The sequence below is a fragment of the Solea senegalensis genome, linkage group LG16 (genome assembly GCF_019176455.1).
Source record: "Solea senegalensis isolate Sse05_10M linkage group LG16, IFAPA_SoseM_1, whole genome shotgun sequence".
Taxonomy (NCBI): domain Eukaryota; kingdom Metazoa; phylum Chordata; class Actinopteri; order Pleuronectiformes; family Soleidae; genus Solea; species Solea senegalensis.
Genome location: NC_058036.1, coordinates 9,456,577 through 9,600,755, shown reverse-complemented (window position 1 = coordinate 9,600,755; position 144,179 = coordinate 9,456,577). Strand labels below are relative to the sequence as shown.

Genomic DNA, 144,179 nt, shown 5'->3' with positions numbered 1-144,179 from the left:
TCTTATTTTCTTCAATTAGAGAAGAATAATAGGCAACTCTAGCTTTGTGTAGGGCTTTTTTGTAAGCTACAAAACCATCTTTCCAGGCTATATGAAGTTCCTCTAGGTTACTGGAACGCCATTTTCTTTCTAATCTACGTAACGTCTGTTTAAGAGCACGAGTATTGGAGTTAAACCATGGTGCTCGTCTCATCTGATTCACCACTTTCTTTTTCAGAGGGGCAACACATCTAATGTAGTACGCAGTGAGGCTGCTGTACTATCAACAAGGTTATCTATGAGGGCGGGAGTAAAATCACAAAAGGTACCTTCAGATGTACTGACATATGGCACCGAGTTAAATAAAGGTTGCACTGTCTCTTTGAATGTATTAATATTATTATCAGACAGGCACCGGCTGTAGCTGTATTTCTTATTTATGTTATTGTAGTTCATTATTGAACAGTTAAATGTGAGTAAATAATGATCAGTAAGGAGAGGGTTTTGAGGAACTATGTTTAAATTATCAATATCAATACCATAAGTTAAAACAAGGTCGAGGGTGTGATTAAGGCAATGAGTTGGTTTATTAACGTGTTGAATAAAACCTATTGATTCCAACAGCGAGTTAAATGCGCAGCTAAGACTATCACGGTCAACATCTACATGGATGTTGAAATCCCCTACAATTATGATTTGATCTGTTTTAAGCACCAACTCAGATAAGAACTCAGAGAACTCTGATAGAAACTCTGAATAAGGTGCAGGTGGACGATAAACTGTGACTATTATAATTGGTTTCTGTGATTTACAACTAGGATAAGATAGACTCATGGTGGCAGCATGGACTACTAGACTTGTTAGCAGGACAGGAAACAATGCTTTCTTCTCCTGAACTGTCTAAAGAAGAGTCTTGTTTACTTCCTGACTTTATTTCTTCAGATGGTTCTATTTCTCTCTCGTGATGTTCAAGTCTCACCTCATAGTCTTTTAAGTAGGATGGAGGATGAATTGAGCGTTTAGGTCTGGTTAGCTCTTCTTCTTGAGTAGACATCTTTGTCTGCAGTAATTATCATCCGGCTCGAAGGACCATGAAAAATATTTGGCTGGTATGAAAACTTTGTGAGGTAGATAACTGCTGCTGTATGTCCGGCTAGAACATAATATTGTCCATTTGAGCAATAACCAGTCCAACTTGTCTTTAACGTGTTTACTTCGAACATGTGTGGTTTCTGCAAATACAAATACAGACAGAAAATAAACTAAATATGACATGCAGGTGTCTCCTCTGTGCTATGCAAATTAGCTGAGGTTATAATATAAAGTAAGTTCAAAATACGACAATTAGCATCATTCGTAACACACATAAACAACCTATGATCACAAATAATTATTTATATTAAGACACTTACTTGATCATGCACGCACACATAGTGATTAACAATTGAGAGGGAGAACTACTGTTTTCTTAACATCCAATAGAGGCATGGGTGGCCATAAACATGCCTGATTAAAACTAAACAGTATCTATGAACTTGTTACGGGGGCGCCAAAACTGCACAAACAGAAACAGCCTGGCCCTTTTAACATAAGTGATAAAGCCTCTTTCTCAATGACAGAATAATTACGCTGGTAATTATAAAACTTTTTTGAGAAGAAGCTGACCGGCCTCACCACCCCTTGGTCGTCACTCTGGAGCAAGACCTGCTCCCACCTGGCTGGCATCTACTTGGAGCATGAATGCTCGATCGAAACAAGGAGCAGCTAGAACAGGAGAAGAGCACAGGACCGACTTCACACTCTCAAAAGCCAACTGACATTCTGAAGACCACACAAATTTCACCTTTGCTTTAAGCAGTTCTGTGAGAGGGAACACAACAGTAGAGAAGTTCTTTCTTTGTCATGGGTTGTGGATATTTGGCTACGGCTGTAACCTTGGCCTGGACCGGAGCCACATGACACTGCCCCACTACACGGCCGAGATACGTCACTGTAGCCATCGCAAAATCGCATTTAGCCAAGTTTACCGTGAGCCGAGCTTCAGCCAAGCGTTCAAACAGCGCCCGAATGCGCTGAAGATGCCAGTGCCAGGTATCACTGTATATGACCAAATCGTCCAGATAAACTGCACAACCTTGTAACCCTGCCACAACACGATTCATTAAATGCTGAAAGGTCGCAGGGGCGTTCTTTAACCCAAAAGGCATCACCTTATAGGAATAAAGGCCAGACGGAGTGATGAATGCAGACATTTCTTGCGCACGCTTAGACAGAGGCACTTGCCAATATCATTTAAGCAAATCAAACTTGCTCACAAACTTTGCGGACCCCACCTGATCAATACAGTCATCCATGGGTGGTAATGGAAACGAGTCAGATTTTGTGACAATATTCACTTTCCATAAATCGGTGCAAAACCGAGGTATTCCATCCTGTTTTGGCACTAGAAAGCACGGAGAAGCCCAACTGGACGATGATGGAACAGCAATATCATTTTGGAGCATGTATGTGACCTCCACCTCCAAATATTCGCGTTTACCTGGGGCCATACGATAAAACTGTTGTTTGATCGGTCGAGCATCCCCCACATCGATATCATGTTCGATCCAGTCAGTCTGCAAAGGAATGTCACCAAACAAGCAAGAAAATGTATGCACCAACTCGGACAGCTCATCATGCTTGGACTGGCAGGTGAGCCAACAACTTGTCTAATTTATCAAGTGATTCTGAATTTTTTAGCCTCCCATACAACAAGCTTTCATTAGGCTCTGGTACCCCATCTCCATCATGCCCCAAACCCTAACCCTAACCTCTGAAGCTACAGCAAGGGCTGGACGCACGCCCTCTTTCAGGTGGCAACCCGAATCTGCATCAACTTCACGCTTGTAATATGGTTTCAAGAGATTCACATGCCAGAGACGCTTAGTCTTCCTCCGTCCTGGTGTTGCAACAATATAGTTAAAATCAGAGACTTTCTCAATGACTGTGTACGGACCTGCAAACTTGGCCTGGAAAGGTGAACCAACTATAGGCATAAGTGCAAGGACCTGGTCCCCTGGATTTAACTCATGGCGCTCTGTACGACGGTCACACAATTCTTTCAGCAGCTTTTAACCGGGGCAGCGAATGCAGCAGGCTTCGCTCTCATTCCCCTGGTTTTAGCCTTAAGCACAGGACAATCTGCCTTCCAGTGCCCTTTCTCGTGACAATAATTACAAAGGTTACCACTGTCAGCGTTGCCACCTGCTTTAAAATCAGATTCCAAAACTTTCTTTGAATGTTGCATCCCAGCCGAAATAGTGTCAAAATAATTTCCTCACCCACCAAAAACATCACGCCCCACAGAGCGCTCTCTGAAACTGTTCTTGTGAAGCAATGTATACTCATCTGCTGATACTGCAGCAGCAGCAGCGGTAGTGACTTTCTGCTCTGTGATATATTTCGCGATGCGCTCTAGAAGAGAATTAAGCTGCTCCAGAATCATCAAATCACACAGATTCTCAAGCGCAGATAACCACCGTTTAAAGTGAGTTGACGGATCCCTAACAAACTCAACATATGTTTGGCCATTTTTCCTCTCCCAGGACCTAAAGCGTTGGCGATATGCCTCGGGCACAAGCTCATATGCCTTCAGAACCGCAGATTTTCTGTTAGAATAGCTAGAGCTAACCTCAAGACTCAAAGATGAATAAGCCTCTTGCGCTTTCCCTGAGAGGACACACTGCAGCAAAAAGGGCGCAGTCGGCATCAGGCCAGTTTCTAGCTGTAGCCACACGTTCAAACAATGAAAAAAATGTGTCTGGATCCCTGTCATTAAACTGAGGTAACAAGCGCAAGTTATTCACATCAAAGCGATGAGCAGAAGAGCTGGCCACATGTCTGCCCGGATCCTCACCAGACAACACGCCATCTCTGACCAAAGCCAAGCGCTGCCTCTCCAGGTCTAATTTGCCCTCTCCGATTCCTGGCGGATTCTCTCTACTTCAAGTTGCTTTTTTATCTCCAATTCATGTTTCATTTTTTCATGAATACTATGCTGTGACATATACTATGACATTTTTGTCTCATTTTGGACGACAAACTATAATGTGACATTTTTCAGTTATTTTGGACAACATACTATACTAAGACGTTTTTGTCTCTTTTTGGACGACTTACTATACTAGAACATTTTTGAATGATTTTGGACGACATACTATACTATACTATGACATTTTTGTCTCATTTTGGAAGACATACTATACTATGACATTTTTGTTTCATTCTGGACGACATACTATACTATGACTTTTTTTAGTTATTTTGGACAACATACTATACTATGACATTTTTGTCTAATTTTTGACAACATACTATACTATGACATTTTTGTGTCATTTTAGATGACATACTATACTATGACAATTTGAGATATTTGCACGACATACTATACTATGACGTTTTTGTCCAATTTTGGAGAACAAACTATACTATGACGTTTTTGTCCAATTTTGGACAACATACTATACTGTGACATTTTTGTGTCAATTTGGATGACATACTTTACTATGACATTTTTGTATATTTTTGGACAACATACTATAGTTCACTTCTCGCCACATACTATACTATAACATTCTTATCCTTACTTTCTAATTTACATACTATACTATAAATATTTCTTTGATCTCCTTTTGGACTTACATACTATACTATGACATTTTTAGTTATTTTGGACACCTCATACTATACTATGATATTTTTGTTCCTTTTGGAAATATTATACTATACTATGCGACATTTTTGTCTCATTTTGACAAATATACTATACTATGACGTTTTTGTCTCATTTTGTACAACATACTATGCTATGACATTTTTGTCTCATTTTGGAAGACAAACTATACTATGACATTTTTGTTTCATTCCGGACGACATACTATACTATGACTTTTTTTTGTTATTTTGGACAACATACTATACTATGACATTTTTGTCTAATTTTTGACAACATACTATACTATGACATTTTTGTCTCATTTTGGACACTATACTATGATGTTTTTGTCTAATTTTGGACAACATACTATACTATGGAGGATTTTCTTTTGTCTCATTTCTCTTAAACATACTATGTTATGACATTTTTGTCTCTATTTTGAAGACAAACGTCTGCTTTATTATTTTTGTCTCATTCTGACTTGCATACTATACTTTTTATGATATTTTTAGTGATTTTGGACGGCTATACTATACTATGACATTTTTGTCTCCTCGCCACATTACCATACTATAACATTCTTATCTCATTTTCTAATTTACATACTATACTATTATAACATTTTTGATCTCCTTTTGGATCTATATTATACTATACTATGACATTTTTAGTTATTTTGACACCATAATTATACTATGATATCTTTTTTGTCTCCTTTTGAAGACATACTCATATACTATTTTATTATTTTTTGTCTCATTTTATACAACATAATTATACCATGATGTTTTGTCTCATTTTGACAAATATACTATACTATGACGCTTTTTGTTCCCATTTTGTACAACATATACTATGCCATGACATTTTATGTCTCTTACTTTCCAAGACAAACTATACTAAGACATTTTTGTCTCATTCTGATCTGCATACTATACTATGACATTTTAGGTGATTTTGGACTCCATATACTATATTATGACATTTTGTCCTTACTGCCAATATTACTATACTATAACATTCTTATCTCATTTTCGACGACATACTATACTATAACATTTTGATCTCCTTTTGGACGACATACTATACTATGACATTTTTTAGTTATTTTGGACACCATACTATACTATGATATTTTTGTCTCTTTTTGGAAGACATACTATACTATGACGTTTTTGTCTCATTTTATACAACATACTATACTATGACGTTTTTGTCTAATTTTGGGCGACATACTATACTATGACATTCTTGTCTCATTTTGGATGACATACTATACAATGACATTCTTGTGTGATTTTGGACGACATATTATACTATGACATTTTTGTCTCATTTTGGATGACTTACTATACTATGACTTTTTGTCTCATTTTGAAAAACAAACTATACTATGACGTTGTGTGATTTTGGACGTCATACTAAACTATGACATTTTTCTCTCATTTTGGACGACATACTATATTATGATGTTTTTTTGTCTCATTTTGGAAGACATACTTTACTATGACATTTTTTGGTGATTTTGGACGACTTTCTATACTATGACATTTTTGTCTCATTTTAGACAACATACTATACTATGACAGTTTTGAGATTTATTTTGGACGACATACTATACTATGACGTTTTTGTCTCATTTTGGAAGACATACTTTACTATGACATTTTTTGGTGATTTCTGACGACATACTATACTATGACATTTTTGTCCCATTTTGGACGACATACTATACTATGACATTTTTGTCTCACTTCGGACGACATACTGTACTATAACATTCTGATCTCATTTTAGATGACATACAAGACTATGACATTTTTGAGTTATTTTGGACAACATATTATACTATGATGGCGAACTGTCTAGGGTGTACCCCGCCTATCGCCCGATGTAGCTGAGATTGGCACAGCACCCCCCGCGACCCTCTGGTGGAGGATAAAGCGGTTAGATGATTACTGAGTGACTATACTATGACATTTTTGTCTCTCTTTGGACTACTTACTATACTAGGACATTTTTGAGTGATTTTGGATGACATACTATACTATGACATTTTTGTCTCACTTCGGAGACAAAAATATACTATAACCTTTTTAACTCCTTTTGGATGACATACTATATTATGAAATTTGTCCCATTTTGGAGGACATACTATAGTATGACGTTATTGATTTATTTTGGACGACATACTATACTATGACATTTTTGTCTCATTTTGGACAACATACTAGACTATGACATTTTTGAGTTATTTTGGACAACATACTATACTATGATGGCGAACTGTCCAGGGTGTACCCCGCCTATCGCCCGATGTAGCTGAGATTGGCACAGCACCCCCCGCGACCCTCTGGTGGAGGATAAAGCGGTTAGATGATGACTGACTGACTATACTATGACATTTTTGTCTCTTTTTGGACTACTTACTATACTAGGACATTTTTGAGTGATTTTGAACGACATGCTATACTATGACATTTTTGTCTAATTTTGGACGACATACTATGCTATGAAATTTGTCCCATTTTGGACGACATACTATACTATGACATTGTTGTCTCATTTTGGATGACATACTATACTATGACATTCTTGTGTGATTTTGGACGACATATTATACAATGACATTTTTGTCTCTTTTTGTACTACTTACTATACTATGACATTTTTGTCTAATTTTGGACGACATACTATACGATGACATTTTTGTCTCACTTCGGAGACAAAAATATACTATAACCTATTTAACTCCTTTTGGACGACATACTATACTATGAAATTTGTCCCATTTTGGACGACATACTATAGTATGACGTTATTGATCTATTTTGGACGACATACCATACTATGACATTTTTGTCTCATTTTGGATGACTTACTATACTATGACTTTTTTGTCTCATTTTGAAAAACATACTATACTATGACATTTTTTGGTGATTTTGGACGACTTTCTATACTATGACATTTTTGTCTCATTTTAGACAACATACTATACTATGACAATTTTGAGATTTATTTTGGACGACATACTATACTATGAAATTTGTCCCATTTTGGACGATATACTATAGTATGATTTTATTGATTTATTTTGGACGACATACTATACTATGACATTTTTGTCTCATTTTGGATGACATACTATACTATGACATTGTTGTGTGATTTTGGACGACATATTATACTATGACATTTTTGTCTCATTTTGGAAGACTTACTATACTATGACTTTTTTGTCTCATTTTGAAAAACAAACTATACTATGACGTTTTTGTCGCATTTTGGACGTCATACTAAACTATGACATTTTTCTCTCATTTTGGACGACATACTATATTATGACATTTTTGGACGACTTTCTATACTATGACATTTTTGTCTCATTTTAGACAACATACTATACCATGACAATTTTGAGATTTATTTTGGACGACATACTATACTATGACGTTTTTGTCTCATTTTGGAAGACATACTTTACTATGATATTTTTTTGGTGATTTCTGACGACATACTATACTATGACATTTTTGTCCCATTTTGGACGACATACTATACTATGACATTTTTGTCTCACTTCGGACGACATACTGTACTATAACATTCTGATCTCATTTTCGATGACATACAAGACTATGACATTTTTGAGTTATTTTGGACAACATACTATACTAGACGGTCATCCCCTACAAACTCACCCACAAGCTGTCCACCCTTGGCATTCACCCCACCCTCTGCGACTAGCTCCTTGACTTCCTGACTGGCAGACCCCAGACTGTCAGGATTGGCAATAAAACATCAGCCAGCATCATCACAAACATTGGCACTCCACAAGGATGTGTCCTCAGCCCCATCCTCTACACCCTGTTCACACATGACTGTGTCGCCTCCCATAAAGACAACATCATCCTGAAGTTTGCTGACGACACTGCAGTGATAGGATGCATCACTGCGGCGGACGAAGCGGCCTACAGGACGGAGGTGGACAGTCTGGTTTCTTGGTGCGAGGACAACAACCTCACCCTAAACACAGACAAGACGAAGGAGATGATAGTGGACATGAGGAAGGAGAGGAGACCTCACCAACCACTGTTTATCCGGGATCTTGAAGTGGAGCGGGTGAGCAGCTTTAAGTACCTCGGGGTCCACATCACTGAGGACTTCACATGGACCACCAACACAACACAGCTGCTCAAGAAAGCACAGCAACGGTTGTATTTTCTGAGGAGGCTGAGGAAGTTTGGCATGTCGACAAAGATCCTCAGCAACTTCTACAGCTGTGTCGTGGAGAGCAGTCTGACCAACTGTATCAGCGCGTGGTACGGCAGCACTACAGCCATGGACCGCATTCGCCTGCAGAGAGTGGTAAAGACAGCTGAGAGGATCACCAGGTCCCCACTGCCCTCACTGCACAGCATCTACCACCGCAGAGTCCACAGGAGAGCTGCCACCATCATCAAAGACAGCACCCACCCACAACATGGACTGTTTACACTCCTGCCCTCAGGACGGAGGTACAACCCGTCTTTAGACGGGTTTACCGTCACTTTAAAACCTGAAACATGTCACTTTAAATCTGTTAAATTGCACAACCAGTGTTCACTTTATGTACAGTTCTTATTTCTTGTTTATATGCATATGTTTACACTTATTTTATGCATATATGTTATGTTAGTTTTTTTGTAATACTCTTATTCCTTGTATATATGCATATGTTTACACTTATTTTATGCATATATGTTATTTTAGTTTATTTGTAATATTTATATTTTTCTTATGTATATTTATACTTTTTTTTTTCTACAAAAGCATCTCTTTTCTACTTTATGCTGGTGTTTTGTGAGTGGACAGCAAAGTAAGAATTTCATTGTACAGGGAAACATGTTTCTTTACTGTGCATATGACAATAAACACTTTGAATCTTGAATCTTGAATCTTGATGGCGAACTGTCTAGGGTGTACCCCGCCTATCGCCCGATGTAGCTGAGATTGGCACAGCACCCCCCGCGACCCTCTGGTGGAGGATAAAGCGGTTAGATGATTACTGAGTGACTATACTATGACATTTTTGTCTCTCTTTGGACTACTTACTATACTAGGACATTTTTGAGTGATTTTGGATGACATACTATACTATGACATTTTTGTCTCACTTCGGAGACAAAAATATACTATAACCTTTTTAACTCCTTTTGGATGACATACTATACTATGCAATTTGTCCCATTTTGGAGGACATACTATAGTATGACATTATTGATTTATTTTGGACGACATACTATACTATGACATTTTTGTCTCATTTTGGACAACATACTAGACTATGACATTTTTGAGTTATTTTGGACAACATACTATACTATGATGGCGAACTGTCCAGGGTGTACCCCGCCTATCGCCCGATGTAGCCGAGATTGGCACAGCACCCCTCGCGACCCTCTGGTGGAGGATAAAGCGGTTAGATGATGACTGACTGACTGACTATACTATGATGTTTTTGAGTTACTTTGGACTACATACTATACTAAGACATTTTTCTCTCAATTTGGACGACATCCTATACTATGATGTTTTTGAGTTATTTTCGATTACATACTATACTATGACATTTTTGTCTCATTTTGGACGACATACTATACTATGACATTCTTATCTCATTTTTGATGACATACTATACTATAACATTTTGTCCCATTTTGGACGACATAGTATACTATGACGTTTTTTAATTATTTTTGACGACTTACTGTACTATGACATTATTGAATTGTTTTGGACGACATACTATAATGTGACATTTTTGAGTTGTTTTGGAAGGCATTCTATTCTATGACATTTTTGTCTCATTTTGAAAAACACACTATACTATGACGTTTTTATCTCATTTTGGACGACATACTATACAATTACATTTTTATCTCATTTCAGACAACATACTATACTATGACATTTTTGTGTGATTTTGGACAACATACTATAGCATGACATTTTTGTCTAATTTTGGACACATACTATGTTATGACGTTTTTGTCTCATTTCGGATGACTTACTATACGAGGACATTTTTGAGTGATTTTGAATGACATACTATACTATGACATTATTGAGTTGTTTGGACGACATTCCATACTTTGACATACTATGACTATGACATTCCAACAGTGAAGGTACAGAAGTATATCTTATAAGATTTTAACCTTATTTGTGAGGTTTATATTATGGGACAGTAGAAAAATGAAAAAAAATCAGGAAACAGCCTTATCTCAGCTGAATACACACACAAACAGACACCAATAGAAAAACACATCCAAACTGTGAAATCATTGCAAAATCAAACAGTGAAAGTATAGAAGTATATCTTATAATATGTTATCTTCATTAGTGAGGATTATATTATAGGACAGTAGAAAAAAGAAAAACACATGAAAACAGAAATTTTGATCTCATTTTGGGTGACAGTATACTTTGACATTTTGTCCCATTTTGGACGACATAGTATACTTTGACATTTTGTCCCATTTTGGATGACATACTATACTATGACATTTTTGTCTCATTTTGGACGCGAACTATACTATGACATTTTGTCTCATTTTGGACAACTTTCTATACTATGACATTCTTCAGTTATTTTGGGCGACATACTATACTATGACATTTTTGTGTGATTTTTGACAACATACTATAGTATGAGGGCCACACGGTGATGTAGTGGTTAGCACTCTCGCCTTGCAGTGAGAAAAGCAATGTGGGGATTAGGTAAATTGGACACTCTAAATTGACCATAGGAGTGAGTGTGAGAGTGAATGGCTGTTTGCCTCTATCTGTGTGTGGCCCTGCGATGGACTGGCGAACTGTCCAGGGTGTACCCCGCCTATCGCCCGATGTAGCTGAGATTGGCACAGCACCCCCCGCGACCCTCTGGTGGAGGATAAAGCGGTAGATGATGACTGACTGACTATACTAAGTTTATCTCATTTTGGATGATATACTATACTATGACATTTTGTCCCATTTTGGACGACATAATATACTATGACATTTTCATGTGACTTTTGACGACTATGATATGACATTATTGAGTTGTTTTGGACGACATGCTATACTATGACATTATTGAGTTATTTTGGACGACATACTATACTATGACATTTTTGTGTGATTTTGGATGACATATGACATTTTTGTGTGATTTTGGACTTCATACTATACTATGACTATGACATTGACTATACTATGACATTTTTGAGTTATTTTGGACGACCTACTATACTATGACTATACTATGACATTTTTGAGTGATTTTGGACAATATCATTTGTGAGGTTTATATTATGGGACAGTAGAAATTAATACGCACAAAAAAAGACACCAAGAGAAAAACACATCCAAACTGTGAAATCATTACAAAATCAAACACTGAGGGTCCAGAAGTATATATTATAAGATGTTAACTTCATTTGTGAGGTTTATATTATGAGACAGTAGAAAAAAGAAAAACATCCGAATACAGCCTTATCTCAGCTGAATGCGCATACGAACAGACACTAATAGAAAAACACATCCAAACTGTGAAATCATTGCAAAATCAAACAAGGTAGATACAGACGTATATCTTATAAGATGTTAACTTTATTTGTGAAGTTTATATTATGGGACAGTAGAAAAAAGAAAAACATCCGAATACAGTCTTATCTCAGCTGAATGCACACACGAACAGACACCAATAGAAAAACACATCCACACTGTGAAATCATTACAAAATCAAACACTGAGGGTACAGAAGTATATCTTATAAGATGTTAACTTCCCTTGTGAGGTTTATATTATGGCACAGTCAAAAAAAAGAAAAAAAATCCTGAAATAGCCTTATCTCAGCCTAACGCCCACACAAAAACACACCAATAGAAAAACACATCTAAACAATGATATAATTGCAAAATCAAACAAATAGGCTAAAGAAGTAAGTCTTGGTAGATATTCACTTCATTTGTGAGCTTCAAATTGTGGGACAGTAGAACAAAGAAAGAAAACCTGAAATAGACTTATCTCTTCGTAATGTGCACGCAAAAAGGAGACTGTCCTCTAATAAAACGTACATATTGGTTGTATGCAGGAATTACGACCTATATTTACATTTTCAAAACATGCGCCCCTAGCGGTTATATATATAACAGCAACCACTTCCGCCTTAGACACTGTATCTAGTGGCTTCGCCGCTGTCAGCACCGGCAGTCGGCTCAGTAGCGAGAGCGCTGCGCCGGAGCGCGGTCGACTATGGTTCGGTCCCTTACTATACCACCTTTTTAATATATTTTTTTTAATTTTTACTACCTAACCCTGTCTTTTTTGCCCTAACCCTACCCTCAGTAACATCTGTGCATATTCGAGTTGGAAAATACTACCTTTACGTCGCATTCAGGGGTTTGAAAAAAACGACCCATAGTCACGTTTTCAGAAAACGACCTATATGTACGTTTTCAGGGGTTGAAAAAAACGACCTATATGTACGTTTCAGTTGGAGGACAGGTTGGCAAAAAGACACCAATAGTAAAAGCCATCCAAACAATGAAATCATTGCAAAATCAAACACTGAGGGTACAGAAGTATATCTTTAAAGATGTTAACTTCACTTGTGAGGTTTATTTTATGGGACAGTAGAAACAAGAAAAAAATCCTGAAATAGCCTTATCTTAGCCTAATGTGCACACAAGAATACACCAATAGAAAAACCCATCCAAAGTATGAAATTATTGCAGAATCAAATACATAGGGTACAGAAGTAAGTCTTAGTAGATATTCACTTAATTTGTGAGGTTTATATTATGGGACATTAGAAAAAAGAAAAAAATTCGGAAATATCCTCATCTTAGCCTAATGCGCAGACAAAAATACACCAATAGAATATCACATCCAAACAATGAAATAATTGTAAAAACAAACAACTAGGGTACAGAAGTGCGTCCTTAGTAGATTGTCACTTCATTTGTGAGGTTTATATTACGGGACCGTAGAAGAAAGAAAAAAATCCGGAAATAGCCTGTATCAACCGTTAACGTAATAACGGCCAATAATGTATTAACTTTTTCCCAATAATGTAATAACTTATTACCTTATTGACTGGTTATCAAGTTATTGGCCTTGCATTTAAAAAAAAAATATTTTCGAAATGTAATAACTGAGCCAATAATGTAATAACTGAGGTATCACTTTATTTTATTTTTATATTATATTTTATTATATTTTCTGGAGGGTAAGTGTCACACTTAGCCTTAAAATTGCATCTTGCAACATATGCTTAAATATCCAACCTTATACATACCCCTCCACAGGAGGGCTAAAGGAGCAATTAAGTCAATTTGGATTTATGTACTGGGCACCTATCTCTTTCTTAGGGTCAGTCTTTTTAACAGCTTAACAGTCTTTAGCCATTAAAATTCTTACAGATATTGTTGTATAAATAGATAGTCTGCTCATAATGGTGTATGTATGTAACATGAAATCATGTTGGATTGTATACTATAACGGAACCCTAAGAGTGACATATGAATCAAAATTGACTTATAATTGCTCCTTTGGCCTCCTGTGGAAGGGGGGTTTGAGGGTGGAGGGGTATCTATAAGATTGGATATTTAAACATCTGTTGCAAGATGCAATATTAAGGCAGGGTGTGACAATTTCTCTCCAGAAATTGAAAATTAAACAAAGTGATACCTCAGTTATTATCGAAGGATTTTTTTTTTAATGGAAGGCCAATAATAACCAATAAGTTATTACGTTATTGGCTCAACAACTTTATTACATTATTGGCAATTTATTACGTTATTGGTTTTACTACATTTAAATTATTACATTATTGGCCGTTATTACGCTATCATTTGCTACAATCAGTAATACAGTGAAAATGAGAGGAAATGTGAATATTTTGCAATTCAATTTAAGGCTCTGCTTGCTCTCCTAAACTGTTCAGTTAGGGGCTACTGTGCGCCTAGTATAAAGTTAGTCTGGTGCCCAGCAAACATTGTTCTAAATGGTGTATGGTCTTAGTTCCTCTTCAGTAGAGCTGCATGTCCACAATGTAAAATGTAACTGTTGCATTTATAAGTTGCAGTTATAGGTGGATTTGTAGTGGACAAGCTATCAGTCTCCACCCATTCGCTTATAACTATGGTTGTTTCTGGTTTCAAAAACTAACATGGTTTTGAACAAAATACTAAACTCTAACATTTAAACAGGGGAGTCTACAAATCAGTGACAACCCAGTTAGTTGACACTTCACCACATTATGAGAACCTGCCTCCCAAAATGGGTTATGGATTCATATTTTATCTCCGACAAATGGAATGTGAACATGATGAGGAATATGATGAGGAAGGCCTGGCAATATTATATTCATTGTTATTATATTATATCATGACATGAGACAAGATATGATCTTATAAATTTGATATTATCATATCGGGATCAGGTATTTGTGATTTTCCTGGTTTGGGAATTTTGGAGAAAATCAAGCTCAAAAGTCAAGATTTTGACAATTATTTTTGCAACAATTCCTGACTTTGCACTGCCCTCTAATGGCCTAATATGATTTCCCGTGGAAAATGTCACCTGATTTGCATACTGCAGCTCCAGTGATCCCCTATATGTCCATATCTACTGTGGACTATAGGAGGAAATCCATCTCAAATATGAATTCTGACTGAGTTCTATTGCAACCATTCCCGAATTTGCACTTTTCAGCCAGTAGGGAGTTATTGCGCGAAAAGGGGAATTTTTTAATGGTGGAATCGAAAATTAAGGAAAATTGGAGGCGAATGTGGAGCCTCCGATTCAGCATTGCTTTTATCATGTTATTGTTCCCAATAGAATGAGTCTGCAGGTTTTTGTTTTTTTATATTAATATAATGTCAATGTAATAATGATATAAATATAATGATCGTGATAATAATGATAATACAATTAACAGTGATAATAATAATAATAATTATATGATTACAATAATAATGTGTGTCAACATTTGTTGAAAATAACATTGTAGTAATATTTTTTTAAAGTTTGACTATGACAAATAAACATACAGTTAACAGAACAAATGAAGTTAACATCTTTAAAGATATACTTCTGTACCCTAGTTGTTTGATTTTGCAATGATATCATTGTTTGGATGTGTTTTTTTACTGGTGTGTTTATGTGTGTGTGTTAGGCTGAGATAAGGCTATTTCAGGATTTTTTTTCTTTTTTTCTACTGTCCCATAATATACACCTCACAAGTGAAGTTAACATCTTTAAAGATATACTTCTATAGCTCAGTGTTTGATTTTGCAATGATTTAATTGTTTGCATGAGTTTTTCTATTGGTGTCTTTTTGCGTGCGCATTACGAAGAGATAAGTATTTCAGGTTTTCTTTTCTTTTTTCTACTCTCCCATAATATAAACCTCACAAGTGAAGTGACTATCTACTAAGACTTACTTCTGTACCATAGTTGTTTGATTTTGCAATTATATCATTTTTTGGATGTGTTTTTCTATTGGTGTCTTTTTGTGTGCGCGTTAGGCTGAGATAAGGCTATTTGTCCCATAATATAAACCTCACAAGTGAAGTTAACATCTTTAAAGATATACTTCTGTACGCTCAGTGTTTGGTTTTGCAATGATTTCATTGTTTGGATGTGTTTTTCTATTGGTGTCTTTTTGTGAGTGCATTACGAAGAGATAAGGCTATTTCAGGATTCTTTTCTTTTTTCTACTCTCCCATAATATAAACCTCACAAGTGAAGTTAACAATCTGCAATATACTCTTCTGTACACTCAGTGTTTGATTTTGCAATGATTTCATTGTTTGCATGGGTTTTTCTATTGGTGTCTTTTTGTGTGCACATTACGAAGAGATAAGGCTATTTCAGGTTCCCTTTTCTTTTTTGTACTCTTTAAGAGAATATCTACTAAAACTTACTTCTGTACCCTATTTGTTTGATTTTGCAATTATATAATTTTTTGGATGTGTTTTTCTATTGGTGTCTTTTTGTGTGCGCGTTAGGCTGAGATTTGTCCCATAATATAAACCTCACCAGTGAAGTTAACATCTTGTCATATGTACTGCTGTACCCTCAGTGTTTGATTTTGCAATAATTTAATTGTTTGGATGTGTTTTTCTGTTGGTGTCTTTTTGTGTGCGCGTTAGGCTCTCATTATATAAACCTCTAAAATCAAAGTAACATACATTAAATTTTACTTCTATACAGCTAGTGTTGGATTTTATATAAAAATGAGTGATGAAATTTGGCTAAATATGTGTAGACTACATCACATATGCACTAGTTCTTGGTTAAAGAGTGAGTTCTCTTGAAAAAATTTAATTCAACAAAAATATACCTTGTTGGAGAGCCTGCAGAGAATTTAATGAAAGTCTCTCACATGTTTTTTGTGGAAAATTGATAAAATGATAGTGTTTTGGAAAATGATGTATAACTCATAACTGAATATACTTTTGTATAAGACTACCTATGTTATTCCTTTGTTACTTTATTGAGGAGTAATTATTTTAGCCAAATAAAATACAGTTATATGGCTAAAACATTGATATTAGCTGGTAAAATTACAAAGAAATGGGGGAAAGAGGACCCCCCCTACACAGGATCAATAGACACAGATTGTAGAATAAATCTACCTAATGGAAAAGATGACACACCGCTTACAGCTACTGGAAAATAGAAAAATGTATTAAATGGACAATATTCAATACCAAACTAGCAACAAAGACCACAGGAAAGTTAGTTGCAGAAATCAGGAGCATGGACAGATTGCTTTATCTGTAACTCCCACTTGTTTGTTTTTGTGAAGTGAAGCTGCCGCTTCACTTTGAAGCGGCAGCTTCAGCGGCAGACTCAGGAAGACGAAGACAAAGGAGCCTTGTTAGCCTCCTTGTTAGCCTAACAAGGAGGCTAATGAGGCTAAGTACCTGTCTGCAATTGTTTTCTACCTTTCACATATGTGCACTTTTTCCATTCCTGTTCATGTTTCTTCTCATAGATATTACAAACCTCACACTCACTCACAGCATCACTGTAATCCACACACATCCAACACCTTGTTGCAGGAGGCCTGTGTAACTGCCCGGAACTGCCAGTCAGCTCCCGCAAGACTGGCTTTGCTACTGAGCAATGCCTGGACTTCCTTGCTCTCACTGAGACTTGGATAGCACCCTCCAACACAGCCACCCCGGCGGCTCTCTCCTCCGCCCACTCCTTCTCCCACACACCCAGATCCACTGGAAGAGGTGGCGGGACAGGTCTGCTCATCTGTCCTCTTACTTCACGGCGGGTTCGTAAGTCTTCCCCAGCCCCGTGGTTGTCTGACTCAGTGCGTGCTGAGAAAGCCACGATACGGGCAGCAAAAAGGAAATGGAGTAAATCAAAACACCCTGATGACCTGCTTTCCTATCATTCTCTTCTCTCCACCTTCACTGCCTCTATCTCTGCAGCCAAACAATCTTTCTATCAGACTAAAATTCAATCCTCTTTCTCTAACCCCAAAAAACTTTTCTCGATCTTCTCTAACCTCCTTGACCCCCCCACTCCCCCTCTTCCCTCCTCCCTTCTACCAATTCACTTTGTCAACTACTTCACAAAAAGTAGATGACATTCGCTCTTCTTTCTCAACCCCACCTCCTGATCTCACCACTCTACCAGCCACAAATTCAGCTCCTTCTCTATTCTCTTTCACCCCTCTATCTCATGATCAAGTTCTTTCCCTAATAACCTCTGCCTGCCCCACCTCCTGCCCCCTTGACCCTATCCCCTCCCACCTTCTTCAGTCAATTGCTTCTGATCTTCTTCCTTTCCTCACCCACCTCATTAACACATCTCTATCATCTGGTTGCTTTGACTCTCTTAAAGAGGCCAGATTGACCCCCCTCCTTAAAAAACCCACCATTGACCCGTCTGAAGTAAATAACTACAGACCTGTCTCTCTTCTTCCTTTTCTCTCCAAAACTCTGGAGCGTGCTATCTTTAATCAACTCTCCTCCTACCTTCACCGGAACAACCTCCTTGATCCTCTCCAGTCTGGTTTTAAAGCAGGTCACTCGACCGAAACGACACTTCTTGCTGTCACTGAGCAACTCCACACTGCCAGGGCTGCCTCTCTCTCCTCTGTGCTCATCCTCTTGGACCTTTCTGCAGCATTTGACACAGTTAACCACCAGATCCTTACTTCCTCCCTTCAAGAACTAGGTGTCTCAGGCTCTGTACTTACCCTACTCTCGTGCTAGCTTCAAAACTGAACATACAGAGTAACCTGGAGAGGATCTGTATCGGAACCCTGTCCTCTAGCTACTGGGGTCCCTCAGGGTTCTGTCTTGAGCCCTCTCCTCTTGAACCAACTCTCTTGGTTCTGTTATTCTCTCACATGGTTTTTCCTATCACAGCTACGCCGATGACACCCAACTCATTCTCTCTTTTTCCAGCTCCGACACACATGTAGCAGAACTGCTCTCCGCTTGTCTGACCGACATCTCTCAGTGGATGTCTGACCATCACCTGAAACTCAATCTCGACAAGACTGAATTTCTTTTTCTCCCAGGAAAGGGCTCTCCCACCACAGATCTAACCATCACCCTCGACAACTCTGTGGTAGCTCCTCCTCATACCGCAAGGAACCTGGGTGTGACACTTGATGACCATCTCTCCCTCACTGCCAACATTGCTGCAACAGCTCGATCTTGCAGATACATGTTGCACAACATCAGAAGGATACAGCCTCTTCTAACCCAGAAGGCGGCACAGGTTCTGGTCCAGGCTCTTGTCATCTCACGCTTGGACTACTGCAACTCCCTCCTGGCTGGTCTCCCTGCATGTGCCATATGCCCTCTGCAGCTCATCCAGAATGCAGCAGCTCGACTGGTCTTCAACTTACCAAAATTCTACCACACTACACCGCTCCTCCGCTCCCTTCACTGGCTTCCTGTAGCTGCTCTCATCCGCTTCAAGACTCTAGTGCTTGCGTTCCATGCTACAAACGGATCCGGTCCAGCCTACATCCAGGACATGATCAAAACCTACACCCCAGCCCGCCCACTCCGCTCTGCATCGGCAAACTGGCTTGCTCCCCCCTCACTGAGAGGATCGCAGAGGCATTCGCAGAACTCGAGACTGTGGAGGCAGTGTTGGGAACGTTACTTTAAAAAAGTAATTAGTAATAGTTACTCACTACTTGTTCCAAAAAGTAACTGAGTTAGTAACTGAATTACTCTATAATAAAAGTAACTTGTTACAGGGAAAGTAACTATTTGCGTTACTGTTAAAAAAAAGTTGCTATATGTCAAAGAATTTGTATTTTTTTGTGTAGTTTTCAAAAGTCAGTTGAAATGAGTAGAAGGTGTTTGTACATAACTTTCTATATTTATTGCACGTCGACAGACAGCAAGATGTTTATCCTGCACTTCAAGTATTATCTTTGTAAGAAAAGTTACACAGTTACACCATATAAAGTGCATTTAACTCTAGCAAATTAAATCAAACTCTCTCAACCTGAGACAACAAAAGTAAACTTTTAAACAACAAAAAAAGTGTGTTTAGCTCTGTAGTCTTATTCTTAATTAAATAAATCAAACTCTCAATAATAATAATAATAATCGGTGTTTTTGGCAACTAACTTTGTAGATGCGTGTGCCATTGTGAGATGCTTCATTAAATTAGAATTGCTTACAACGGATGTCGACAAAGTTTTTATAATGTAATGTAGACATTACATGTATGTTCTTGCCTTTGATCACAATGAAAATGCCAACTTTACATCGGAGTCCTGACTCGGCATCTCTGCTGCTTCGTCGATTCTCTGTTTAGCTGTTGTGTGTTTGTGTGTGGCGCGTATGCTGGAATGCGTGAAACGCATATGCTGGAATCGCTTACCTCGTTATTAACCCGCCTCCTCACTAGCTGTGAGCCAGGGGTGCGTTGGGATTACACAGTTTATTCAATCAATGCATAGTAACGCACCACATTTTACGTCCATTAACGTTAACGGCGTTGTAACGATGGGAAAAGTAATTAGTTAGATTACCCCGTTACTGAAAAAATAACGCCGTTACCTAACCCCGTTCTTTTAAACGGCGTTATTCCAAACACTGGCTATTAGTATACCAGCCTGTGTCTTTAGTCAAAAGGGAATTAGTTGGCATAATAGATAGACATTATCTACCTTGGAATTTACAAATGCTAACCCAATCATGACTTTTTATTTTGCAATAATCTTTGTCATTAAAGCATCATCCAAATATAAAGCTTTACCCATGAACAAGTTTACCAATTGTATGTGAACATGCCACTGCCCAGTTTTTTACCTTATAATTACAGAGAAAAACATTAGATTGTTAGTATGGACATAAACCTTGAATAAGAAGCTACGTATTTAATTAAAGAGTTTGAATATAAAAGGACACATAAATCTAAATCTAATATCATTTACCTTAAAATTACAGAGAAAAACATTAGATAGTATGGATTTAAACCTGTATATTACAAGCTACATATATAATTTTAGGTTGAATGTATAATTACATCCAAATATAAAAATAATAAGATTGACCTTAAAATAACTAGTACTGAAAATAACTAGTACCACGCGCGGTGAATGAACGGGTTAGTTATTTTCAGTACTAAGTCAAATGCGTGTGCATAAACGTGTTCAGGGAACTTCCCTTGTCTTACATATCAAGTTTTGTGCAGATCGGACAATCTTAGAGTTTACTTCCTGTTTCGGGCATTACACTTTCTGTTGGGAGGTCATCTTTTGCAGACATGTTCAGAACAGGTCCTTGGTGTCACATATAAGGTTTTGCGCAGATCGGACAACATATGGCAAAGTTAGAGGGCACTTCCTGTTTAAAATGGCCAACTTCCTGTTGGGTTGGAGGCGTGTCCGTAAACATGTTCAGGGAAGGACCCTTGACTCACATATCAAGTTTCTTGCAGATCAGACAATGTTAGACTTTACTTCCTGTTTCGGGTGTTCTACTTCCTGTAGGGAGGTGAGCTTTTACAGACATGTTCAGGACAGGTCTGAGGTCTCACAAATGAAGTTTCAAGTGGATACAACAATCCCTGCAGCATCTCAAACTGCAAGTGTAATTCTGTCTGCTGTTATCAGGGAGCGCTGTTTTTGTAGTGGAATATTTTTATATAGACATTTTCAGGGTCGGACTCTCATCATTCCTAGCAGGTTTGGTTCAGATCGGACCAGGATTGGCTATGTTGTAAGCTTGTATCACACATATATGTTAGTTATGGAGGTCTACTTACATATATTAACTTGTTTTCATGGTTAAAAACCTCCCAGTCGCTGCAAACGAGCCGATCAAAATATCTCCTCACTGACGCTCTCGTGAGGAGATGAGGTTTCAGACCAAAACCACACCCCCAGAATGTGGACTGTGTTGTGATTGTTCAACAGCCAACAAGAGCTTTCCCACTGTCCTGTGATTGGCCAGGTACCTGGAAGTGACGTAATAGATAGGCCAGCTCTCAGATACACAGCTCCCCCTCTGGCACGGTGGATGCTCTGCATCTCAGCAGCTACAACAAGAGTAGTTCTTCTTCTTCTGCGGTTGAATGTATGCAACCAGATGTGCCCGGACTAGTGCTGCACCAGGAGGCGCTATGATGGTGAGAGGAGTGGTGAGGATTTCTGATGACGACATCAAATTACGGAAGTGCTGATCCGCTTCGCAGAGCCCAGGAAAACAATAAAACCCTATTTTCTCAGCAGTGGCTGAACTGTTTGTTCTGAAACACAAAAGCGTTATTATATTCTGCCATATTCATACTTCAGATTTGAGGGAGGCTGGAAATATTAATATAAGTGTATATTTTTGTTCCAGTAAAACAATTAAGATTTATTTCATCTGACTGAATATATGATAATAGTTTAATCTCTCTGCTAAATTACATCTCTGACCACCAATTACACTTTGAAAAACAACATTAACTAGTACCGCAAGCGGTAATCAACAGGTTTGAGCTTGACGGCTCGCGGGTCTCCCTGCGCCCACATCGCCGTGCGAGTCCTCTAGCTCATCTTCCGTTCATTCATTGCTTGCGGTAGTAGTTATTTTCAGCTTGGACTATTTTCAGCGTCCATGTGCTAAGTTAGAGGGCACTTCCTGTTTAAAATGGCCGACTTCCTGTTTGGTGAAAGGTGTGTCCGTAAACGTATTCAGGGACGGTCCTTTGACTCACATATCAAGTTTTGTGAGATTGGACATTGTTAGACTTGACTTCCTGTTTTGGGAGTTCTACTTCCTGTAGGGAGGTTATCCTTTACAGCACATATGTCAGAGTCAAGGCCCGTGAATGAGTTATGTCACAGTGGAAGACTAAACATCGTCGTCAATTTTCATCTCCCTCTCCCCCAAATAGGCAAATAGAAAGGTAGACGCTGAAAACATGGGGTTTCAAGAAAGGAGGGAGGCAGAATAATGTTCAACAAAGTAAAAGGAAAGCCTGTGTGTCTTGTGTGTGGAGACAGTGTGTCGTTATGAAAGAATATAACTCAAGAAGGCACTATGAAACATGCAACTGTTTTACACTTATACAAGTTTGCACTAACTTCTAATTTTATTATAAAAGACAGACATTGGTGAGGATCAGAGCTGCACACTGATTTGTTTTGTAACACATGCTGTTTCATTTTTACATTTATCTTGCCATTGAGCTTTGAAGGAAAATAACATTTTGCTGTTTACCTGTTAAAAAGAAGAAGGAAAAAATGTTTTCAATTTGTTACTGAAAGAGCCTTGAGAAAATATTGCAACTGATTTTAATTATGTTTTGCTTAATTTAATGATTAAGCGCAATATAGGCTGTGGTATTGGTATTGGTATTGGTTCAATATGTGCAATAATTGCAAGTTTTAATAAACATTGAACCAGCCCAGCCCTCCACTTTTTTTATTTTTGCCCCCCGTGTATTTGACTTTGGCATTACTGCTTTATAGACATGTTCCTGACGGGTCTGAGGTCTCACATATCAAGTTTCAAGTGGATACAATCAACCCTGTTAAAACAGCATGAGAAACTGTAAATGTTAGATTTGATAGATTTGTAGGCAAATGCCTCCATCATGTGGCGAAAAATGGTATTGCATAATTGAATCGCTCAGTTTAGGTCAGGGGTGTCAAACATACTGCCCGGGGGCCAGAACCGGCCCGCCAGAGGGTCCAATCCGGCCCACAGGATGAATTTGTTAAAATTTCACACTACGATTACAATCTAAATCTTTCCAGATACCTGTGACTAAATGTTTGTGCCTTTTTAGATCCAGTGCGGTGTGTAAATAGTACATTTAGGCACGATATTGTTGAAATTGCACTTCATGTTTTGTAAAAATATCCTTCATTAAATGTAAAACAAAGGAGAAAAAAAGCAAGGCGTTCTTGTTTATGCTATTATTTTACTATTTTTACTGGTCCGGCCCACTTGAGATCAAATTGTGCTGTATGTGGACCCTGAACAAAAATTAGTTTGACACCCCTGGTTTAGGTAATCCTTTGCATTTTTGCCAGGCAACACCGTTAAACGATTTCTTCTCATATTAGGCACGCATCATCTCCAATGTGTTTTGTTTTTTTTCACAAATTTTGAGAATGATGTGAAGAAGTGTGTAAAAGTTATAAGGGAATTGTGAATTTGTTGTATTTTCTGTTTCTACCAGGAGGCGCTGTTTTTAAAATGTACAGTTTTTGCATAGACTTCATCAGCCATGGTCCATCTTGAGACCCTAGCACATTTAGTTGGAAAAGGACCTTCTATCGCAAAGTTATAAGAGTTTTGAGTGAAAGCTTTGCAGTGTTGTCATGGCAACACCGTTGAAGGATTTGTTATCATATTCTGCACACATCATCTACCATGTGTTTTAAATTTTTTCTCCTATCTTGAGTTTGCTACAATAAATTCTGCAAAAGTTATATGCGAAATTGTGATTGAAATTGTGAAATGTGTTGTATTTTCTGTTACCACTAGGAGGCGATGTTTTCAAAATGTACAGTTTTTGCATAGACATCTTTAGCAAGGGCCCATCATCGATTGTCACTAATTTGGTTAATATCTGACCTTCCATGGCAAAGTTATAAGAGATTGTTGTGTGTTGCGAGGAATCGTAATTTGCGCCAATTTTGCCGCCCTTCTTCTTGTTTGCCGTGATACTTAATGAAAAGATTTTGATACCTTTGGATCCTCAACTTGTCCACAGTGACCTCACCAAGTTTGAAGGTGATCCCATGAAAGCTCTATGACAAGTGCGTTCACATACCATTGGTGCAAAATGGCCAAAATCTGCAAAAATGTACTTACAATCCAAGATGGCGGCTTTCCTGTTCGTTTTAGAGCTTCGGCTACACTGACTTTTTTGACCGTCCCGACCTAAGGAACGCCTGAGTACCAAGTTTCGTGCATGTACATTCAACATGCTCGTCAGGAGGACAAGTTTTACGGGTTGTAAGAGTTTCGCCTTGTGTCGCGGAAAATCAGAATGTACACCAACTTTGGCGCCCCCTATCTCATACGCCATGCGATATTTTAAAAAGCTTTCAGGAACATAAGTTCCTGAAAGCTCGTCAACTTGTCCACAGTGACCTCACCAAGTTTGAAGGTGATCCCATGAAAGCTGTAGGACAAGTTTGTTCAAATATCATTGGTGCGAAATGGCCAAAATCTGCAAAGCATTTACTTTCAATCCAAGATGGCGGCTTTCCTGTTCGTTTTAGAGCATAGGCTACGCTGACTTTTTTGACCGGCCCGACCTAAGGAAAGCGTGTACCAAGTTTCGTGCATGTACATTAAACGTGCTCCACAGGACCACAAGTTTTAGGGGGTGGAGCTGTTTTTGGCCCGTCTACTTTCACCAGGGGGCGCTGATTTTGACTTGAAATATTTTCACATAGGTTTGTTCAGGGCCAGACTATCAACAATCCTAGCAAGTTTGGTTCAGATTGGACCAGGATTGGCAAAGTTGAAACAGTTTTATTTTTGTTGTATTTTCTACCACCACCAGGAGGCGCTGTTTTCAGAATGTATTGTTTTCGGCAATATAGTCGCCTTTAGCAACTACCCATTATCAATCATAGGAAGTTTGGTTGGGATTGGATGTTCCATCGCAAAGTTATAAGAGTTTTGCTTTTTGTTGTGAAAAATAGGAATTTACACCCACTTTGGCGCCCCCTATCTCGTACACCATGAGATATTTTAAAAAACTTTTGATAACTTAAGCTCCTCAACTGGTTCACAGTGACCTCACGAGTTTAAAGGTGATCGCACAAGAACTCTAGGAATAATTCATTCAAATATCAGAGGTCATATTGTCTCCGTCACCAGGGGGTGCTGTTTTTGAAAGTGAATATTTTCATATAGACGTCTTCAGGGCTGGACTATCATCAATCCTAGCAAGTTTGGTTCAGATTGGACTAGGATTCGCAAAGTTGTAGCAGTTTGTTTTTTTGTCGCAAAAATCCGACTTCGCATCATTACCATGGCAACATCATGTAACTCTACACCATCATATTGAGCATGCATCATCTACCTTGTGTTGAGGGTGATTTTTACCAATTTTGAGTTTGATACGATAATCTCTGTAAAAGTTATTCCCGAAATTGTAAAAGTAACTTTTTTTTTAAATTTTCTTCCACCACCAGGAGGCGATGTTTACAAACTTGACAGTTTTTGCATAGGCCTCTTCAGCAAGGGCCCATCATCAATCGCCACAAGTTTAGTTAAGATCGGACCTTCTATCGCAAAGTTATAAGAGTTTTGTTGACTGTGGCGAAAATCTTAAATTTTCACCAACTTTGACGCCCCCTTTCTCGTACGCCATGATACTTATTAAAAAGTTTTCAGGAACTTTAGATCCTCAACTTGTCCACAGTGACCTCACCAAGTTTGAACGTGATCCCATGTAAGCTCTGGGACAAGTTCGTTCACATACCATTGCTGCGACATGGCCAAAAAAAGCCAAAAATGGCCGTTCAACCCAAGATGGCGGCCTTCCTGTAGGACTTACAGCGGCGCTAGCGCAGACTTTTTGGACCGTCCTGACATGCTTAACATGTGTATCGACTTTCGTGCATGTACATGAAACACGAGAAAAATCGGCCTGATGAAAACTGTTTTTCATTTTCGTAAGCCCCGCCCACTTTCAATTTTGTACGCAGTGACCCCAAACTACTATCAGACGTAAATTTACACCACGTTTGATGCACTCGCAAAAATTCGAGCTTGACGGCTCGCGAGTCGCCGTGCGTCCACATCGCCGCGCGAGTCCTCTAGCTCATCTCCCGTTCATTCACCACTTGCGGTACTAGTTATTTTCAGCTGCATCCCTGCGCAATGTCAGATGGCGCAGGGATGCAAGGTCAAAATGGCCGACTTCCTGTTGGGTGAAAGGCGTGTCCGTAAACGTGTTCATGGAAGGTCCCTTGACTCACATATCAAGTTTCGTGCGGATTGGACAATGTTAGACTTTACTTCCTGTTTCGGGAGTTCTACTTCCTGTAGGGAGGTTATCCTTTACAGCTCATATGTCAGAGTCAAGGCCCGTGAATGAGTTATCTCTGGCTTGCGGGATGATATTGAATTACTACTAAAACCGGCTTTCAGTATTATGTGCCCTCAGCACCATAATACTACAAATCCCAAGATGCACTGCGAGTGCATTGGCGCGTACCGAGTGCCCGCAAGCGAGCGCGATCCCATGTCATCCTTCATGAACTGCATAACAGTCACAGTGGAGGACTAAACATCGCCGTCAATTTTCATCTCCCTCTCCCCCAAATAGGCAAATAGAAAGGTAGACAGTGAAAACATGGGGTTTCAAGACAGGTGGGAGGCAGAATAATGTTCATTGAATTAAAAGGAAAGCCTGTGTGTCTTGTGTGTGGAGACAGTGTGTCGTTATGAAAGAATATAACTCAAGAAGGCACTATGAAACATGCAACTGTTTTGCACTTTTACAAGTTTGCACTAACTTCTAATTTTATTATAAAAGACAGACATTGGTGAGGATCAGAGCAGCACACTGATTTGTTTTGTAACACATGCTGTTTCATTTTTGCATTTATCTTGCCATTGAGCTTTGAAGGAAATTAACATTTTGCTGTTTACCTGTTAAAAAGAAGAAGGAAATTTTTTTTTCAATTTGTTACTGAAAGAGCCTTGAGAAAATATTGCAACTGATTTTATTTATGTTTTGCTTAATTTAATTTAATTTAATTTAATTTAATTTAATTTAATTTAATGATTAAGTGCAATATAGGCTGTGGTATTGGTATTGGTATTGGTTCAATATGTGCAATAATTGCAAGTTTTAATAAACATTGAACTAGCCCAGCCCTCCACTTTTTTTATTTTTGCCTCCTGTGTATTTGACTTTGGCATTACTGCTTTATAGACATGTTCCTGACGGGTCTGAGGTCTCACATATCAAGTTTCAAGTGGAAACAACGATCCCTGTCAGAACAGCATGAGAAACTGTAAATGTTAGATTTGATAGATTTGTAGGCAAATGCCTCCATCATGTGGCGAAAAATGGTATTGCATAATTGAATCACTCAGTTTAGGTAATCCTTTGCATTTTTGCCAGGCATCACGGTTAAACGATTTCTTCTCATATTAGGCACGCATCATCTACAATGTGTTTTGTTTTTTTTCACAAATTTTGAGTATGATGTGAAGAAGTGTGTAAAAGTTATAAGGGAATTGTGAATTTGTTGTATTTTCTGTTTCTACCAGGAGGCGCTGTTTTTAAAATGTACAGTTTTTGCATAGAGTTCATCAGCCATGGTCCATCTTGAGACCCTAGCACATTTGGTTGGAAAAGGACCTTCTATCGCAAAGTTATAAGAGTTTTGAGTGAAACCTTTGCAGTGTTGTCATGGCAACAATGTTGAAGGATTTGTTATTATATTATGCACACATCATCTACCATGTGTTTTAAATTTTTTCACCTATCTTGAGTTTGCTACAATAAATTCTGTAAAAGTTATATGCGAAATTGTGATTGAAATTGTGACATGTGTTGTATTTTCTGTTACCACCAGGAGGCGATGTTTTCAAAATTTACAGTTTTTGCATAGACATCTTTAGCAAGGGCCCATCATCGATTGTCACTTGTTTGGTTAATACCTGACCTTCCATGGCAAAGTTATAAGAGATTGTTGTGTGTTGCGAGGAATCGTGATTTTCGCCAACTTTGCCGCCCTTCTTTTTGTTCACCGTGATACTAAATGAAAAGATTTTGATACCTTTGGATCCTCAACTTGTCCACAGTGACCTCACCAAATTTGAAGGTGATCCCATGAAAGCTCTATGACAAGTGCGTTCACATACCATTGGTGCGAAATGGCCAAAATCTGCAAAAAAATTTACTTTCAATCCAAGATGGCGGCTTTCCCGTTCGTTTTAGAGCATAGGCTGTTTGAATTTTTTGACCGTCCTGACCTAAGGAACGCGTGAGTACCAAGTTTAGTGCATGTACATTAAACGTGCTCCTCAGGAGGACAAGTTTTAGGGGTTATAAGAGTTTTACCTTTTGTTGTGAAAAATATGAATTAACGCCAACTTTGGCGCCCCCTATCTCAAAAACCATGCGACATTTTGAAAAACGTTTAATAACTTTAGATCTTCAACTTGTCCACAGTGACCTCACCCAGTTTGAAGGTGATCCCATTAAAGCTCTATGACAAGTGCGTTCACATACCATTGGTGCGAAATGGCCTAAATCTGCAAAAAATGTACTTTCAATCCAAGATGGCGGCTTTCCTGTTCGTTTTAGAGCTTCGGCTATGCTGACTTTTTTGACCGTCTGGACCTAACGAACGCGTGAGTACCAAGATTTGTGCATGTACATTCAACGTGCTCCTCAGGAGGACAAGTTTTACGGGTTGTAAGAGTTTCGCCTTTTGTTGTGAAAAATATGAATGAACACCAACTTTGGCGCCTCCTATCTCGTACACCGAGCGACATTTTAAAAAGCTTTCAGAAACTTATGCTCGGCAACTTGTTCACAGTGACCTCACCAATTTTCAAGGTGATCGCACAAAAACTCTAGGACAAGTATATTCAAATATCAGGTGTCATAGTGTCTGCTGTCACCAGGAGGCGCTGTTTTTGAAAGTGAATATTTTCATATAGGTGTCTTCAGGGCTAGACTATCATCAATCCCAGCAAGTTTGGTTCAGATTGGACTCAGATTTTACAAAGTTGTAGCAGTTTGTTCTTTTGTCACAAATATCTGACTTTGCAGTGTTGCCATGGCAACACCGTTGAACCATTTGTTATCATAATAAGCACGCATCATCTTTTATGTGTTTTAAATGTTGTCACAAATTTTGAGTTTGATACGATTAACAATGTAAAAGTTATTACCGAAATTGTGTATTTGTTTTTTATTAATTAATAATATTGTATTTGTATTTTCTGTTACCACAAGGAGGCGATGTGCTAAAAATTTACAGTTTTTCCACAGACTTCTTCAGCAATGGTCCATCATCAACCCTATGTAATTTGATTGGGAAGTGACCTTCTATCGCAAAGTTATAAGAGTTTTGTTGCCTGTGGCGAAAAATAAATTTTTTTACCAACTTTGCCGGCCCCTTTCTCGTACGCCATGATACTTATTAAAAAGTTTTTAGCAACTTTAGATCCTCAACTTGTCCAAAGTGACCTCACCAAGTTTCAACGTGATCCCATGTAAGCTCTAGGACAAGTTTGTTCAAATACCGATGGTGCGAAATGGCCAAAATCGGCAAAAAATTAATTTTCAATCCAAGATGGCGGCTTTCCTGTTCGTTTTAGAGCATAGGCTACGCTGACTTTTTTGACCGTCCCAACCTAAGGAACGCGTGTACCAAGTTTCGTGCATGTACATTAAACGTGCTCCTCAGGCCCACAAGTTATAGGGGGTGGAGCAGTTATTTGCCCCGCCCACTTTCATTTTTTAACGCACATTCCCCGAAACACTAATAAACGTAAATTTACACCAGGTCTGATGCGCTTGCAAAAATTGGTGAGTTTTGGGGCATGTTCAGGGCCTCTAAAACGCGATTTACTTTGGGGAAGAAGAAGAAGAAGAAGAAGAAGAAGAAGAAGAAGAAGAATCTTTACAATTACAATAGGGTTCTTGCAACCAAGTTGCTCGAACCCTAATAATCTTAGCGATTATAATAGGGTTCTTGCGCAACCAAGTTGCTCGAACCCTAATAATAAGAATAATCTTCACAGTTTCAATAGGGTTCTTGCAACCAAGTTGCTCGAACCCTAATAAGAATAATCTTCACAGTTTCAATAGGGTTCTTGCAACCAAGTTGCTTGAACCCTAATTAATGCTGGAAATAAGTTTCACTTCTAGAAATTGCTACCTGGATATTGTTGAAGTTTTTGAAAGGCCTCTGTCAGTGACGTCTGTCTCTGTGCCAGGGGTCTGGTTTGGGTTTGGGGAGCTCCCTCCTCCCTCCGTTTGCTTTGCAGCTCAGCATTTATGTTTGGGTGTACAGCTTTTAAGTGCTTGTACAGGTTTGTAGTGTTACCACAGGATCGTGTAGCTTTACTGCATATGTCACAGCTAGCAGTTTCTCTGTCAGACTAAAATAGCTCCACACAGCACTCCTCTTCCTCTCCGCCATCTCACCAGTTGTCTCTGCTCTGACTGGCAGGCAGGAGGAGGGGAGGGGCCTAGTGGACCTGAGTGAGTGGACTGAGAGGTGGAGAGGAGTGCTGCGCATGAGGACTGAGAGAGACGCTGCGCTCACACAAACTCTGTGAAGAAATCTGAGTGATTTGCTGAACTTATAGAAGAGAAACTACAACAAAAATCTCGATCTCATCACGCTTACCAATACTCACCTTGGTATCTGTAGCAGCCGCGGTCAAAATGATGGTCTCTTGAACTGATGTTTCACAACCTTTATTGCAACCTTATTTGTGAACACACCGTAAGAGCTACAATACAAGCAAAAACAATGCAAACAATTGAAACTCTTATCAGCATGTTATTATTGCAACTTTTAACCCTTTTTCCATGTTTAATTAAATATTACCATAACTTATTCCCTTAAAACATTAACCTTATAAATTAACTGTTTAAATTTCACAAACCCTTTAAAATATCCCTTTTAACTAAATCACATAAAAATTATCATTGAAATAAATGTGCTAAACATGACTTACATTAAATACAACAGCGCCATCTAGTGGACAAAAAGGTTATCATTTACAAATAGAATAAACTCCGTGAAAAGTATATTAACACACAATAAACTAACTTAACTCAATAAACTCTACAAACCTTGTTCCCTCATTGACCGGGTGCTGATGAACCTTAAGCAAAATAAAACAAACAAACTACTCCTGACCGAACAAGTGCTTTTCTCCGTAATCGTCTGAATAGTTGTTTTTCAACAGTTTCATCCGCTTTAGGTTACTTATTTCCAGTTTCCACATTAGCATATTTCAAATTAAAAGCATGAGAACTATTATTTCAAAATAAAATGACACATTGACAACAAGGTCATTTACACTCCCACCAAATCATTAGAGCTTAACTGGTAACTAAATGAAGCGATTTCCTAGGTAAGACATGACATAACCTTTTAAATTCTTTCAACACACAAAGTCCGCATGAAAGAATAAACCTTAAACTCCGAACGATGTTAAGGTGCTTCTAGGAGCAGAACCAGTTTTAGCACCGGGCGTTCCATAATAGAATGTTTTCCGGAACATTGTCCTTTCTCCGTCTTCCTTCCTCCAAAGCGAAGCTTTACCTTCCTAACAAGTCCGTCTTTGTCAACTACCGTATCCATTACCCATGCTAATCTCCATTCATTGCGCGGTAGATCATCCATCTTCTCCATGACAATGTCTCCGAGCTTCAAATTTCTTCTTGGAGTGTGCCATTTCTGCCTTGTCGCAATGTTTGAAAGATACTCCTTTTTCCAACGGGACCAAAACTGTTCTGACAAGTACTGCACCTGCCGCCACCTTTTACGTGCATAAACGTCCTCTCCGATGAATTCACCTGGAGGGGGCAGGGCTGCCTTTGTCTTCATAGTTAGTAGGTGATTTGGAGTCAGCGGTTCTGGGCTGTTTTGGTCACTTAAGATGTCCACGGTAAGAGGCCTCTTAAGTGTTGTGTTGGGAGATCAGACATTTTTTGATCCTCTGTGCTTCTCCTGAGTCTGCAACACTTTACACACTGGTGCACAAAGTTTGACACAGCCTTGTTGATGCCTGGAATCCAAAATCCGTTTGATCTGATCTCATTGATTGTCAGCCCTTTCCCTTGGTGTTGCACTTTACTGTGGATTATCAGCTGAGTGACATGGTGACCTTTGGGAACTATCGCTGGGTGTTTCAATGTGGAGGAGAATGATGCATTTTTGAGCCTTCCTCCCACCTTAAGCAGTCCATCACTGTCGAGAAAAGTGTCCATTTGAACCAACTTGCCTTTGTGAGGAAGTGCCTTTCCATCTTTGAGCATCTTTATCTCATTTGCATATTCGCTTGCTTGTATGTCTTTTAAGATAACACATTGTGCGTTCTGTCTTTCTTGAACCGTAGTGTGGCCTGTTGTTTTGTCTCTTTTAGCAAAGCAAATGAGTCGAGCTATGGCTTGAGTGGCTTTGTACCATGATGAAAACTTTGTTAGCTTGTCTGCTAAACCACTGTGTTCTCAGCACATGCACCTTTTTAACTTCTGGGTCTCTAAGTGGTACGTTTGTGTCAATGTCCGCCGCTGGAGGTAAGTCTCTGTTCCATAGAAACAGTGGCCCTTTAAACCAGTCTGATGTGATGAGCTCACTTGCACTCGAAACTCTTGAGACAATGTCCGCAGGATTTTGCTCAGAAGCGATGTATCGCCACTGCTGGGGGGAGCTGTTAAGCCTTATCCTTTGAACTCTGTTGGAGACAAATGTGTGGAAACGGCGTGCCTCATTATTAATGTAGCCTAAAACTACTTTAGAGTCCGTCCAGAAATACTCATCCACCTGTGACAGTCCAAGCTCATCCTTTAACATGTTACTTACAATAACGGAGACAACAGCAGCTGTCAGTTCGAGTCTTGGTATCGTCGTTACCTTAATAGGAGCAACTCTGGTCTTTGCTGTAACTAAAGCACAATGCACATTGTCATCTTGGTTTACATGTCTCAAATATGAACATTGACCATAACCATAGGAGCTTGCGTCAGAAAAATGATGCAACTCTGTTTTTACTATTTGACCAAAGTCCTTGGGAACATAACGCCGTGGTATTGTGAGTTTCTCCAAGTTCGCCTTTCCAGTTATCCCACACTGGCCATAGTTCACTGGGAAGGGGATCATCCCAAGCTGTGCCTTGTTTGCATATCTCTTGAAGCACTCTTGGGTCGTACAAAGATGCAACTGTAGATAGGATGCCCCGCCTTGTAACAGGTTAGTCGTTGGGGTGAAAGTGAAACCTGAGAGTGTCAGATTCCACGTGCCAATGAATGCCTAGCGCCCTCTCAAATTTAGAGTCATTAAATGCTAGGTCACACGCATGCTGTGGAGTGGCACGTTCAGTTGCAGGAATGCTTTCCAACACTGTTGCTTACAAACTTATGCAAACGTAGGCCTCTTGATGCGCAGAGTGCCTGAGCCTCCTGTGCAAGCTAAATAGCTTCTTTGATGCTTGCCGTGCTTGTTACACCATCATCAACGTAGAAATCCTTCATTATGAACTGTGAGGCGAGGGGAAACTGTGTCTCATTTTCTTGAGCGAGATGTTTTAAGCCGTAATTCGCACACCCAGGTGAGGACGTGGCGCCGAAAAGGTGCACTTTCATTCTAAACTCTTTTGGCTCAGTGTTCAGGTTGCCATTTTTCCACCACAGAAATCTTAAATAGTCTCTATCTGCTTCATAAACATGAAATTGATGAAACATTTTTTCAATGTCACATAGCAATGCAACCTGATGCCTTCTGAATCTAATGAGAACACCATTTAGATTGTTCAGCAAGTCTGGGCCCGACAGCAAATGATCATTGAGACTGTTACCTTTGTATTTTGCTGAGGCGTCAAAGACTACTCTAAGTTTGTCTGGTTTTTGGGGATGATATATCCCATGGTGGGGAATGTACCACCTTTCTCCTTCCTTTGCGTCACTGTATACTTCTTCTGCGTCACCTTTTTCTATGACTTCACTCATAAACTTTACATATTGTTCCTTGTACCTTTGGTCTTTTGACAGCTTGTTTTTGAGGCTTTGAAGCCGCACAGCGGCCATTTGCCTATTGTCTGGTAGGTGTGGTCTCTCCTTAAATGGAAGTGGCATTTCATAATGTCCTTCTGCATTTTTGTAAATGCCTTCCTTTAACGCGTTCAGAAAGAGAACGTCATCTTGAGACACTGACTTGTTATCCTTGTTATCATCCTTGAAATCCGATTCAAGAACCTTGAGTGCGTCACCGGGAGTCACTAGCGGGAGCTCTCTGACTGTAACTCTGTGACACACAGTAGACATACTTAAACAGTCATTGTGAGAAGATGTGGGGCCTACAATACTCCAACCCAATACTGTACGGACTGCATAGGGTTCGTTTTCTCCTCCTAAGATTACCTGCCTGGGAGCCAGTGCCTTAGAGCAATTGTAACCGATCAATAAGCCAATCTCACATTCAAACCTTGGCGGAATCTCATTCACTATTTCCTTGAGATGATTCCATTGCCTTGCTGTTACACAGGTAGGAATGTGAGAGCGGTTCACTGGTATACAGTCTTTAGTGTAAGCAGGAGGGAGTTTGATCGTTTCTGAGGAGTTATAGCCTCTCACTTTGAGACCTGAGATGCGTTCACTTGGCACAACAGCATCCTTACCAAGCATTGTAGTGAGCTTTAACCTTATTGGAGTGGACTTAGCCTTGAGATGATTAGACACATCTTGATCAATGAACGCTGTGTCACTTTGAGTGTCCAAGAGCGCATAAACAAGCTTTTCTATTTCTGGATGTTGCTCTGAAAAAACCCATACTGGTACTATCATAGAAGTGTTGTCACATTGACCGTCGGTTTCTGCGTTGAGAGACAAGGCTGTTGCAGCTCGTTCCATGTTGCTCTGAGTGGTGTTTCTGGCTGATTTGTCATTAACATAGTTGAAGTCATGCAGACAAGTTGGGTGTTTTTTCTTACACACTTCACATACGAGTCTGTAACGACAGTCCTTTGCACCGTGTCCAGGTTTGAGACAGCCATAACATAGTTTTTTCTCCTTGATATATTTCCTTCGCTCTTCAAGTGATTTGCCTCTAAACTGTGGGCAACTGTGAAGTTTGTGTTCGTTGTCTTGGCAGAGCATGCATGGTGGTTTGACATTTGACCTTTGATGTGTAATTTCTGTCTCTGTTACTGCATGTGTGTGTAAAACACTGGAGATGAGCCTTTTTTCCTTTTGATAATCTTTACCTGAGCTTGAGGTGAAGTCTCTTGAGTGGAGTGCTTGAAACGATGTGATTGGATTGCAAACAATCTCTGCTTTAGCTGACATAAACTCTGCAAAGTCCCTTAAACTTGGAAACCTCCCTCTTTCTTTCATGAACTGAGTAGCTTGACGATTCCACCTTGCAGCTGCCCAATCTGGTAACTTTTGGACCAGTTTTTGGTTCTCCTCACAATCGTTGAGAATGGTTAAGCCTTCGACGTGGGGCATGGCCTCATAACATGTCTGAATGAAGTCAGCAAATGCCCTAAATCCTGTGGAGTCCTTTGTATATATCTTTGGCCATTTTGCAAGCCTTTCCCTGAATGATTTTTGTATAACAAAGGAGTGTCCATACCGTTCGTTGAGTCGCTCCCATGCGTCCTTGTATGCATCGCTGTCATTTCTGTAAAAAATACCATCTAGTGTTTTTCGAGCTGGACCTCCAACATATTTCTTTAAATAGTAAAGTTTGTCAGGTGAGATGTTCTTTTGATCAATGAGTGCAGTAAAGGAAGCTTTACACTCAATGAACTGTAGTGGGTCACCTGTGAATAAGGAGGGCTCTGGCATTGGCAGTCTGTTCATGGCAATACTGTCCTGGACTGCTTGTGTAAATAAATGACGTCTGCCTGTGGAGGTGAAGAGGACATCACATTGTTGTTTGGAACTCGAATGGGAGCTGAAACTGTTGGGGGCTGCGTTGCGGCCTACGTTGTGAACACTGCTCTCACTCTTTATCTCTTGATCATAAGTTAGCAGTCTTGCTCGTGCAGCCTTTACCTCCTTTTCAGCAGTTAGTTTGTTTAACTCACGCTTTTGAGATTCAACCTCCTTTCTTTGCGTTTCCTGTAAAAGTTGAATCCTCTCCCGTTGTTTTTCCTCCTCTAATGACACTTCATACTCTGCTTCTTTGGCGGCTAACTCTGCTGCTGCCTCTGCTCTTTTTGCGGCTACTATTGATGCAGCAGAACACTTACTGGCAGAAGAGTGTTTACTTGATCGTGTGACTGAGGAACTGTATATGGATTTTGCATAGTCTGGTCCATGAAGCTCACGGAGACGTGTTATCACTTGGTCACTATCGTAGTCATCCATGCCTGACAATCTTTCATGTGAAACTTTGATAATGTCTCTGGTAACTGCTTCACATGAGTCTACAAGTCTCCTCGTGTCACTGGAGGGAGTAATGTGATCCCTTATTTCCACATACAAATTAATGACACTGTCTCTTTCCATCTCTATTATGTCCATGAATGAAATTATTTCACTGTTTGATATGTCTTCTTTTAATTGCTCTCGCATTGTACGTACTTGTTTTTTCCAATGATCATAACCATGAAGAAGCCGTTTTTCTTTCCTGTGGGCCTCCTCCTCTTGATATACTTGCATCTTTTCTGTGGGCCTCCTTTGACGAGAAGGTCGTGAAAGCTCCTCTTCCTCGTTGACCTGGAGGTCCTCCGTGCACTCTGTTTCCTCTTCCGATGTCGCCATATTGAGGACGATGTGATGACTTGGACCGTAGAATATCAAATGACCTTGATTGGAGCCATGGGGCTGGAACCTTGATGTGGCTCTCACTGAGACCTCAACACTGAGCGTGGCAAGCTCCTTTCTCGATGTGGGAAGAGCTCTTCTCAGCTTGGGTCAAGCTCTTACTGTAGCAGCCGCGGTCAAAATGATGGTCTCTTGAACTGATGTTTCGCAACCTTTATTGCAACCTTATTTGTGAACACACCGTAAGAGCTACAATACAAGCAAAAACAATGCAAACAATTAAAACTCTTATCAGCATGTTATTATTGCAACTTTTAACCCTTTTTCCATGTTTAATTAAATATTACCATAACTTATTCCCTTAAAACATTAACCTTATAAATTAACTGTTTAAATTTCACAAACCCTTTAAAATATCCCTTTTAACTAAATCACATAAAAATTATCATTGAAATAAATGTGCTAAACATGACTTACATTAAATACAACAGCGCCATCTAGTGGACGAAAAGGGTATCATTTACAAATAGAATAAACTCTGTGAAAAGTATATTAACACACAATAAACTAACTTAACTCAATAAACTCTACAAAACTTGTTCCCTCATTGACCGGGTGCTGATGAACCTTAAGCTAAATAAAACAAACAAACAAACTACTCCTGACCGAACAAGTGCTTTTCTCCGTAATCGTCTGAATAGTTGTTTTTTGACAGTTTCATCCGCTTTACGTTACTTATTTCCGGTTTCCACATTAGCATATTTCAAATTAAAAGCATGAGAACTATTATTTCAAAATAAAATGACACATTGACAACAAGGTCATTTACAGTATCGATACTATCTAAACCATTTGGATCGATCCGCCAACCCCTACGCCACACAATTTTATTGACAAAAGTGTGTTTTATTAGCTGTACATGTAGAGATAAGCTCCCGACAACAACAACTAGTGTTTGTGGTGACATTAGATGATTGAAATGTATGAAGAGCAAGTTGCTTTATATGTTGCTAACTTTGTTAGCTTCATGTTGTCGATAACTTTGTAAGCTTAATGTCGCCATGGCTAATCCTTGTGGTGTAACTGTTTGAGCAGCAAGATGAATTTGTTTGTTTGTCGTTTTATTGAACTATGCTGAGAGCTGGCTGTGGAGAACTATATTTGTCTGTTTCTCATCAGCATTAAGTGGCGAGCTAGACAGTGGCTGTGTGCACCATTATTTCAACTACACCACGCAAGATAAGAGTACTAACCCCCTACAAAGGCAAGGTGATGTTTGTCAGAGGGAACGGTAGGTATTTTATATGTATACAGTCTATACTACAGGTTATTCTAAGACAATAATAGATGCAAATGTTTGAAAGTTATTTACATAAATCATACTATTTGCCCCATTAAAAAATCCTGAGAGTCTAAGAGATTGAATAACTGTGTCTGCTTAGCATAACTACCACCCTCAGTTAGTTGAGAAATTAGTAGACGAAAGACAAACGTGACCTATCCTGTCTCTGTCCTCTCTTTCTTTGCAAAAGGGAAAATGCAGCATGAGCTCCAGAAGTTCCCGGGGAGTTGTTGCAATGGACTATGGGGTTGCTAGTTTCAACAACTTCACTGCAGGTAATACCCTTTGCTCTTCTCACACACATTCAAACACATTTTGACACACGATATGATTCATTTACTCAATGGTGTGTAATATTTTCGATTCTTAAACTAAGTGCCTGTATTATACACAAATAGAGCTGCACAATATGGTTAAAAACAATTATATAGAAAAATATTTGGACCGATATTATGATTGTGGGAATGATCATTTTTACATCCAAAAGTATTGTCGTGTTGTCCGTGATGACGATAAAATATTTTTACTGAAATATATGAAGTAATATCGAGAAAATATACACTTCATTATTTTAAAAAAAAAATCAGTTCTTGACTACATAATATGCATCTGAACACACATGAATGTCAATTTCAAAATAACATCTGTGCAGGGGCATACAACTGCCTTGAGGTATTTCTAGTTATTGTCTTGTATTGTGATAGACCATGTACAATTTATTTTCACACACACACACACACACATACACACACACACACACACTCACTCACTGAAATCAACAGGTGACCAGGCAGTTCACAACCATAAACCCCTAAATTACATCAGCTCTCCCCTAAATTACACAGAAATACAGTATATGATAAGGCATATGCTTGTCTTGGAGAGATGATTCAGAGATGTTGTATTTGGCCTTATGTATGTGTAACTGCCTGTTTTTTTTATTCTCATTTCCAACACTGATAACTAATGATGAGAAATTTGCTTATATTTTTTTGTAGATTAAGCATTGGAACAAGGTTTATGGCTTGAACAGGCACCCAACGAGAGACAAGTCTACCATTAATAAGTCAGTCAGTCAGTCATCATCTTTATCCTACTTTATCCAGAGGGTTGCGGGGGATGCTGTGCCAATCTCAGCTACATCGGGCGGGGTACACCCTGGACAGTTCGCCAGTCCATCGCAGAGACAAACAACCATTCACTCTCATGGTCATTGTAATCAAGATCCAATTTACCTAATCCCCACATTGCATGTTTTTGGACTGTGGGAGGAAGCCGGAGAACCCGGAGAGAACCCACGCACACACAGGGAGAACATGCAGACTCCATGCAGAAAAGCCCTTGTTCCAACCGGGGCTCGAACCCGGGTCTTCTCTCTGCAAGGCGAGAGTGCTAACCACTACACCACCATGTGACCCTTGAAGGTTCAGGAGAATATTGTGGAAAACAAAACTGAATTGGAATATACAAGCTAAAAAAACAACTGCCAACCAGCTCTCCACCTGTTTTGAAGGTGAAATCATGACCTTATCATGATAGTACTGTTGACAGGCAAGATGCACATATGGGGAAATTGAATTTTTAGTTTTTCAATTCCTCCTGGGGGCTCTGAGAACTGTTTGTGAATAATTGGTTGATATTGTAAATTTACAACTCAATACATTATATAAAGGGGTTTTGAAATCAACAGTGGTGTGTATTTCATTTCTGATTAAGTTCCCCACCCTACTTTAATTGAAAGAGTGAAAGTATTTAGGGTTTTTGTTTGGCAGTCATAGAGGAACTGTTTGATTGTGGAAAAAAAAGTAGGAAAAATCTGTAGAATAGCAGTATTTTCTGCTTCCATCTTTAGGTGCCACGTCTCAGCATATACAAGGACAGCTGCTCAGAGCATACATCTACTCTTCAATGTAAACATATCGTAAATGTGAACCCAAACTCCATCCCATCCTGAGGAAGCTTCTGCTCCTCAATGCAATGAAGTGTACATCTTAAACATATTTGAGACAGAATATATAGCTGTGTTAATGTGTTCATCTACGTCAGATACTTCAGTACATTCAACCACAGAAGAAGAACTACTCTCGTTGTAGCTGCTGAGATGCAGAGCATCCATCGTGCCAGAGGGGGAGCTGCGTATCTGAGAGCTGACATGCTAATTACATCACTTTTAGGTACCTGGCCAATCACAACAAAGTCCGCGTTCTGGGGCTGTGATTTTGGTCTGAAACAGCACGGCTGATGAGAGCATCAGTGAGGAGATATTCGATCGGCTCGTTTGCAGCGACTAGGAGGATTTTGACCATGAAAATAAGTTAATATATGTAAGTAGACCTCCATAACTAACATATGTGCGATACAAGCATTCAATGTCACCTTTAATGAAAATTTCTGTAGAAGTAATGTTTTTGGACTTTATTCGAATTAGGATATTTTATATTTTGATATTACAGTTTTTGTTTGGCAGCCATAGCTGCCAGTCATTTACCGTTTTTTTTACAGTGTATGGGCATCAGGCCATGAACTCATACAATTTGCAAATTTTCCTGGATGCACATCTCCTTGTTTCATTGAACTGGATAAATCAACATTGAAGTTTGTAAAATCCCTGAAATAGTTTTTCCTGTGATTATTATAATGTCTAGAACAGGTAAACTATTCTACTCTTACAGACTCTGGGAACCACAAGTAAGCATGTATTTTGGGAGCAAAGTAATCTGTTATAGTGACCAGTGATCTGGTGATAAGGTAAAACTAGTTATTTCAGGGGTGAATGGGCCTATCAGTAAGTGCTTTGTACATGAGGATGATGATTTTAATTGAATTCTAAACTGTATGTAGAACCACTGTAGAGAAGCTAACATTTGATGGTCTTTCTTTCTAGTTTCTGTCAGAACTCGTGACTGGAAATCTTCAAACAGGCCATTAATATAAAAATATTTACATAATTGATTAGCGACTGTCCTTTTCCCACTCTTAAACAACTGAGCAGTTAACATGTAATACATTTTCCTGGATGCTTTGTTAAAACTAACTATCCAACACATGACAATGAACTGTGAAACAAATATTCTACTCATGTTAAGAAAGAAATACAAACAAGATGATTCAGTTCTGCAATACTGCTTTCTTTGAATTCAACAACAAAATTGACATTTAATTGTATTTTTGTCTCTTAGAATAACACTTCAAACTGTACATTTTAAATATAAAATTATAACTTTGTGCAAATGTTTGGAATTACAAAAGAAATCTGTTTGTAAAGTAAAATAAATACTGGATGTAATTCACCACTACATATAGCCAAAACATTATTTCTCTTTCTTTACCATGGCTTGATTCATTCTGTCTCCGTTTCTGTTATTATACCTAATGTTTACAACATCTTCTATGTTGTGCTGTAACGTTACAGAAGCATTTTTTTGCATGGCCTCCCTATAGGCTGGTTTAAGATGTTTAAGTTTAGGGGACTGTATTGGATCGGAGCAGGGTTTATTCTTTCCTCCGATATCCTATCCAGCCATTTAAACTGGTATTGGGTTGATACCAATCCTGAGTATTGGATTGGCGCATTCCATGATTACAAATTGTTAGTCACTGGTTAACCAGAGACCCTACTATTTCTGGCAAAATCACCTTGTTTAAAGCAGAAGGTATTTCTAAACTATATCCTTGTCACTCCATTTATTTCCTCAAAAAAATATTAATAAAGCCAACTCAGTCATTCTCCAGTTCTTGTGGAGGAATAAAAAACAGTAAATAAGAAGGCAGTGGTGGATTGGCCATCGGGAGCACCGGGACGTTTCCCGGTGGCCTGATGGTCATCCTGGCCTGACTTGAACAATCACCAGTCCGGTGACTGTTTAAGACGCCCGGGCCAATCAAATCAATCTATCTAGTTACGTAATGACGCTGAGAGGTCGCCGATCTCAACAATCAATTAGCTCCGCTGTCTTCACTCTAGTAGTCGAGAGAAATGGAGGGACAGAAGAAAAGGAAAAGTGGAGCAGAGAGAGAGAGAGACAGAAAATGGAAAGCCCTTGCCAGACACAGCGAAATGTTGCAAAATAAGTGACATGTTCACCAGGAGGGAAGGTCAGTCAAAAACACTATAGCTTTCATTGCGTTAATCGTTCAATCACCGTCACCACCGCAGACTGTGTGTCTCACGGAGGCACCGCCCGAGCCCCCTCCACACACACACACAGGCACACGGCCCTACAATCAATCCAGCATACCTAGAGATGAATGAAAAATATGATTTTGTTGCATAATATTTGAGTCTGTCAGGCTGTAGCTTTGTGGCAGTTTTCTATATTGTAATTCTGTAACATAAATGATAGTTTGACTATCATTATAATATATATAAGCTATATATAGTACAACTATAAACTTTATAGTTTCTGGGTTGTGTGTGCAATCATTAATAATATAAAATCAATCAATAAATTATATAATTATATAATATGTATACACAGAGAAGTGTGTGTGTGTGTGTGAGGGTGGTCACACTCAGTTGGTTAAGGAGTATGATAAAGGTGGTATTAAAGCTCCAGAATTGTAATCTATGGTTGGCACCAACAATGTGGATAAAATCTTGTCAATTCAATTTGGTTTCACATTCCAAGATCATTGTTTGAGAAAATAGGAGGTTTGGATTTTATTTTAAAATGTGATTTTGATGTGAACAGGATCTTAATAAAGTTGTCACAATTTCATAAAAAGGGAGACTTTTGTATGTTTGTTGTGTTCAACGTATGAGTGTTAACATGCTTTTTTTTGTTAGCATATATAGAAACACGAAAACGGAAAAGAAAAAAAGGGGGGGAAGAGTCACAGTGGTGTATTTTGTTCAAAGTTTAAGGGTGGTGCCAGTGTAAACTGAAAATGGGACAACTGTTGGTTGGGGTTTGTGTGTAACAGGTTGTTGTGAATGTAAACTACGAATAGTTTAAATTTAAGAGAGGGATGTTGTAAACTGACTTATGAGGCGTCGCCACACTCCACACCAGAAGGGGCCGCGGGGGTGCTGGATAATATGGGGACGACCCCAAGTGTTTTCTATGTAGGGGACAGAAAGTTGTTGTTCTTGGCTTGACAAGTTACATGTTGTTTGTGCATAGACATATATACGTAGACACCGCATTGAGCACTGAATCGTACGTTGGCGTCGCCGCCATTTTGGATGTGGCACATCTGCCCCATAAAAAAATAAATAAAAGGAAGTGGACTGAACTTCATACGTTGGTTTGGTGCTTATTTATCCTAAACATAAGGAGTAAACATTTATAATCATCACTTTAAAAGTTACATTGTTGTTTTTGGTGCCTATTTGTTTCCCAGATTTATTAGTGTGTGTGTGAATGGGTGAATAAGAGGCATTAACTTAAAGCACTTTGTAGAAAGGCGCTTTATGAAGTTCAGTCCATTTCCTTTCATTAGTTTACAGGGCAGATCAAGAAGGGTCCAGCTGCAGACTCGCAGACCTCTACACAACTCACCCCGCCCACTGCACGACACACCCCCTTACTGCACGACACACACCCCCTTACTGCACGACACACACCCCCACTACGCGTTACACCCCCTCACACTACATGACACTCTGATTGGGCCAAGAAGTATGAAGAGAGAGCACCCGAAACAACCAACACGGGAAAAACACGGGAAAATCACAAAACGTTGGAGGAATGATGGAGGAAAAGGTAAGAATGGATAAAAATCATATTATGATATTGAACACTGTATGAAGTCATACAAATAATAGTCATTAGTTGTATACATTAAATCAATTAAGTGTGGTTTATTAACCAGTAATGTCTGCATGCTGTAACGATTCTTTTTTTCTTTTATTTATATGTACAGGTTATAACATTGAGACAGAGGGTCTCATTTTCAACCAAGAAACATATAAGATAAACTACATGCTCTTTATATATTAGTATTTATCTGTTTTTTAATCTTTAAATGAGAAGTTGCACACAGCTTTGCTAATTTGAAAAGTTGTGACCTCAGTTCTACAATTGTTAAAATAAAAGATTTGATGATGAATAATATTTTTCATGTTTAGAAATGAAAAGTTCTGTTGAATCACGGTCAACAGTGTCATTTGATTTGATTTATTTCAGTTAGCCTGCATATAGGACAGGCAAATGCAATCCAGTTCATTACTACTTGATTCTGGATTAAAAATGTTCCCATGTTAAAAATACAAAATACAATTATTTCTAAATTTTCTCTTATAGAGCAACACTACATTCACTATTGGAGCAGGCCCTGAGCTGAGTTTTGACTACTGATGTCCAATCATATAAACGTGATAATTATAACCCATAAACGTGATACTATGTTGTATAAACGTGATACTATATTGTATAAATGTGATCATTATATCACATAAACGTGATACTATATTGTATAAACGTACTAATTATATCATATAAACGTGATAATTATAACACATAAATGTGATAATATATTGTATAAACGTGATAATTAGATCACATAAACGTGATACTATAGTGTGTATGTTGAAAGAACCGAGTGCCTGTTTCAAATCGACATTTATATATTTTAGCAGTTTGGCTATAAAATTTCTGATTTACAAAGCGACATTAATTATTCACAAATTGCACAGAAAGTACAAGTCAACACGAGTATTATATTCTTCTTTTGCCTGTCGTACACCGGGATAAAAGTCTCTTGTCAACAAGTGTCTGTGAGATACGCGTGTGTAAATAAAGTTTCAATAAAAGTGGACGTCATCACGTTTCATACGCAGTCTCTTCAGTGACCCAATCAGAGTGTCGTGTCGTGTGAGGGTGTGTGTCGTGCAGTAAGGGGGCGGGGTGAGTCGTGCAGATCGGCTACATCCAATATGGCGGACGCACTGTCGCACCGCAGCAACGGACCAAACTGCTCAATAAGGCGTCTACGTATATATGTCTATGTTGTTTGTGCTGGTAATAAAGGCAGTTACGGAGACTAAATACGGCTCATTATTATGGTATATGAAGATACTACAACATCAACATGTTTCAAAGAACTGGGGTTAATTTCTTAACCTAAAGTTATCATCCAGTCCAGTAGATGGCCGTAATGCGCCAGGTACCCCAGCTGGTTTACCAACCGCCATTAAAACTTGTAGAAGAAGAAGTCTGTCATGTGACACGCTTGTGAGAATGTAACTGTTGTCAGTGAAATCTCAAAACGACCTGGAGGTAAGCGAAGCGACTCGCGTTTTTAGTTTAGGTTTTAACTTAAGTTAGTTATTGCTTATTTAGACACACAAATGTTAACTTAAGCAGCTTGAGATTGAATCATTGCAGGAAGTAACTAAACGTTATTATAGTTGCTATATAGTTGCTAATCAGTGACTTACATGTTAGCATGCCTGAGTTCATATCAAAAATGTTAGGGTTAGAAAAATAGAAGTTGGAATCATTATCAATCGAAGCGATGGTTTAACTGTTTCTGTTTTCTTTACTACAGTTTCCACACGATTAACTATCATGGCCGAGGTTAGTATGGTTTCTACTTCCTATTCCTGTTCGTTCAGTCAACACTCCCTGTTCATGTCGGATAGGAGAAAGAAACACACGTTTTTGCACAGTTCTGCGTAAAAGTCTAAAGCCATAATGCGATTTAATATTTAAGCAATGTTCTAATGAACATACAGTTGAATTATTTCTCACCACTTCAGTTGAAGTAGACCAGTGCTTATCAAATGTATTCGACCACCATCCAATGTAAGGTGTATGCCACACCATTGGTAATTATCAAAATCATTTGGTATGTTTCTGTAAGACATCAGAATGTAGAAGCTTGTATTTGCTATTAATGTTCAAATATAATTATTTTCTGTACCTTATTTGTACTGTTCAAATTTACTGTTTTACAAAAAAGCAGAAAAGCACATTATTTCTTGATTAGGACGTCAAATTCTAGATTTGTACTTGCAATACTTTATTTGTTTTAGTTAAATATTATGCTTGGGTATGTATATAGGTGAATTTAGTTGTAATTGGATAAATTTAACACATTTGTTAAGCACTGTATGTAGAGCTTGGCAATATATTAATAGTAGCTACATCTATATTGAGACATGAAACAAGATAGGTTAGATTTGGATATGATGATATGGTATCTGTGATTAACTGTCCTGGTTTTAAAGGCATTGATAATCATAATTATTATATCAAATACATTTGTGAAATGCACTAGATATTATAAATTAAATGTTATATAGATATAGTGGTTAAAAATACATGGAATAAACAATATCATATTTAAAATAAAGTCACTTTTCAACAACAAGTGACTTTATTTTAAATATGATTTTCCTTTTAAGCCCAATTGGTGGTGTTATAGCAGAATTTGACCATATTTATAGGCAATGTCACTAACACACATAAATATCCTTCATTTAACATTCAAAAGCCAAAGAAATAAACCAGGTATTAGCTGAAATGAAAGGTAATAACCATATTTTAAGCATGTAATACAGATAACATTAACGGTACACATAAGCAGTAGATATCTTATTGTAGAGTATATTTACAGAGTATTGTCACTCTCCTTTGAGAAACACAAACACCTCAATAGAAAAGTCCAGAGAAACAACCTGTGTGCAGCTTTATATCCCGATATATCTCATATATTAGACATTATCTGTGAGCCATGTCGCCTAGCCTCACAGAAACATTGATTTCATTTATATCTTGATGTATACATCAATATAAAATTAATAATTTAAAAAAGTCATAAGCTTTCTTCCCCTTGTATTGTGTTTTAAAATAACACATTTTTCAGAATAAACAGCTTTAACTTTTACAGGTTAAAGTGTCAAGTATTTAGTGTGGTCTACTCTTACACTTGGAAAATAGCATCTCTTAAACCTAGAGTAGAACCATAACTAATGTGAATGGTAAAACCTGTGCTTGTCCTACTATTTCGTGTTAAGACATCTGCTGTGAAAAAGAGCTATTACTCCAGGATTATTCAAGACATGCATGAGCATTAACACATGTTATGAGTTGAAGTCATTGACAGCTTGTTAATATATAAGACCAACTTTCAGTCACATTATTCCTATTCAAATGCCAATGATCATAGAGTTTGACAGACATAAAAACCACAAAGCTGGACTTTAGCACAGCACATTACAATATAAAGTCATTGTATATGTAGTGTATAACAGTACACAGCAGGGGCATAATGACATGTGATGTGACGTTAATGTTACAAAAATGATAATGTGTCACCTTATATTTGCCACTACTTTGAAGTGCGCATGCGTCAACACGCGTGCAGCCTGTTGCAGTCGCTCCGTGTAACTTTCCTATTTTCCCGCAAGGGATTAATAAAGTATTTTCTATTCTATTCTATTCTATTCTACATTGTAATGTAAAATGGCAAACTAGCAGAATTTGTGCCTTATGGGGCAACATCTCGATTCACATGAACATTGAGTCACTGAGGTGGTCAGAGACACTCATGTAGCTTGGAACTTGTTCATTTTGTATGTAATATATTTTTCTTTGCAGGATTTGAAGAGGTATTTGTACAAACAGCTGCAGAGGTGAGTGTACTGAAGTAACAGACTGTAGTGCAAGTATAGTTAAGGTTTTTTTGAGTTTTGGTTGTATTCTGCTCCCACTGGTCATAAAACCTGTTAAATACCTGCTATAAACAGGATTATCAACAGTGGTAGTGTTGATAATCAGCATACAGTGCAGAATTCACTGTATGTGCCTCCAGTGCACCAGGATACACGGCTTGCGATGCTCACCCACCCAAAAGAAAGTTGCTGCCAGCAGAGATGCAAGGGGAAACCGATTAGGCACACAACAAAAGCTTTTCTAATATATCTGTGCAACTTGAGAAATCTGATACAATCAGAAGGGTGATAATTTAAAAGCCTTTAATATTTAATGTTTAATCATATCAACAGTAAAAACATGCCAACGTGTTCCTTTCAGCAATCAATGCCTTCATCAAGGCAAACATACAAAATGAATGTCTGAAATCTTTCAGTATACAGTGCCCTCCTATAGTATTGGAACAGTGAGGCTAATTCCTTTATTTCGACATCAGCCAATGAATATGAGGCATTTCAGCTTTCATTTCCAGGTATTTACATCTGGATCTGATGCACAATTTAGAAGATAGCATTATTTGTAACGGAACGCAACATTTTTAGGTGAGCAAAAGTATTAGAACAGATAGACTTAAAAAGGATTTTTCAGAGTGAATAAGACTTACTATTTAATTGCAAATCCTTTTGATTTCAATAACTGCATCAAGCCTGTGACCCAGGGACATCACTGTTTTAACTGTTTGATATCCAATCCAGTGATTTTGACCAGTATAGGACAGATACTGAGTATCAGATCGGCTCCTCAAGCATCCTTTTTTTTTTTTTTTGTGGTTCCTGGAGATAGAGGCTCTCACGGTTAAGTAGGTACTGATGACGTGTTATCTTTCCTTCAGTGTTGAAGGTCTTCATGCTATAGTTGTGACAGACAGGGATGGTGTCCCAGTTATTAAAGGTAAGAAATCATCTCAGAATCTTACAGAAACTACAGATATTCTGATACAATTTTTACCTTTACAATAACCTATAACAAATGGCAAAATCAAGCTTAAATTAATAGTATGGTATAATTGTAATATACATATCATTTCCTGAACTTTTCCAAATGCAGCCTCAGTTTTGAAAAGTAAAATACTTTTTGTTTGGTCATGAAATTACTTAAGAGACTTTCCACCATGAAATAAAGCAACATTGCTGACATTTTACTATTGGAAGCCATTTATACTGGTATCTCTGTAAAATTAACCTTTGTATGGTAACTCTTGAGCCCTTTTAAGATAGTCTGTAAATGTTGTTTTTCAACATTGTTGTTTTTCTTTTTGTTTAGTTTGCACAAATAGGTATCACAAAACGTTAAAATACATCAATGTGATATTTGTATAGTAATTATTTGCCATGGTAAGGTAAAAGTATGCTAGTCCTATGTTATGTCTATTAACAAGCAATAGCTTTAATGAAAGTAATAGTAGTACAGAGACACTATAGAAAAATACCATGATCAAGTAATATCCAGGTAATACCTTGGGAATCAGAATTAATATACACACTAATATCAGTGTAATACCTTCACATAAAAATGATTAAACATTATTGTTGTGTCATTGCAGTTGCCAATGACAATGCCCCTGTCCATGCACTTAGACCGGGCTTCTTGTCCACTTTTGCCCTGGCCACAGATCAGGGAAGCAAGCTGGGTCTGTCAAAGAACAAGAGCATTATCTGCTACTACAACACCTACCAGGTTAGACAGCAGCTCTTATACATAACTGGCTATGATTTGTCTTGTGAATGAATGAATGAATGAACTTTTCTGGTTGGTCTCATCCACCATTTATATAAAAAAAAAAAAAAGGAGCGAGAGAGAATAAAAGCCTGATTGCACACTTGTTTCCTGCTGTAAAAAGTATGCCGCTGCAGTGTCATGAAAACTTTGGCAGTTCGGATGTCCAGGGAATAGCCTAGAACTCTTGTATGGTATGACTTGTGGATACCTTGTAATTGTTAATGTTGTGTGCTGATTCTTGTTTTTTTTTCAAAGAAAATTTGCAGTGATCAGTATACTTTAGTCTGCTTACTTTGCAACCTCACGTTTGTTGTGTATCTATTCAACAGATTGTGCAGTTCAATCGATTACCACTGGTCATCAGTTTCATTGCTAGTAGCAACGCCAACACGGGTAAGAACATCTCTTACGTAAGTCACTGTTCACCTTCACATCAGCGCAGTCAAACAATGGCAGTTTTTAAACTTTTTTTCCAAAACAGGTAGAATTAAACCGTAAACACAGAAAATAATGTAATTAAAGGGACAGTTTAAATGGACTCAAGCTTGTGAGTCATTGATTTGTGTGCTGGATTATTGACCCAATTCTGATTGCATATCTGGGATCCTTCAACACCAAGTGTACATCCTCTTTTCTCACTCGTAGGCTATGTTCTCTGCATTTAGCAAACACCGATGACTGAGAAGCTGTCCAGAGTACTGTATTTGGTTGCTAATGAACTCAATCAGGACCGCCAAGTCCTCTTGCATAAAGCTTCAGATGTCTCTCCCTTATAAGGAAACCATGTTTACTGGCAAGCACCCATTTGATGTCTTTATATTTCAGGCCAATCTCAAAATAAAACTCTATGATCCTCTCCCACGGGTGAATGCTCCGTTGTTATGTTTGTTTACAGTCTCTATGGGTCAAACTGACCAAGAAGTACATGAATGAAGAATGAAAGTTTTGCAAGATCTTGCTCAAATCAAATCAAATACTTAATATGAAACTATGGTATGAAAATACACACATATATTCATTTTAAGCCGCATAGCCACAAAGCTAGCTGGATAGCCTATAGCTATATATGGCTCTGCAGATCAGATGCACATCATTAACTAGGACACTTTGGTCCTAGTTAGATTCTAGTCCTAGTTAAAAAAATGTAAATAGTCAAAATGGTCCCTCACTGTGGACTAACTGGGTATCACAGATTACTTTGTCCCTCGGCCATTTTCCAGTTCTTTCACTTGCCAGGTAAGCTGTATGTGTGTCGTACGCTGAGCACACGCTATCCCAACCTCACCAGACACTGACATTTATCAAAGTCTTGCGGTTATCCTACAGTGACATTTATAATTGTAGTTAATCATAACATCCCTAGTCCTGCAGTCCCTCTGATGGCTTGTGTGTAGAGCTGGAGTGTTGGTGTTGTCATTATATATTTATAGTTGATTCACCCTCTGTTTAGCACATAGAGCTGTTTCCCCACTTGTTCCTATGCAGGTGTTTTGTCAAGTGTCTAGTTGCCTGGTTGAAGTGATCAACTTCCTCTGTGTTTCCACAGGTATCATCATGAGTCTGGAGAAGGAGCTGGCTCCACTAATTGAGGAGCTGAGGCAGGTGGTGGAGGTGACATAAGCACAGAAAGAATGAACAATCATGTTCAAGATCATCTAAAGTTAAATTCATGGCTTTGGAGTTCAAAGTAATGGCTTTATGTTTCCTGTAGAATAGAGATGCTGTTCATCAGTATGTTCACATGTAAGAGAGTGTATATGTTTAAGTTTGAGTAAATATTAAATTTGATCATGTAAGTAGTTTTGTCTTTTTTAGTTGTCTTTTTTAGTTCTACTTACTTTTTTTTAAAGTAAGTAGAACTTCGTAGTCTGGGCCCCATCTGAGTGTGCTGAGAACCAACAAGAAAATCAGATTTCAGCCACTGAACAAAAAGCTCACCAATGCAATCAATTTATTTGTGAAGTGTCGTTTTTGTCAGGCTTCCTTCTTCCTACAAACGATAGGTGATGAGTTGATGGCGTAGAAAGAACCCCTCTGACACAAGACTTGTACCGAACAAAAGGAATTTTATTTGGTTAAGTCAAGCATCAGACTGAGCGCTGCAGCAGCTTGGGAAAACGTGTTCTTGCCGAATCTCTGAACAATTCTGCCTGCATAGGAGCATACTTTTAAGGGTTTCTCTGACATCATCATCTTATACTTCACATTTGTCCATTTTAGGTATTCTATCTTCAGTCTAGAAGCCCCTCCTTGTGATGGACAGAGAAGACAAACAATGGTGCCCTTCTGTCTTTAGGTACCACGTCTCAGTATATAGAAGGACAGCTTCTCAGAACATACATCTACTCTTCAATGTAAACATATCGTAAATATTAGAGAATCAACAACAGATTTGACCTTGGAACCACTTATTATATAGGGAGTATCTGCGTTTCTTCAAAAAAGCCTTTTCTAGGACGGGCCCAGAATTGGCCCATAAATGTGTCATAAAATATGTCCTGGGTCATACTTGTGACCCCCATGAGGAATTTCCTGGTTACTTTTCAACTGCAATGGAATACACATCTCTAACTTATTCGAGACAAAATGTAGCTGTGTTAATGTGTTCATCTACATCAGATACTACAGAAGTCCTTTTGCATTGTTGCCTACATCCCTGGATTCGGGTCAGGAAAACTCCCCAAAAAACCCATTAACTGGAAAGAAAAATTAAAGAAACCCCAAGAAGAGCCATGTGGTAGGAGAATAATTACAGGAATGTAAGATTATGCTATTACTTTCTTTAGATGGCAATAAGGCCATTATTTTTAAATAATCCCTCGACCACTCTTTAAGTAAAAAAACAACTGAAAAGAAGTTTCCACTTTCACCAAATTAAAATGATTGAGTTTAATTAAAGTTATTTCAATACCAGTTAAACACGTTTTGTGACTCTTAGAATCCTTCTCTTTTTTGCAGGGTGCAAACAACTGTTGTGCTGGACTAGATATTATTTAATTAGAGAGACCTGTATAGTAGTAGTAGGTGCAGTGAAACAGCCAATAGGAGCCCCTGCTCTCTCTGAATTGCCCTGTGATTGATCTTGTTGAATGTTTGTTTCAAAGCCAGATTGAATCCATTTGTTTCCCTCCAAGCTCTTATAAGCCTTCAGTGACTCTTTGGAGTAAGATGAAGGGAAGTTTATCAGGAAGTTGAAGATGTCAGGATACTGCAGGTCTGATATAACGTCCTGATGTTATGGTACCAAACTTGCAAAAAGCACATCTGGGGCATTATAATGATCAAATACTTTCTGTCTGTCTTGCGATATATATCGGTCGATCTCGGTTGATTTAAAGTGAACACTGAACTCTGACAGGTTGAATCCAGCTCCGATCCTGTTCATTTTGCCACATCTTAGGCTGATAGCAGTTAATAAATACTGAGTGACGTGATGTCCCGATCTCTATAGCACCTTTTAATCTTAATTATTTGCTATGGTAGGAATATGTCCTATCTAATTCCTATTCATGCCTCTTGCACTCAGGCACACACTTTATCGAAGTCAGCGAAGGGTGCAGGATTTAAGGATTTCAGTTGCTAACATCAAGCCCTCATTTTCTTTAGATCAATTTGAAAAATTGAATGTCTTGAAGCAAAATGGAGTCCCACCCAAATTAGCATCCTATGTAGAGTCCACTCAGGGAAGTGTGTACCAGTGTTTTTCATGAGCAAGTTCATTTTCCAGACATGACCATATTTCTTCATTCTTCATCCAGCTGATGTCACACCCTCTTGGAAGATGGGGCTTTTGTCCATAGTGTGTGTTTTCACTGATGGCAATCATCGACCTTTTCTCATCTGGGACTGGAGATTTGAAGAAGAATATCACTGTCAATACAAATAGTCTGAATAACACTAAAATAACAAGTCAATCAGAGATGGCAGACTTCACCCCATCCACCCAACAAGCCTCTCTGGCGGCCTCTGTTGGTCATAGTGGCAAGTGTGGAAGCACAGATACACACAGTCACCAAAAAAAATACTTCACTCAGTACAGGTGAAGTAATAATAATAACATTAAATCTACTGATCCCAGAGTGGGAAAATCTCAAAACGCCATTGTGGCATTTCTTTCCTTAGAAGCCCTGGCTTTCTTAATTCTGTCATTTCTGTGATTGTATACATTGTAATATATACTTGTTTGCATAATGCTCAATGTCTTCTTCTCTCACATTTTGAGAATGACTAAAAAAAAAAGATTGTTTAGGGAAAGTCCTGTTTCTGTGTGGATAAGGCCTATGTGTCAGGTCCCCACACAATCCTACTTAAAGAAATATAAACTGAATGATCCCTTTAAAATGCAAAGCCTCCCTGAGACATGGGAGTTGAGTAATTAGGTGTTGAAATGATGTACTTCCCCTCAGCCTGCCTTGCCTACTTCTGCTAAAGCTTAGTTGGTGCTTTCCTTGTTTTCAAATTACTTTTAAACTATTTCTAGTGAAAATGAGAACCGTGCATATTTTCATTCATTCGTTTTTAAATTATTGTTGTGCCTATAGTAACTCACCAGCTTCCACCTCAGAATCTTGATCCACTCGTCTGCCTCCACACCCGTCTTTGCACAAAGATAAAATGTTCTCTCAGGAAACACCAGGCTAGAGAAAGAGAGAGGGAATTTGAGTGTTGTCTAATACAGTATTATTTCATTTTTATTTTTTAAATCTCTTTTTCCATATTGTTTGCAGTTGTGTGTGGACTGAGTATGACTGAAAACAAAAAGAAGCCCCCCACAAAAGAGAATTCTAATACTCAAAAAACCCTGTCATTCAGCAGTGTGATTGGAAATGTCCCTGCCTGTCCCTGCACTGCTGCTGCCAAGAGACAAGCCATATCCACACGGAAACAGTACAAATGTTTGTTTTTTTTAACCATTTTGAAGAAGTATCCCGTAATCGTTTCAAGAACCCCTCATAATCACTCAAAACACTGCACTACACCAAAAACGGAGAAAGTGGCTATATTACGTTTATCACAGATATAATCACAGAGGGAAAAACGTCAGGGAAAAGGAAAGGAAATTAAAGAAAATAAAAGTGATTCAAGCAAACAGATCACACAACAATGTTGACAATTTAGAGACTTTACAGAGTCCTGGTGACTTTTTTTCTTCAAATATAGCGACTCATGACATCCTGGCTTAATCCTAACTATTTTCCAGGAAGGAAATGTCATCAGTATTTATTTCTTTTTTTGCGAAAATTCATGCTACTGTTCATATAAATTACATTGTATGTGTATATATGTACTGTATTCATGTATATATACAGTATCTGCTCCTGGTCTCTCTCTTCTGTCTCACCTTCCTCTTTGATTTGATTGATTGAAGTGTAACCACTGGGACATGGTGAGTGCTCTATAGTGGTGCATTCTTCTGTTTAGTGATCAGGGTTCCCACACCTTGGTTGACATGAAATACAAGGACTTTTCAACAAAAAATTCACAAACCTGCAAGGATTTGAAGGACCCTGTGTGATGTATGCTGGTTGTTTATGGTGAGTAGTTTGTAATGTCAGACAAACTTGTCTACTTATGCTGGGGAAGGAGTCAAACACCTTTTTAATATAGTGAGCTTACCCCACACAACCCCATCTGTTTCCTTCTGTTATTTCAACTCTCAGACTTCCCCTTTATCATGATACACAAATACCACATTTTACTGCTGGGGGAAGTACAGCTCACAGAACCTTTGGCCTTGGAACACAGGACATACTGATATTGTCATTGTCATCAAATGTTCTCTTCCCGTCATCCACATGACATACAGTATGCTGCCTTATTTGGTTTTTATGTGATTCTAGGTTATGGATTACTCTGTTGATTGGTCCCTCAAACATCTACCCTAAACATCTTAAGCCTTTGCACATTGACCACATTTTTTTATAAGTTATTTTTGTTGTATATTTAGTACAATTGATAAGCTAATCATCACTTGATGCGGACTCCTGTTTCTTTCTTTGACATGACCTTTTTTCTGCTTTTTTTCTTTTATGTTTAATGTGAATAATGAAATGCAATTATCCAAAACTATTCCCTCCTAGAGGTCAACTATGGAGGACCAAATGGGACAAAATTCAATAAATAAATACACCATTAAATCATTAATTAAATGAGTCATTAAATAATGAAATGTGTCATTAAATAATGAAATGTGTCATTACATACATTTCATAATTGAATGACACATTTCTTTATTTAATGACACATTTCATTATTTCATGGTCTGTGTTGCAGTGGATCATTAATTTATTTTATCTGTCAAACTCGCCCATCAATGTCAGAGGGTGGGGCTAACGCTGATCGAGTCTGATTCATTGCTTTGGTCTGAAATGGGATGGCTGCCATGTATCACAGCATAGCAGCAGAGAAAAGAAATATAAACCTGAAATAGATATTTTTCTGAGTCCCCGAGCACAGTTTTAAGATCATTTGAGGTGAGAAATTAGTCATTTAGAATTCAAAAATGTGGTTTGTATATTAAGATATGATGTATTATATATAGTTTGGCAGCGACGGTATCGGAGGTGATCAACTTCGCCAAATAAAACACCCTCATCAACACATTTCACTGCCTATTCAAGGTGTATTGCTAAGATGGGAAATTACGTCCATGCCCAGCTAAGAACAAAAAAGTGCAAAAAAGTTAGGACATTTTGATGCAGCATGTCAGACAAGAACACTCGGCGGTGTCATGTCTAATAATATGGCATTCAGTGAGGATGCATTTTTCCTAAGGCCAGTGACGGAAACTACACCAGATGTAATTGAGCAGCCAGATTCATAAAATTAGTGGCTTGGAGAGTTACTGTAGTTAATGGCACTACAGTGAAATTTAAAATAGACACTGGTCCAGACATTACTGTGATGTCACTACCTGCATATATGAGGCTAGCACACCTCCCACAATTAGTTATGACAAGGCCTGGACCATGCGTCACCTATGGTGACCTGGAAGTGCAAACCAGTCAGTATTACAAAACTTGAAACTAATTAACAGAACTCGAAACAAATTTACAAAATGCAAAACAAATTAACAAAAGTTAAAACAAATTTACATTTCCAAAACAAATTTGCAAAATACAAAACACTTTTACAAATCCTGAAACAAATTCACAAATGCCACAGTCCTTACGAAAAGGAGTGACCCGGAAATGATACCGTGAGCGCTCAGTTGGTGACTTATGTGTGTCGTAAGAATGGATACTTGTGATCGAGGTTTTGTCATGGATGTATTATAAAAACTGGATAGAACACCGACCCTTTGGCTCCGTTCATTCCTATGGAGTTGCTCACACAGCGCATATGTCGAAAAAGTTGTGCAGACTCATGACCATATTATTGAGCTCACATGACCAACACGCAATGCATTCTGGGGGGTAATCGCAAAATGCCAGTAGTCCAGTTGTTTACTTCTTTGTTACAGTAATATGTAACAGCAGTAAAAGAGATGCCTATAAAACTATCCACAAGACACCTGTATGGAGAGAATTCTGTTCCTTTATTATTCAATCAAATAGAGATAGTTACGTTTTTTGAGATCGAAACAGAACAGGTTGCAATTGAAAAAAAAAATGCGAGAACATATTTCTTCAACTTCGATCAAAACTAATGTTTGTGACCATTATGACCATTTTACTTATAAATCAGTGCTCTTTGCTTTCAAGTTAAAAACCTTTGCTTGCAAATCAGTCCTCTTTGCTTGCGAGTTATAAAGTTTTGCTTGCGAATTCAACTGCACTTGATGGGCGGGGCCTAGCTGGTGGTGAGAGAAGAGTTTTTATTGGTTGGTTTGATCTGGCTCCAGTGCCAGCTACGTCTTCCGCTACAGCCACTTCTCCCTTGTGCTGTGCTGCAGGAGGTAAGCCTGTTGCTCTTGAAACGTTTCCCATAAGTAATAAATTGCGCTATATATCATTGGCTACAGCCTGCCGTACATTCCCACAAAATGTTACTACTAATGTTACTACTAATGCCTGGAGTATCGTTTAGTTCAATATAGGAGCGGATTTGAGCATCAACAAAGTCCTTGAACTTATTATTGGCCAGCAAGTGGGAGCTAAACCTCCATGGTGGTTGTACCATGTGGGAAGCTAATGTCTACTGAAGTTGGGGCATGATCTGAAATGGTTATAGGGTGGTATTCACATGCTTTGACACAATGTAGAAGATTGTTATCAACTAAGAAAAAGTCGGTTTTCCACCTTTTGAGCTCTTGCTTTCCTACAGACCCAGAGGATTGCTGGACATCGCCAAGGAGGCCTGGGAGGAGCAGCCATGCCGACAGCGGACCCTGATCGAGCATGTCGGGGCCATGAGAGAGAGAATGAAGGCCATCTATCCCATGATGCGTGAACACATTGAGACCGCTCAGCGGCAATATAAAGCCTCCTATAACAGATCTGCTCAACCCAGAGAGTTTAAATGGGACATATTATGCAAAATCAACTTTTTAACCATTTCAATACTTATACTCTGGAGCCCCTACCAGTCGCCAAAGTGTGGAAAAAGAATACTCAGTCCCTTTTTCGTGGTCCCACTTAGTGTAAGTAAAGGCGATAAAACACTCGATGTTGAATTCCCTGCGCTTATGATGGCAGCATGCGCATTTCACCACAAATGTTACCACCCACCAGTAAGTTTGGCGATCGACGGTGGCGATCAGCGGTGGTGAGGTCTCCGGAGCACAGACTCAGTCTGATACAGTCACATACAGCAGCAGTTTATGCAGCTCGCCACTCACCGCTGGCGATCAGCGGTGCTGTCCCTAAGTGTTTTTAGCTGATTTACAGTTCGGCACTGTTCGGCTTGCAAGAACAGTCTGGCTGTTTTCCGCGCACACTGCCATGTTGATATTGTCAGAGAACTAGTGGAGGGAGGGGGAGAGGAATGGAGCTGAGGGAACAGGAGCTGAGCGAGTGAGCACAGTAACAAGGACAAATCAAAAAACCCCTGGAAGAAATGGGTGTGTGTTTGCCTGTGTCTCATTTGCATATAAAGGGACAAAACCGAGCGTTCTGAAAGGGGCGGTTTTAGCAGGGTTATTGAACTGCTATGGTGCTTCATCCTTATGGTATCTTGACCAAAGCATGTCACTGACATGCTCATTAGGACAACAGGGAACTATTTTAATTGGGGAAATAGGGTATAATATGTCCCAGGCGTGCTGCTAACCATTGAGTGCAAATTCCTGGCAACCTGGAAAGGACCATATGAGATGATTGAACGTGTGGTAGAGGTAAACTACAAAGTGAGGCAATCTGATAAAAGAAAACCTGAGCAAATTTATCACGTTAACCTCTCAAAGAAGTGACACACCAGGGAGGCGCTGCTCAGCTGTCTACCCCCCACAGAGTCCAAGGAACCGGCGAGAGAAGAGGTTCAGGTGGGTCCAAGCCTGTCCTCACATCAACGGTAGATGACTCTGGAGCTGGTGGATCGCAACCGAGATGTCTTCTCCTCCCTCCTCGGGCACACAGAGGTGGTCCAACATGAGATCCACACCATGCCTGACCGAACAGTAAACCAGCGTCCTTACCACGTGCCGGAGGCTTGTAAAGTGGCTATTCAGGAGGAGGTAAGGAAGATGCTGGAGCTGGGAGTAATCGAAGAGTCCAAAAGTGCCTGGACAATTCCCATTGTACTGGTTCCCAAACCAGACGGGTCAGTACGATTTTGTAATGATTATGGGAAGTTGAACAAAGTGTCTGAGTTTGATGCATACCCAATGCCTCGTGTTGATGGTTTGATAGACTCCTTAGGGGATGCTCGCTTCCTAACCACTCTTGACCTCACAAAAGGCTACTGGCAGGTGCCCCTGACTCCGGAGTCCAAGGAGAAGCGGCCTTTGCCACACCAGAGGGGCTCTACCAGTATACCCAGCTCCCGTTTGGTCTCCACAAAGTGCCAGCCACATTTCAGTGCTTGATGAATCGGGTCCTCGCTCCCCACAAGAAGGTACGCAGCGGCATATTTAGATGATGTGGTCAATACAAAGTCCATATTGGGCCATATTACCCCGTGTGCAAGCTGTGATCGATTCTCTCAGGGAAGCAGGGCTCACCCAAAGTGCAGGCTGGCCTTCAGCGAGACAAAATACCTGGGGTACACCATTGGGCAGGGGTTGGTCAAGCCTCAGGAAGCCAAGCTACGGGCCATACAGGACTGGTCACAGCCCATCACCAAGAAGCAGGTGAGATCGTTTTTGCGCCTAGCGGGTTACTACAGACGTTTTATTATGAATTTTGCTACCATAGCTGCACCTCTAACAGAGCTGACAACCAAACGCCACTCCAGAATGGTGAGGTGGAACCCTGCGGCAGAGGTGGCCTTCGTCGATCTGAAGCCCCTGGAGGGACGCTACATTCCGCTGAGATGGCTCCAACAACAAACAACTTTGGGAACTCCACCCTCAACACACAAATTCCAGCACACCTGAGATTGATGACTGCCTGATGAGCTGAAGAGCTTGTTGAGACACAGGCTGTGTCAGATTGGAGTTGGGGAAACAAGCTGCAGGTTGTGCTCTCTGCAGAGGACCGTTTGAGGGTTGTTTTTCATGTGGAATACTGGAAGTTGGAAATACTTACTTGAAGTTGGAAAGACTTACCGCTGGATTGGCCACAGGCTGGAGCTCTGCTTGAAGAGTGTTTATCAAGAGGCTACTTACCTGAGGATACTGAGCCTGGATTATGTTTCACCGCTGAAGTGACATTGTTTAAGTTTAGACTTCCATATCCTCTAAACCTACGTTAAGTTTTGACTGTCGAAGATCAACCCTATCCTTAGTTACACTTTTGGCTCTGAAATACCTTTTGTGGCAATTCCTTATTAAAATCCTTGATTATATTTAAACCTTGTGTCCTTGCACTGCTTGAACGCTCAGAGCCGTATAGCCTCTCATTATATCACAATGGATACACATTTAACTGCTGCCAAAGTTTGCTGAGTGCATTTTCTTGTCGGTACCTTAGCTGGCCGGTCGAGGTCGACTGCCGATGCTTTTCATATTCTGTACGGTGGTTAATTCACAGATGGTGAAACAAATTTGTTGTCAAGCAGTCTTTGACAGCAACCTCCTTCCAACATAGTGTTTCTGAAGCCAAACTACCTCCATGCGAGTGAGGATGATCCACGTTTAGCTATTAAATCTAACGACATGATTCTGAGGCTGGTAGAGTTTGTGTTTTGTCTTCTGTTGCTGCCAGAATGCAGCAGCACAACTGGTCTTCAACTTACCAAAGTTCTCTCACACTACACCACTCCTCCGCTCCCTTCACTGGCTTCACTCACATCCGCTTCAAGACTCTAGTGCTTGCATTCCATGCTACAAACGGATCCGGTCCAGCCCACATCCAGGACATGATCAAAACCTACACCCCAGCCTGCCCACTCCACTCTGCATTGGCAAACCGGCTTGCTGCCCCCTGAAAAGATCGCAGAAGTATTCGCCAAACTCACAACTGTTCGCTATCCTGGCTCCCAAATGATGTAACAAGCTCCCCATCGACATCCGGACAGCAGAAAACCTCCACATTTTCCGCCGCCGAGTGATAACACATCCCTCTCTTTCGACTCTACCTCGACTAAGACAACAACAACGAAAAAAAAAAAAGCACTTACTTGTACATCACACTTATGACTAACTCTATATAGTTTGGCTTACTTGAAGCACTTACTTCTAGCTCTTGTTTGTACCCAAATGTTGAAATGCATTTTTTAAGTCGATTTGGATTAAAGCGTCTGCTAAATGACATGTAATGTAATGTTTGTTCACTCATGTTTAACTTCAGCCATACATGCAGCTACGTTAGCTTGTTTTTTTGTTGTGAAGCATGGACACGGCATGTGGTCTCAATGCGCATGCGCAGCAGTTTGTCCTACCAGGCTTGATCATGCAGTGAATGTGTGACTTCTCAAAAAGGCATGTTTTGATTGGTTCTTGCGAAATGATTTTGACATTCTCGAGATTGTGATTTCACACATCGTTAAAACAACAGTTAAGATACTATCGTAGACGATATATATCGCACACTCCTATTTGTACATTCTGTATGTTGGCCCTAGGATGTTTTGGATGGATTGGCAGGGTACACCCTGGATAGAATCCAGGTGTCTGCGAATGGCTCCAGCGGCCATGGAAACATCATGTGGACGATAAAGGAGGAGAATGAATATGTAGATAGCTGTTTAAAGTAATTGACCAACTGTTCACTTGTTAAAAAGGTTGTAGATATCTACTGTAAACACAGCAAGCTTAAAATACTGACCCTGATTCATAACCAGACTTTAAGCTAATGGATTTCATCCTACCAGAAGCAGTTGACTCTGTCCTGAGAATAGTCAAACTGGACTGCAGAGCAGGCTGTCAGATCCAGTGTTTTAATGGGGTCCTCACACTGCAAGGAGACAAACAACAGCTCACACATGGCAGCACTAACTTAATCAGTACAAAACTGCAGCCACATACTATAATAATTACGACTGAGTATTAGGGCCACATTGATGGACAAAAAAAAAATCACAGACTTTGAAAATAAAGTCTTAATTTGATACTGATACTTATGACAATGTGATGCTGATGTGCTAAAAGTACCTCCTCTGTATTTAAAGTTAGATTTAAAACTTAAAGTTAGACTTAAAACTCCTTTTTGATAAAGCTTATAGTTAGAGCTGGTTCAGGGAAACCTGGACCATCTCTTAGTTTTGCTGCTATAGACCTAGACTGCTGGGGAAATTTCCTGTGGTGCACGCACATTCACTCTCTCACACTCAAGGTATGAATATGACTTTTTATATGTCATTAACCTTGTCTCTTTCTCTCCCTAGTTTGTGTCTTTCCTTCCTTTCCTCTCTCTCTCTCTGTATTCTCATCATGCAGGTTGCAGGATCAAGATCCAGTTTTCGAGGCTACCCATATCATCACCATTATTATTGTGCTATAATTAAAAGTCAATATCATTGACTGCATGAACTTGTAACTTGATACAGTTGTTGTGTATCTGCTCCTGGTCTCTCGCTCTCTTCTGTCTCTACCTCATCTCCCTCTTGTCCTTTCTGTCCCCCACGTCTCTGCTGTCCCCCATTTTCCTTTCACCACAACCGGTCGAGGCAGATGACCGCACATCTCTGAGCCTGGTTCTGTCAGAGATTTCTTTCTGTTAAGAGGGAGTTTTTTCTCTCCACTGATGCCTAGTGCTTGCTCATTGTGTGAACTGTTGGGGTTCTCTGCTCTCCTTGATGTTGTCTATGTACAGTGCCTTGAGATAATGTATGTTATGATTTGGCGCTATACAAATAAAATTTAATTGAATTGTTTGTGAAACCTATAGTACAATTCCACAAAATGCTCCACGACCCTCATTTTAACAACTCTCCGACTCCCCGATTTTAACAACAGGTTAGAATATTACTTAGAATATACTTTTTTTTAGACCACTTTATTTTCATAAATTTACGACTTTATTCTCAAAGTGTGAATTTTTTTTTTCTCAATGTGGCCCTAATACTCCATCGTAAATAACAGACCCAAAAAGAACAAATAAAACAGCAAATTGAGGTGACGTCCCTGAAGAAAAGTTGAAGACACTCACCATTTTGTCTTTGAAATATTTGAGCTCATATCTGTTCAGTGTGAACCACCTCTGTTTCCAGTTCTGCAAAAAATATTTAAATAACAAGTGTTAAATTCTCTTTCTTTCAAATATACTGTAAATATGGCCACAGTCAGTGGACTGAACACCATAACAGTCACAGTGGCTGGCTACAAAAATAAATTAACCTTGTGTCTGCATTTCATTTCATATGTTTGATATTAATCAGTGACAGAGTTGATGCTGATTTGGCTTTGGCTCTTTTTACATATTCTTCCAAGCAGATGGACAGCAAAGATGACACCAGACAGGGGAACAGTCACAGGCTTTACCAGTGGCGGAATGAGACAATAATTCAGGCCGGGAATTTGATGCAATTCCAGGCCACCCTTCTCATGCAGACCACCATACCTCTAGTTGTGTATTCTAACCCTATTTGATAGTTAAAAGAAATTTGTGTAATTATTTGGCTCAATGGTCACCACAGACACACAGACACACAGACACACACATACTTCTCTGTGTATACATATATATATATATATTCATTGATTGATTTTATATTATTAATGATTGCACAAACAACCCAGAAAGACAGGTGTCTGTGAACACAGCCTATAAAGTTTATAGTCGTATATAGAGCTTGTATATATTATAATGATAGTCCAACTATCATTTATGGTGCAGAATTACAATAAAGAAAACTGCCACAAAGCTGCAGCCTAATAGATTAAGAGTAAACCAAAAAGCTACCTGTATTTAATTATGATTTATTTCAGCATGTATAAACTATCCTGTAGTGGCTCAAATATTATGCAACAAAATCCTATTTTTCATTCATCTCTAGGTATGCTGGATTGATTGTCGGGCCGTGTGCTCGGGCGGCGCCTCCGTGAGACACACAGTCTGCGGTGGTGACGGTAATTGAACGATAAACGCAATGAAAGCTATAGCGTTTTTGACTGACCTTCCCTCCTGTTGAACATGTCACTTGCTGTGGCAAGGGCTTTCCATTTTCTGTCCCTCTCTCTCTGCTCCACCTTTCTTTTTCTTCTGTCCCTCCATTTCTCTCGAATACTAGAGTGAAAACAGCGGAGCTAATTGATTGTTGTGTGACGCCGACAGGTCGCCTAGCTGCGTCATTACGTAACTAGATAGGTTGATTTGATTGGCCCGGGCGTCCGGTAACTCCAGTCAGTCCGGTGACTGTTCAAGTCAGGCCAGGATGACCATAAGGCCACCGGGAAACGTCCCGGTGCTCTCGATGGCCAATCCGTAACTGGGTTTTACTGTATCATTGCCACTGGTTTATGTCATTGGTCATGATGCTGCTATACAAAAGGTGATATAGCATAGACATCACACAGAAAGCCACATCAGGCACAATTGAGATGTTATGTGGGGGTTTAGTTGTAGTAGCTTTAACTTCAGGTATGAATCGGGGAAATAATCGCTTAAGCTGTGCATTTGTATTTGTATGTATATTTGTTCGATTTGATATGAGTCTGTTTTAAAACTAATATGCAATTCTGTTTAAGAATATGAGTTCTGTTTTAGTATGGAAGCAAATCTGTACCATCATTCAAGTTAAAATGAATTAACAGAAATGCTTTTTCATTTTCAGAATATAGCTGAATTCTTTGACTCATAAATAAAATGAAAAATTTTAGTTTTAATTTTAATTTTTAAGATTTAATTTTTTTGAAAATTAAATCTTAAATGTCCTTCTCTTTTTTAAATTTTAATTAAATTAGAAAATGAGCTGTCTTGAAGAACAAAATTAAAATGTGAAATGCGAAAGTCAAAAAAAAATGCAGCTATATTCTGAAAATGAAAAAGTATTTCTGTTAATCCATTTTAATTTGAATTATGGTACAGATTTGCTTCAGGCCATGTCTTTGCGTGAATGCTTTTCATTCTCAACTTTTAATATTCATACTTTTGCGTCTATGAATATGATTTGTGATGTATAATAATTCTACTGCCTCACCTTCACAATCGCTCCTTGTTTCACCAGATATCCTTCTTTTGTGCCCAGCTGAAAAGACATATGCATATATTTGTATATATATATATACATATATGTATATGTGTATATATATATATTGTATATATCACTGTTAACTTTATTTGAGTTTTACTTTACTTTTCTTTTTTTATTACTTCATTTTATATGTATTATTTTATTTACTTACTTACCTACCAATTTTGTTATAAAATGACAATAAAGAATTCTACTGTATTCCAAAACTAATACAAATCATACATGACTTGTTAAGAAACATCACTGAGATATTATGAGATGGTTTGTATGATCTGAGTGTGTGCAGTGGACGTCATACCGATGGTGCATTGGCCACAAGGTCATCTTCTGTGCGGCCCGTCTGTATGGCTGTGTGAACTCGCACAGACTCGTAGATAGACGGTTCCTCCACACGCCATGGGTACGGACTCTTCAGTACGATTAGAGTTCCTGGATTGAGAGGCAGAGGGGAGGTTACAGGTTTGATGACTTGACATTAAAACTCTGAGGGAACAAAACACAAACATGCTTGAGGAATTAGTTACATAGTTCACAAACCAGTGTTTGGAAAATGTATTTTGTTTAGGGGAATTTGTCCTTTATTAAATGCACATGTTATCTTCAAACACCATAGCCCAACCCCATCCTCTAGCTTCTTCAGCTGCTGGCGAGTAGTTGAAGAAAATTAAGGATCTGGTTATTGGAAAACTGTCCCACTGCAGGGTGTTTTATAAGAACTTGAATGTAGATTTAGATTCCAGAATATTGTTCTATAAAGGAGAGGATCCAAGCAATCGGTTATGCACTAAAAAGAAAAAAATTAACTGGCACATATAAGAATAAAACAACAAAACTAAATTGTCTTTCAGCCAGTTACATGGCATCACAAATAGCGTGGCTATAACACAAAAAACATCATAGAACTATGTGGTTGTTTAATTAGAGTGTACCTTAATGTCTGCAGTAATATTATTTGCTCCTACAACATTTTACATAAATATGACACCAAACAATTTTCCTATTTAGGATAAGAGATGCCTGTAAAACTGCTTAGAGGACACACCTCAAGACATAGACATCGGCATTTACAGATCTTTGAATTCTATATTTTTAATATATTCTATATCCTATATTTTTAATATAGAATACAAAATACAGAATATAACAACGACAAAGCAGGTATTACTTATTTATTCACTGGCCATTATCATTTATTTAAAGGTGACATAGAATGCTTGTATCGCACATATATGTTAGTTATGGAGGTCTACTTACATATGTTAACTTGTTTTCATGGTTAAAAACCTCCTAATCGCTGCAAACGAGCCGATCAAAATATCTCCTCACTAACGCTCTCGTCAGCCGCGCTGTTTCAGACCAAAACCACACCCCCAGAACGTGGACTGTGTTGTGATTGGCCAGCCAACGAGTGCTTTCCCACTATCCTGTGATTGGCCAGGTACCTGGAAGTGACGTAATAGATAGGCCAGCTCTCAGATACACAGCTCCCCCTCTGGCACGGTGGATGCTCTGCATCTCAGCAATGTACGCAACCGGATGTGCCCGGACTAGTGCCCGCACCAGGAGGCGCTACGGTGGTGAGAGGAGTGGTGAGGATTTCTGATTAAGGAAGTGCCGATCCGCTTCGCAATTAAAACAATAAAACAATAAAACCCTATTTTCTCAGCAGTGGCTGAACTGTTGTTCTGAAACTTTAGGGTTTCATAAATGAGGTAATGACGCAGATACACACACACACAAACGCAGCGTTAATTGGAGCTTCCGGTCTATGTCGCCTTTAACTTATTATCGATGTATTAACAACCTGCTGTATGGATTCATTGAGGAGAGAGCTTGGATTGTCAACATCAATGGAGGAAAAGACTGACATGCTGAAGTTTGTCACTTTGTTCAATCTTGGACATCGTACACCGTCAACAACTGCAATGACACAGGGCAGATGATAGTACTTTTTTGTCATTATTTTCTTGGACATTAAAACTGTTTTTGCATTTTATTAAAAATGTCAGTTTGATGATGTCAAGATTTTTTCACAGTTTACAGCAACTTTGATACAGCATATGTCTGTGACATGAAGAGCTGAGGAGGATCAACATTTTAAAAAGACATTACAAATAAGTAAAGACAAAAAATAATATTGTAAATATACCATGAATCAAAATATTTTATATTAAATGCTGGATGTCACAATAAACACTGACAGATCTTCCTTCACAGCAGCTGTTATTGAGTTACTCCCATCATGCCTTTGGCTGTTCATGAACGCGAAGTGAGAGCAAATCCTACATTGCGTAACTTTATTTGGTGGTGAATTGATTGGGTGGCTACATGAGCGAGTTTCAGACCTCTGCATTAGAATATTTGAACTATGCATCAAAGTATGCATCAAATTAGCTGGAGTCTCAGAACCTAAGCTGGTGAGATGCAGTTTATGAGGGGTGGAAGTTACAAAAATTAAATGACAAAAAAATGTTAGTAGGTGTGGTTTTGACTGGTTTTGTGTTGTAAATGATGAATGTAAGATGAAGTGGATGATAAAATGTGGTAATTTATCACTTATCATTTTTCATTTCACGTCCAATTTTACTGCTGCACTTTTTAAATCTTTATATTTTTGTTAACTCCACCCCTCATAGATAGTAAGGCTCTGCAGTGTTTTACATACCTGTGTCGCTGCCCAGCAGAGGCTGGTTTGCAAAGTGATGGACAAAGTCTTGAAGGGTTGCAAACTCATTGAAGCCAAATGCATAGCCACCATCTTTGCGTGTCACGTGAAAATGCTTGACCGAATCCTTGGCCCTAACAAACAACAGACATTGTGAAGGTCATAAGCTTGTAAAGTAGCATCATTATTGAATTTTTATTAGAAGAGTTCAGTAATTTAGAAAGGTTCAGAAAGGACCCTTACATGAACTTTTCCTAAATAAATCAGCACTATACAATAACTAAAATACAAACTCATTAGAACTATAAGAGGTTTATGAACCGGACACTTTCAATACATGTATGAAGTAGGTTAACACACTTTAGCATCTGTGTCACTATTTCAAAGTATGTTATTTTGGCTTAAAACCATGGTGTTAAATTAAGTGTAACTAACCTGACAGACAAGGCAAAGCAGCCTGGTCCCTCATTACTGTTTCTCAGGAGATAACTTCCATCAGTGCCATTGGACAAGAGGAGGGCTTCTGCAGCATGACGGGACAGGTCATAGTGGTACCACCTTCAACAAAGAAAAAAAACATTTTTACTTAGTTTTTTTGTATGTGAAAATTCCCTTTTCCTACTTGTTGTTTTGTAAGAATATGTGATGTTGTGATGTCAGAGGTTTGTCTATTTTGCCATGTTCTCGACCAGTATCGATACAGAGTATTATTAGTTCATGAGGCAGATAAATTTGGCAAAGGAACAAATAAAAAAGTTATACTAAAAACAAAAACAAGGATTCACCTAGACTGAAAACTTATTTGTTTTTAGAACAATATTAAACAAAAAGTAACATATGTATAATGTAATGTAATGTAATGTAATACAATATAATATAATATAATATAATATAATATAATATAATATAATATAATATAATATAATATAATATGATAGCAGTGATAAAATAATATGCAGATACTGATAACTGAGATTTATTTCTTGCATTTCATTTTAGCTCACTGCATATGTATAATACATTAACACAAAATATGTTTATTGGAGCTATTTTGTTATTTAATGTATATAACTCATTTGTAATGTGTGCAAGCTAATTATTCCGTGTGTGAGCCGATTGTGAGCAGTTTTGTGAAAACAAAAAAATACTTGTACTACTACTAAACATGTACAGTGTTTTTGACACACATGACAGATTGAAACTGGTCAAGTATGGCATTATATTTGTGCTATATTGTTATGTGTGCAGAGGTGTATTCACAGGCTTTGTTTGTCTAAGTGACATCACATTGTAATTTGTACACCAAATCTTACCTAATTGAATATTCTTTGAATAAAGCATATGATAAAGGTCTGGGTTGAAAAATTATATAATTTGTGACTAGTTTAAAACAACAACATGGCAGAAACTCTCTGTATGAACGACAAACAGCAGGTCACCAACAATGCTGCTCTGTCACTGACTGCACACATATCACATGTTCTAATGATTTGTGTGGAAATTCTGGGAGTGACTCTGCTGCTCCTTTACAATATCTCTCTTAAAAACAGTTTGGCCACACGCTTGAATGCTGATTATATCAGGTTGTCAATTATAGCCAAAATATTTCCTGAAATATTCAAGAAATAATGTGTTTACTAAGCAGTAAAATGTAGCAGTGAGTGTCAGGACTCTTTCTTACCCCAAAGTCGCAAGCTCATCGGTCGTGTCGGAGTACGCGTGACTGTAGAAGCTCATGTCTAACACAAACATGTTGATTGAAGCACTGCAGAAGTGAAAGTTTCAGCCTGGCTCAGACAGACACGCCTAGGAGGAAATACGCTTTACTGATCAACAGCTGTGCTCTCTCTCTCCACATTACTGCTAATAATGAAAGCAGAAAACAGAACATGATCATACAGTACAATCGTCATGCTTCCTGCAGGACAGCCACCGGGCGAGAAAAAACAGATTCTAACAAGCACTGCTGTTATTTATATGTGTGAGGGTGAAGGTACATAACAATTCTCGTAACATGACACTGATACACATAAAGTAAGACAGACTGTACAGTGCCTGAACAATGTTTTTATTATTATTATTATTATTATTAGGGTTCGAGCAACAAGGTTTTAACCTTTTTAACTTTGCGATGGAAGGTCCGATCTTAACCAAACTTGTGGCGATCAATGATGGGCCCTTGTTCAAGATGCCTATGCAAAATCTGTCAAATTTGTTAACATCGCCTCCTGGTGGTGGCAGAAAATACACACAAAAAAAGTTACTTTACGATTCCGGGTATAACTTTTACAGAGATTATCGTATCCAACTCAAAATCGGTAAAACAATCTAAACACAAGGTAGATGATGCGTGCTCAACACGATGGCGTAACGTTATATGACGTTGCCATGGTAATGATGCAAAGTCGGATTTTTGGGACAAAGAAACAAACTGCGACAATTTGCAAATCCTGATCCAATCTGAACCAAACTTGCTAGGATTGATGATAGTCCGACCCAGAAGATGCCTATATGGAAATATTCACTTTCAAAAACGGTGCCCCTTGGTTACGGCTGACAATATGACCTCAGGTATTTGAATGAACTAGTCAGAGATCTTTTGTAAGATCACCTTTAAACTTGGTGAGGTCACTGTGAACAAGTTGAGAAGCGTAAGTTATCAAAAAAAATGTAAATGTTGCAAGGTGTCAAATTTGGCGATAATAATTTTTCACAAAACACAGCAAAACTCTTATAACTTTACGATGGAAGGTCTAGTCCGAAGCAAACTTCTTATGATTGATGATGAAAACAGTACATTTCTACAACAACGCCTCCTAGTGGTGGCAGAAAAGACTAAAAAACAAACTGTTACAACTTTGCCAATCCTGGTCCAATCTGAACCAAACCTGCTAGGATTGGTGATAGTCCAGCCCTAAAGATGTCTATATGAAAATATTCAATTTCAAAAACAGCGCCCCCTGGTTACGGCAGACAGAATTACACTTACAGTTTGTGATCCTGTAAGTGTACAACAGGGATTGTTGTATCCACTTGAAACTTGATATGTGGGACCTCAGACCCGTCCTGAACAGGTCACCACAGGAAGTAGAAAGCCCGAAACAGGAAGTAAAGTCTAACATTGTCGATCTGCACAAAACTTGTTATGTGAGCCAAGGGCCCTTCCCTGAACACGTTTACGGACATGCATCCCACCCAACAGGAAGCGCCGCTGAAAATAACTAGCACTGAAAATAACTAGTACCGCAAGCGGTGAATATATAGAAACTGCAATAAATATGACTGATAGTGTTTTTTTATGGTTGTGAATGTTATAAAATTCCAGAGTCTCGACCTATCAACATGAACACAGTGATGAGACGACTGTCGCCCCACAGGATTTAGTGGCTAGCCCATCCTGAAGAAACACCCAAGCTTATCATTGACCCAGTAGGTAAACTGAAACACACTATCATAGACAACTTGGGCAACTGCTACTGCTGAAGTTGCTACAACAGAAGTAGAGGAATGGGTCCAACAGTGTGCGTGGCTTCTCTGCCAGACATGTGAGGTAAAGCCCAATGTCTGCCAAGGAAGCCTGGACACAGATGTGGACTAGGCCTAACTGCGCCTCACTCAGCCACAAAGCTGGACTTTGTTGGGTTGGGAAGAGAAGCGGAGGAGGCTAGGTCCCCCACTCCACCTACAATTACTAGCATCATGGGCTACACACAGCCCGTGCAAACTGACTTGACCTTTCAGGGGTTGACCTTGGTGCACCCCATCTACATCTGTACTGGATTACCACTGTAAGGATGGATGACACAGCCTACAGAGATGAGATCTGGTGACTGACAGAGTGGTGTGACAGCAACAACCTCACCCTCGACACTAAAAAAGACCAAGGAGGTGGACTATTGTTGATCCCCAACAATAGTATTGGCTCAGCTCTCTTGGAACCTCGCAAGAGCAGGTACTAAAAAAGTACCAGGTAGGAAAAGCAAAATAAGAGTAGTGCTGAGCAGAGTGGAAAAGCACCAAAAGTTTATTAAGTGCAACAAACAAAATTTTGCATATTAGCAGGATTTCCGTTGTGTGACCATGTCATTACATCACTTAACTTTGACCTGCAGCACAGCTAAAAACAAGTTTTATTTAGTTGGAGGACCACATATTAACAATATAAAAGCAGCTCAGGTTTTCTTTTCTGTCCTTTATTTTACACATGTAAACTGCAGTCTTTGTTGATGGCTCAATGGGGTTCAATATGGAGAATCATCATTACAGTAACACACATCAGAACATAAATAAACAAAATCTGATAAGTCAGTTAATTCATCAAGCTGCAGTAGGCAGGATTGCTGGAACAAGTTGTTTAATTTCAGCCTCAGTTTGGGTTCACAACTCCCTGTCCTGAGCTCAGACAGACACACACATTTTATGTGCAAACAGAACCAAGGAATCCCTATTCCTGGAACTCTCATGACATACTTTCCTACTTAATTTACACTTTTGCAGCTAATTGGTACAACAGTGGTTTCAACAATCTTGCCTATTGTACCGTTTACTATTTTTTTTCCCCCCAGTGGACACCACAGACGGAAATAGTTGTACATCCTCACTCTGTGTACAGCTCAGGAGACTGTAAACATGTCTGTGTTGTTGTTGTTAGTTCGTCATTGAGTCATAAGAAGTCAAGATCACAGATCCAGTATCTGTGATCTAATGCTCCAAAACAGGTGCTAACTTGGCAGACATAGATTAATGTGGATGGACTAATCCCTGCCTTTGTTCAAGTATCAGCTATCGCCATAGTAACTGTTCGAGGCAATGTGTTGTGGTTGAAAGCTATGAATTCCATGTTTGGTCACTTTCACTAGCAGTGCAACAGTGGCTTTTAAGGTGCATATCAATCCAGAGTAACTCCTACTACATCAGCTTGGCTGCTTATGTTAACATTGTCTCCTGACTTGACATAACTCGGTCATTGAGTGTATGTAGACTGTGGAGGGAGGTCAAGACACAACTGAGGCCGCACTGGCCTCCAGACCAGGATTGTCGACACACACAGACAGCCTGTTGCCTTTGGAGTGGCCCCGGTTCCAGTGCTGCATTCTCTGCCGATACTTCTCTGACTCCACTTTGTCCAAGTGAGAGGAATTCAGGGCGGCAGAGCAGAGAACAGTGTTGTGTAAAGCTTGAAAAAACATCCTGCAGAGATGAACACACATCACACAGTATTAAAAAGGCTTTGTATAGTAATAAATTACGTTACATTATTTTCTTTGCAAAGTAACATGTTATGTTACTTCTGTGTCTGCTGGAGCGTGGGTGCCAGGTGAGGCTGAGGTTTGGTTCACTTACCATCACTCTTGTCTAATTCAGAGAGTAAACTATGAATCAACAAAACATTCATTCAAGGTTTATCACTAAATTATTTGACATTTTTAAACACATATTAGGCCTACATAAAACAATAAAAGATACCGGGATATTCAAAAGTTTTACTGAAACATTTACACTACCCAACTCAGCACGGCACAACTCGGCCCAGTGGAGTCAGTGGTGAATTAATGACTGCACTGCAGAAAACTGCACAAGCAACAAGCCACATCACAACCCCATCTGATTGATCATTTTACCAGTTTGTATGTATTTATTATTCAGTACACCGAAAATAATTGCTTTACAAGTTACTAGTCACTAGTGACACACAAAATCGGCTAATATCGGTCAACCTCTAGTCTCCACCAACGTTAAGGAGGTACTATACCATAGCAAATTGTGAAAAGTCAAGCCGTGTTGGAACTGGGTAATGGAAAAGCCTATAAAAGGGCACTCCATTGTCTTGGTATAAAAAAAAATGAGACAACTCAAGGCAGGAGAGCTGCATACATTGCCAAAAGATTGGTATGTCTTTGGAACAGTGCCAACAGCCCGTGAAAGCTGAGTTGCTGCCTGGTTTTAAAATGACTGAAATAATGACTTCTGCTCATGTTGGTAGTATTTTATTCTCTTTTAGTGTCCATTTAAAAGAGGCCTGGACTGCTGGTATCAACTATTCCTTAAAAACCTTGTACCATTCTGCAGGGTAACCATCACTCCCTGGAGATTTATTATTTTTCAATGAATTTATCACTCGAATAATCTCTTCTCTTGTAATATCTGTTGTTAGTCTTTCATTTTGTCTAGAGCAAATTGATTGTAAATCTAATTGTTCAAAAAAAATTCTGTCCATTTGAGGATGCGCGTGTGTGTTTTTTCTGCTTTTGTGAACTGTCGAAAATAAATACTTTTCCTTACCACCGTTCTGCATCTGGGTCCAGTGTACATAATTTTTTATAGAACCCTGAAATATCTTCTCTATACCCTCTGGATCATGTATTAGCTCATTGTTATGTGGATTTCTAATTATTTGTATGGTATTCACGGTTTGTTGTTTTCGGATACGTTTTGCTAAGAGTTTTGTCGCTCTGGGCCCAGTCTCATAATAATTTTGCTTCAAATATGTGTTCTTCTTTCCATATTCATGCAAGAGCAATTCAGTTATCTTCATTGTGGTGTCCTTTAATTGTTTATATATCTTTAGGTCATTTGTCTTCTGGTATCGTTGCTCTAATTCTCTCAATGTTACTGAATGATTTGAATATGCTAGTCTTTTTTTTTACCTATGATCTTTCTTTGAACAACCACTTTCAGAGCGCCCCATATAATGTGCGAGTCCACTTCCTCATTGCGGTTTTCTTCCTATATATATTGCTTTTTCTTCCTTCTTTACGTGCTGTTCCAGCAAGTCTTTGCCACCTGATTGTTTGTTTGTTAGTGTGTGGTTTCTGGTTTTCTTTTTTGATCTGTTCTTAACTGTAAAGCAACCTTTGGATTTGTGAAAAGCGCTTTATAAATCTAAGTTATTATTTTATTATTACATTCAATGACTATATGCCTGTCTCCCATATTTATGAAAAAATAGTCTATATTCTTGAATGGACATAGTGTGTTGTGGAATAATGTGCAAAATCCTTTTCAAAAGGATTGAGGCTCCTCCATATGTCTATCATTCCCCTTCTAAAGATAACTGTACAACTTTTGATATCTGTGTTTTTACTTCCTTTTAAACTCGTATCTAAGCTATGATTCATGACTATGTTAAAATCCCCCCCACAGATTAAAGTACCTTCCATTTCTGTCGCAATAACATTAAACATGAATTTAAAGAAGTGCCTACTGCTTACTGGATGTGCATAAACATTCATCAACGTAACAGGTTAATATTCTAGTTTTCCTAGCACATAATCTTCCCTCTTAATGTTTGGTTTCTTTTTCACAGACAAATATAGTTGAATTTAGGAATAATCATAACCCCCCTCCCACACCCTTGTTTATATGTATGTTTCTTTTTAATTTTTCATATTCTGTCTGGGACAGGTGAGTTTCCTGTAAAAATATGACAATGCTACATTCCCCTGAGATGGCGCCAACCACAAACAGCTTTGGCTCCATCTGCTGGTGAAGTTGGGAACTCCACCCCTCAACACACGACATTCCAACACACCTGAGACAGATGACTGCCTGATGAGCTGAAGAGCTCGGTGAGACACAGGCTTTGTCAGTGTGGATTGGCCACGGACTGCAGCACAGATTTAAGTAAATTTGAAGAATGTTTATCATGAGGATACGGAATCTGGATTATGACTTCATCGTTGAAGTGACATTGTTTAAGTTTGAACTTCCATATCCTCTAAACCTAGACTGTTGAAGATCAACCTTATCCTTAGTTACACTTTTGAATCTGAAATACCTTTTGTGTTAATTCCTTATTAAAATCCTTTATTATATTTGAACCTTGTGTCCTTGCACTGCTTGAACTGTCCCACTGAGAGCCGTATAGCCTCTCGTTATATCACAAGGTGAATGCAATTATCTCTCTGTCACCGTTGGATTGTGAACCCGGGACCTTAATTTCAACCACAACTCCTTACCTCCTTTTCTGTCCTAGTCTGTCCCGAAACCGAAGCTGCGGGAAGTACAAAATTTGACCGACGGCCATGATTGACAGACTTTGGACATGTCTGACTTAATATCTGCAGCAACACCCAACCAAAACTCTGATGGCGCATTTACAACCATTTCAGCAGGATGTGATGTGATGTGAATTTACAGTAATGCATTACATCCAAACTGGGGTGGTGGCCTGAGAGTGTGTGCCAATTACCACACTTCTCAGCCTCCCTGGTAAGTTTTACTCCAAGGTCCTGGAAAGGAGGGTTCGACCGGTAGTCGAACCTCAGATTCAGGAGGAACCATGCGGATTCCGTCCGTCCTTTACTCTTGCAGGGATCCTAGAAGGGGCCTGGGAGTATGCCCATCCAGTCTACATGTGTTTTGTGGACCTGGAGAAGGCGTATGATCGGGTTCCCAGGGAGATACTGTGGGAGGTGCTGCGGGAGTATGGTCAATCTTTGTTCCTACCCTCACCTATGGTCATGAAGGGAGCTCGGAGTAGACCCGCTGCTCCTTCACATTGAAAGGAGCCAGTTAAGGTGGTTCAGGCATCTGGTGAGGATGCCTCCTGGACGCCTCCCAAGGGAGGTGTATCAGGCACGTCCAGCTGGGAGGAGGCCACGGGTAGACCTAGGACAAGGTGGAGAGATTACATCTCCACTCTGGCCTTGGAACACATCAGGATCCCTCAGTCGGAGCTGGTCAATGTGGCTCGGGAAAGGGAAGTTTGGGGTCCTTTGCTGAAACTGCTGCCCCCACAACCCGGCCCCGGATAAGCGGAGGATGATGATGATGATGATGATGATGATTACATCCATCCATCCATCCATTCATTATCTACCACGTTATCCTCCACAGGAGGGTCGTGGGTGGTGCTGTGCCAATCTCAGCTGACATAGGGAGATAGGTGGGGTACACTCTGGACAGTTCGCCAGTCCATCACAGGGCCACATATAGAAGTAAACCATTCACTCTCACACCTACAGTCAATTTAGAGTGACCAATTTACCTAATCCCCAAATCTGAATGTTTTTTACATCACTAAATTATTACATCTGTATCCTAAGCTTAAAAAGAGCAGGTGCTGCCATATTATCCCCAGGAGAATATGCAAACTCCACACAGAAAGGCCACCTGTCAAACCAAAATTTAAACTGGCAAACTTTCTGCTGTGAGACAACAGTGCTAGCCACTAAATCGCCATGTGATTAGTTGGTGAAATGTGGGATGAACCCAGACAGTGATTTTTTTTTTCACACAGTTATCAAACAGCAAAGCTGGGGTCATCTCTGCAGCGCCCACATTTTGGTGGCTTAGTAACAGCGGACATAACAGAAACACATCCCCACTAACATGCTGCATGTGAACCGCTCCTACTTGTGTATATGAACAGGCAGTGTGTGTGTTTGTTTGTATTTGTGTGTACCTGGGTAACAGTGCTGTCACAGTTGTGATCGCACATATGATGAAGAAGAGAGGCTGAGACATTTGGAGAGTTTCTACTCCAACAGGGTTGGTGGGGGGGCTGCAGGTCACACAGTAGACACTGAAGAGCAGCACAAAGCCAAAGTAGGAGCCACCACTGAGCAACAGCACCAAGACATGAATCCACGTCTGCAAAACAATATATTTTATATTTTTACTACATGGCACACACGCAATACAGTATATATGTATTGGAAATGGAAGCATGCCTCTGTGCTCAAGTCTTTTTCTTCTAGCTTTCCTTGTCATTATTAGGTGGGCACTATATATATATATATATATATATGCACAGTATGTGTCTATATTCAATTAATGGCTTTCTTTAAACAGTTTCTTTCCTGTGAAGTACAAATTTGGCACAAATTGGCACATATCTTGATGTTTTAAACACGTTAGTAAATTGTTTACACAGAGAAATACAACACACAGAAAACACTGGTGGACACTGAAAGAGAGCGCACAAATGCACACAAGTCATGGAAGGCAAGAGAGAAAACACAAACTTCACATCGAGAGAAAGAGGGAGTGAGAGAAAACGTGTGTCATCATCTTATACAATAACACTTCAAATAAAGCATGATGGCCTGTTCTGTGATCACAGCTTAAATGTTTTGAGTGTCTGACCAGAGTGTGACTCTCCAGGACTTGGTGCAGCAAGACGATCAGCAGAGCTGAGGCATTGATAGGAGATCCAAATGACAGCACTCCAACATCTGATCCTGTCAGTGCCTGAGACAAACAGCACAACAATCTCACAGTCAGACAGGTGCAGCATCTAATATTGGATAATATTACATTATTATTTTAACCAAAAAAAATTGAGAAAAAAATATATCACTTATGTGAGTGAACATACCAGCAATAAAGAAACTATTAGGAATACTGAGTGATTGGATACAGATTACTTACAAAGTAAGGTATAAAAAAGCAGATAAGGCTTTGGTAAAACGCATCCAGGACTGTGATCCAGAACATGTAGGGAAGATGGAGCTGCAGAGAAACAGGAATAATGCATCAGTTACCATGGCTGCGGTCAGACATTAGTGCCACTGACTTCACACTTCACCTTACTTTCTCAAACAGATGAGGCAGAAGTTTCATTTCATTCCCATGCACTTTCATCACTTTTTTAAAAGGTCTCATGTGTAATATATAGGAAGGTTAAAAATGAAATATTTGTCCATATGTATGTTTGTAAAACTATGTATATATATATATATATATACATATGTATATATATACACATATATATGTATAATATGTATATACATATTTATAAATATAATTGCTTAAGTATTCATAACCTTAGGATAAGCCTTTATATGGGCAACGGCCACCAGCTTGTAATCATCATGGATGTATTAAAAGAACTGAATAGAGCACCACCCCCTCTGCCTTGAAGACAAAGGCCACTCGTGGTACAGCAACAAAAAATACTCATGCGGCCCAAAAAGCAATATTCCCATTGACCACAATAGTAAATGAGACACTTGTAAAAGTGTCCACAGGACACCTCGAGACATGGATATAGGAATGTTTAATTCCTATATTCCATTCCGAGTTTCATCGATAAATCAATATCAGTATCGATAAAATCTTAACAATATACATCCCTACTGGTAAATGTGATGAACACATGAATTAGAATTGAAGATAAACATGTTGAGTGAAATAATCTGGAGATATAAAACTATTTTCAACACATTGCTATTCTTCCTAATAACATTAACATGAGTCTTTCTTGAGGTTTTCTGGTCTGACTTTATTTTAATATATGAATATTATATTAACCATAAATGTATTTGTAAACCACCAATGCAAAAACAGTTAGAAATTTTAACTTTGAAATTTAAACCAAAATACAAAGCACTGTATGCATGGTATTGTTTTTTTTAGTCATCATAAAAGTACTTAATGTTGTCATTATTTTCTTTGACAAGAATATATAAAATCCCTGAGTTCTGTGACAGCAACATTTTTGATTATGAGCATACATCAGTGAATGAAAAATCAAGCAAAAGGTGTCCAAGAAAACAACATAATTCCTGTAACAACACATATAAACTAATAGTCACGGTCAATTAAATGAACCATTAAATTCATAATTTTAACCTGTAATGAATTCACTATCGTTGGTTTTGACATTCATCTACAAATCCATGTTTTAAAGCCCAAAGCAAACGTGCTATCGGTATTCATGAAATCCGCTTGCACTCTTCAGTAGCGTACTCCCATCATGCCTTTCGCTGTTTATGGACGCACCAAGCAAGTCGAGAACGCTGGCGGCTCATTCACACAGACGAAAGGCATTATGGGAGTAACACCAGGGCCGGCTCTTGGCATAGGCGATATAGGCGGTCGCTTAGAGCGCCATCTGCTGGAGGGGCGCATTGCGGCGCCCCTCCAGCAAAAAAAGGGCGCCCTCATTTGCCCTCAGTCGCCCTCATTTGTGTGTTCTATAATAAATAGAAACAAAATATTAACAAATGAATAAACAATAATGGTGCTGCTGAATCAGATGACGGGTGACCTCAGGGTCAGAGCAGGGATCAGAGGTCAGGTCACAGACAGGTGAAGCTTTTGTTATTAACGACATGAAAAGGCCGTCCAAGCCCTCGGGAGCGCAAAACCGCAAGAGACGAAAAGAAGAGGAGAAGAGGAAATCACAATATAAAGGTAACATTAGCCTGTACAATTTTTTTTAATTGTGCCGTTTTGTGCAAAATGCAAGCTGCAGCAAGTTATTTTTTTTTCTTATTATTACTTGTTATGGATTGTAATGTAATACATTTACTCTGTCTGTCTAGATGCACTCAGAAAATATTTGACTCCTGAAACACCTTCTGGAGAGGGACCTTCTGATGCATCCACAGGGACACCACTCTCTGAAGCATGTAAGTTTATCCAATTGTTTGTGGTCTCTGACACACTACTATGTTATTGTTGTTGTTACTGAATGGTAGTAAATCTAATTTTAAATCTAATTTTTAAAATTAATTGATTTATTAAGTGAGATTGACACAACAAACTTAATGCAGTGGTGTGACAGTATGGATGTGCTCTGTTTAAATACAGCTACAAGTGAGGCACCATGCAGCAGCAGCACATCAACCACAGCACCAACCTCTGCAAGTCAGCATGAAGCAGGTGAGTTCTGTAATTAAATGTTGTAGTCACATCACTGAACAATACAACTGTTATTCCTAATTCATGCTTAAGATGTGTTTATTGCCTGATGTCCTGTAATTTGTAAATCATTGTGTGACTTTACTAATACTGAAGGATTAAAATTTATATTTGCATATGTGTTTGATTTTCTTGCAGGTGAAGGGACAAGCGCAGCATGCACTGTTTCACAGCCTGAGGACACCCCAGGCCCATAAACAGATCCTCAGGTCCATGAAATAACTCTCAAGGCAGCACCATTAGACCCTGCTGAATGGCCTTCCCTGTCTGATAAGGTGAGGGTTGAGTTAGTCCACAGAGGGCCATATCAGCTGAAACCGGTCTTTGAATTCCCAAAAAGAGGAGATGGAAGAAGTTGCCATCACCACTACTTCCATAGACACTTAATCAATGGGGAAAAGTTCAGGAGAACTTGGATGGTATATTCCATTAAAAACAACAGTTTGTACTGCTTCTGTTGCAAGCTGTTCTCACAAAAACCATATAAACTAATCAGTGATGGACTAAATGACTGGAAGAATTGCAGCGATGTACTTAACAGTCATGAGAACAGTCCAGAACATTGGAAACACATGACCTCATGGAAGGAGCTTGAAACTCGTCTTGACAAGGAACAAACAATAGACAGATTTGAAATGGCACTAATAGAAGCTGAAAGGAGGCGGTGGCGTGAAGTGTTGACCAGGTTAGTGGCCATTATACAGTCACTGGCAGAGCGAAATATTGCTCTCAGGGGAACCACAGAAAGACTCCATGAACCAGATAATGGAAACTTCCTGAAAGAAGTAGAGCTCATGGCCAAGTTTGACACAGTACTGAAGCAGCATGTAACTGACGAGGAAACACGAGTTAGCCATACATCCTATTTCGGAAAAAATATTCAAAATGAGCTCATCAGTTGCATTGGTGAAAAGATTGTTGAGGCAATGGTCCAAGAAATTCATCAGAACAAATACTTTTCAATAATTTTGGATTGCACCCCTGATTTAAGCCATAAAGAGCAACTATCTGTCATCATACGTCATGTTGCAGTTGAGGACACCCCACACATAAAAGAGCATTTTATGGGGTTCCTTGAGGTAGAGGAGTCCACAGGAGAAAGCCTTTCAACCCTCATTCTGAAGAGACTGGAAGAGCTTGGCATCCCATTTGAAGACTGTAGAGGGCAGTCTTATGATAATGGAGCAAATATGAAAGGGAAGAAGAAAGGAGTCCAGGCTAGGCTTCTTGAAAAAAACCCAAGGGCTCTATTTGTGCCATGTGGAGCACACACAGTGAATCTGGTGGTGGCTGATGCAGCAAAAAGCTCTGCAGATGCCACTTGCTACTTTGGCTACCTGCAGAAGCTGTTCACACTTTTTTCTGCCTCCACTCAGCGATGGTCTATTTTAAAAAGACATGTCATCACAACCCTGAAATCCTGGTCAGATACCAGATGGGAGAGTCGAATCAGCAGTGTAGAGGCCGTGAGATACCAGGCTGCAGAAGTCAGAGATGCACTCATAGAGGTGAGGGACAACGCCACAGACCCAACTATAAAAATCGAGGCACAATCTCTAGCTGAAGAGGTTGGATCTTACAGATTCTCAATCTGTACTGTGGTCTGGCATGACATCTTGACAAACATCAAACATGTCAGCAAATTATTGCAGTCAGAAACAATGCAAATGGATGTTGCAGTTGATCTACTCAGGAAAACTGAAGCTTCCCTTGTGGGCTACAGAGACAGTGGATTTGCTTTAGCTCAAGTGTGTGCCAAGGAGATGTGTGAAAAAATGAATGTAGAGGCTGTCCTTAAGCAGAAGAGAATTCGAAAAACTAAGAGACAGTTCTCCTATGAGATTCCTGACCAGGAAATGACAGATGCACTAAGGAAAATGGAAGTTTCCTTTTTCAATGTGGTGGTGGATGTTTCCATTGTCTCACTGCAGGAACGATTTCAGGCATTGGGTGAAGTTGAGAAGACATTTGGTGTTCTTGTCAACTTCCCTGAGCTGCCCAATGAAGACCTGAGAAAACAATGTGAAACACTGAGCAACAACAACCGGAGAGCAATCTTGCCTAGGGCACAAAATTAGGTAGAGCCGGCCCTGAGTAACACTAATACACATGCTCTATGGGCTGCACAACCCTTGAATAAACCCGGAAGTCAGAAACTTTATTAGCATATGCGCTGGGTGAGCAACTCCATAGGAATATGAATGGAGCAAAAAGGAGAGTTGCTCTATCCAGTTCTTATAATACATCCATCGGTACAATGCTAAAAACTGCACTAGCAGTTAACATTTGGTAGCTTCATCGCTGTCCCTTGTTATAGCTCCTTAAATTTTGACAGTGTTTTAAGTGGGCCGGTACGCACCGACTTCTCATGAGCTTATAGTACCCTGTCCTGTTCTATTTATCTTTGCGATTCGTGATACTCATATTTCATTACCCAGTGTGCACTGGTACACGCTACACGCCTGCCCCTTGCGAGACAGGTAGGCGTATGTTCAGTACCAGTTGCCTTGTTCATCAACCTCCTTTCCAGGATTTGTTTGCATTTGTGTAAGTATATGAAGATCTTATTCATCAGTAATGTCAATGTTGTTGGTCCTCCTAAATATGTTTATTTCCCATTTAAGTTACACTACAATCTAATATGTATTTACCTGTAGGTCTAAAATAATAGACAGTCATTGTCTACTGCTTTGTTATGATTGAAACATGTCATTTAATTGATTTATTTTGCATAGCTTCTCCAATTTTCTCCATGTCTGGTCTCCATCTTTTATCCATGTCTGTCTTTGATGTGTGTGTGTCCACAGGGAACGGTAGGTGCCAGTTACACTGTAAACCCAGATTTTGATTCAACTCAAACAGATTCAGTTACTTAAATGTGTCTAATTTATTGACATTACTTGTTAATTCTGATTAAACTGAACTTTTTCATGTCCTTTCTTAATGTAATTGTAATTTTAAGTCAAATCAGTAGGTTCTACTCAAACAAACTGAGTTTGTATTATTTATATTACTACATTAATTATGAGTAAATTATGAGTAAACTCTACTTTTTAATGGTCTATCTTTTTGTAATTATGTGTTTGAGCTCAAACAACTCAATATCATCAAGTTTTGCCTGTAGCAATGGTTTGACGTCACCCATGCACCCGCGAAAATCTGGTTTATACCAGTTTCGACAGTGGCATTGATGAGCTCTGACCTTCAATGAACCTAGACAGAACCGAGTATGAAGCCTTCTGTGAATGACCCAAGTTCAGCCACAAAACTTGACACTGGAACTTGACACTGGTTGCATGCTGTGCCCTCACATTTTTGCAAATATTTCTTTAATGTTTTCATGGGGACACTTTGATATAACTTAAAGTAGTCTATCAAGTGATATGTATCAGATATATGTATATCAACGTTTCCTTGCTATAGTGTTGTCCTCTATACTGTAGTGGTCAAAACGTAGCTAGCAAGGTCGCTAACCAGCTAGCTCTGTCCCTGTCTGCCCCCATCTTTCATAGCTAACATTAGCTATGTATTCACTGTTAATGTTAGCTAGCGCCAGTAAATGAAATTTGTATGTTGTTTCCAGACAGCTAATGGAAATTGAGCTCAGCGGGACACCTGAAGCAGCTATATGTTAGCTCAAACATGGACCATTGAACATCCCGGTAACTTAGCGCAGATAAAAGCGGATTATATTGTGTGACACCGAGTACACAGAGTCCGCCCTGAACCGAAGCATACTCAAACGTGGAGTCCGCACCGTAATAAAACTTTGCAGCGATGTGTCCTCTGACCGTCCGCTGTGGGTACAATGCGCGTGGACGTACTTGGACTCAAAGTGTACCTTAAGGCGGACGGTCACCGGACATATCGGTGCAAAGCTCAAGTTTTATGACGCTGCAGACTCCGTGTACTCGATATGTCTGCACCAGTATTAAGTCAGTTTGATATTCAAAATAAAAAAAACTACTATGCACTTAAACCAGTTCATTGAATTATGTCAAACCAACTGTGCAACACAGATAATAATATCCCTCATGTCGCAAGGCTTGTTTTTGAATAATATATTTTTTATGATTCTTTTTTGTGTGAGCTGGGATTGACTCCAGCTGTGCATTTGTGTGTGGTCACCTTGGAGGTGTGTGAATTCTGGTAGAGCTCAGGAACTGCCATCAAAGAGTCTGCAGGCAAGTCTCTGTCTAGAATGCCATAGATGAGAGGAGGAATGGAGGTGAAGAGCAGGTTGAAGAAGATCAGCACCCAGGCATTGGTCATCACACTCCCAGAGAAGCCACAGAAGAACTGATACCAGAACAGCAGATTCACATACATCTGCAGACACACATACAGTAAGTCAACAGCGTGCCAAAACTAACACCTGAAAAGGGATAGTTCAGTTTTTTGGAAGTGCAGATGTAAGAGGTACTCAACACACAGTCACATGGAGTAGGCACATACATAAAAACATGGCTGCTAATTTTGGTAATCCTAACGGACCTAAAACAGGAACAGTAATTGTCTGATTTCATGTCAGACAGTGAGAAAAAAAGCATGTGTCTTTTTTATAGTGTATGTAAACGTCTGGTTTCAACTGTATGTGTTGGTGTCTTATACGAACCACACTTCAGAAAATCAAATACTTAATTCTCACCACATTTTTGTAGATGAAGTAGAGGATCATGTTCGCAAGACGAAAGTAACACCAGTGACCGTGAACTAGCAGCAGCTTGCTGAGGTGTTTAAATCTGGAGACAGCAAAGTCACTGGACATCACAGCCTGAGGACCAAAACACAACTGATGACATGACATGTTCTGACTGCCTCACACAAAAAAGATGATTTGAGAAATTGATAAGAACCAAGGTAACATAATGCAAGAAACAACGCTGTTCACCTATATAGAGCTCCGGAACCATGGTAACATCACATTGCCCGTTGCTAACGCTAACATTATGCTAATGATGTGACATCTGTAATTGTATATGACAATGCAACCTTAATTTTGCCATTATGATGTGTATGCAAAGTATCACTGTGGCTGAAAACACAACAGACATATTGATACTGGTCCAATATAAAGCAAAAGTTTACTGCACTATTCTTGTTGCCAGAAAACTTTCGATTTTAAATTACACATGTACCATTTTTGATAGATTCTAGTCCACACGTTGTTACTGTCTAAACAGTGGCAGCGAAATAAAAATGACACAAAAAAATTAAACAAAATGAAAAGTCTACCTTCATTCTCTTTACGTATAAGAGCTGTGTGTTTTTTAAAAGGTGTTCCATCAGCATACATGTAGTGGTCATTACCTGCAGTCCCTCCTGACCAGATATCCCAATGCCCACATCAGCCATTTGAATCATGCTTACATCATTGGCTCCATCACCTGAATAACCAGACAAAAAAAATAACAACTCTTCAATGTCCTCTGTGTTGTTGAGTATTGTGTTAAAAGCATTCAAAGGGGCTAAAACCTACAGTAGTCTGTTCTGTGTTTTAATTTTTTCTCCTGTCCCATTGCATAATATGCTATTCATAGTCTTCATGAATATTGACCATAAAGCAAACTACATGCTGGATGATAAAGACAACTAGGCAGGTCCATCGCCAGGCAAACATGGTTAATAGTCTGTATTTACATAGCGCTTTTTTAGTCTTGACGACCACTCAAATGCCTATGTGCGGCACATTTTCTATCGTACATCTTTCATACCCATTCACACACTGCTGGCACAGCCGTCAGGAGCAAAATGGGATTAAGTGTCTTGCCCAAGGCATCTATCGGCATGTACACTAGCAGAGCAGAGAATTGAACCCACAACCTGTTGTTGAACTTGGAAGACGACTCATGCTACAACTGAGCCACTATTGCCCTACAACTTATAGAGACAAACAACCATTCACACATGCACACAGGGAGAACATGCAAGTTCCTCGGCCCTCAGTCGAACCAGGCTTTGAAAATCACAAACTTTTTTTGCGGAGGCAACAGTGCTAGCCATTACTCAACTTAAACGTACACTTAAAATGAACTCTCCATTTTCCATTAGGATCATATGGAAAACCTTCCCTACAGGGAAATGCGACCTTACCCACGGCCAGGGTCATGACGCGAAGCTGGTCCCGAATCAGCCGAACCACCTGGCTCTTCTGCAGTGGAGTGGACCTGCAACAGATGACTGCCTTGCATTTGCGGCTCAGCTCCACAAAGTCACTTTGTAGTTCTTCCTGAAGAGCCCAGTCCAGTGTCTTGCCATCAATAACCAGAATAAAGCTGCGTGAGGAGGATTCCTCATGATCTTCTGCCTCAACCCCGTCAGTCAAACTCTCTTGACCATGCTGCACTTCTAGTTTGAGCTCGTCAAGAAAAGCTGAACAAGCTTCCTGGTGGAAGACAAAACCGTCATATACAGTACATATAAATTCAAATCACTTTTAATCTGTGAAACACTTTTTTATATACATATTTCTTATCTATCGTTTTTTTGTGTGAATGTATACAGTTTATGTTCAATGAGAGATACCACGTTTTGTTGTATATCACATGCAATAAAGGCATTCTATTCTATTCTATTCTATTCTATTCTATTCTATCCTGGTAAACCTAAAGTTACTCAGTTGGCCAGTGAAACATGAACTTAGAAGATGGTTATGAAATGTGGTACAGACTTATGGATACATGTACTATTTCAAATGTTTTATTTATAAAAGTATTCATACAGTGTGTTGTGGCACTAAATTGTGCATTATTTTTTGTTTAGCAGTTGAAATGGTCTAGACATAGATAAGAAAGGGAAACATCCTTTTGCTACGACATGTAAGGACAAAAGAATAATCCATGATGTCCAAGAAAGTCTTTGTAGACCTTTGCAAAAGTGTTCCCACAACAATACGGCCAGTATTGTTAAATGAGGCCATCATTTAATGCAGACAGGAAGATGTTGACTTCACTTTGAGAGCTTCAGATGACAAGATACGACAGTGTCTGGTTCTGATCCTATACCACTGTCCATCTATAACTGACAGGACTGTAAGATTGTGTCTATTATAGGTGATGCAGCTTTGTCAGCCTGTATAGTGGAGGAACAATGAAAATATGTGCATTGTCATGAGTATTCCAGATATTAAAGAAACTAGCCTCTTGGATAAAATGTCCTCCAGGAAACTCAAGCCAGTCCAGTCGCCAACTATCTTAATTACTGAGTAATGCATCCCTGTGGCCTGCACATACTGGACAGACAAGGGGAGTGTGTGTGTGTGTGTATGTGCAGGAATTGTCATTAGATGTAGTTGGAAATGTGGGGACCTCGCCAATGTCTGGCCATCCAAAAGCCTAGAGCGCCCACCAGTCACACAGGGCTCTTTTTCAAAGATTTGATGAAATTTGGATCATTTAGCAACGTATTAAATCTCTTTTTAGTTATATTTAGTGAGACAAGCATGTGCATGGTCACTAATGGTGACAGGGTGAATCTGAGTGTCCGTGATATCTGACAGAATTGAGCTCTTGATCAGAAAGAAGTCGATTCTGGAATATGAGTGGTGTACAGGTGAGAAGAAGGTGTATTCTTTGGCAGTTGGATGGCAGGAGCACCAAACTTCACAAAGACCATAATCACTCATGTATTGCTTCTGTTAATTGTCAGATCTGTGTTATTCCTGCTAGCTGAGACTATCAAGTTCTGGCCACAACCATAAACATTACATTTGGAGAGGAGTCAACAAGGCCTATGATGAAAGGAATTCCTACTGTCAAACACGGAGGTGGATCACGGATGTTTTGGGGATGTGTGAGCTACAAAGGCACAAGGAAACTTGTCCAAAATTGATGGCAAGATGAATGCAGCATGTTATCAGAAAATACTGGAGGAAAAGTTGCACTCATCAGCCCGGAAGCTGCGCATATGACGTTTTTGGACATTCCAACATCACAATGATCCAAAACACAAGGCCAAGTTGACCTGTCATTGGCTACAGCAGAACAATGTGAAGGTTCTGGAGTGGCCATCTCAATCTCCTGACCTATCTCCTGACCTATCATTAAGATCTCAAACGTGCAGTTCATGCAAGACAGCCCAAGAACTTACAGGAACTGGAGGCTTTTTGCCAAGAAGAATGGGCAGCTTTGCCATCTGAGGAAAATAAAGAACCTTATCCACAACTACCACAAAAGGCTTCAAGCTGTCATTGAAGTTAAAGGGGGCAATACACGGTATTAACAACTGGGGTATGTAAACTTTTGATCAGGGTCATTTGGGTACTTTCTTTTGTCATTTTGATTTAAAAATAGTAAACACAGTTGTTTGGCAATAAATAGCTTCACCCAACCATTAACCATGAGTGGAAGAAAGGTTTTTGTGTTATCATTCATATTCTCTGAAGAATGGCCAAGAAATCATAAATTCTCCCAGGGTATGTAAACTTATGAGTATACTGTATATATCTGGTGTAACCTGTGTGTATTCTCTGTGTGCAGGTGTGTGTGCTGATGCATAGAAGAGGGTGTGTGTGTGTGTGTATATGTGTCTGTCTGACAACCTGTGTGTGAAATTATTTTGTGAGTGTGAAAGTGTCTTGAGAGTGTGAACGTACTGCATTTTATTATTGCAGCCGTGTCAAAGAAACATTTCCGTCACTGATTGGGACACACAATAAAGTCGATATATTTAATCTATCCAAATTACAGCTTGTACGTGGATGTACATGTAAATTATTTTATTGCGTTAATCTTGGCTGTATTAATTGCAACGATTAACACATTAGCTTTGACAGCCCTAATGTTTAGTCATCATTAGTTTTGAAGCACAGTGCTGAAACACGCTGCCATTAGTCATTACTACATCCCACAACCAGCATTTCTATGTGTTTTGATGGAAGACTTATTTTATTACTGTATCTGTCAGAACAACCAGCAACCATACTGGCAACCTTTAAATCAGTCAAGGACAATAGAATAAAAATGGCTGAGATGCAAGGATTAAATCATAGGATTAAAAAAAATCTCAGGGCTGTAACCGTTAAGACTGACCTTGCTTCCGCAGTTGGCTCTCAGCAGTTGGTCATAGGGTCCTAGGAGTTTGCAGGCATAAGCAATGTTAATGGCTGTCTCTTGTTTGTCTCCAGTGAGGATCCAGACTTTGATCCCAGCCCTCTGAAGAGCTTCAATGGTCTCTGGGACTTCCTCTTGCAATCTGTCCACAATGCCTGTGGTACCTAAACATGCAGACAGAATAGACACAATCAGTACGCCTCCTCCCAGCTCTGATATGTTGACATGATGGAAAGTGTTGGTATCACTTAAAAGAAATGTCAGCTCTTTCGATGGTTTTATTCTATTCTATCAGAAATCTAAAATTCTCTTTCCAACAAATGCATGCAAAATCGACCATAGTCACATGTCACCCCCATTAGCTCAGCTGTTAAGGAGTTGCACTTTGAAACTGGTCTGGGGATTGAAATCCACTATATGCACTCATCTCACATTATGTTATTTGACTCCAGATGTGGAAAGAAAGGCAATAATTATTTTCATTTTGTCACTCCTGCACAGCTTGGATTTGGTTACATTTCCATTTAAAAATGATAATTGTGACAATGCCATTTTAAAAAAATATGTATATGTTACTGTTAAAAAAAAGGAAAAAAGGGCCATTAGTCCAGGTTCTCCAGTTTCCCTTCCACAGTCCAAAAACATGTGGAGGTTAATTGGACATGTGATCTAATTTTGTTTTAGTCTCTGTGTTTTAAGCAGCCATCATAAGCTGGTTGCTCAAAAGGAAGAGGTGTTATTTGTAAAATGAGTGTTATGGGTATCAATAGTCCTTAATACTCATAACACTCCTTTTCCTGTTCAAATAATGTTTTAAAGAGTAGACAATAAGAATTTGTCTATCCTATGGAAAAACATGCTAAAATTTGTCAGTTTAAACACTTTCCCACAACAACAAAGCATTGCTTCAGTGCGTGTAAGGGCACTAGCGCTTTCAGCCACATGTGTTCGTGGTGCATGTGTCAGAGTGGCTTTCTCCTACCCAGCAAGGTAAGGTTTGTCTCCAGTCTCTCAGCTGACTCGAGCAGCAGCTCCTCTCTGTGGTCAATACTGCTTTCTGCCAGCACATGTCTCCTCAGCCACACTTCGTACTCCTCCTCCTCCAAAACCTGCATCACAAACAGAACACACATTATTAGATTGGCACAGTGTCTGTTTACTAAACCATATTTGTAGAGATTTTCTTAGCAAAAAAACAAGTAGCGTTACTGCCCCATGGTTGTTTGCCTCCACTGGAGTCTAGTTACAGTCTACAACTTTTTTTCAACTTCTCCCTCTCTAGGAGGATCCACCATTTGATATGGCAGGAATGTTTACACTGGATGCCTTCCCTAATGCGACCCTCACGTTTATCCAGGCTTGGGAGTGGCACTTGGCGTACACTGGATGTGCCAGGCCCTGGGCAAATTTAGATTGTTCAATTAACAATGAATTATTCAGGGGTACCTCAACTCTTGACCTGGTGGGGACTTGAACCACACATCCCTCCAGGTTACAAAACAAGTTCCCTTTCTGCTTGGCCCCATTTCAACCTGCTTTAAAATAAATGTAATGTTTAATAGGCTAAAATATGTTTTGTTTGGAAACAGGGAATAAAAAAGGAAAGAGTCTAAAAGAGAGTGAGACAATAAACAGAGATGGAGGTATTGACTCAAATCAACTGTTGTATTTTAATAAGCTGTGGATGAAATAAACAATCAACTGTTTTTCATATAATCTTGCTATTATAGAATATGATATATGATCAAATGTGGAAGAATAATTTAAATTCTCAATAATGTATTACCTTCTTAGCAATGCAGAGTGTGCGGAGGCCCTCTCTGGCATAGCTGTCTAGATGTTTTTGGGTTTGTTCTTTGATGTGACAGTCGATCTCTTGTGCTTGGTCATCACCTGAGCACATTTGAGACATGCAGGGTAACAGCAATACAGACCAAAACAGCTGACCATATTATAATAAGATGGCAAATATTAATATTCCCTCTGTTAATTACCTTTAGGTGTCTCAGCCAAATCCATGATGACAGAGTCGGCTCCCTTGGTGTAAACTACCACCTGTCCTGTGAGTGGGTGTCGGACTACCACTGACATCCTCCTCCTGTTGGAATCAAAGGGCAGGATATGAAGCAGCTGTACAGACAGAGAGCCAATTCCAGGCAGATCCACCAGCAGGCTTTCTGCAGAGCGTCCCCTCAGAGTGCAGCGGTACGCCCGTGCTGCATGCACCAGAGCTGCCTCGTCTGGACTCTCTGCTTCATACAGCAGGTCATCATCAGCATCACTATCATAGTCTGTTTCCAAATCCGGTCCAGCCCCACAACAAATGTCTGTGGTCTTTGCATCCTTGATATCATCCTCCACAGGTCCAGAATTTCCTCCCTTCTCTTGTGAAGGTAAGTCCACTTTATCCCTCAGAATAGAGGTTTCCAAGTTGCTCTCTTTCCCTGGATCTGTTTCACTTGTAGAACTGTTAGGTGGTGTGGAGGAGGTGAGGAATTCAGTCTTCCCTCGAGTGAATAGCCTGCTGGTGAAGCTGCGAGGACTGCCTTTGACCTGGTGTGGGGACAGGGTGGACAAGGCTGTGAACGGAGAGAAGCTGAAGCGCTGGAACATCATCTTGATTTCCTCCAGTGACTTTAGAGGCATTCTTGCTTCAGGTACCTACAGGGAAGAAGAAAAATGATCAGTGTTTGTACTCGTGTGCTGAACTGCACTCTCTCAAGAGCCAATTCAACTCTGAGGCCCTAAACACCTCAGAGAAAAACTTTCCGACCACTTCGTCACTTTAGAAGACATTACCATGGCTTTCAGTTCTTCCACTTATTTTTGACCATTTTCACATTCAGGGTATGAAAATGACAATTTCTGCTGCTGCTTATATAAATGACATTGTAGTTCTATAAACATGTCATCACTGACTCTAACAATCCTGTATAAAAGTATAACTTGATACAGTTGTTGTGTATCTGCTCCTGGTCTTTTTCTTCTGTCTCTACCTCATCTCCCTTTTGTCCTTTCTCTCCCCCTTTTCTGTGCCCCCACCTCTCCTCTGTCCCCCATTTTTCCTTTCACCTCAACCGGTCGAGGCAGATAGCTGCACATCTTTCTCTGGTTTCGTCTGGTTCTGTCAGAGATTTCTTCCTGTTAAAAGGGAGTTTTTTCTCTCCACTGATGCCTAGTATTTGCTCATTGTGGCTTGAGATAATGTATGTAATGATTAGATAAAACTGAATTTAATTGAATTCAGAAATTAATGTCTGAAGGACTGGTCCAGATATTTTCCATACACAGAACAATACATAAAAAAACTGGACATAATAACCTACCATTTGAAATGAAATAACTTAGGAAGTAAAAAATATAGGAAGGGAGGGAGTTTATTCTGTTATCATTTCTTGTCCTTACAATAGTGTAGTCATATTTCCATCATGTGTTTTTGTTGTTGTTCCTTTTCTTTTTGAAATAACAGTTTGCAGTGCAGTTGCAATAAATACAGTCTCATTGTTGCATAGCTCATTTTAGTCAGGAGGCTACTTCTAGTTTTAGTATTTAATTTTTAGGTTTTATATCCTGGCCATGCATACATTATGTCACGAAGTGTCAGATCTGTTAATATTTTTGTCTTACTTAGTTCAGTTCTTTTGTTAGTTTAGGTTTAAAGTCACGTTATGTTCATGTCACCTTTGGTATGGGTTTGATTTTCACTTCCCCTTTTATTTTGGTCAACGTTCATGTCTTCCTGTCGCGTGGTTTCTTCATCAGTTACTGTGTTCAAATAAAAGTGGTTATATTGTATATAACGTGTTCATTTATTGTCAAAGTTCATCATGGATAACACGTCGCAAAAGATATATTATGACCCTGCTCATCCTGGCCGACCAGGAAGTGTACAAAAGCTTTGCATGCAGCCAGGGACTGTGCAGTTGTGAGGCCATGTGTATATGCTCCACGCCAATGTGGCTTTAGTTTTCCCCAGCAACAGGGTTTTGGTCAGTGTTATTGACAAACAATTTCAGTGAATATTCTGCAGAAAACATGTTGACGTGTATTGATGTGTTTTCTAAATATGCGTGGGTGAGGTGCATTAAGAAAGCATCAAAGGATGAGCCAAGAAATATCTTCTACAAATACTACTAAATGCATTACATTAGGCTGGTTTGAATCCGGAACCTCCAACATACAATATGTGGACTGAAAAAATAAACTAAGTGGCTTTAAAGACGTTTTTCATTCTGGCAGGAATAAGAATTAGCAATCAAGAAAATCTTTGCATTGGTCAAATACCCACATCTCTATTAATACGATTTATGGATAATGAGGGGTATGCAGGAAGTTAAGGGCGTAACCTCTTTAATTTTGGACACTATGATACAGAGTTCATAAGTGTGTATGCCAATGGTCAACCTTTCCCAGCCGGATTGATGCCAGAGGTCAGAGGAAAATGAGGAGAACAAGTGGTTACAACTAAGAAGATCATCTCTGAACACACATGCCAAACTGTGAAGCAGAACACATATTATACTTACCACATGCCGTGGCTGACTGGACGAGGAGACCACCACACTGTTACAGATGGTCAGTGCCAGGAAGAAGTCAGTGATGTAGGTGAGCTCAAGGCTGGATGAGGTTCCAGAGGAGCCCTCTTTCAGAGGTAGCACGGGAGAGCAAAACCAGTTCAGCTTCTTCACAAGCTCAGGGTCTGGCACAACCTCCTTCTCCTGAAAAGACAGACAGGAAGTTACAAGTTAGCCAAAAGGCAACATTACTGACAGCAGCTTTAATTTGGCATAAGATAATGAATGTTAGTGATGCTTAAAGAAATGCCCTGAATCATAGTGTTTATGTTAGACAGACAGATAAAGAGTGTGGCTCTTTCCATGTGGCTGTAGAAGGCACTGGTTCTGGTTGTGGCCTGAATGTGATTGGACAGTGGGTCCTCCTCTCCTTCCGACTCAGCAGTAAGGGTGTGCAGAGACACAGAGCTGCGGTTGCAGCTGAGGGAGCGACAGCTCAGAGATTTTCTACTGCAGCCTGACCTCAGAGTCATTGTGTGACCAGCAGCCTTGTTCTCCACCGCACACACCTCCAGCCTCCGTGCTGCACACACATACACAAGAACACACAACAACAAAAAATAGTCTCAAGAGTGCCATCAGGTGTGTAACAGAGATGGATTATAAAGGATTTCTTTGTTATATACAAAGTTGAAATATGGTGATGAAAGGTTTCTGCCCAACAGCAACCCCCAAATACATATTGACCTAAATTAATTTGTTAAAAGACTATACTTTTTTTTTTTCTTCTCCAATGTCATGTTTCAATCCTATAACAACATGTTCTGACAGTCACGCTATGACTTCTTACCATTTTCCTCATGAGGATATTCAACCCCAAAGATACTGCAGCGGCGGAACACCATATTGTTTTCTGTCAGAGTTCCTGTCTTATCAGAGAACAGATACTGGATCTGACCCAGGTCCTCCGTGATGTTGAGGGCTCGACACTGAATCCTGGAGTCCAGCAGCTCATTGTACAAGTCTATGTCATTGTGGATGAAATAGATCTGACCCAGTTTCACGATTTCAATGGAGACGTACAGAGATATGGGAATGAGCACCTGAAATACCAGAAGTAGATTATCTTCTGCATGATGAGTTAATAGATATAGACAAACCAATCAACTCTGATTGACTATGTGACATGAAAATACATGAGGTATTAGTGAATTCATCAAGTCTCTCATGTAAGTAAAAATGTTTTTATAAAATTGGACAATGGTTTCTTGAACTTGATCTTGAACTCTCTTTTAGGTTTTGCACTATGTGCACTTTAACTGCAGGAACCAGGGTCTAAATTAAGTTCTTAACTTTAAGAAAGAAACTTAAACAACAACCTTTCAGTTACTTTAAAATGTCACTGGCACTAAAAGTTCCAGGTCATTTGGGTCAAAATGCAGCTACTCATTTTAGTTCCAAGCTAAAAAAAACAAACAAACTAGCATTTATTCTGAAACTCCAAAAGGAGAAAATCTATGGAAATAGGACTGGGCAATATCTCAGTATTATATCTACATATCTATCGTTACGTGAGACAAGATATGGTCTTTTTTTTGGTGATTAAGTGTGTGTGATGACTTGTCCTGGTTTTAAAGGCTGTTGCAATGATATTCATCATTTTTATTACATTTCTGAAATACACTAAATATTATACATTTAACATGATATATGTTAATTAAAAAAAATACATGGAATCAAAATAAAATATATTTTTTAAAAAGTCACTTAACAACACTTTAATCAATTTGTGTGAGTGAGTGTTAGTTTTCTTGTATATCAGGATATAGGCCATTTTTATAGGCCATATCGCCCAGCCTAACAGTAATATTGATTTGATTTACATCATGATATACAGTATATCAATGTTGAACTATGTAAAATACATTTTTGCCATATCACCCAGCCCTAAATGGCACCAAGACTGAGTTGCAGTCTCTACAATGCTATAGAGAATGTACGAGAATCACTTGTTACAACTAATAGGAGACAAAATAAAAGAGCAAAATTGTTTTATTTTAGTGAAAAGTTCAAAATTGTACCTGCAACACAATGATCATGGTCCAAAAGATATAGAATCCAGCCAAGGCAGGAGGTGTCTCCACATCAATCACAAACACAGGGTCTTTTATGTTCTTCAGCCAAAGCGCGTGACCTGAAATGCACAGAGACACAGAGCTCTGAACATAAAAGTTAAAATTCAATACTTCAGTCTCCAGACCAATTACTGGCTCTGAGTATTTGTTGGGTGAACACTCTGGTTGTCATTGACATACTGGCTTACACTTTGCACAACAGTACATTACTATTATAGTAGAGCATTGGTGGTGGTACACACCTACAGCAGCAGTCAGACACATAATGATGAGCAGGGCCACACACCACAGAACGTCTGTGTTCAGACGCTTCTCCAGATGGCTGCACTTGTACCTCGGCCCACTGTTATTCATCATGGCTTTAGTCTCGTGGCCTGAATCACACAATAAAAAAAGACCATGATCATGAAATTATAGTAACTATATGAATCAAATTGAATGTGTATGTTTATCTAACATTAAAGGGATTCACTCATCATGATCCATATGTGGAACTCCCTGCATATATCAGATAATCAAAATTTAAATCACCTCTTAAAACTCATTTTACGCTTTTACAATTTTATTTAACAAGGTCTGTTTATTTATTTATTTTAATTATTCTTGGTAAGAATCACAAGGCTCCACCCACTACCATGATATTTGATACATCCTTGTGTTAATGTGGCACAGTGTGTTTCAGAGACATTTATGAACTAAACCTGATCAAAGTACTGTGTCCTTCCATCTAAATTTGCACTCATTTTGAAATATACTTCCATTTTTAGTGTGATTTCACTAATTTTCCAGCAAGTCAGGGTACACTTACATGGTAAGAGCACCTGGCCAGCAGAGGGAGCTGTGTGAATAGGGCATCGATTGCTGATGCCAGTCACAGATAGAGTGAGGCAATTTCTCAATACCCAAGTATTCAAGGATGTACTTGCATTATTATTATTTTCACATTTTAAATGTTAACTTAATTCATTCATTCATTTTAATTAAAATATACAGTACCATGTGGAAAATAGATGTAGTATAGCAGTGTTTGCTACACACACAGGCCAGTTACAAAGTGAAGACTCCCTGTCTTGTAGGAATCGCAAGGTATTTATCTGTCTCAATGGGTCAACTATCACCCTGCCATAAGGTGCAGACCCCCGCCTCTGTGGGTTTGTTATCACCTTGCCCTCAGTCGCAGACCCATTGTCTCTATTCACAAGTTACTTCAAACAGTTCCTAAAACAATACATATGGTCACTGGCCAAAATCGCATCCAACAGTTACATTAACAATACAAAGAGTGAGTGGTCTCAGGTCACATCAAACGGTTGTATTGAGCATTTGTCTTCATGTAGTACATGAGGTGCATAATTCCCATAACAGTGTTAATAATACATCTCCTGATTTTTATATAATGTATATATTTATGTATATGTATATATATATATACATATATACATACATATATATGTATGTATATATATATATATATACATACATACATATATGTATATATATATATCTATATATATATACAATAGATATATATTTATGTCAAAATGCACCTTACATTACAGTACACAAACAATGTGGAAACAGTATGATAATAATTTGGAGGAAATAATATTACAATGATACTGTTGTATTTGTAATGTGATTTCCAAATTATTAATAACATTGGTAAAAGTATAAAAATGCCTTTCCACATTTAAAGACTCTAGTTTATAGAGAATATCTGCATAATTTCAGATGTAAATACACATAAACTCTCTTTGAATAAAGATAATGATGTGTATCTCACAGTTCATGCCATTGTAACCAACACAGTTCATGCCACTGCTGTTGGTTGCACTGGTGGCCGTGTGCGTGATGCTTTTCTCTTACCGGCATAGATTACGATGCCTATCACAGTCTCAGTGTTGCGGATAGTGCAGCTCCTTAACAAGAGGTTGTTGTTGTGCAGGCCAACACGAACCCCACTGGAATGCTCCCTTTGGGACAACACACACAAACACACAAACAACCACAACTCAACAACACAAAATGCCTCAGTTTTCACCAAAGGTGCAGAAATAATATGGAAAACTTAAAGATGTAAGTGTATCACAAGGCCATCAGGAATGAAAAGTGATTTAATCTTCATTAAAGTGAAACTAAATCTGTGAGGGGGCATGGTCTGAGAGTGAAATCTGACACATTAACATTAACATTTTAAAAAAGGGGTATTAGACAAGATTGATGAAAGAGTGAACCAGTGACGCAAGCATGGAGTAAAATAGCCAACAGCAAAATGTGAATGCAGTAGGCAGTAAATACAGATTTTTATTAAAACTTCTAGCTCTTCTAGCTAGTTTGTACCTAAATGTTTAAATGCACTTATTGTAAGTTGCTTTGGATAAAAGCGCCTGCTAAATGACATATAACGTATAATTTCATTTTGTTGTATTTATCTGCCACACCTTAAAGGCCGGTCCGTGAAACTATTGTCTGACATTAAACCGGTCCGTGGTGCAAAAAAGGTTGGGGACCACTGCTATAGAGCATGCATTTTACCTGCTAAAGAGGAGACTGAAGGGAGTAAACCCCCAAAGTAAACAACAACTGAAAGAGACTGCGCGGAAAGCTTGGAAGAGCATCACAGCAGAAGAATGCAGTTATTGAAATCAAAGGATTTGCAACCAAATATTAAGTCTTATTCAATAATCCTTTTTAAGTCTATCTGTTCCAATACGTTTGCTCACCTAATAATGCTGTCTTCAGATCCATATGTAAATACCTAGAAATAAAAGCTGAAATATTGATCTCCTGTCTCATATTCATCTTTTGATGTCAAACCCAAATGTATTCCGTCTACGGCAAAAATAAAGTAATTGGCCTCACTCTTGCTATACTTTTGGAGGGCACTGTACATGAGCAGAAGGTGTGTGTATCTATTTGCAGTCACAAAACATGGAAAGTATGGGGAGTATGCTCAGCAGTCTACAAGTCTACAAAATTGTCACAGCTATAGGGGTGAGGGTTAGTACGAAACAGTACGAACTAAACAAACATATGTCCATAATCACAACCCACTGAAATGTGCAATAACCACAACAATAACAACATAATAACATGTGCAATAAAACCTTATAGACAGTGCAATAAAACCCTGGGCAATACGGGGTAACTGTAGGTGTGTGTGTACCTGTGTGTGTATGTATGTGCATATATGTATATATGTGTATGTATGTATGTGTGTATGTATATATATATATACATATACATATATGTGTATGTGTATATATGTATATGTATGTATGTATATGTATATATATATGTGTTGTGTGTATGTATGTATACATACATATATATAGCATGGGTCATTTACGTTTGTATTTTTATATTTTCTTAGATTCTTATTTTATCTTTATTTTTAGCTTATCTTATTCTATTCTATATTTTATGGTGTTTGGTAACTGGGGTGTTTCTCTTTCCAGTCTCCTGTAAAGTGTGACTCTAATCTTAACAGTGCTGTGTGCTGATGTTGGAGCTGTTAATTTCCCGGAGGGAACCTCCCAAAGGGATCAATAAAGTCGTCTGTCTGTCTGTCTGTCTGTCTATACTACTGCATTCACGAATATAACAGTAAACATGACAATAACTCGCTGTTATTATATACATTTTTTGGAACTACGAATGTACTGTGTAAGTGTTTGATCAGTGTCAAATGACAACAAACTCACATGTAGCCTCTGAACCTGCTAAAGTTATTGTTCGGATTCTCGCACTCAATACGACTGTGGAAGTTTTCGGGGGTGAATTCTCCTCCCTGAAATGACACAACATTCGATCAAACTCACAGATCACATACAACACATAAAAAAAATGAATGAAATAATCTGTCCTTCCTTATTACCCGCCCTCATTTAAAGAACAACATCCAAGCATGGACACAGTTACACACACAAAGTTATACAGACACAAACAATGATGGTGCACAACTTTCAAAAATGCATTTCTGATCAGATTAACAGGATTAACATAATCCTGTTGACTGCAAAATAATAAATTGCCATGCCAATTTATGCACCTTTGCCATGAACTCTAGGTTCTCACTAGAATGCATTGCGCTTCAAGCATCCATTGTTATTCTGCTGGTGTTTATTCCACTTCTTCCTCTTCCACCCGTTTTTTGGCGCACTAGTTTTGAGAAACCGCCCAACACATGTTATATCAAAACTCTAGGTTCTCACTAGTAGCTTGCAGCTGCAGGCACTAATTATTTATGATTATTATAATTTATATAAGCGTTCTTGGCCACTAGTTTAGTAGACGTATGACAGTGAGATTAGAATTGCTTACTACGGACGTGGGCAAACTCATCATTTACATTGTCTACAACACCTGCCTTATAACTCTTACTCTGCTTATGATTGGCTTACCAGGAAATTTTACTCTGCCTTAGCCAACCATCATTACTTATATGGTTGTCCTGCCTGCAGTGTACCTAATCTTACAAAAAATCGACTATGTGTATTCCAGATGATGGATATTGTTATTATATCCTACCTCAATGGTTTTGATGTCAATATTGTGCATATATATATACCATGCCATATATGTCTGTCCCTTTTGTATATGTGTATATACATATATATGTACTGTATATATATATATATAATTGTAGAAACCATGGATGTGACAAGTTTCAGTCCACTATAAGTGGCGTGTGTGTGATCAATAAACTCTTTCTTTGAGAAACAGCCACTGGTCGCCAACGCAACCATCTGAATTAATACAGTCCTCTAGCTTCATTCCATCATTACACCATTTTACATGTGCTTCCCCTCCACTACCATCCCTCTTTTAACCATTTCTATCAACACACATATGTGTACGTGGCTTTCGTACTCAACCTAAAAGAATTAAAGTCATCAGTGATCTCAATAAAGGCTGACATGTGTTTCATACAAGAAAACACTCATATTTTTATCTATAAAGTAAACAAAGAGGTGTGTCAGTTTTAATTAATAAATATTAAATTCACCAACAATGCATCTGTTAGAATTTGTCATTTTTTGTGCACACACCAATTAGTGATAGTGAATTTTGATCGGGCCAGGTACAATGCACTCATTGCCAGATTGTTCTATGTCAAGTTCATTCTGTCCTTTATTAAGGTGTTAAATAAAAGTCATTACTGACTGTCTGCCTGCCTACATGTGCGGCATTTGGGTTAGGGTCCTCTCCCCACCCGGTGATTGTACCATTTTACTTATTTGTTTTACTAGTAATAGGATGACCGAAAAGACTACTCATACTAGCTACATGATCTATATTTGAAGAAGCTTTTTACTTTTTCTAAAGTGAATAATGGTAACATTCAAAACCTTGTACCCTTGGGAAATAGAAACAAGTTAATTACATAGCCCACTTCACAATTCTTCATGCATTCATTACCTGCAGAGGAAGCCCTGGAATGACCTGTCTTTGTTTCAGGTTGGTCTCTCCGTCCAGGTTGGCAGTCTCAATGTAACAAACCCCACGGGGGTCAGAAGAATAGAGCAGCAGCATGTCAGCAGGAATGATTTCATTACACGACAGACAGATGAAGTCTCCCACTCGCACATCCTTCCAGCATTGCTCAACATACTCTTTCTGCTTGCTGTGAAACAATGAGAGCAGATGGAGAAGAGATAAAAGATTAGAATAATACTCATGAAATGTCCGTGGACAGAAAAAAGATCAAATGTAAATTTCCACTGGGACGAATAAAGTATAGCTAACTAACTAACTAATCTAATCCAACAGCACACAACTGTAGGTGTCCATGTGATTACATAGTGTATTAGAGTATGTATGTTGGACAGAGTTAGAATAAACATTTTACTCATACTATTCTTTTTTATTAAAAATAATGAACCTCATTTATCAACTGTACTTAAAGGTGCAATATGAAACATTTTGCCTAAGACAATTTCAGTAAACAAATATCACAGATGCAATTGTGGTATAATGGAGTAAAAGAGTCAATTACCATAATAGTATATGGTAATTATATAATATATCCATGTGAGCCTGTGAACTGCCTCCTCAGAAAAAATGTTATTGCTTTTCCAAACTTTGTCAAAAACGCAACATTCCAAGGCAACTTTTCTGTTGGTTGTTTCTCATCACAACTGCTAATACCACAACATTAAACTGTCACTTAAGCTGAGCAACGTGAGGTAACCCATGAGGACGTGGAGTGACAGATAAAATTAAAACTGTGAGTAAGAAACACAACACACAACCTTACGATTGATAAACAGGCATTACTCAAACATGTAGTGTGAATGAAATCAATGATTAATCTTTACAGCCACAGTCACGACACCCTTTCCAGGCATTGACTAACGTCAAGTAGGGCAGAACAATTAACGACAACGTGAGGTCACAAGCCTTCAAAAGCAGTTACAAGATAGATAAAAGCAAACACACATATGTGCTGCAGGATCAATATAAAGCTTTTTCAAAATATCAATGTGTTGAATCTGTATTCCTATGAAAATTAGTGCCATCTCAGTGGGTTTTAATAACCTGTGAATGAAACTCAATTAAAAAAAGAAGGATCAGTCAGACACTTATTTGGTGCTGATAAAAATACTTTTCTCATGGTATTTTTTCTTTGTTAAAACCCTGTTGAGGTGGCAAGGACAATAACAATTAAAACAAATTCAATGTTGTCTGTGCAAACATAGACAGGGGACCAACATGTTGTGAATGCAGATGGTAACATTCATTGTTAGCATCACAATGACAAGTTATAGACAAAAAAGGGTAATATTTTACCGTACAGTAACAACATGGTAATAGTATGGTAATAATTATGTTAAAGGGAGGTAGTAATAAAGTAATTCTAATGCTATAATGTCCAGCTTGTTAAAAACAATGGTAATAATGTGGTCATAAGGAAATAATATTACCATTTCCAAAGCAATATTCAGGTATATAGCTTGGTAAAGACAAGTGCTATACCAACTGTGAAACAATAATTAATATAAATAAAAAATAATTGATAATTACCCGCTTATTAAGCTCAAATATATTCTCCATATTGTCGCACACACATTTCCCATTGTTATTAGAAATAAGATGGTTTTACTTCACTGTTATAGCATTACCACACTGTTCCCATATTATTAAATACTATTACGGTTTTACCCAAAACTTTCACTTTTAAAGTTAATAAGACTATTCCACATCAAACCTACCTGCTGTAAACATGGCACAGAAGCCCGTTTATGAAACGATCCGACTTAAACCTGCTGTAGTCTTCCCACATATCCTTCACAGCTGTCACTGTCAGTACCAGTACGATAGGGACAAGAGCAACCTCAGGCTGGAAGGCCTCCACCACAGGAACAAAGTTGAGAGCAGCAAGGAAGATGAAGTAGATATTGGCAAAGCGATGGAGCTGCTCAAACATATTCTTAGGCAAAAACGAAAGGAGAGAATACTTTGTCGTTCGAATCTTGTTGCTTTTGTATAGCTGCAGGAGTTGACGTAATTCCTCATCATCTGTAGAAGATGATACCACAGTCCTCTTCTTCTGCTTCTCTTTGTTCGAGTAAAGATGGAACGAACGCTTCCAACTATACATGACTACACTGCACCCAAGAAAGTGGTTGACGTCTCCACTTTGAAGCCCTGCCTACCTGCAGTTTCCAAGTTGTAACACTTATTGTGTTTGTTGTTCTTTCTTTTAACTGACCATTTTGATTTGAAATCCTTCCTCCTGTCCTCTCAGAGTAAAGTGTGGCTAATGCAGGGTTTGAGTGGAGTTGAGTGACAGAGCTCGTCTCCACTCCTCTTGAAGGCAAGTGGTAAACAAATCAAGGTGCAGGTTTTACAGCTGCCTCAAACAAAGACTGTGGAACAGGTCATATGAAGGAGTGTCTCAATGCAGGGAAGGAGTGGTCCAGTCACAGCACACTTTATCAGTCACTTCCCAAGTTTTCATGTAAAAAAGGAGTATAGTGTGTACATGCACTTAGCCCAACAGACTGCTGTTGCCTTCGCCTAATAAAGGTCCAGTGTGTAGGATTCACAGTAAGAGAAACCTTTCACAGAAGTAATATATACGGATATATTTCTCGCCTCAAATGATCTTTAAATTGTGTTCTGAGACACAGAAAAATATTTGTTTCAAGTGTATATTTCTATTCTCTGCTGCTATGTTCCGGCAAAATGCATTCTGGGATACAAGGCTTTCCCAAGTGCTCTCAAGTAAAAGGGGCAGAGCAAGAGCACTATGATGTGCGTTTGATACACATCTGTGCTGCATTTGACACCATTGATCATGATATTCTACTGCAGAGATTGGAGCAGACTCTTGGTATCACAGGTGCTGCCCTCTGCTGGTTTAAATCATACTTATCTGATAGATTCCAGTTTGTTCACGTTAATGATAAAGCCTCATTACAAACACAAGTTAATTGTGGAGTTCCACAAGGCTCAGTGCTTGGGCCTATACTTTTTACCTTATATATGCTTCCTCTAGGGAACATTATTAGAAAGCATAACATACACTTTCATTGTTATGCAGATGACACACAGCTATATCTATCGATGAGGCCGGATGAAATAAATCAGGTTGTTCAACTCTAGGAATGTCTCAGAGACATTAAGTCCTGGATGACCTGTAACTTTCTACTTTTAAACTCAGATAAAACTGAGGTCATTATACTCGGCCCTAAACACCTCAGAGAAAAACTTTCTGCCCACATTGTCACTTTAGATGACATCACCCTGGCTTCCAGTTCCACTGTGAGGAACCTTGGAGTTACTTTTGACCAGGAAATGTCATTTGATTCACACATAAAACTAATTTCCAGAACAGCCTTCTTCCACCTGCGGAACATTATGAAAATTAGAAACATTCTGTCTTTACAGGATGCTGAAAAACTAGTTCATGCTTTTGTTACATCTAGATTAGATTACTGTAACTCCTTATTAGCAGGATGTTCTAACAAGTCTGTTAGAATCCTTCAGTTAATTCAAAATGCTGCAGCACGAGTTCTGACAGGAACTAGAAAGAGAGACCATATAACTCCAGTGTTAGCTTCTCTACACTGGCTCCCCATACAGTTTAGAATTAAATTTAAAATCCTCCTCCTCACGTACAAAGCACTTAATGGTCAGGCCCCTTCATACCTGAAAGACCTAGTCTTACCCTATCATCCTAATAGACCACTTAGGTCACAAAATACAGGTTTACTTGTGGTTCCCAGAGTCTGTGGGAGTAGAATGGGAGGCAGAGCCTTTAGCTACCAGGCTCCTCTCCTGTGGAACCAGCTTCCAATGATAGTTCGGGAGGCGGACACTCTCTCTGTATTTAAAGTTAAACTTAAAACTTTCCTTTTTGATAAAGCTTATAGTTAGAGCTGGTTCAGGGAAACCTAAACCATCTCTTAGTTATGCTGCTATAGAACTAAACTGCTGAGGGATTTTCCGGTGGTACACGCACATTCACTCTCTCACACTCAGCATTTGATTATGACTTTTTATATGTCATTAACCTTGTCTCTTTCTCTCCCTAGTTTGTGTCTTTCCTTCCTTCCCCCTCTCTCTCTCTCTGTATTCTCATCATGCAGGTTGCAGGATCAAGATCCAGTTTCCGAGGCTACGCTCATCGTCACCATTATTATTATTTTGTAAATTAAAAAGTCGATATCAGTAACTGTATAAACTTGTAACCTGATACAGTTGTTGTGTATCTGCTGGTCTCCCTCTCTCTCTTCTGTCTCTCCCTCATCACCCTCTTGTCCTTTCTCTCCCCCCATTTTCTGTCCCCCACCTCTCCACTATCCCCCATTTTTCCTTTCACCCCAACCGGTCGAGGCAGATGACCGCACATCTCTGAGCCTGGTTCTGTCAGAGATTTCTTCCTGTTAAGAGGGAGTTTTTTCTCTCCACTGATGCCTAGTGCTTGCTCATTGTGTGAACTGTTGGGGGTCTCTGCTCTCTTTGATGTTGTCTATGTACAGTGCCTTGAGATAATGTATGTTATGATTTGGCGCTATACAAATAAAATTGAATTGAATTGAATTGAATTGAATCTTGAGTTTGTTAAGCATAATTGTGTCCGAAGTTAACTAAATGTGGTTTGCGCAGGCATGGTGCAGTAATCATTGTTGTACTGTTTTCATACATGTTTAGCTAGTTTACTGCTACTATTATGTTTTTCTGTTTTGCACCATGAGTTAGAGTGTTCATGCATTTAATGACACTCATTATTGCTTACTGCGACTCAAGCTCGCCACAATATATACAAAGCATTTAATCGCACATGTTGGTGAAACCCACGTATCGGGTTTTCATTATTGGCAGAAAAACGGATACTGATACACACAGATAATACATTAATAGACTAATATCGGGCAAATACCAACTACCAAAAAAAGTTGACTTCAGTGAAAGAATGGCCGAAAGGGTCGGCTCCACAGGGAAACCACCCTCAGTCAAACCCCCCATCATTGTAATGCGGATGTAGCGAGTGACCAGTGCACAGTAGTTGCACATACGTGGGAGGACAGGTGACTGGTCACGCAGGTGATTTATGCTCAGGGCGGACCTGTGGGTGGGGCCCCATGTGGGGCACGGGCCTAAAAAGAATTCTCTACTGCATGTGTGAGCGATAAACCCAATGGCGACAGCTATGCTCACATCAGGCTACTTTTTTTGGCCTGGCAGGGTTATGTCCTGCATTTTGTGGTTTGGTACCTTGTTCAGGGGCACTCCAGCCCTTGATCTGTCCCAGAATTTGAACTCCCAACCTTGTGGATACAAGTGAAATTCCCTTCCACTTGGCCATAGGAAGCCCAACTCGAGATCTCTGCTATATTCTAATGTGGTTTACTCATCTACTTACCTCAAAATGCTAACTGACTCTCTCGCTCTCTCTCCACCATTTTCTGACATTTATGACCCACACAACTACTATATTAATCAGGAAAATAATTACAAAAGCCACACCTCCACCCAATAATCCATCTATAAGCTCTGAGTCAACAGAGTGGAGAATTGTATGGTCACTCTCCACTCCCATCTTTACACTGTACATTAAAGAGGACATCATATGCTGGCTCAGTATTTTATCTATTATTATCTATCTATTGTCATTATTATTATTATTATTATTGTTATTATAACAATAATAATAATTATTATTATTACTTCATTATAAAGATTTTTTATACAATGAATGTTAAAGAAAGACAAATCTCTCTCTCAAAATTCTCCCTCCCTGAAAATGGTCAGCTTTCATACTGGAACATCTGTAATTTTATGAGGTCACAATATCACCGATGTGACTAACACACACACAGGGACATCGCGCCCTGCACTGTGGAAGCAGGCTCTGAAGAGTTTGGATCGTTATTGCCATGGAGATATTAAACATGAGACCAAGGTCTCTCTCTAATCTCCTCCAAATGACAGCAACAATTTAACAATTTAACAACAAATTGTTGTAAAAATGAGTTCAATACAACCCCGACCTGTTCCTGTGTTCATGACACTTCCCTGAGAACTGCTTCATAAGCAGCTCACAGCTACATGCTGCATTTTCTCAATGTTTAGTCATCAAATATTTACTTGGCCAATCGGCATTCTGTACACAGGATTCAGGACTATTAGTGGATTTGTTGTTTGAAACAAGAAAACTATGTTTTTGTTTTGGTATATTTAATCATCTGTTGGCCCACTTTTACCCAAAGATTGAAAGAATTATAACAATCTCAAAAATACAGTTGGGTTATTGTGTAATATGTTGCTGCGGCTGTAATGTAATGTAATGTAATCTTGATATTTTAATATATATCGATAAATTTCTAAACGAGATATAACACGGGACAATATCGCTTGTATCGATATAGTTCATTTTGTGTTAAAATGACAATACATGGGCCACAAGTTAGCACCTATTTCTCCTCTCCCTGCGTCTCTATACACACACAGACCCTTTCTACTCCGCTTCCCCCTTCACTCAGCGACAACATGGATATGGAGTGTGCCGCAGAAGAGGAGTTGGTCAGTAAATGAAAGAACAATGGCTCGATAATTTGGAGATGGTTTGGTTTGTGTGTGTCAGATGACAATTTCTCATGCTGAAAAAAAAGTATAATATAAATTTCTCTGGCACGCCGCTATTGCTATGGAACTGGGAGGAAACTGTTCTCATACACATGTGCTTCCCTCCTCACATTAGCAGATACCCCACCTTGTGGCCAAAAGGAGAAAGCACACCTCTCTGTATCTGCTACTTCTCATCACAGACACTGGAGCACTAATACTATTTTTTGAGCTACACAAAATAATACATAAAAAAATGGACATAATAACCTCTGAACATTTGAAATGAAATAACTTGAAAAATACATAGGAGGGGGGGGGCTTATTCTGTTATAATTTCTTGTCCTTAGACTAGTGTAGTCATATTTCCATCATCTCTTTTTGTTGTTGTTTCTTTTCTTTTTGAAATAACAGTTGCAGTGCAGTTGCAGTAAATATGTCAGTGGAAAAGTGTTTATTGTTACAGTTAAAATTGTAACAGTATTGTATTTTTTTATTAATTACTGTATATTTTGTCATGCAGGAAGAGATTTGTTTTGTTGTTTCAAGGAGCATTTTTATTTCAGTGACCTCTGACATTTGGCATGTGGCTTAAGGTTATAACAGACTGTTTGTTTATTTTTTAAAGGGTTTGGCTCTGGTATAAAATGTATCTAATATGTTATATTGTTTTGGGAAAAAGACCTATTATGTCACAGAACAAATATCGGTATATATTGAGTATCATCAATGTGTGCTCTGACAGATATCCATCACAATGACGTCATTGCCATAATGGCACATGGAGAAAAAAATGCTTCTTCTGATCAAGGGCACTCCCACTAAACCCGTATTTGTAGTTATGTGTTTTTTTTGTATGCTGAGGGCACACACGAGGTTTATCAACAGCATAAGTTAGAGATTCACTCACCCACAGAACACTCGCACATCATTGTTGTTGACCTTTTTGTCGTACAAATAGCGCCTGTAGTCTTCAAGCGCGTCTTTGATGGCAATCACTGTCAGAACCACCAGCAAAGGAATCATGGTGATTTCCTTCTGAAATGCTTCTACAACTGGCACCCAGTTCAACAGCGCCAGGAACAGGAAGTACAGGTTGGCAGCTCTGTGAAGTAAAGACCAGTGTAACACATTAGCATGGACAATAGCGATGGGACAATATAACTATAAGCTGATCATACTCATTTCCATTCCTGAGATAATCATGAGTGGGGAAATTGTTAGGGGTTGACCTATTATCGTGATGGCCACTTATTTAGCTGATTATTGGTATTGGCGATCACCGCTATTATTATTAATTATAACATGTGCTAATGTGACTGGTCTCTAATTGTTTATTAGAATTTGTTACCAAATGTCCATATAAATGAAAAGAGAACTGCACAGGCAGTTCCAGTTTATGCATCATTTTATTTGTTCCTTCTTTAAATTTAAATTTCATGTGAGAAATTGAAGTATTAATAAACATTAAAGGCATCTGAACAAAGTTTTGTGTTGGAGTTTGTGAAATTTAACATTTTTAAATTTACATGTTTGTGCATATTGCAGTTGTCTCATTAACTAGTAACACCTGGTATCAATATACAACAACATCAGTGAACCCCTAGAAAACATTTCTTGAGGGTCATTTGAAAATGCTAGGCTCACCAACATGCTAAAGGACTCCAGACTAACTTTTTGCATTGGTTGCACTAGTGCGCCTAACTTTTTTTTTAGGTCCACCCAAATTTTTCATTGCTTCTCCTTTAACACCATAAGGTCACCTTTTTATCACTCTCATAACTTTCATATAATGTGAATGATTTTTAAACAAGAATAAGGTGAGAGAGAGAGAGTAGACAAATGCTTGTCTTTATTTGAAGCACAAATACATATATAAAGAAAAATAGTGCTTCACTGAGCTGAAATAAAACATTTCAAACTAAAACATTAAGCAAAATAAAACATTTCCAAATAAAGGGGCTTGTGCTTAAAGTGCTTCAATGAACTGAAATTGAACGATGCTGATGGACAGCAACCTGTCAGCAGTGCTCACAGAGTGCATATCTATGGAAAGAGCACACCGAGGCTTCTCAAGACATAAAGGCTTCTGTCCAGACGGACCCGAAATATAAATTGTCTCCTGTCTTCCCTCTCCCCCCACTCTGCTTCTATTCTAGTTCACAGCCTCGTCACCTCCCGTCTAGACTATTGCAACTCTCTCCTCTTTGGCTTTCCTCAAAAAACCCTCCAAAAACGTCAACTGGTCCAAAACTGGTCCAAAACTCAGCCGCCACACGAACCCCCTCATTTCACCACATCACCCCGGTCCTTCAACAACTCCACTGGCTCCCCATCAACTCAGAATTCAGTATAAAATCCTCCTATACACTTTCAATTCCATCCATAATCTTGCCCCTCCATACCTGTCTGACCTCCTCCACATCACCACCTCCTCCCACTCCCTCAGATCCTCCTCCTCCATCCACCTCACTGTTCCCTCCTTAGCACCTTAGTTTGGGAGCAGAGCAGCTGAAGGCCCCGCTCCAAAACTCTGGAACTCTCTCCCACCTGACATCCGTAACATCACCAATCTCCCTCAGTTCAAATCATCAATCAAAACCCACTTTTTTAAACTGGCTTTTAGTTTGTAATTGTACTGTCTGTTTCTACCAGAATAGCTGCATATATCTGTTTTAACTGTATAGTGTATTTTACTCTAAAGTGACCTTGAGTTACAGAAAAGCACTTTTAAATAAAATGTATTATTATTATTATTAGTAGTAGTAGTATTATTTATAGTTCTCAGCTGAATGTCCAAATTACTTTGCTTTTACTTTTGTTTTTTTATTTTTTTCTAATTTATAATATCTATGATTTATTATTGTATAAATATAAATTTGAGCAGTTTGAGGGAAAGCGTCACAAAATCTGAATATGAAATCAATAAATCCTGTTCTCAAACTGGAATACAACGCTCTTGAATATTGATAGGAAATAAACTACATAGATATTTAAATAACCAAAATTTGCACTCTAGTTTTCCAGTCTCTAGAACAAGCTGAATGAAGGGTATCATGCCATAAACAATGTAAATGTGATAAACAAAAGCTCTTGTAATGAATTAATAAACTGACCTGCGGAACTGCTGGAAAAGGTTCATGGGGATGAAAGTCAAAAGTCTGTATTTGGTAGTGCGGATGGCATTGCCCTTGTAGTTTTTGGACACTGCTTCATACTCATGTTGGTGGGGCCCTTGGTGAGCAAATACTGTTCTCCGCTTCCCACTGACTCTATGTGGAGAGCACTGGGTATCAAGTGAGTTCTTGTTGGGTAGGCCATCTGTCGAAGAGTACCAGCCTTGCCCTGATTCACGTCCCATCAGTGTCTGACAGCGATGCCATACCCAGTGGAGCCGCTCCATCTATGTAGCTGAGCTGTGAGAGTGACTGGGTCTCCTCTTTTCTCCACAATGGATTTTCAAAATGTCCTGCAGAGAAAAGACGACAAACACTGTTTTTTGTTCTGCAAATGGATGTGATTGTTTGGATATTCAGCATTCTTGTTGGTTTACAAAATATATCCAACAGTTCACCCAGTCCACCAGATGTAAGATGTAAGTTTGATGCTAGACATGAAGAGTAAAGCTCAGCTTGATTCATATTTTTCAATTATTCCAATAAAGAGAGCTGGAAGCAGATCATTTAATAAAGAACAGCTGCGGCTGAGCATTATGAAAAAGTTTTCAATAATTAGCATGATAGATTTCAATTTTGCTCAAAAGTGAAAGAAATCAACAAACACATCCTGGGGCAAAAACAGCACGTATGTGTTGTTGCATAAACATAGCAATGCTGAAACTTTGTTGCATTGATAGTGAAGAAAATTATATTGTGATATATAAACTTATTGCCCAGCCCTAAGACTAGCTAACCTGACCCCCCCATCTCCCTGAACTGTCAACAGGGTCCATTGGAGGTGCGCAAGTGTTGTTCTCTCTCAGATCACTTGATTGACATTATCCTGAAAGGTTATTATAGTATAATTTAACCAAAATACTTACTTACTCAGACAAAAAATGATCACAAACAAACATCCTAACCTTGAACAAACTGCATTCTGCATTTTTGATATGCACCTCTTGTCATGCTTCACTGCTCCCCACCCTAATGTGCACTCCCTTTCAACTATGTACAAGTCTTCACTTCTTTACCTTTGTATATATACTGTACATACACACTCACCCTTTTCCCTTTGTTCTCAGTAAGATTGTCTAATATTTATGTTGCAATCCAGCATGTTTCCTTATGTATTTTTCCCCTAGTGTTTACTTCTAACTTTATCTGCCCTTTGACATACTGTAGAGTTTACCTTACATTTAAATACATTATTAGATTTTCTGTACCTGTAGTAGATTAGATTCTTTGAACTTCTTCAATAAGGGTGGGAATCACAAGGTACATCAAGATACGATGCCCGATACTGTACATGGTCCACGATACCAATTATATCACGATACAATAATTCTGTACAAATCTATATATTACAATTGTAGAGCGATATATAATTTACCTGACTGAAGAAAACAAAACGTCTGTGAAAAGTTAAAAGTACAGGGTTTCTCTATTTATTCACAACATAAAGAAAAGTGCATAAAATCTGTGTATTAAACGTGGATGGGGCATCTTTTAACGTATCGATTTTTTCTTTTTCTGCATACTCTCCCTTTTTCAGCCAGGTAATTTTCGCCCAAGTTTCCCTCATTCATTTGAGCAGCGACACCGCGAGGAAACATCAAGTAGCTATGCCCAACAAGTGAAACTGTCAGGTACTGTTTATTTCAGAGCACCTAAATTTGTTAATTAAAATACTGATATTTGCCTTGATATATCACCAAATCAATATTTTGAACCACCTACGCTGTCCAATGACTAGGTGGTGCATTTTTGAGTCTTCTCCTTCATTTGTCGTCATCGACAGATCTGGCAAACAAGAAGAAACTGATAAGAATAATCTTTCGATGAGGATCTGGGCCAAAATTAAATTTATGACATTAAATGTATGACATTATTTATTGACATTATTAAAGGGGCAAATGGAAATGGAAAGATAATACGGGAAAATCTAAATAAACTCTTGGTGCGTAACAATGATGATCATCTCAGGAATCTGCAGCTCCAAGTAAATGCTATACTGACTGATGACTTGGGTAAAATTGTCAATATGTTTAATACATTTTTCATTAGCTCAATTGAAGAATTGACAAGGCATCTTAAATGTCCTGATATCCCATGTAATTCTAAAGAAGTCAGTAAACTGATATTTAGTCTACAAGAAATCTCTGTCCCTAAAGTCATTAAAATAATAACAACTCTAAAAAACTCAAAAGCAAGAGACAGATTTGGTCTGACAAATTACCTTGTGACGCTTCACAAAGAGGCACTTGCAAAACCAATTACACATATGACAAATCAATCTATTAGACAAGGAATAGTGCCATCATCGTGGAAGATTGCTAGAGTTACCCCAATATACAAGAGTGGTGACAAAACAAAACCAGAGAACTATCGTCCAATTAGTATTCTACCCATTATATCAAAAATTGCAGAGAAATGGGTTGCTGCACAACTAACTGAATATCTAAATAATAGTCAGACCTCGCTCCATCCAATGCAGTTTGGGTTTAGGAAGCATCACTCCACAGAGACAGCTACTTGTTATTTCCTAGAAAATGTAAAACATCTACTAGACCAGGGTGGTTTTGTGGGTGCTGTGTTCCTTGACCTGAAGCGAGCATTTGACACAATTAATCATCAGGTTATAATCGCTAAATCAACCCATTTTAATTTCTCTAACAGTGTCCTCTGCTGGATAAAATCATATCTGTTGGGCAGAAAACAAGCAGTACAAATAGATAATTCACAATCTATCTTTCCTGCATGCACAGCTGGTGTCCCGCAAGGCTCAGTACTGGGACCAATTTTATTCAGTCTATATGTCATCTACCTGATGTGTGTAGAGCTGTAAAGGTACAATTATATGCTGATGACACTGTTTTGTATGTTCATGCAAAAACAAAATGTGAAGCCGCTGCAGTTCTCTCTGGTGCCATGGTGCCAGTGTCCCACTGGCTCCAAGACTCTTGTCTGCATCTCAACACTAAAAAAACTGTCTGTATGTTTTTCTCTCGGCAGCCAGCACATGGTGAACAACCATCTGTGCTAGTCAATGGTGAGAGATTAGATGTGGTAGAACAATTTAAATATCTTGGTGTAGTTGTTAAGAAAATTGAGCATATAATTAAGTTTAATCTGTCCAATTTTAAACATATTAGACCTTTTCTCACTACAGAGTCGGCAAAGGTCTATATGCATGCCATGATATTCAGCCACATAAACTACTGTTATACAACTTGGTCCCATACCTCAGAGAATATCCTGAAGCCATTAAAGTCTCTCATCAAAAGAACACTAAAAATTCTGGACAAAAAGGCTCTACAGTATCATTATTGTAAGTAAGTAAGTAAGTATAACATTTTGGATTCTGATAATTATCAGATATTCATGGATGCTTGCCTCATCTTTAGAGTTTTAAATAAACTTGCTCCCCCTCCCTTGATGGATTTTATAAGTAAAAAAAATAGCTGTCGAGTAAACACCAGAGCATTGACCAGAGGGGATTGCAACGTACAAAGGCGCAGGACTAAATTTGGCCAGATAGTGGGGTCTATCAGAGGCACACAGTCATGGAACAGGCTACCAGCCCATATCAGAAACTGTGACACCTATTCAAAGTTTAAAATTGTACTGAAACAATGATTGAAAACTAACCAGACATGCACTCACAGTTAGATTCACTTTTTTTTTCTCTCTTTCTTTCTCTTGGGCCCCAAAGTTTTAATCTTAACCTACATGTAACTTGTCTATGGTATGTGTCTATGGTTTACTTGTAATGTCTTGAGATTTATGTATTCTTTTGTATCATGTCCTGTTGAATGAATACTGTACTAACCTGCCTTAGGACAACGGATGAAAATTAGCTATTGTGCTAACTCCGGCATACTTACGTTGTTGCTCTATGCAGACATGTTGATGAATATGCATTGTCCTAATTCAAATAAATAAATAAATAAAATAAAATGACTAACTTGAGGCCCATAGCAAACATGTGCAAACTCTCTCTACTTCCCCCACTCTCTCCTCTTCTCAGAACTCACTTTATCATGACAATAATTTTATTTTCTCTCCCTCCCACTAGTTCCTCTTCCTTTCTTTACTCTTATTTCACAGGAATCCCTGATTCCAGAGTTTCAACACCACAGCTTAAATAACACAAACATTACCATTACTATTACTATTGCTCATTACTGCAAACAATAATCAATAACTTACAACATAATAAAGGAAAATAACCAACTCTATTGTAAGCCAATATATTTGTGTCCATTGACACATAGGGTCCATTTCAAACCTTAACAAATTACTAGGGATGCACGATATATTGGCATTAATATCGGTATCGGCCGATGTTCGTCATTTTTTAACATATCGGCATTGGTCTGATGAGTAAAACAGAGCAATTTTTAACAACTGATGTTTATACCCGTCTAGTTGCCGTTTGTGTACGTGTGGCGGGACAGGGAGAGGGAGGGGGAGGCCACGCGGCATTTGTTTGGGCACATGACAGTGTCAGTGACGCAAACACCGCACAGGATTGTGGTGTGTTGAACTGAAGAGGAGAAAAAATGTCAGCGGTGTGGGCGTTTTTCACGGTGTCCAAAGAAGATACTCAAAAAGCAGTGTGCAATAATTGCAAAGCCGAGGTAATGTGAGGAGGGTGCCACATCAAATCATTCAACACCACAAATCTGATATGTCATTTGAAAAACCGCCACCCTGACATACACAAACAATGGCAGGAAGCTAACACTGCTAAAGTTAGCCAACAGGCAAACAAGAAAGCAGCCGCAGTTGGGAGCCCAATACAACAATTACTTGACCAAACCAAGAAATTTGGCAAGGACAGCTCAAAGGCCAGGTCAATAACAGACAAGATAATGGAAATGATTGCTCTTGACGACCAGCCATTTTCTGTAGTAGAGGACCGAGGGTTCCGGCGGTTGATAGAGCACATCGAACCCCGCTATACCCTGCCAAGTCGTCGCTACTTTTCCAACGTTTCCCTCCCTGCTTTGCACGAAGTCGTGGCCACGCATTTCCATAAATTGTTGAACAATGTGACTGACATTAGCTTCACTACGGATATATGAAGTTCGGACGTAAGTCAGATGAGTATGTTGAGCCTTACTGCTCAGTGGATTGATGCCAAGTGGAAAATTAAAAAAGACAATGTGCATGTTGTGCTTCGCGACAATGCACGGAATATGCAGAAGGCAATGGATGAATGCGGCGTTTAAAGCCTGGGCTGCATGGCTCATACGCTGCAGCTAGCAGTGCATGATGGAGTGTTAAGCCAGCGAAGCATCTCTGACTGTGTCGCTATTGGAAGGCAAATAGTCGGACATTTTCGCCACTCTCAACTCGCCACCTCTCGGCTGAGAGACATACAGCTAGAGTTAGGCATAAAAACCAAGATGCTGCAACAAGGTGTTGCTACCAGATGGAATAGTACATTTTATATGATGAAAAGTCTACTGGATCAGAAGCGCGCACTTGGTGTGTATGGAGCAGACCATGAGCTGCCTATTTGTTTGAGCGCATATCAGTGGGGCCTCGTTGAAAACATGACCACGCTTCTCACTCCATCTGAACAATTAATGAGGGAGATCAGCTCACATTTAGCTACTACTGCGGACGTGATTCCCTCTGTTGTGGCACTGAAACGTTTGTTGAGCAGGGCAGCTGACACAGACAGTGGGGTCCGCACAGCAAAGGACACTTCACTGGAAGCTGTGAACCAGCGATTTGGAAGCGCTTTCTCTGAGCCGCTTTACTACTTGGCAACGATCCTTGACCCCAGGTACAAAGACCGTTATTTTGACACAGTCACCAAGCAAGCAGCGATAAATATGCTCCAGAAGCAAGTGGACAAAATGACACACAGCAAAACAGCTATGGAGACACCGGACACAGAAGAACCACAAGAGCAGAAGGGAAGAACAAGCAACGAGGGTGGAAAGTCGCTGCTTGACATGCATGATGAAATTCTGGAGGAACATTCTATCATGGAACTGCAAGCCGGCCTGACAAGCAACCCAAATGTGCAGGTATAGTATTACCAGACCTAGTGTTTTATTCAAATAACGAAGCCTGTTCCTTTGTGTAATGATTTTTATGTTTTTTTATTTATGTGCTGTACATTGACTTACTAAAATGAAAACTAATTGTTATAAAATACCTGCTCAGAGCAAAATTGTAATTTATCAAACATATATAGTATAGTCTTTTTTACAGTGTAAGTTGGAAAATGTGCACTGACAGGACATGTTTTTGATTCAGCCTTTTTCACAGGCTAAATTTGAGTTTAATGGCAAGTTTCATAAAGTGACTTTGTCAGGATATTATTTTGATTTATGTTCTTGATTGTAATTTAAGATCCATTTTTTCTCACAGGAGTTTTGAGAAACCTTGTAGTTGGTTACTTGTGTTTAGTAACCTAGTCATTTTGAAAATAAAATTCAGCTTGCATGATTTTCTAGTCTGTACAAATTGTTATCGTCTCAGAAACTTTTTTTTAAACGTTAAATTATTAATATTGCGGTTATCGGCCATAACCGCAATATTAATATCGGATATCGGCCAAACTTTCATATCGGTGCATCCCTACAAATTACTCTAATGTTACTTCTCATGCTCCTCAACATATCTTGAACATTTGCATAATGAGCATATTATTTATATGCAAAATGAACACATTTACAACACAATTGACATCCATGATAGCTATTCTTGTTTTTTCCCTGATTTGTCTTTTCAGTCTCCCTCCTCCCAAAGACCAGAAATTTGTTTACAGGTCAAATGTGTCAAGAGGTCTGCACACCTGTACGGACATGTCACAAACTGGCCAGGCGGATGGTTTGAGAGTGCAGCTTCGTTCTGACTGACAGGAACAGTCTCTGTCTCAATGGGTGAATGTCACCTCCAGTCATAAAAACAAAGAGTGTTAACAAATCAGGGGGGATGATGCTCACATCTGCCTCATTATCAATCTTAAACTCAACACAACTGTGTGGAGCCTACCTGTAAGTCTACAGACCACTGCTCTAATGAACCACTTGCCACCTTGTCACAGCCCATAAGAAATAAGACTGCAGCTTCTCTGTAACCTCTGTACTCTCACTCCAGGTTTGTGGCATTTGATACAAGAGGATTTTTTTTTAGCATGGCAGCTTTCACCGTTACGCTTCACTTTGCCACATTTACCACATTGACTACTGTGTCCCTCCATTGGCTTACCCCAGTGTCGGGCAGGGGTCGCGTTAACCGAATATATTCCTTCATTGACTGTTTTTTTAAAACGGTGACGGAAAAATCTGAGGGCCATCCGTCATTTTGACAGATTACAATCATACCCTGACCACTTGGTGGCGAAGAGCATATTATAGATGCAGATGAAGATGAAGGACAAACTCAGCCCTTGGCCTCGGCGGAGCGAGGAAGCAGCAGCAAGGAGGTTAGGCGGGAGTACAGAGTTCAATGGGAGCGGGAGTTCTCCTGGAAAAATGTTCTGCGACAAAATGAAGATTCCCAACGGAGCGTCTGAGCATATTTTCTGACCTGGAAACCGTACTCAATGCATCTTGCTATCCGGGTAGTGCTGACAGTGCGTTAAAGAGCTATGGACAGGAGGCTTTGGAGCCTTTAGACCATTACCACTACGGGTCACAGACCGGTGCAGCTGATCCACTTGTGCAGAAGGAGAGCATGCTGCGGGATTTCCTACCGCTGAAGCGGGTGCTTGCAGGATCAGGAAACCCCTCGTTCAGAGAGTCTTGCCGACTTCTGATCACTTCACTTGGAGAAATGTTCCCCGGTTTCAAAACTTTGGCTGAAGTGGTGCTTGTAATTCCAGTTTCCAGTGTGGCAGCAGAGTGCAGATTCAGTCTCCAGAACAACATCAAAACAGCCATGAGAAGTTGTCTGTCCGAGGAAAAAGTCCAAAACCTCATGACAATAGCCTCTGCAGCAGTCCCACTTGAGACATTTGATTACGCACAAGCAGGCACGCGATTCAAGTCCATGTGGACCAGGAGGAAAGTGCGTTTAGGCCACATGTGAACTGTTCATATTTCACTGCAATATGAACAATGCAATTGAATATGTCATTATTAAAATTTAAAAATTAAAGTGACCAGTAAAAATAGATTATGACGGGATTTTTATGACCCTGTCAGTCAAAATGTCGGTAAGCTCTTGTATACTCCCTATAGCTTCACCTTGCATGCTGACTTGTGAGGCAACCTCCTCCAACTGTCCGACTGTCCTTTGTCAGCTGCAGCTTGCGGAAGATAATTTTGTTCAGTATTCCTACCAAAATCTAGTCATGGAGATTTTTGCTTGCTCCAAAGTCACAGTGTTCAGAGTGTTCATTTAGAACTTGGATAAATATTTCAGCTTTCTCCCCTGGTCTCTGTACACGCTGATGGAAACAAGCTTGTTTGTGAATCACAGTTTATCAAACTTTCCAACCATTTGGTCAAAATGTTTCTGTGGCCATCTTGGGGAAAAATGAATGACCTGAAGACGTTCTCTGCAGCCTGTTCACCTGCACCGTGCCATCCTCCTTGTCGAGTTTAGTAGCGGTCATGAATCTCAAGATGCACTGCTTCCAATCCGGCAACTCGCCAGGTTAATCAAAAGAGAAGGCTGTTGTGGGATTAAACTTCGCTATGGCTCGTCTTACTTCACTTGTTCACTTCTGACACCATGTAATGACTGTGAAGGAGGCTCTTGTATGTTTCACTCTGAACATTATTGTGAGAAAAAATGTAATTGCTTGTGCCCGTAACGTGACGCGAGACATGCTGGGAAAACTTCCTTGTGTAGCTGTATTCCTTCTAACAAACAGGCTAGAACATTTTGCTCAATTATATTGCCGTATATGAAAATGATGATAATTGTTTTAATGTTATTTAGGGAAATGGCCCGGGCCTTTTTTCTTCTTCTTTCCTCTCTTAAATATGTTGTTCATCTGTAATCTGCTGAACTTGTTGCTGTACATTACTGCACGTCTGTCCATCCTGGGAGAGATCCTTCTGTGGCTCTTCACAGAAAGAAGCAAGGCAATCAGAGATGGCAGGAGGAGGAGGCCGGTGAATGACGACAACATAGGAAGAGCCAGCTAATACGAAAATTCATGTAATGGGTACATACACCCATTTTTAACACAAAATATGTAATTCAAATACTTTACACAAAACTACCAAGAATTAGACCTGGATCGGTGAATAAACATATACACTAGTTTTAACCTGAAAAAAAGTGGTTTAGGGGTTTGGTTACTCTTCAAGTGACCACTTCAAGTGCAAGAAGGCCATTTCATTATGCAGTGAAAACTGTGTTTTCCCAGAGTGACCAAACTGACTGCTTATAAAACCTCCAAATCAAACCTACGCACCATGTAGTGGTAAGTTGCATTTTTAGTTATTTTTTTACAGTTTACATGTATAGGAGCCTTGCTCGAAATAGGAAAAATACATTTATGCATACAATTGCATTGCATTGCTGCAATGTTTTTGGCTCTGGTAACAAGCTAGCAAGTTATTATGCTAGTGCTATATTAGCCTTCCTCATGCGATCAAAAACAAGTGCGATCCATCTAAACTGTATTTACTGTGGGCGGAAAGCCAGACACAGAGAGAGAGAGAGAGAGAGAAGCACTGTTTGAGCACAGCACACACAGAATTACAAAAGATGTGATGTGTGTAGAAAACCTTTTATCTATAAATCTAAATAATAATGTAAAAAAAACAAGTGGGTTTAATGTTTAATGAACATTATATTCATTTACTGATGGAAACATTTTGTTTGTTTACAGAGGAAACAGCCATCAAAGCTGAAGTCCAAACGGTTACAAGGTATAGGAGAGCTGGATGGGTACCTTGCCTGTGTCTCAAACCAGATGGATCTGCTGAACTCATTTCCACACATCAAAAAACTTTGTCTCAAACTCAACACTGGCCTGCCCACCTCAGCCCCATGTGAGCGTCTTTTCAGCTGTGCAGGACTGCTTTTCACTGCAAAGCTAACTAAGGATGAACTCTACTAATTTTGAAGACTAACTGCTGCTCAAACTTAACAGGAAATTCAGAGTAGTAATCTAAAGATGGACAAAGACATGATATGTTTAGATGTTTGTCAAGAGAAATCACAACGCAATTAAGAGAAATCACAATTTCATTTACTTCTACTGGAAGAGACAAGACAAACGAGCCGGTACTTTCCATCACTCATGATCATATTATCAGGAACATTAACAACGTGTTAATAGTAGTTTTATAACTCAAGATTCTTTTCACTCAAACTGTCTTCAACTCTAATTCATGTGTTCACATTTATCAGTAACTTTATGAACCAACAAGCATCCTCCCCAGGAATCAGTGGTGAAGTGACCGCAGTCACAGCTCCAGTCCACACAGTCATCTGTGTCACGATGTCCGGGACTGAACAAAGTGATAGTGGATAGGAGTGGAGCATGTCAGTCTCCTCTCCTCAATGAATCCACACAGCAGCTCGTTAATACATCAACAATAAGTTTGAAAATAAATGCAAAAGAGCGACAAATAAACTAAAACCTGCTTTGTCTAAATATTTTAAAAAATGTAAACAAAAACCTAGGACTGGGCAATATAGACTAAAAGTCATATCTCGATATTTTAAAGGGGACATATTATGCAAAATCAACTGTTTAACCATTTCAATACTTATATTTGGGACTCTGGAGGCCCTACCAGTCGCCAAAGTGTGGAAAAAGAACACTCAGTCCTTTTTTCGTGGTCCCCCTTAGCGTAAGTGTAGGCGATAAAACATGCGATGTTGAATTCCCTGCGCATTATGACGGCAGCATGCGCATTTCACCGCGAATGTTACCACTCCACCAGTAATTGAACTACTAAGGTGATTCATCCTTATGGTATTTTGACCAAAGCATGTCACAGACATGTTCATTAGGACACCAGGGAACTATTTTAACTTGGGGAAATAGGGTATAATATGTCTCCTTTAAGCTGAATGGCGATACGCGATATATATCTCGATATTTTATAGCATTATAGCATTATATTTTCCAAACAATTTCAAAAATAAACAAACAGTCTGTTATTGATAACTTAAACATAGTTCCTCAAAACCTTCTCTTTACTAATCATTATTTACTCACATTTAATTGTACAATAATGAACTACGATAACATAAATAAGAAATGACAATAATATTAATACATTCAAAGAGACAGTGCAACCTTTATTTAACTCGGTGCCATATGTCAGTACATCTGAAGGTACCTATTGTGATTTTACTCCCGCCCTCATAGTTAACCTTGTTGATAGTACAGCAGCCTCACTGCGTACTACATTAGATTGTGTTGCTCCTAGAAAGTGGTGAATCAGACGAGATGAGCACCATGGTTTAACTCCAATACTCGCGCTCTTACACAGACATTACGTAGATTAGAAAGAAAATGACGTTCCAGTAACCTAGAGGTATTTTATATAGCCTGGAAAGATGGTTTTGTAGCTTACAAAAAAGCCCTACACAAAGCTAGAGCTGCCTATTATTCTTCTTTAATTGAAGAAAATAAGAATAATCATAGGTTACTTTTCAGCACTGTAGCCAGGCTGACACAGAGCCACAGCTCCACTGAACCATCTATTCCTTTAACACTGAGCAGTGATGACTTTATGAACTTTTTTGTGAATAAAATAACATCAAATAGAGAAAAAATTGACAATCTCCTCCCTCATATTGGGACTGACTCATCTTTTAGCACATCTTTTAGATAGTGCTGTGATACACTATCACACAACACCACCATGAATGAGCGCATGCGCAAACTCTTCCTTCCTACAGATCCTTCTCTGTTCAGTAATATTATCTGTACCTGTCCTTTACATTTCGTGGAAAGACTACTGTACGTTTATTAGAGCTGACAGAGCAGCTTGAAGGTCCGTCCCATGGAAATAATCGGAGATGTTTGTTTATTTCCCTGTACTGGTGCATACGTGACGTAAATGCGTACGCGACGTGAGCAGATCTGAGCAGAGTTTTGCGTCTTGGCAGTGTAGACGGAGATGCTACGGCGGAGCGTATTCAAGTTTTTCACTCTGGAGGGTGGTTTCAGATTATTGCGTTTTTAAGCCCCAAAACGCCGTCACTGCCTAAACAAAAGGCACTTCCGATTAAATATTTTGTCCGTTCACACAAGTGTCCTCGTGTGAACGTGGCCTAATCTTCCCTTTGTTTCTAAAATCTTAGAAAAGGCAGTTGCTAATAAATTATGTGAATATTTGCACATTAATGGCCTATTTGAAGATTTTCAGTCAGGTTTTAGATTAAACCATAGCACAGAAAAAGCACTAGTTAAAGTTAATAACGACCTTCTCTTGGCTTCAGATAATGGTCTAGTTTCTTTACTTTACCTTTTAGATCTTAGTGCTGCATTTGACACCATTGATCATAATATTCTACTGCAGAGATTGGAGCAGACTCTTGGCATCACAGGTGCTGCCCTCTTCTGGTTTAAATCATACTTATCTGATAGATTCCAGTTTGTTCATGTTAATGATAAAGCCTCACTACAAACAAAAGTTAATTGTGGAGTTCCACAAGGCTCAGTGCTTGGGCCTATACTTTTTACCTTATATACTATGCTTCCTCTAGGGAACATTATTAGGAAGCACAACATACACTTTCCTTGTTATGCAAATGCACCTGCGAAACATTTTGGAAATTAGAAACATTCTGTCCTTAAAGAATGCTGAAAAACTAGTTCATGCTTTTGTTACATCTAGATTAGATACTGTAACTCCTTATTATCAAGAATATACTGTAACGCCCTTATATTTTTTATAAATTTTTTCTTTTTTCTTTTTTATACATATGTTTCAGTTTATATTTAGACTGTACATAGACCTGCATGCCTCTTATGTTTCTATCGTGTAACATATTCTGGAGCTGCTGAACTGTGAATTTCTCTGTGAGATGAATAAAGTATCTATCTATCTATCTATCTATCAGGATGTTCCAACAAGTCTGTTAGAACCCTTCAGTAATGCTGCAGCACGAGTTCTGACAGGAACTAGAAAGAGAGACCATACAACTACAGTGTTAGCTTCTCTACACTGGCTCCCCGTACAGTTTAGAATTCAATTTAAAATCCTCCTCCTCACGTACAAAGCACTTAATGGTCAGGCCCTTCACAAAATACAGGTTTACTTGTGGTTCCCAGAGTCTGTAAGAACAGAATGGGAGGCAGAGCCTTCAGTTACCAGGCTCCTCTCCTGTGGAACCAGCTCCTAATGACAGTTTGGGAGGCAGAGCCTCTCTCTGTATTTAAAGTTAGACTTAAAACTTTAATGAAAATTACATAATTTTTATCAACACTCTCTGCTGCTGCTTTATAAATGACATTGTATTGCTATAAACAAGTAATCATTGACTGTATAAACTTGTGATTGCTCTCCTTGATGTTGTCTATGTACAGTGCCTTGAGATAATGTATGTTATGATTTGGCGCTATACAAATAAAATTTAATTGAATTGTTATAAGTTTAAGCCACATGCCAAATGTCAGAGGTCACTGAAATAAAAATGCTCCTTGAATAAAACAAAACAAATCTCTTTCTTGCATGACAATAATGTACAGTAATTAATTCAAAAATACAATACTATTACAATTTTAACAGTAACAATAAAAACTTTTCCACTGACGTATTTACTGCAACTACACTGCAAACAACAACAAAAAGAGATGATGAAAATATGACTAGTGTAGTCTCCCCCCAGTATATTTTTCAAGTTATATCATTTCAAATGTTCAGAGATTATAATGTCCAGTTTTTTATGTATTGTTCTGTAGGGATGTCCCGATCCGATATTGATATCAGTCCGATATCAGCCAAAAAACGCATATCGGATTATATCGGAGTGCCTCTAAAATCTCTGATATAAGCACTCCGATACAACAGTCCATTCTGCTCCAGCACTTCTATCCAGCAGTGCCTGTTGTGATCACGTGGGCTCTGCGTGTTGGATGCATGTAGAGCCCACATGATCAAAACAACAGCCTGTGTGTGCTATTGCCATTTTAGAGGTTAAACATTTGCGCGAGTTAGCCATTAGCACCATGCTAGCTCATCCTGAGGCAAGCTGCTAAAACAACATTATTTCATAAACCAGCACCACCTGTTGAATTTCAACAGCCTCTGTTTGTTAATTATACCCCAAAAACCAGCCATGCCAAGAGCTTTCTGTGTTTTAAATGTGTCCTGAAGCTCCACACGGAGCTAAGTACATCTGCGGGGCAGGTCCTCGGGCTCCATGTTTACCTGCGGGACGAGTCACTCACCCTGTGTGGGTTGGGCTAATCCAAAATAGTGAAAACAAGGGGGGTGTTCTCTGAAGACACACTGTTACTTGTGAAACACGGGTGCTCTGAAAACACCCCCATGAGCACTTGATATTTTCCTCCTGATGAAATTAACCAGAGACTATGGAAAAAAATCCAATATTCTTAGTTGAAGGTTAAAATTGATGTAACCCATTGGTTAATAATAAATGGGTCAGTTTTTCCTCTGTTTAAGTAATATCACTTGATCAAGCCTATTCTAAAATTCCACACTACAAAATAAGTAATTAAAGTATGTATGATTTGTGCTGATATCGTATCGGATCAATAACGGTATCGGCCAATACTCAAGGCTGCAATATCGGTATCGGAAGTGAAAAAGTCGGGACATCCCTATTGTTCTGTGTAGCTCACAAAATAGTATCAGGGCTCCAGTTTCTGTGATCAGAAGTAGCACATACAGAGAGGTGCCTTTCTCTTTTTGGCCACAAGGTGGAGTATCTGCTAAACTGAGCACTGCTCAGGAGGCAGGCACATGTGTATGAGAACAGTTTCCTCCTGGTTCCATAGAGATAGCGACGCACCAGAGAATTTATCATTTCGGTATTTTAAAATATTGAGATATTTCCCAGCCTTACGAAAACCCCCTCATAGCCTTAATTTATTCACACTACTCATGAAGTTTTCATATCGTACCATTCTCTGACAGTAGCGCCGTTCACGAGATGCCATATCACCGGGCTTTGGTGTGCTCGAACACAGCTGTGACTTTACTATGGGAAATAAGATTTGTATGGCCTTTAGGAAGGTTTTACAAATATGAAACTCCATAAATTAAAAATATAGAACATAATGATCTATAAAAGCCTATGGCCATGTCTCGAGGTGTCCTGTGGACACTTTTACAGATGTCTCTTTTACTATTGCGCTCAATGGGAAAATTGCTTTTTGGGCCAATACGTATTTTTTGTTGCAGTACCATGAGTGGCAACCATGACAAAATTGTCTTCAAGGCAGAGGGAGCTCTATCCAGTTCTTATAATATAATCCATGTGAACTACCGGCAAGAAGGTTGCCAAGGGGATACAGGCAAAATTTTGCAGAAGTTAATGTCGTTGTGATTTGTCTTAATGTTGTAGTGATTTGTCTTAATGTTGTAGTGATTTGTCTTAATGTTGTTGTGATTTCTCTTAATTGCATTGTGATTTGTACTTCTCGGCAGTGGTGGCTTGTGAATTTTTTTTTGGGGAGACACAATCGGCAAGTCAGTTTTTCACATTGGCTGTGGTTATAGCCCAGTGGTGATATGCAAGTTACTGCATGTCACCACTAGGACACGCCAAAGCACCATTCTCATGCCTGATACTATTATTTTAAAAGATTTATTTAAATAAATGAAAATAAAAAAAAAGTTTTTGTTGTGTTTTTTTGCATAGCATGTATCCTTGTCTGTTCATGTTTTTAATCAAAAAAATGTTTTAAGTCTGTAATACCTGTCTAAATCCAGGCTTGTTCAGTGTCCGGCATCTGAAAGAGGAGGCAGGGAAAACAAAACATGGCACTGGTCTGAGGGCGAACAGTTAGCCAGTCCTCATATCAGCTCCTGGAGAAAGCTGGTCTGGTAAATAGTGGTACATTTACTTGAGTAGAATATTTTAGTACTCTTTCCACCTCTAATTTTTTCTTTGTGAATAATCAAGTTTGATTTTTTCACCTTACCATGCATTCATATGTACACCACAGTTAAACAGTAAAGGCTCATTTACTGTCATATTACTTACTATACCACACAAGTTAGATTTACACAATAAAAATGATGCAATTGTCATCAGTAAACAAAGTAGCTCTAATACTGTTTTGTATAAATATATACGTAGAGAGAGAGAGTCAGTAACATTAATTAGGGTCAACATTTTATGGATGTGTTGCAATAGTTATTGAAAATTAAATACACTGTATGGTCATTATAGCATTGCGAAAACAACAAATCTCATCTAAGAATTGTGTACGTCTGTGTGTGCACTAATAACACGAAAAAAACGTCCAACATGAAACTAAGGCAATTTTCCCCTCTTTGGTGTAAACTACACACGATACCACATTGTGTCAGCGGTAAGCTTGGTACATAATTACTCCTGCGTGATAAACGAGAGAACGAGTTAGACACTGGAATAAGGATATCAGATTACAGAATACAATGTCGTAAGCAGTTTACAGTAGAGTCAGTTGAGACAGGCAAAGGTTGTTGTTGTCTCTCACCATTACTGAAATGAATGAATTTCTCACCCCCCTTTACGGTTTTACTTAAACAGATAGCATGCCCCGGTCCTCACACGTAGTAACAGCAGTCACTATCATTATATCACACTTACCCTGCAAACCTCACGAGCTGTGCTTGTAGAAGAGTACCAACACCACTAACAGTGTATCGCGTCGGTCACATTCGCCGTCGGCGCAGATCACAGGATCACAAACAAGCAGCCTGTAGCACAAACCAGGATGTGAAACAGCAGAGCGGTGAGGCGTTCTGCTTCGCGGTACACTATTTTCCAACAGAATCTCACTGACAAACTAGCATATTTTACACATTTCTTCTCAGTATCAGCGATGATATATGCGTACATTATTTTGAGCTAAAAATGTATGCATTGCCGAAATTTGCGGTACATTCTGCATTCAAACGATTCATAACATCGCGTGTAAAGTTGTATTCGTTTCAGTCAGCTCATAGCTGCCTCATTTGCAAATATTCAATGTCACATTCTCGTAATGTAGTTCTTTCTCCGCCCAAGACAATTATACTGATACAATTCTCTTTGTTTAAAAAACAAAACAAAACAAAAAAGCACAAGTGGTGAAGTTATTTATTCCAAAGGTACGTGAACACAGCTCCAGTATCACGTGACCCCTATCAGCTGACGAGCAGGCGGAAGTGCATGAAAACATGGCGGCTTCTCTCAGCAGGCTTCCTATAACGGGCTGTCTGAAAGTAAGTAAATAAAATACAATACTATAAGTAAATAAGCGGCGCTTCAAGGAAGAATGAAGGGATTTCTTTTATTAAAGTGACTAGATGTTACAGCGGTGAAACATGAAGTAGCTCATTGACAAGAAGTAGCTCATTTACAGTTGTTATGAGTTCGTCCTGTGAACATTTCTTGCCACCCGTGAGTTATGTCATGACAATAATTGACATTACAGTAGCAATCGGTAAAATTTAGAAAACATAGATATCAGTAAAGGCAACACTAGACATATATATATATATATACACATATATATATAAATACACATATATACATATATATATACAAAAATGTTCTCATTTAGTAAAACAAATGGTTGGATGGTTGTGGCTGGCAGTCAAGACAAAAATAAACTAATTTAGCTGTTTATTGGCTCACATCACATTGACAGATGACTGACATGATGGGCGACAGAGATGATAGGAATGCATTACTAATGTCATGTCAAGATGTATCGAGCATAAAAAGCATAATTCAGTCATGACCAGTGTACATTGAAACACACATATCTAAAGACTTACCATCAGTGTGAGCCCTGCTAAGCCTGTTTTCTGGAGACAAGATGGTCCTTGTGACAGGCACAATGGGTTTTTAAACAAGTTTGACATTTCCCAACTCGGGGCATGGAAACCTGTGTACTATTATCCAACATCATTATTAAGTACTTAAACCATTATCATATTAACTTGTTTTTTTATGTATTCAATGGACATAGAAAGTCTGCCATAAAGATTGAATTAAATTGAAAATTAAAATAACCATGGTTTGAATGATTTTTTTTTTTTTTTTGTTAATGCCACCAAATGCCAAACTGTAGTCCTAACAGAAGTATCCTTACAGCTTTGTCACAGGGTAGTGGATGGACTGTGCGGCCAGGAGCCTCCTCACAGAGGAGATTACAGTGCCACCTGGAGCCTGGAGGAGTGGATGGAGCTTATCAACTCCCTGACTGCCCTCTTCCGCATGGTAGTGGGGAACAACAGCTCAGACGAAGAGGTGAGACTGCTTCATTGTACTGGGACACGATGGGCTTTTATAGCTATAACTGCTTAAAATATATAAAAAGAAAAGAAGAAGATAAATCTAAAGCTACCACAGATCTTGGCCAAATAAGTGTAATCTCTAAATCATCTCTGATGTTATGTAATTTAACCAAAATTCAAGATTTATTTATGGGAGTGACCATGATGGACATGATTAGAAATTAGTATACTTGAGGGAAAACTCAGGTTTGGTTTGGAGATTAAGTAAGAGAGTCAAGGTTGAGAAGGTTTGGTCACGTGCAGAGTAGGGATAGTCAGTACCCCAAAGCAGGGGTGGCCAATGTGCAATGGGAGTACTTTGTTCAAAGGTACCCAAGCCCTGGACCTGGTGGGGACTCGAACTAACAGCCCCTGGTCACAAGCCAACTTCCCTTTCCACCTGGCCATGGGTTAACATGGGTAACATGATATTAAATATAACACTAATAACAAATAAATTAAGATCAAAGGAGAGTTACTGTTAAACTTCATTTCTTTTGTGATCAGCTATTGACTGTAGTATCAAATTGTGGTTTTTAGATGCTATCACAGTATGAAGGAGGCAGTCAGAAGGGGTTTTCTATGAGGTGTACACTCTGGAAAGAGGACAAAAACTGCTTAACTACTTAATAAAAATGTTTTTCCAAATAGTGTAAAAAAAGAGTCTGCTCTCAGATCAGATTTTGTGTACAGATGTTGGCTGAGCTTGTGGATTTGGACAGTGGTCATGCTCAGGCTTTGCTGAGTGTGCTCAGAGCCAGAGAGGAAGAGATTCATCACGCTCTACTGGAAAGAACCATCTCCATCTCCTGTGCCACTTTGCAAGATTTTGACTGGCAGCTGAAGGTGAATCAATGCTTTATTTGCTAGTGTTGCAATGACTCATTTTGTTTGTGTTAATGCTAATACACTTTGTGTTTACAGTATTTATTGATTGATCTCACTGCCATTAGACTGTGCAATTATGCATTCCATGTCATTAGGCTTTAATTTGTAGGACAAATGTTCTTCTTTCTATCTTGAGGATACATTTAAGGATGAAATAAGGAAATTAAATTGTGATGCAGACAAGATTAGATTAAATTTGTTAATCCCTCGGAAGGTTTCCTCTGGGGAAGTTAAGGGCAACGCAAAATTCAGGATGCACTTGCAACTTGAATCTTCAGTTTAATTTTACTTTGGACAACCATCCATGGTGAACTCAGTCTGAATGATGTCAGCAAATACAGTTGATGCCTGCATGTTGTTCCTGCTATGCTCTAATCTTGCCTCGTATTTCCCCTGCAATCTGTTTCTCCTGTCCTCTTCCTCCAGTTGGCTCTTTCCAGTGATAAGATCTCGTCTCTCCACACTCCTCTACTCAGTCTCAATCTGGATGTGAGAGAGAATGGACACCTTCAGCCTGTCACTGTGGAAATGAACAGAGAGGAGTTAAACACACTCATCAGTTCACTTGAGGCTGCTAATAAGGTAGACACAAACTGATATTGTAGTTAATTGGTGTCTGAAGCACTGGGCAACATGAGAGGAAAGTGCCAAGCAACACTTTCAGCTGACTAACTTAAGTTTTCTTTGTTGCTTGACACATTTTGTTGCACCACTATAGTTTGGTTCCATTGGCATTTGAATCAGTGTGTTCATTTCTATGGTAAGCCGTTTTAAAATTAAATCCCTAGACAGGATATTCACTATTTTATTGAACAAAATTCAATTAACCCTTAACCTACTGGAAATTATGTACCTACGAGAAAGACCAGTGGTAATTTTGACCGTTCATACTTAATTTGCATATCATTTCAATAATCAAAGTACAAAGTGAAAATAAATAGATATGTAATGTGAATATGTGTGGAATGTGAAATGTGTGGAAAATCTCTTCTGATTTTATTGACTGTGCCTAACATTGTTAAAACAAAAAATACACATATTTAGGAAAAGTCCCATGGTCTCATATGTTTAATTTCAACAAAGTTATCACCCTCCAAATCGCAGGGTTTACAGCTGCCCGTCAGAATCCTATTACGGACGAACTGGTATGCTTTATTTGCAAAGACATGTAACCGATTAACGTCTTGCAGGGGTCTGGTTTTAAAGATTTCATCCAAGAGCGTGAGCCAAGGTACGTGGTTCTTAGCCGCACGACCATCAGCGACGGAGTTGCTGCGGAGGCATATGAATTGATCAGTCACCGCACATTTCATAGACATAGATATAATTCTCAAAACGACCGAAGCTCAGTCTAGACACACTGCCGAAAACGTTGACAGATGCAGATGTGAGTCAGTGCTCTCCATCACCATGGACAGCATGGCTAACACCGTCGAGAGGCACCTGCAGGCCGCCAGTGTCTCATGCATGGCCCAGTGAACAGAACGTAAAACAACCACATGATATTAAGTTAAAAATATATTTAAAAAAAGCCCTAATTATGACGAGTCATAATTAAAGTTCAAGATATCTTTAATTATCCACAATTGAAGAAAGGGACATTGTCCTTTTTAGAATGTAGTTTCAGATAGTCAGAATGAAGTTGTAGATATCTTAAACTTGAACACAAATGGAACTTGTAGCTTATAATTACAACATATACATAATATACAGGATATCCTGAACTCTGAGTTAAGATGTTAAAATGATGGCAAAGTGTCAGGGAATTGACATGTCCCAGGTTTGGTCAAGGGCTCAGGTGCCACCTTTGTTCCCTGGTCACAGATGTGTGCTGCCCACTTCTCCTGTGCCCAGCTTGTTTGTTTACTACTGATAAATAATAATGAGTTAAATGCAGAAGATAAATTCACTATTACTGTTCATAAAGTTTGTGTGTGATTCGTGGACACAGTATGTGGAAGTCAAAGTGTCTGTTTTGTTTCTGTTCCATCTACTCTGCTCCTCTACTTGTATACTACGTGCTCAATGTGTGTTCATATCGTCTTGCTTCGAGATACCTGCAGTTACATAGGAGCAAGTTTGGCTCATAGTGAGTGAACTTGTAATTCAATACCAAACAGTGTGAACACACAGCAGTTGCACAGTGTTTCTATGTAAATATTGTCAGACAACCGGGACCAGGCGATACAGTGAACTCTGCTGCCTTCCACTGCTAGTGTGTAAAACTGGAAAGTTGTTTTTTTTTGTCTAACAGTTGGTAGTTGGTAAGTTAACATTACCCTGTGCTTTTTTTTCCTTTTTTACTCACCTTTTCATGTTTTATATTATTTTGGGGCCTGGTGTGTATATTCTTCAAGAAATGCAACAGACACGGTTAATGTACAGAGGAAATCATTGCCAGATTTGAGGTTAAATTAATTTGAGTCGTCGCTTTTCAGTCTATACAACCCTCACAGTACCACACATTACATTACCAAGTACAGTCAGTGAAGATCCTGACCATAATAGAATGGAATAGGGTAATATACAATTTTATTACACACCACCATAAAAAAATATAAACAAAATTTATATAATTTGGATAATCCTGAATGTGGCAAATCATCATTTAATTTGAATTACCACAAGGTATCTAACTTTTTTCACTAGGAGCACAGTGGTCCCCAACTGAAAATTTTAGGGGTGCAACCAGTATAGTATTTTTAATATTTAGACTGAAACGTGGGTGTGGTAGTATTACTGTTATCTATCTATAAATGCAAGCAATGTGTGTTTGACTGTTAATAGCATGAGGAACGGTTAGCTTGACAGGCTTTAAAATTGGCAGGTAACTTACTAACACCTGGTTCACACTGGAGGTCATGTGCATTGCTTCTGTGTTGTCTCTTGTTTGCCTGTGTGATTTAGATTTTCTGGTTTATCTGATTTAAAAATGTAAAAATGTGTTCTGTCTCCTGTAGGTGGTGCTGCAGTTAAAATGATGGAGATATTGTGGACCACTGCTGCATGGCTCGGAACTCCAGTGACTGGATGTCACGTTGTTAACAAGAGACTTTCATTCATGGTGTTTTGTGTTGAAGACAGTGACAATTTTTTGTAATACATTTGTGCACATCAGCGGCTGGACACATTTTTACAGTGAAATGTGTCATTAACAAGTTGAAGTGAATCCACAAAACCCATGTCGTTTACCGGGCCTTCCTTCTTTAAATATCAGGTGGTGATATGATGGTGCAGAAAGAGACTCCGCTAACACAAGGCTTGTATAGAACAAGGAGAACATTATTGTTGCAAGCCAGTATCAGTTCGGAACCTGCAGGTGCAGAGTTTAAGCCGAATCCTAAAAAAACTCTGCCCCTGTTTTTCCCTAACCACACATTTTAAAGCCTGTCTGACATCATCTATTTCATACCTAGGCTGATGTTCTCATGCTCTTTTTACCTTTTGAAAATACATTTCCAATGCATGACAAATTTGACAATAGCAACCTGTTTGTCGGCTCTCCCATGCTCCAAAAAACAGGAAACACCTGGGTTCTCTCCCATCAGATCTAAACATCCCTTTGTTAACTCCCTTTTGAGTTTTATTTGGATTCTAATTAATTTCATATATAAATGTGATTGCCTCCAACTCAACTCCTTGGGTCCTTTGCTTGCTGTCACTGGTTGAACTCTGCTGTTACTTGAACTCTGGCTTGTTGCCCAGATGTCATTATATTCTTCATCTGAACTCTTCTATCAGTCATTTGACAGAATGGGAATGATGCAGCATACTGTGTATTATTATTGTTATTGCTATCAATTCACTGACTCCAGTTGTAGTGCTCCCCATTTTTCCCAGATTTGGTCCAGTCAATCCCATGACATCGTGTTCCCACCAGCATTCCCTGCAAGCTCCAGCTTCTAACCTCACAATTTATTCATGGTGACTGAATAAATTCCATCAGGTGCAGTGTTATTAGGGATATAAAAATAATATTTGTCAACAATCTGACAGATCCCTCCTCTATCTGCTAAAATCCAATCTAGGGTCTGTCTATTTTGTCACACCAACCTACTAGTTTAATAAAGTTATTCACCTAGTGCGTCACTCGTATAATTGAGAAATTGCCATTGATTTTAATAAACAGTTACGATTTACATTCTTGTTAACAGTAATCCATGGAAATATGGACTCCAGGCCAGCCCTAACTTCATCCTGTGCTCTAAATTCTTCAGGAATTCCTGTCAGTTGATCCTCACTATTTAAACAAACTCCAGACTCAAAATGTCACATTACCAGTGTATTTAATTTAATTGCATCTCATACCCCTTTATAGAACTCTAACAATGGTAATGACACAGTTGAAACCAGAAGTTTACATACACTATATAAAGACACATATGCTTTTTTTTTCTCACTGTCTGACATGAAATCAGACAATCACTTTTCCTGTTTTAGGTCCGTTAGGATTACCAAAAGTATTTCTATTTGCTCAATGCCAGAATAATGAGAGAAGGATTTCTTTAGACATTTTTTTATTACTTTCTTCAAAGTCAGAATTTTACATACACTAAGATTATTATGCCTTTAAACAATTTGGGGAAGCCTAAATGAAGATGTCATGTCTTTGGAAGCTTCTGATAGGTTTATTGACGACATTTGCGTTATTAAATGTTGTGTAATAAATAAGAGAGAGAAAAAAAAAGTTAATGGTATTTGTTCCATTGTCTCTTTTTGACCTCTATCGTGTTCAGTTTCATTGGTATTTGTACACCCTTCCAAATAGTCATGGTCACACATCCAAACAACCGAAATATAATAAAATAACAGCTTATTAGTGTCTTATTAGATTAATTCAGATCAAAAACAATCAGAGTAACCAATTTGGATGCTCTAGGTCCTCATTCCCAAACCGAGGGTTGGAGCGCCCTTCTAAAGATCCTGTAGAATTTTCATTCCTGTTTTTTTCAATGAAAATTGTATGTTTTCTAACCGCAAGTATTTCATAACATCTGCCATAAGATGGGTTGGAGCAGTTTTTTGTTTCAGAAATGGCTGATCTACTGGGTTTTTCCACACAAACAACCATAATGTTTACAGTTAATGGTCCAAAAAGAGAAATTATCCAGTGTGCAGCAATTGTCTGGGAAAATGCCTTATTGATACCAGAGGTCAATGAGCAGACAGGTTACAACCAAATATAAGACCACCCCTCAATGAACAATAAATCAAACCTATCAGAAGAAGACCACAACAGGTGCCACTGCTGACACTTTTGTGTAAGTGGTCAGTGTATATTATTCACTCTGAGGGGGTGTTGTGGCAAAAATTGTCATAACGTGTCTAATGAAGAAATATAGTTGAATCAAAGTTGATTGTTGAAGCATGGTTTATTCTTTGCAAAGAGAGAGTCAAGATGGACAACTGCTCAGAGGCAAGTCAAGGATGACTCTTAGGCACATGAAAACATTTGTACAGTTTATAGTTGGTGTTTGCGGTTATCTGTGCAGCTGGGAAAGAACAGGCACAGGGACGGCATTCAGGTGTGGGCATTGCTTAAACTGAGACAGAAAGTGTATGAAGATAAATGGGCATGTACTAGGTACGAGTAGTGCATTAATGTGTGTATGTTAAACCAAGTAGTGTATGAGAGCACGTATTATTTTCCATGACAATTCCTCATCTTGATTATATATTAATCAATAAGCTAAAGAAAATAACACTAAAAGGGAAAAAAATCAAAAACATAATACAAAAATGTTTTAAAAAAAGAAGAGTCATTAAAATGAAAGTCCACAAAACTGCTAGACATCATTACATCAAAGCTGTAGGATCAAGAAAAATCAAGAATCAATTTCAGGGCCGGCCCAAGCCTTTAGGGAGCCCTAAGCAGAATTTGATTTGGGGGCCCCCCCCCCTCCAACTATGCGGAGTCACCTGTGCTTGATGATTAATGTTATTACCAAGTAAATTACCAAGTATTGTAACTTGGTAATTTGTAACTTGTCACTACTCTTCCCCTGGGAACCGATGCATAAGGAACACCCTATTTGTTCCAGAGTGGGTGCATATCCCCCATAAAATTTTCAATTTTGAATCTGGTAGATGTGATTTCCTATATTCTGGTGCATTTTTGAGATGGCCAGTTTTCACTCCAACTAAAGTTTCAACTTAAATTCACTACATTTCGCTGCTTTTTTCCCCTCAAGGACACTGATATGTGTCATCACTCGCACGCAAAAAAAAAATTTAATAATTTTTTTATTTTTATTTTTTTAAGTTAATTCTCTTGGGGCCCCCTGGTGGTCATGGGGCCCTAAGCAGCCGCTTAGTTCGCTTATGCCTTGGGCTGGCTCTGATCAATTCAATCAAAGAAGAATCTAAACTCATCAACACGATCAAAATAAAGAAAATCACACACTAGAAAACATCAAAATATTAATCAATTAATAATGGGCAAAAACAACATACAAACCATACCAAACTCAAGAAATTTACATCTTACGTATTACGTAAGAATACCAGGTATAAAAATGTAATTTAAAAATATTCATGTATATATCATCACACACAAGCAGATGAATATCTTTGACCCATGTGCTTTGCACACAGTAGAGAGTCACCACCATGGAGAGGTCACTAGAACATACGACGCATGGTGGCATGGAATCCGTCATTGAAGCTTCCTTCGTCTCGCGATGTTTCCAGCAGAGACATTTTTCCATTGGTCATTAGCATGAGGTGAAATAAATGGTGTAAAAGGTGTAATATCAATTCAAAGTTAGTGGTACATTTTCTAATCTCCATGGTAGAATACTGATCATTTCAACATTCTTATCAGCATTGCATTGCTTTGATTTTACTGTAGTAAATTAATTTAACATAATAAACAGTAATTTCTTATCAAATCGAATCAACTCATCGCCTTAATCATACCCTCGGCCTTGTTTTAACTTATGGTATTGATATTGATAAATTAAAGGTGACATAGAATGCTTGTATCACACATATATGTTAGTTATGGAGGTCTACTTACATATATTGACTTGTTTTCATGATTAAAAACCTCCTAATCGCTGCAAACGAGCCGATCAAAATATCTCCTCACTGACACTCTCGTCAGCCGTTTCAGACCAAAATCACACCCCTAGAATGTGGACTGTGTTGTGATTGGCCAGCCAACGAGAGCTTTCCCACTGTCCTGTGATTGGCCAGGTACCTGGAAGTGACGTAATAGATAGGCCAGCTCTCAGATACACAGCTCCCCCTCTGGCACGGTGGATGCTCTGCATCTCAGCAGCTACAATGAGAGTAGTTCAACTTCTTCTGCGGTTGAATGTACGGAACCGGATGTGCCCAGACTAGTGCCCGCACCAGGAGGATTTTTGATAACGACATCAAATTAAGGAAGTGCCAATCCGCTTCGCAGAGCCCAGGAAAACAATACAACACTATTTTCTCAGCAGTGGCTGAACTGTTTGTTCTGAAACTTTAGGGTTTCATAAACGAGGTAATGACACAGATACACACACAAACGCAGCGTTAATTGGAGCTTCCGGTCTATGTAGGCTTTAAACATAGTTCCTCAAAACCCTCTCCTTACTGATCATTATTTACTCACATTTAATTGTACAATAATGAACTACAATAACATAAATAAGAAATACAGCTACAGCCGGTGCCTGTCTGACAATAATATTAATACATTCAAAGAGACAGTGCAACCTCTATTTAACTCGGTGCCATATGTCAGTACATCTGAAGGTACCTTTTGTGATTTTACTCCCGCCCTCATAGATAACCTTGTTGATAGTACAGCAGCCTCACTGCGTACTACATTAGATTGTGTTGCCCCTCTGAAAAAGAAAGTGGTGAATCAGTAGAGACGAGCACCATGGTTTAACTCCAATACTCGTGCTCTTAAACAGACGTTACATAGATTAGAAAGAAAATGGCGTTCCAATAACCTAGAGGAATTTTATACAGCCTGGAAAGATGGTTTTGTAGCCTACAAAAAAGCCCTACACAAAGCTAGAGTTGCCTATTCTTCTTTAATTGAAGAAAATAAGAATAATCATAGGTTTCTTTTCAGCACTGTAGCCAGGCTGACACAGAGCCACAGCTCCACTGAACCATCTATTCCTTATTAACTGGATATGTGCCCCAAACGTTTAAAGTAGCAGTTATTAAACCCCTTCTGAAAAAATTGACCCAGATATTTTAGCTAATTATCGACCTATATCTAATCTTCCCTTTGTTTCTAAAATCTTAGAAAAGGCAGTTGCTAATCAATTATGTGAATATTTGCGCATTAATGGCCTGTTTGAAGATTTTCAGTCAGGTTTTAGATTAAACCATAGCACAGAAACAGCGCTAGTTAAAGTTAGTAACGATCTTCTCTTGGCTTCAGATAATGGTCTAGTTTCTTTACTTGTCCTGTTAGATCTTAGTGCTGCATTTGACACCATTGATCATAATATTCTACTGCAGAGATTGGAGCAGACACTTGGTATCATAGGTGCTGCCCTCTGCTGGTTTAAATCATATCTGATAGATTCCAGGTTGTTCATGTTAATGATAAAGCCTCACTACAAACAAAAGTTAATTGTGGAGTTCCACAAGGCTCAGTGCTTGGGCCTATACTTTTTACCTTATGCTTCCTCTAGGCAACATTATTAGGAAGCACAACATACACTTTCATTGTTATGCAGATGACACACAGCTATATTTATCAATGAGGCCGGATGAAATAAATCAGGTTGTTCAACTCCAGGAATGTCTCAGAGACATTAAGTCCTGGATGACCTGTAACTTTCTACTTTTACCCTATCACCTTAACAGACCGCTTAGGTCACAAAATACAGGTTTGCTTGTGGTTCCCAGAGTCTGTAAGAGTAGAATGGGAGGCAGAGCCTTTACTTACCAGGCTCCTCCTCTCCTGTGGAACCAGCTCCCAATGATAGTTCGGGAGGCGGACATTCTCTCTGTATTTAAAGTTAAACTTAAAACTTTCCTTTTTGATAAAGCTTATAGTTAGAGCTGGTTCAGGGAAACCTGGACCATCTCTTAGTTATGCTGCTATAGAACTAAACTGCTGGGGGATTTTCCTGTGGTACACGCACATTCACTCTCTCACACTCAGGATATGATTATGACTTTTTATATGTCATTAACCTTGTCTCTTTCTCTCCCTAGTTTGTGTCTTTCCTTCCTCCCCTCTCTCTCTGTATTCTCATCATGCAGGTTGCGGGATCAAGGTCCAGTTTTCGAGGCTACCCATATCATCACCATTATTATTGTGCTATAATTGTATAAATGTTCAATTTATACAATTGAACATTTTCAATAATAAAATTGAACATCAATTAGAGATGTAATTGATCATCTCCTCCCTCATATTGGGAATGACTCATCTTTTAGCACAAGCGCTATAAGATCTAAGAGCTATAAGAGCCTATAGATCTCCCTGAGTTAACATCATTGGTTTCATCATCTAAGCCATCAACCTGTCAGTTCGATCCTATCCCCACCAAACTGTTTGAAGATGTGTTTCCTTTAATTAACAGCTCTATATTAACTCAAATTAATCTATCCTTATTAACTGGATATGTGCCCCATACATTTAAAAAAGCAGTTATTAAACCCCTTCTCAAAAAAGCGACCCTTGACCCATATTTTAGCTAATTACCGACCTATATCTAATCTTCCCTTTGTTTCTAAAATCTTAGAAAAGGCATTTTCTAGTCAATTGTGTGAATATTTGTGCATTAATGGCCTGTTTGAAGATTTTCAGTCAAGTTATAGATAGCACAGAAACAGCACTAGTTAAAGTTAGTACACTGTAAGACAGTTCTAGTCTGTTCAACTTGCAAATGGAAGTTCACCTGCTGCCTTGAAATTGCAATTCAACTCAACTTAAGCGATATCCTTGTTTTGACTAATAAACTCAAGTTTATAAAGTTGAGTAAAGTGCAGTGGTATAGTTATCTCAACATTATTCTATTAGTTATGAAAGTTGATTCAACTTTCAGTCACTTTGTGGTTCAACTCGTTACAGCAAGTTCAAACAAATAAATATCCTACATTAACAAAGATGTAAAAGTCACCAAACTTAGTTTAAGAAACATCACTTTATGCATTAAAATAAATTATATTTTCAAGTTAATACAACTTTGCCAGGGCTGCGCTTTATCACCAATCCTGTTTGTTTTCATGGACAGGATATCGAGGCGTAGTCGTGGGGGAGAGGGGTTGTGGTTTGGCGGGCTTGAGATCACGTCGCTGCTTTTTGCAGATGATGTGGTCCTCATGGCTTCGTCGGCCTGCGACCTTCAGCGCTCACTGGATTGGTTCGTGGCCGAGTGTGAAGCGGTCGGGATGAAGATCAGCACCTCTAAGTCTGCGGCCATGGCTCTTAGCAGGAAACCGATGGATTGCCTTCTCCGGGTAGGGAGTGACTCCTTGCCCCAGGTGAAGGAGTTCAAGTATCTCGGGATCTTGTTCACGAGTAAGGGGACGAGAGATGGGCCGGAGAATCGGAGCGGCTGGTGCGGTACTGCATTCGCTTTACCGCACGGTTGTGACGAAAAGGGAGCTGAGCCGGAAGGCAAAGCTCTCGATCTACCGGTCAATCTTCGTTCCTATCCTCACCTATGGTCATGAAGGTTGGGTCATGACCGAAAGAACGAGATCGCGGGTACAAGCGGCCGAAATGGGATTTCTCAGAAGCTGGCTTTTCCCTTAGAGATAGGGTGAGAAGCTCGGTCATCCGGGGGGAGCTCGGAGTGGAACCGCTGCTCCTTCACTTTGAAAGGAGCCAGTTAAGGTGGTTCGGGCATCTGGTGAGGATGCCTCCTGGGCGCCTCCCAAGGGAAGTGTATCAGGCACGTCCAGCTGGGAGGAGGCCTCGGGGTAGACCTAGGACCAGGTGGAGAGATTACATCTCAACTCTGGCCTGGGAATGCCTCGGGATCCCTCAGTCGGAGCTGGTCAATGCGGCTCAGGAAAAGGAAGTTTGGGGTCCCTTGCTGAAACGGCTGCCCCCGCGACCCGGCCCCGGATAAGCTGAGGATGATGATGATGATGATGATGAAGTTGATACAACTGTTTTATATTGAAGCAACTTGTCTTATCAAGTTAAGACAAGTTCATATTTGTTTTAACTTGAATGTCTATTTCATTTTGACTGATGCTATCAAGCTTAATGATTTGAAATAATCACAATGCAGCTCTTGCAGTCATTTATTTGACCCAATTTAAACAGCAGCTTCAAAACAGTTGTGCTAACAAAACCAGTTATACAGTGAACAGGTTCCTAAAATATGTATAAAATAACAAGGCTGACAACTGCAACCACTTTGGAATCTGCGGCTCAATGTGACATGACAACAATCTTAGAAGTGTGTGTGACAATCCCTTCAAAATAATATTATGCCTTGCCGAACAATGACAGCAGAAACAACAATCAAGTGGGAGCCTCATGAATTCAGTTTACAGGCGGTATCTGAGGAGTTTATTTCTTAACCAATGTATTCTTGCAGAGCACTGATCTGGTTTAATGCCCATGATCACCCTTTGCAAGAACTCAAACGTGTATTTCATGTGGTGTGGGTACCGGAGGTTCAGGCAGTATATTGCTGCCATCAGCATCGCAAAACCTGTGGGCACATCCTGTAGATCATGAATAATGATAGTCTCTTCTACCACCACAGCCACGTTGAAGACTTTGAGAGGAAATGCACCGTGCAGAGGTTCCTCATGTCCAATCAACAGTCCAACCTGCATTCCTCTCATGATCACATCAAGGGTTTCTCCATGAGCCGGATGACGAAGACATAGACAATTAATGTCTCATAAAGGAATTTTTTTTTTTTTTTCCATTTTTATGAACGTTAAATTATACTGATACAACAGTTGTTACATCTCATTATGTTATCAAAATTTAAACATTTTATAGATGTAAACCCCTTTAACACAGCCTATTGAGGGTCAGGTTGCTGCATCTTTCTTAAATTGTACTGTTTCGTATAACATGTACAGAAGCTGAACAGTGGTTGAACCTTTATCCCCTTTAACCTTTATTCTGTCAAGGTCTTTACTAATACTCAATCTCAAATAAGATTGAGATACAGTCTGACATTAGCCAGGCTAGTCCTCCATTTTATTACTGTAAATTCTGTGTAGAAGGTTTGGTAAGATTTTGTTAAAGACGTTAAAGACTGACAGTTTCAGATTAGTCCTTGGCAGTTGGAATATTTTATGTATTTTAATTATGGCAAAAAAAAATTCCGTATAAAAGAATAGGGCTGCAACTAAAATTATTTTCAAAATTCTTGGTTAATCGATTTGTTTCATCAATAAAATGTAAGTAAACATTGAAAATGTTTTTTAAACCTGGAAGTTATATTCTCAAAGGTCTTGTCCACAGAACAAAATTATTCAGTTTTATAATTTATTTGATATATGGAGCAAAGAAACCAGTGACTATTCACGTTTAAGAAGCTGAAAAATCATTAAACTTTATTTTACTAAATTTATTAATCGAGTAATTGCTCCAGCCCTAGTAAATACATTGACTTACATCACACATCCTTATTATATCTGACGAATCCTCAGCCAGTGCG

General features: G+C 39.0%; 5 protein-coding genes and 1 long non-coding RNA gene across 7 annotated transcripts; 4 read left to right on the top strand and 2 right to left on the bottom strand.

Annotated features, from left to right (window-relative positions):
* The first annotated feature begins 38,450 nt into the window (after positions 1 to 38,450).
* On the top strand, positions 38,451 to 40,107 carry LOC122783415. Its single transcript, XR_006362049.1, has 3 exons — positions 38,451 to 38,945; positions 39,187 to 39,271; positions 39,995 to 40,107. It is a non-coding gene; the product is annotated as an uncharacterized LOC122783415 (long non-coding RNA).
* A 6,024-nt stretch (positions 40,108 to 46,131) lies between these two features.
* On the top strand, positions 46,132 to 52,173 carry lamtor3 (late endosomal/lysosomal adaptor, MAPK and MTOR activator 3). Its single transcript, XM_044047324.1, has 7 exons — positions 46,132 to 46,216; positions 46,488 to 46,516; positions 48,542 to 48,576; positions 49,488 to 49,546; positions 50,199 to 50,332; positions 50,704 to 50,767; positions 51,921 to 52,173. Exons 2-7 carry the CDS (start codon positions 46,508 to 46,510, stop codon positions 51,992 to 51,994), a joined length of 375 nt encoding a protein of 124 aa, XP_043903259.1. The 5' UTR covers positions 46,132 to 46,216; positions 46,488 to 46,507; the 3' UTR covers positions 51,995 to 52,173.
* Positions 52,174 to 52,420: 247 nt separating this feature from the next.
* On the bottom strand, positions 52,421 to 70,623 carry dapp1 (dual adaptor of phosphotyrosine and 3-phosphoinositides). The gene is made up of 9 exons (XM_044047323.1): positions 70,393 to 70,623; positions 69,147 to 69,269; positions 68,712 to 68,845; positions 66,345 to 66,475; positions 65,993 to 66,040; positions 64,003 to 64,065; positions 62,723 to 62,808; positions 54,924 to 55,011; positions 52,421 to 54,220 (listed from the first exon to the last, which is right to left on the bottom strand). Exons 1-9 carry the CDS (start codon positions 70,461 to 70,463, stop codon positions 54,197 to 54,199), a joined length of 768 nt encoding a protein of 255 aa, XP_043903258.1. The 5' UTR covers positions 70,464 to 70,623; the 3' UTR covers positions 52,421 to 54,196.
* A 2,094-nt stretch (positions 70,624 to 72,717) lies between these two features.
* atp10d (ATPase phospholipid transporting 10D) lies at positions 72,718 to 129,140 on the bottom strand. 2 transcript variants are annotated; one of them, XM_044047039.1, is made up of 23 exons: positions 129,011 to 129,140; positions 112,253 to 112,605; positions 110,047 to 110,241; positions 102,483 to 102,687; positions 100,766 to 100,851; positions 98,928 to 99,034; positions 97,304 to 97,435; positions 97,008 to 97,120; positions 95,777 to 96,029; positions 95,289 to 95,509; positions 94,939 to 95,130; positions 92,407 to 93,073; positions 92,199 to 92,305; positions 91,395 to 91,521; positions 90,392 to 90,576; positions 87,456 to 87,747; positions 86,673 to 86,749; positions 86,011 to 86,136; positions 85,491 to 85,691; positions 79,086 to 79,166; positions 78,801 to 78,905; positions 78,118 to 78,305; positions 72,718 to 73,901 (listed from the first exon to the last, which is right to left on the bottom strand). In XM_044047039.1, the coding sequence occupies exons 2-23, from the start codon at positions 112,537 to 112,539 to the stop codon at positions 73,706 to 73,708; spliced, it is 4,143 nt and encodes a 1,380-aa protein (XP_043902974.1). In that variant the 5' UTR covers positions 112,540 to 112,605; positions 129,011 to 129,140; the 3' UTR covers positions 72,718 to 73,705. The 2 variants fall into 2 exon arrangements, with proteins under 2 accessions (XP_043902974.1, XP_043902975.1); XM_044047040.1 differs by lacking the exons at positions 110,047 to 110,241; positions 112,253 to 112,605; positions 129,011 to 129,140 and adding an exon at positions 104,276 to 105,167.
* On the top strand, positions 117,859 to 122,815 carry LOC122783127. Its single transcript, XM_044047770.1, has 2 exons — positions 117,859 to 118,341; positions 122,112 to 122,815. The coding sequence occupies exons 1-2, from the start codon at positions 117,859 to 117,861 to the stop codon at positions 122,340 to 122,342; spliced, it is 714 nt and encodes a 237-aa protein (XP_043903705.1). The 3' UTR covers positions 122,343 to 122,815.
* Positions 129,141 to 129,358: 218 nt separating the features above from the next.
* commd8 (COMM domain containing 8) lies at positions 129,359 to 135,658 on the top strand. The gene is made up of 5 exons (XM_044047042.1): positions 129,359 to 129,627; positions 130,505 to 130,660; positions 131,380 to 131,532; positions 132,001 to 132,156; positions 134,535 to 135,658. The coding sequence occupies exons 1-5, from the start codon at positions 129,583 to 129,585 to the stop codon at positions 134,553 to 134,555; spliced, it is 531 nt and encodes a 176-aa protein (XP_043902977.1). The 5' UTR covers positions 129,359 to 129,582; the 3' UTR covers positions 134,556 to 135,658.
* The last annotated feature ends 8,521 nt before the right edge of the window (positions 135,659 to 144,179 follow it).

What these genes read in the sequence shown, in the direction of transcription:
- atp10d (XM_044047039.1), bottom strand. Translation starts at nt 112,539, where the DNA reads ATGGAGCGGCTCCACTGGGTATGGCATCGCTGTCAGACACTGATGGGA. An exon ending in AGCAGGTTCAGAGGCTACAT is followed by an intron (nt 99,035 to 100,765) that starts GTGAGTTTGTTG and finishes GTTGTCCCAAAG; the next exon opens with GGAGCATTCCAGTGGGGTTC. An exon ending in AGAATTCACACACCTCCAAG is followed by an intron (nt 79,167 to 85,490) that starts GTGACCACACAC and finishes GTTTCTCTGCAG; the next exon opens with CTCCATCTTCCCTACATGTT.
- LOC122783127 (XM_044047770.1), top strand. Translation starts at nt 117,859, where the DNA reads ATGACCACGCTTCTCACTCCATCTGAACAATTAATGAGGGAGATCAGC. An exon ending in CAAGCAACCCAAATGTGCAG is followed by an intron (nt 118,342 to 122,111) that starts GTATAGTATTAC and finishes GTTTGTTTACAG; the next exon opens with AGGAAACAGCCATCAAAGCT.
- lamtor3 (XM_044047324.1), top strand. An exon ending in TGGTGTCCCAGTTATTAAAG is followed by an intron (nt 49,547 to 50,198) that starts GTAAGAAATCAT and finishes GTGTCATTGCAG; the next exon opens with TTGCCAATGACAATGCCCCT. An exon ending in GCTACTACAACACCTACCAG is followed by an intron (nt 50,333 to 50,703) that starts GTTAGACAGCAG and finishes TCTATTCAACAG; the next exon opens with ATTGTGCAGTTCAATCGATT.
- dapp1 (XM_044047323.1), bottom strand. Translation starts at nt 70,463, where the DNA reads ATGTTTGTGTTAGACATGAGCTTCTACAGTCACGCGTACTCCGACACG. An exon ending in TCTGCTGGGCAGCGACACAG is followed by an intron (nt 66,476 to 68,711) that starts GTATGTAAAACA and finishes CTCTCAATCCAG; the next exon opens with GAACTCTAATCGTACTGAAG. An exon ending in AACAAGGAGCGATTGTGAAG is followed by an intron (nt 64,066 to 65,992) that starts GTGAGGCAGTAG and finishes TATTTTTTGCAG; the next exon opens with AACTGGAAACAGAGGTGGTT.
- commd8 (XM_044047042.1), top strand. Translation starts at nt 129,583, where the DNA reads ATGGCGGCTTCTCTCAGCAGGCTTCCTATAACGGGCTGTCTGAAA. An exon ending in ACAACAGCTCAGACGAAGAG is followed by an intron (nt 130,661 to 131,379) that starts GTGAGACTGCTT and finishes TTTTGTGTACAG; the next exon opens with ATGTTGGCTGAGCTTGTGGA. An exon ending in CACTTGAGGCTGCTAATAAG is followed by an intron (nt 132,157 to 134,534) that starts GTAGACACAAAC and finishes TGTCTCCTGTAG; the next exon opens with GTGGTGCTGCAGTTAAAATG.